This window comes from Anabrus simplex, chromosome 5 (genome assembly GCF_040414725.1).
Source record: "Anabrus simplex isolate iqAnaSimp1 chromosome 5, ASM4041472v1, whole genome shotgun sequence".
Taxonomy (NCBI): domain Eukaryota; kingdom Metazoa; phylum Arthropoda; class Insecta; order Orthoptera; family Tettigoniidae; genus Anabrus; species Anabrus simplex.
The window spans coordinates 452518866-452663044 of record NC_090269.1 but is presented as its reverse complement, the minus strand read 5'-3'; the positions used below and the strand labels follow the sequence as shown (position 1 = coordinate 452663044).

The window sequence follows — 144179 nt, the reverse complement described above, 5'->3', positions numbered from 1 at the left end:
TCAAACACGCACACATAGCTATGTCTGACCTCAGCAGGCTGAAACTTGGTTTCACTAAAACATCGTAACTTTAGTCGTTCTCTTCAATCCTCATGCTATAGAGAGGTTAATTTTATAATTTAAAACACGTACACACATAGCTATGTCTGACCTCAGCATGCTGAAACTTGGTTTCTTCTAAAACATCGTAACTTTAGTCTATTGACAAATAGTTATTTTCTTTAATCTGCATGTCATAGAAGAGGTTAATCTTATAATTTCAAACACGCACGCATAGCTATGTCTGACCTCAGCAGGCTGAAACTTGGTTTCTTCTAAAACATCGTAACTTTAGTCTATTGACAAATAGTTATTTTCTTTAATCTGCATGTCATAGAAGAGGTTAATCTTATAATTTAAAACTCACAGCAATGTCTGACCTCTATTCGTTGAAACTTGGTTTCTTCTAAAACATCGTAACTTTAGTCTATTGATAAATAGTCATTTTCTTTAATCCTCATGCTATAGACGAGGTTAATTTTATAATTTCAAACACACACATAGCTATGTCTGACCTCAGCAGGCTGAAACTTGGTTTCTTCTAAAACATCGTAACTTTAGTCTATTGATAAATAGTTATTTTCTTTAATCCGCATGCCACAGGAGAGGTTAATCGTATAATTTCAAACTCACAGTCATGTCCGACCTCTATAGGTTGAACATCGCAACTTTAGGCTAATCTCTATTGGTTGTTCTCTTTTCAGATGTTTCCCTGCTCGCAGTGTGATATAACTTTTACAAGAAGAGATGCCCTTACACGGCATTTACAAATCAAACATGGAGAAGCGTCTACGTTCACCTGCGAGCAGTGTGAGGCATCGTTTACAAGGCGAGATAACTTCATGCGCCATAAGAAATCAAAACACCCTAGCATAACATCTGCTTTATGTGATGTTTGCGGGCTGTACTTCGCTAATGTAGAGCAATACCAGGCTCACTTAGCAGAGGTACATCAAATATCTACTTGCCCTCAGGTAGTAGTAGGGAAAAAGCGTGCAGCTACTGATGTAGCTGTAGAAAGTACTAGTAGTAAAAAACCTAGGAAAAATGAACTTCAAACTATTCACTGCGAGCACTGTAACACTGATGTACCATCTTCGCATTTTCAGGGACACTTACGGAGTAATGCGCATAAAAATAATGCGTGTAGAAGTGGTAGTAACGCAAACATCGAGGAAATTAATACAGCATTTAAAAGTAGGATTGCTAGTTACCGAATTCGCACCAGTCAAAAGTTTCAGAGCACTTCAAACTTTTTAAATCGCGTTCAACCGGATGTACAACAGCTTCTTGCTAAATCTTTGTCCAATCATAGTTTATTTAAAGTTAATTTTGAACTTTTCGCCTTGTACATTAAAAGCACGGATGAATCCGAAATAACGGACATTAAATCATTTAATACGAAGAATTTTGTCATAAGTGAGTCGACTAATTTTGGTGATGTACTTAGGGATGTCTCTAACATTATTTCAACTAAGAGCGAGGAATTTCAGGAAAAGGAATCAGGCTGGGCTTTAGTTGAAATAATGTATCTAGAAGTTAACATCAATAAGTACAATCCTATGCGTGGATCTTCGCACATCGAGCTGCCGACATGGATTCAGCAAAGAAAAGCTGTTGTAAACATCCAAAACAATGACGAAGCATGTTTTGCATGGGCGGTGATGTCGGCTTTAAATCCTGCTAAATCGAATGTAGCGAATAGAACATCATCATATCTACACTATTCAACGCAACTAAATTTCGATAGTATAGAATTTCCTGTGCAGATAAAGGATATTAGCGCTTTGAGGAACTAAATAACATTAGTATTAATGTGTATAGTGTAGAGAAAAAGTCTGTAGTAGGTCCTCTGTATTATACATGTCATAAGAAGAGTACTCACGGTAATTTACTCTATATTGAAAACAGTGAGAATAGCCACTTTTGCTGGATTAAAAATCTGAGTAGACTTGTTGGCAGTCAGTTGTCAAAACATGATGGTAAAAAGTGGCTATGTGATGGATGCTTGCAGTATTTTAGAACTGAAGATCAGTTAACGAAGCATTCCAAGAATGACTGCAATCATGTACGTACAGAGATACCTACTACAGGCAATAATGTTTTAAAATTTACAAATTTTCACAAGCAGATGTGGGTACCGTTCGTGATTTATGCAGACTTTGAAGCCATCCTCACGCCATGCAACACATGCTCACCTAATCCTGACAACTCTTTCACTAATACTACGCACATGCATGTCCCGTATAGCTTCGCGTATTACATCAAGTGTAGTTACGATAGTACGCTTAACAAGTTAGAGCTGTATCGAGGACATGATGCTGCTAAAGTATTTTTAGAAAGACTTGAAAGTGATGCAGTTCGTCTCGGTCGTATTCTGAATAGTAATATTCCTATGAAGCCACTCACCGACATTCAGTTAAATGATCATGAACGTGCTAAAAAGTGTAGCATTTGTGATGGGGAATTTTCCGAAAATGACCCTAAAGTTTTTGATCATGATCATTTAACTGGTTTCTACAGATGTGCCGCTCATTATAGCTGTAATCTTAAGTATAGAGTTCCTAAATTCATCCCTGTAATTTTTCATAACTTATCTGGTTACGACTCTCATTTCATCATTTCACAATTTGGAGCTTCAGATGAAAAAGTAGATATAATCCCTCAGAATAAAGAGCGGTACATTGCGTTTGCAAAGTCTGTAAAAGTAGATGCTGAGCATTCTATAAAACTGAGATTCCTTGACTCGTTTCGCTTTATGGCGAGTAGCCTCGATAAACTTTCTAGTCATTTACAGCCTGAACAATTTGCAGAAATTCGACGCGTTTTCCCCGAAGAAGCGCAGTTTAATTTACTTCGGCGTAAGGGTGTTTTTTGTTACGAATATCTCGACTGCTTAGACCGCCTCGAAGAACGTGCCTTACCATCGAAACAATCCTTTTACAGCTCGCTGAATTCAGCAGATATTAGTGATGATGACTATTTACATGCACAACATATCTGGGAGCAGTTCCACATTCAAACGCTGGGTGAATACTCCGATTTATATTTAAAGACAGATGTACTTTTGTTAGCTGATGTTTTTGAAAATTTTCGCTGTGTTTGCATGAACACCTACAGCCTTGACCCATGTCAGTATTTTACTGCACCTGGGTTAAGTTGGGACGCGATGTTAAAATACACGCAGGTGAATTTGGAACTGCTAACCGATATCGATATGGTGCACTTTATAAAAGCATCCATTCGAGGCGGTCTGAGTCAGTGCAGCGGACGATATTCGAGGGCTAATAATAAGTACATGCCGAGTTTCGATTCTAGTCAGGAATCTCAGTATATCGTTTATCTGGATGCTAATAATCAGTATGGGTGGGCGATGAGTAAGCATCTACCGGTGAGTGGTTTCCGCTGGCTGACGCAGTGCGAAATTGATGCTTTACAGCTACACGCCCTAGGCGATGAAGCTGATAAAGGTTATTTCCTCGAAGTTGACTTACAGTATCCTAAAGAGTTACACACTTCTCATAATGACCTACCGTTCTGCCCTGAAAATATGAAGTCCCCGTACATTGCATCAACGACGAAAATGCTCATTGCTAATTTATGCGATAAATCTAAGTATATCATTCATTACCGAAATTTAAAACAGTGTTTGCAGCATGGTTTGAAGTTATCCAAAATTCATCGTGTACTAGAATTTAATCAGTCACCGTGGCTAAAGCCATATATCGATCTGAACAATAATTTAAGAACGAATGCGGTTAACGAGTTTGAAAAAGATTTCTACAAGCTCATGAATAACAGTGTGTTTGGTAAGACTATGGAGAATGTTGACAAACGCGTTGATGTAAAATTGATTACAAACTGGGATAATATTAAGAAAAGGTATGGTGCTAACTATTTAATAAGTAAACCAAATTTCCACAGCTGCACCATCATACATGAGAATTTAGTTATTATACAGATGAATCGTGTCAAGGTTAAGTATGACAAACCTACCTACGTCGGCTTTGCAGTACTTGAATTGGCTAAAACACTCATGTATGAATTCCATTACGATTATATGATGAAGAAGTACGCGCATAATGCGCAATTGCTCTACACAGATACCGATTCGTTTATTTATCAAATCAAAACTGATGACTATTACAATGATATAAAGCCTGACTTGGGTAGGTTTGATACAAGTAACTATCCTGCAGATAATCAATATCATCTACCGCTAGTGAACAAAAAGGTTCTAGGTAAAATGAAAGATGAATGTGCTGGGAATATTATCGATTCATTTGTAGGTACTAAATCCAAGTCATATTGCATAAAACTCTTAAATGAATTACAAATAAAGAGATTGAAGGGGGTTAAAAAGAATGTCGTTCAGAATCAGCTAAGTTTTGAAAACTATAACAATTGCATTAAAAGTAATCCACCTGTTTTGCATAAGCAAATGTCTGTCATTAGAAGCAAGAAGCACCAGTTGTACACACATTTAATTAGTAAGGTAGCCCTTAATAGCGATGATTGTAAACGGTTTGTCATTCCAAATTCTACCAACACGCTAGCCTGGGGGCATAGTAGTATTGATAAGTACTACTTTACATAAACATTATGCTAGAGGTGTGTGTACTTACGTTACGCTGTCTTACATCACAAAGAGGTACGCTGAGAGTGTAGTACGGCAAGTTTAAACTTGTACATTCAAGAATTGCATCGAGAAGTACGCAAAACATCACTAGGGTAAAATGATTCGAGATAAAACTTTTACATACAAGATGTAAATAAATAATGTAGAATTGGCATATTCTTTTATTTTAGGTTAGGTATTACCTTCCTCCCACTCCTTATTTGCAAGATAGAGTTTTTGTTTATTACTCATAGAAGAAGAAAGAAGGTGATGAGCAGTTTCGTAAGTATAGTATCGTCTTATTCGGTAAGTATCTCGAGAGCAGAATTTTTTTTGTCAAAAAAGCACATAGCTTTGTAAAGCACGTGGAATTTACCGCCACCGGGGCAGCAATGTTCTCTCTGGATTAAAAGCATTGTTTCCAAACAAGAGCACGTAGAATTTGCCGTCACCCGGCAGCACGGTGATTAAAGATGGCGGATGACAGCTGTCAGGAAAGCACATAGGTTTGTAAAGCACTTGGAATTTGCCACCGCTACATAGAGGGCAGCACTGTTCTCAAAGATGGCGGATGACAGCTGTCAGAAAAGCACATAGGGTTGTAAAGCACTTGGAATTTGCCACCGCTACATAGAGGGCAGCACTGTTCTCAAAGATGGCGGATGACAGCTGTCAGAAAAGCGCATAGGTTTGTAAAGCACGTGGAATTTACCACCACCACATAGAGGGCAGCACTGTTCTCAAAGATGGCGGATGACGGCTGTCAGAAAAGCGCATAGGTTTGTAAAGCACTTGGAATTTGCCACCGCTACATAGAGGGCAGCACTGTTCTCAAAGATGGCGGATGACGGCTGTCAGAAAAGCGCATAGGTTTGTAAAGCACTTGGAATTTGCCACCACCACATAGAGTGCAGCACTGTTCTCAAAGATGGCGGATGACAGCTGACGAAATTGCCCGCAGCACAGTGCTCAAAGATGGCGAATGACAGCTGTCAAAAAAGCACGTGGCTTTGTTTCCCAACAAGAGCACATAGATTTTTTCAAATTGCCGCCACCACATAGAGTGCAGCACTGTGCTCTGTTGATTAAAGATGGTGGATGACGGCTGTCAAAAAAGCACGTGAGTTTGTTTCCAAACAAGACCACGTGGAATTTACCACCACCACATAGAGGGCAGCACGGTGCTCTCTTGATTAAAGATGGCTGCTGTCACGTGGAATTGTCTGCCACCACAGGTATCTAGCTAAAGAGGGCAGCACTGAGGTTTGCGATGCAAGATGACTGCTGTCAAAAAAAGCATTTTTCAAATTATCCGCCACCACATTTCAAAGGTAAGTAGCTAAAGAGGGTAGCACTGTGCTCTATAGATTAAAGATGGTGGATGACAGCTGTCAAAAAAACACGTGGCTTTGTTTACCTCGCGCTAGTTAGGTTAAGTTGGTAGCACTAAGGTTTAGACCCGTCAAGATGGCAGCACTGCCGATGACAGGTGATGAATTTTGCAGCTACTGCGATATAGAGGGCAGCACAGTGCTCAAAGATGGCGGATGACAGCTGTCAAAAAAGCACGTGGCTGTCAAAAAACACGTGGCTTTGTTTATCTCGCGCTAGTTAGGTTAAGTTGGTACTACTGAGGTTTAGGCCCGTCAAGATGGCAGTACTGAGGTTAGCGATGCGTTGTTGTCTGTCAAAAAGCACGTGGCTTTGTTTACAAATCTGTCAAAAAGCACGTGGCTGTCAAAAAGCACGTGGCTTTGTTTACCTCGCGCTAGTTAGGTTAAGTTGGCACTACTGAGGTTTAGGTCCGTCAAGATGGCAGTACTGAGGTTAGCGATGCGTTGTTGTCTGTCAAAAAGCACGTGGCTGTCAAAATTCACGTGGCTTTGTTTACCTCGCGCTAGTTAGGTTAAGTGGCACTAGTGAGGTTTAGGCCCGTCAAGATGGCAGCAGTGAGGTTAGCGATGCGTTGTTGTCGATGACAGCTGTCAAAAGGCACGTGGCTTTGTTTACAAATTCAAATCTCGCGCCAAAATTCAAATTTCCCGCGGGCGGCGGCAGCGGAGGCGGAGGCGGCGGCGGAGGAGGAGGCGGCGGAGGAGGTGGAGGAGGCATCTGGGAGCCTGAGGTGGAGGTGGCGCTAGAACTGTCCAATTATACTACTTGTATTGGTAACAGCATTTAATAAGGTAGTTTGAATAACTATCTAAACCAGAAGACTTCTTTTTACACATCCGTTTTACTATTTTCTCTACCTCTTGCTCTGTGGCAGGAATAAGAAACAACGACGATACATTCCTGTGAACTGTATTAAAGTTTATTCTTGTCACTGATGTTCAAAAATTTTCCGTTAACCTTAAAACTGATTGTAGAAAATAGTAACTAAATATTTCTGCAACTTCTTCTGGATCGCTGACATCTTTCCCTGCATTTGTAAGAGTAATATTTTTTTATTGGAACTAGAGTACCTTTATCCCGTTTTATAATGTTCCACATACATTTAGACCTGGTTTTTTTTAGAATTTTTTAGACCGGGCGAGTTGGCCGTGCGCGTAGAGGCGCGCGGCTGTGAGCTTGCATCCGGGAGATAGTAGGTTCGAATCCCACTATCGGCAGCCCTGAAGATGGTTTTCCGTGGTTTCCCATTTTCACACCAGGCAAATGCTGGGGCTGTACCTTAATTAAGGCCACGGTCGCTTCCTTCCAACTCCTAGGCCTTTCCTGTCCCATCGTCGCCATAAGACCTATATGTGTCGGTGCGACGTAAAGCAAATTAAAAACACTCGGTATACAGCAGTAATCCCATCTATCGGACATGACTTGCAACAGAAGACACAAAGCACATCACAACAAACAATGGTGAATGTAATGTTATTGTTGTTCGATGTTACGAGCTTTCTGTATTGTAGGCCTTCACATTTAGTTTTCTTTCGGCTCTGTGATATTAGGGCGACTTATGAAATTATTTATATCGTAGACTGTAGTTCCTTTTTCCCCGACATTACATAACGATTTTCATTCAATTCTGTCCACCCATTTTCTCGTGACTTGGTGCTGAAATTGACTTAGCAACAAAAATCCAAATTCATGAATATCTCTCTTATCATATCCGGCACGGTAAAAATGTATAAGACATAAATGTTCGTAAATTTAATAATAAATAACTTGAGTAATGTAGTATTTGTCGACAGGACCACTAATAACACAAATATATGAGAATTGAATTTTAGGCTTAAACTACCATTCCACTCAGCGTGAATAAAATTATTTATGGCCTAGATGGTAGCGACTTATTTCCCGACTTTGCATACCGATTTTCATTAAGATAGGACCGCTAATAACATAAACATGAGAATTTAATTTTAGGCCTTCCCCTAAACTACCATTTCTTTCAGCGTGAATAAGATTATTTATGGCCTAGATTATAGCAACTTATCCCCGGACACCACATACCGATTCTCATTGAATTCTCTTCAGCCGTTTCCTCGTGATGCGTATACATACATAGAGATAGACAGAGACAGAAATTACGGAAAATTAAAAAGTGCATTTCCTTGCTATTATGGACACGACTGATACAGAAATGCAATCCTTTTTTACACTGACTGACAGAGCAAATCCAACACCAAGAAGGAGTGGTCAGAACTTTATGCCAATTGCAGGGTAGACTGACGTCACTGAGGTATGCTCATGATGTGAAATGCGCCGCTGTGCTACGCACGTAGCGAACGATAAATGGGACACGGCGTTGGCGAATGGCCCACTTCGTACCGTGATTTCTGAGCCGACAGTCATTGTAGAACGTGTTGTCGTGTGCCACAGGACACATGTATAGCTAAGAATGCCAGGCCGCCGTCAACGGAGGCATTTCCAGCAGACAGACGACTTTACGAGGGGTATGGTGATCGGGCTGAGAAGGGCAGGTTGGTCGCTTCGTCAAATCGCAGCCGATACCCATAGGGATGTGTCCACGGTGCAGCGCCTGTGGCGAAGATGGTTGGCGCAGGGACATATGGCACGTGCGAGGGGTCCAGCCGCAGCCCGAGTGACGTCAGCACGCGAGGATCGGCGCATCCGCCGCCAAGCGATGGCAGCCCCGCACGCCACGTCAACCGCTATTCTTCAGCATGTGCAAGACACCCTGGCTGTTCCAATATCGACCAGAACAATTTCCCGTCGATTGGTTGAAGGAGGCCTGCACTCCCGGCGTCCGCTCAGAAGACTACCATTGACTCCACAGCATAGACGTGCACGCCTGGCATGGTGCCGGGCTAGAGCGACTTGGATGAGGGAATGGCGGAACGTCGTGTTCTCCGATGAGTCACGCTTCTGTTCTGTCAGTGATAGTCACCGCAGACGAGTGTGGCGTCGGCGTGGAGAAAGGTCAAATCCGGCAGTAACTGTGGAGCGCCCTACCGCTAGACAACGCGGCATCATGGTTTGGGGCGCTATTGCGTATGATTCCACGTCACCTCTAGTACGTATTCAAGGCACGTTAAATGCCCACCGCTACGTGCAGCATGTGCTGCGGCCGATGGCACTCCCGTACCTTCAGGGGCTGCCCAATGCTCTGTTTCAGCAGGATAATGCCCGCCCACACACTGCTCGCATCTCCCAACAGGCTCTACGAGGTGTACAGATGCTTCCGTGGCCAGCGTACTCTCCGGATCTCTCACCAATCGAACACGTGTGGGATCTCATTGGACGCCGTTTGGAAACTCTGCCCCAGCCTCGTACGGACGACCAACTGTGGCAAATGGTTGACGGAGAATGGAGAACCATCTCTCAGGACACCATCCGCACTCTTATTGACTCTGTACCTCGACGTGTTTCTGCATGCATCGCCGCTCGCGGTGGTCCTACATCCTACTGAGTCGATGCCGTGCGCATTGTGTAACCTGCATATCGGTTTGAAATAAACATCAATTATTCATCCGTGCCGTCTCTGTTTTTGCACCAACTTTCATCCCTTTCGAACCACTCCTCCTTGGTGTTGCATTGTCACTGTCAGTCAGTGTAAATCCTGAGATCTACAGACAAAATTCTTATGTTATATATATAGATAATAATCCTTTGAAGTTAATATCTTAGTAGCACTTTCTTTCTAGATGCAATTTACGTATCTATTTCCGTATATGCATTTCCATTGATATTTGAATTTAGGTCTAATTTTCAGGTCACGCCACTAGGAGCGCCACTTGTCTACCATTTTAACATGGCTAAATCTGGAAGTGTCGCGTATTGTCTCTACTGTATTTGGTTTCATTCTCCATCATAAATTGTGGTTAATAGTGCTGTGCAGTGTTTAATACTTATAAGTATTGGGACTGGGTGACAGTGGACGAGCCCATTCAAATTTTCAGTAGTAGAAGATGAAGAAGAGGAAGTTATAGTTAACTACTATTAAGCTACATCGCAGTTAGAGGTCTACGAACTCCGCATTTAGCCGCACGTAAACAACAGTACAGGCAGGCTGCTGCACTCCTGGCCAACTTGGGCAGGCTACAGGTTAGCTTGCTTGCGTGCTTTCTTCTTCCTGCTGCGTCAATCGATGTTTGCTCGTTCATTGTGCTGATATGAGACTCGCGTTAATGCAGACAGGCTGTTACATGCCAGAATGTATATAGCATTCGTAAACACAAATATTATTTTACAAGGTTATTTAGTATTATGTCAATCATTACAAAGCTATGTTTAAATTTATTTCGTAATCCAGACGTCTTATGTAACTAATTAACAAATAATATTTCTCTGTGTCAAAAATAGTTACTCAATAAAAAGTAGGTTCTCTGAACAGAATAAACACAATGACAGTTGATGCAAATATAATGTAGGCTATTTATTATTCGAGAAAATTAGAAGCAAAGATATACATAATATAGGTACAGGTCATAAATATCTTTTAAAAGTTTAATTTTATAGTAACTATTTTGAAATATATTTAATAATTTAGGAACCCCTTCCACACAAAATCCAAAGAAATAGTTATAAAACTTATCAGTTTAGAAGTGTCATTTTACCACTTGCTCTCTTAGTTTGCGGTCGCCTTATACTGTGCATACTGCATACCAATATTTAATACATGGACACATTATTGATTTTGTGTATTACTATGAGGTGATTATGTCTGCGCATCTACCCGGGAACGTTTTTCGCTGATTAAATTTCCCGAGCAGCTGAAGACCCTCTCGCTGGAGGCACTCGTAGCGGATATGTTAAGCACTTTTTGCGCTACACAGGCAAGTTGGGGCAGCCTGTGCGAATTACTTTTCTACCACCGCAGTATATTTTCATCACTAATAAACCCTTCTTGCAAGTACCCACTGACCTCATCATGTATCATTGGAGAATTTTCTGCCCAGTCGTCAAATTTCGCTTTTCTACGTTGCACTGAATCTTCTTCATTTGAAGAAGACGGGACTTGTTGTCTATTTTGATTGGGCAGCTGATCTGAAAATATACATGCCCAAGTTATTGATATTTTATGCTAATGTTAGAATATTAAAAATATCTAAGTTGCATAGGTATAATAAGAATAATAATGTAGAAATAACCAAAGAATAAGCATACATTTGTCGAGCTGCCTCAAAAACAGACATTTGTTCTCCTGCATTTAGTTTCTTTAATGTGCGATATTTAGGCACCAAAAATGTTGCAATTTTCTGTAACATAGTGACTTCCATTAGGAAGACACCACCGGTTTGTTTCAAAAGCTTCAAGCACTGAAAAATTATTTAGTATGAAAACATTTAAATATCAGGGAACTTGCATTAAAATTGAATAGAAATGCTCATCGTCATCCTGTAGAGTACAACGGGCTTTTAATGCATAAAACCATGGAAGGACCAGATGTACAGTCGGCTCCTCATCACCCTCAAGATCAATTGTGGCTTCCTTAAACAGCTTAAGAAATGTTATACGAAGGTCAGTAATGTCCTGATCATAATCAAGCATTTTATCAAAGGCACCCTCCTTCTCTAAAATAGTTCTCACAGCTTCTATCTGGGAGTGAACTGATTGCAGCATGTCACCCAGTGGAAACATATGGTTTCAAAGGTGTGTAACCTCACAAATAGGCCTCTTCCCTTAAAGTACTAAACCAGATATATCACTGAATGGATAACAGCTAGCACATTAGGAACACTTTCTTCCAAAAAGGGTTCACTCAGGACATGCTTCAAGACCGTGTTAATAATATGAGTCATGCATGGAAGACGCTTGTATATAATGAGGGCCTGAACAATATTGCTTCCCTGGTCTGTTACAAATGAAATTTTGCAAATATCTTTACGAGAAACGCCATGTCCTTTCAAACGATCTTCCAGTTCACTGCGAATATTTTCACCGGTTTTTGGACAGTCAGGGAAGGCCGAACACATTAATACATAGTTATTGAGAGACCAATCTGCATTTATATACTGCATTGTGACAGACATATAATGTACACCCTTGTAATTATCTGTCCACAGGTCAGTGGTACTGGCACAGATACCATATTGAATAGCATGCACTATATCGGGAAGCGTTTTACTGCGCGCTCTGTCCGCGAAATTTTATACCTTCGTAGCAACTGTGACTCGAGAGGGCATAACAATTTTAATATCCACCGAGCCATACTTTTTGCCTATTTCTATCAGCGTTTGCCCTAAATTTAAAAATCCTTCACCCTCAATAGTTATAATCTTTGTCCTCTTTCAAAACATGTTTAGACTGTAGTAAATTTGTGCAGACAAGTCGCAACATACTTCACGTCCCTGAATGGCTGCTGAGTAGCTTTTTGCAAAAGTTGCATTGCTTATTTGATACCTGTTCATAAACACATGGAAAATTTTCCCACGCTAGACTTAAGCCCTGTTTTATTGCTAGAATACATTCAACACTTTTTAATTTTTGTTCGATTTCGTCTAAGGTTGATTTGTTCATTTTCCTGCTGGTTGCACTTCCAACTACAACAGAGCTGCACTCACTAACATATAACGGCAGTCCGAGCGGGTCCCAGGAAACCTGCCAGGCTTACGGTTTGCTATCAAGGTAGTTAGGGTAAAAGGTAGGGATCACGCGCAGGTCTCCCCACCACGCTTGGCCGTCGATGACGTCGTCGTGAACCCTCAGCGCCTTGTCTTCTGTATGAGGTAGCCTAATACACAGCTGTGAGCTATTCTGTTTTAGCCACAAGTTAGAGATAAGAGAACTTCATTGATATTTTAACATCACCTCAGAAAAGGAAGTCCACTTCACTATTGCAGCAGAGTAATAATAAGAGATCAAATACAGTGTGAATCCAGCAGCGTTTCTGAAGTATTTCGATCTCTATAAAAGGCTGTAACAAAGCTAAAACTGTGATCGCAGTGGGAATGGCCATTCCATATGTTCATGTTCTCAACACCTATGATAACAATAACAAGGGGCTCTAATTGTTATAGACTTGAAGCTTGATGACTGCAAGAAATATGTCCCTTGTTACAAGCAATGTGGGGAAACTATATACACTGTCAACAACACAAACAGCAAATGTTAGGAAACTGTCCACAAGACCAACAGTACAGTAAATGTTCTCCTCCAAGCGCCAGGAACTGACAAATTCCACGGTTAACATTAGATAGGCTGTATGTTAACATTCTTAGCACTGGTTTCATATACTGTACAGCATAATACATAACAGATATGTTATACACAAAGAACAACGCTGATGTTTAAGACACTTATCCATAGCATCAGTGGAATTTCTTTGCTTTTCTTCTTTCTCTATCGGTATTGTATTAACTGGAACCCGGTCTCCTGAATGTCGAATAAAAGAACGGCTTCTCACGAAGCAACTTGCTAGCTCACAAATTTCGGAGAATGTCTTCTTCAGGATATCCGTAAGGTTTGTGATGATGTTAGAACCCTCTTTCAGTTCTTTCCCGCGGTAATATTGGAACTACCGAGCTCAATAGCTGCAGTCGCTTAAGTGCGGCCAGTACCGGTATCCAATATTCGGGAGGTAGTAGGTTCGAATCCCACTGAATGTGGTTTTCCGTGGTTTCCTATTTTCACACCAAGCAAATGCTGGGGCTCTACCTTAATTAAGGCCACGGACGCTTCCTTTCCACTCGTAGCCCTTTCCTGTCCCATCGTCACCATAAGACCCATCTGTGTCGGTGCGACGTAAAGCAACTTCCAAAAAATAAAAAAAAATAAAAAAGAGAAAGAATAAGAACGAAACTCTTTTTGAAATCTAATTTCCACCCCTTGTAGTTTGCCCTGTTTTCTCTCCATAATTGCTTTCTATATCGAGGTTGTTCTTCTTTACCCTAAAAGCTATGTAGCCAGTGAAGTCTTCAAGCAGCTCATCACGATCTTTGGTTCCGCGACTGTCCTCGAGCTGTTTTACTAGCTCTTCAAGAGCTTTAACGAACCCTTGCTCATCATCCGGTAAAGATTAGGATATTGTAGGCTCAATGCTGGCCTTACACTGGCACACGATATCCGAGTTTTGATCGAGTTCATCAGTAGCATGTAACATATTTGGATGTAATGTTTCATAATCTTCCGGAGAACAGTTGGCATTTCTTATCGCCTCGGAAGCATTGCGCTGAGAAGCAATGATTTCACCTTTCGCGTCACAGCTGTCGGAAGAGGATGGTCATAAAGCCTTCCGAACCCTCGAAGCTGAGAAAGATAGCTTTCCATAATGTCTCGATTACTTCTGTCATCATCTATTTAGGTCAGTGGCTTTAGGGAATACATGAAAGTGTATGTTTCGTTCCATCACGTGCCCGCAACGGCGTGACAAACTGTAAGCTAACACTGCTTTTTACGTTTTATCACATAAAATAATCACACACGGTTTCTTATACACCACAGATATGTTACTATCGTGTATTATTAGCACCTAGCACAGAGATTCTTATTCGACTACCTCTACCTCATTCAGGGCAGATTCAACGCGAAAGTCACAGCTCTGCTTTGCTACTGCGCACCTCTCTACTTTATATTGTACGTACATTGGTTTGCTATGACTAGCGCGCTCAGTACGCGTGCACTCTTGCTTCGCTGACGCTCAAGCTAAGCTGCTTTGCTCGATGCAGAGCAGCTTGGGGCAGGCAACCCAACAAGACCTATAGAGAAGGCCTCGCAATACGATTCGTGACGTCAGAGCGCTAAGGCCGAGAACGCGCCATGAGCGTACGTCATGCCATTCGCAACTTAAACACTTCGACCGGATTATTTCAGTTCGAATCTGCAGTTCAATCTTTATTTTCACCGAGCAGTTACCGTACCAAACCATGTAAGATGTATTACTGATCATTTCTAACGTAAGGATTATTCGGCAAAAACAACCAATATTTAAGTAACGAGATTTTACGCAAATAGGTACCCGGCTATCCCTATACTTCGTTTGGTAGTCTCCAAAATATTCAAACTCTGTTCAAGACAAAAGTGAAATAATTAGTAAGCCACAGATTTTACAGTAGGTACTGATGAATTCATAGGCCAAGATATTTTACAAACAAGAACAGGAGCATGCACACACAATCACACTTGTTAATGAATGAAGTCCAGTACATGGCTTAAACATCAATGTACAAGTTTAAAATACCAATTACTGACAGTTGCGTACAGCATTTACAGAAACACATCAGATAATTTAATTTACGAACTAGTTGTCTGCTTTCAAGTTTACTCATAGTTCTTACACTAAAAGCAGTCTGTACTCTATTTACGAAATGATTTTCATAATCAGCACTAAACACTATAATTCACTGCATTAGTTTTCTTCTTTTATGCTGGGCGAGAGTTTTAGATTTAGCATCATCATTGAAGTCCTTTACAAAATTATTAATCAATATATTGCTGGCTGTATGAAGAATGTTCCGTTGAATCAGATCTGTTGTACGACTGGGGCACTTCTGACCCATAAAAATGTCAGAGGGCAAACATTTCACAGTTACTTGTAACAACACATTCAAGTGACTGGAATAATGTAAAAACTGTGTTTTGAAATCCTTCTGTAATAGTTTATTAATAACTAGCAAATGTACCCGTGCTTCGCTACGGTATTCTACATTGTATTCGAATTTCGAACTAAATAGTGTACATGCAGTAAATAAGAGTCTTTTAAAATAGCATGTCTCTTAGCGTTATCCGAGAAACAGCATGGAGAGGTCCCCATACGTTGTTTCCAATGTAAAGTGTTTGTTACGGATTTGTGATATAACGGTAAGCTCACTTGCCTACTGCCATTCCCAATCGAGTTGGGAAGTTTACATTATAATTGCAGGCCTCATCGCGTACTGCGCGGTCACAATCGATTTGGGAGTTTCCGTTAAAATGGCAGCCCCCCTTTCCTACTTCCAGACAGATAACAGTTGAGGAGTTTCTATTATAATGGCAGGCAACTACCCTACCATCAGTCCAAATTGAGTTGTGCAGTTATCATTATAATGTCACGCCCCCTTTCCTACTGCCAGCCAGCTTACTGCCAACCACACAAAGCTGGTGACTTTCCATCAAAATAGCAGGCCACTATGCCTAATTCCAGTCCCATTTTAGATGAGGACATTTATATATAATTGCGGGCTCCCTTGCCTACTGCCAAACACAACTGGGTAGAGGAGTTTTAAACAAAACTGAAGTGAACTCTTCATTATAATGATGGGCCTTCCTTACTACTGCCAGTTACACAGGACATGGAGAAGGACCCCATTCCTACTGCCATTCAAAGTCGGTGTGGAGGGTACTGATTACAATAGCAGACACACCCTTTCTCGATCGCTACAAATCGACATCAGTGAATATATATAGATCGACGACATACGAAAGTATATGCGTGTTTACAAAATTGCAGACCTTCGTTTACAGATTAACTGCTACTGAACGTACGTCATATCGACAAAGGATTGTACCATAAGATGCCGGATTTAGTGGCTTAAATGGCTGGTCCTATGATATCTCATCTATTCTTGGATCAGACTGAGTTAGAAACGTTGAACAGGGTAAAGTTTTTGTAAGATTATCTCACATTGCATTACTTTTCGGATAATTATGTGACAGCTACATACATAGCATTTGGTTCACATATGGCTACTGGGTGGGCCAATTTTCGTGAAGAGTTTGATTATTCTATATTTCCTGTAAGTGACTGAAAGTGTTAATTATGCATGTGAAAAGTACAAATTTAATTAACATCGATTAATAGAGAAATATCAAACGTAAAAGGGATACAGATACGACAAAATGCCATACGACCAAGGTTGTAGATCATTCGAAATTGAACGGAGATCGTGCCATCCGTTATGTGATAGGACTTCCCGAAGGTCTGCACCATCATTAAAATTGTCTCCATATTTCGATATTCTTCGGGGATAAAAAGTGAACATTTTAAAGATCTTGGAAGTTTTCGTCCTTTACACGCTAAAACGTATAATTTCGTCAAATTTCAATTTTCTTTTTCGTCTGGCAGATTATGCCGAAATCTGGATTTTGGGCGAGGAGGGTAAAAATTAGGACTTTCAGGAAACTAAACCAAAAAATATGCAGATGGTCATTATTACCCCTTAAACGGGTAGCTGTGCAAAACATTCGCCAAAATAGTCAACGTAGAGGCGCACAGTCGTTACGATTTTACTTATATAGATAGATAAGGAATCTGCTCCACGTACAACACCTTTTGGGCTATGTCCGCTGGACTTAACCTGCAAAACTGACCATTCATGATATCTCCCTTATTAATTCTCCTGACGAAAAAATGCACATGAAGAAAACGTTTTAGAGATGGAATTCCATCACGTTTGGTCGATTTCCAGTCAGGTTGGTCTTGTACTGTATATATTGTGGAAGAGTAAAATCACCATTTCGGTTCCCTGTAAACCACCAATCCATTCCGGGAACATGAAATGTTAACCTTTAAAACCTATCTTTGGACAGGTGGGTGCTGAATATAAAGTTTGGTTCGAATATCTTCATTAGTTTTCAATTTGTAAGAAATACTCTTTACACGCACCCGCTCTTGAGTTAAGTCCGATGGGAACGGTCCATTAATGATATCTCCCTTATTAATCCTCGCATCGAAATGATGCACATGAGAAAAAAGGTTTAGAAATTAATTTCCATTAAGGCAGGTTCCATTAAGGCAAATTTAAATTAAATTGGGTTGTGTATATTTTGTGGGAGTGCAAAATCACAGTTTCGGTTTCGCATAAACCCCCAGTCAGTTCAGGGATTTAGAAACATTATTTGCCCTAAAACCTACCCAAGGACAGTTGGATTATAATTATGAAGTTTGGTGGAAATATATCCAGTAGATTCTAGCACTCGCGTACATACGGAGTAATTAAGGAAGAAAATAATACAGTTAAGAAAGTTGAAATTAACAGAAAATGGATTATAACTGAGGACAGCCGGATAACGACAAATATGTAAATGCCAAGTGAAAATATTGGAAAATCAAATGCCCGTCAATAAATTATGCTAGTGTGAGTTATGGATATAATAAAACGGTAAGAGTGGAGAAATTTAGGCGCGGTGATTCTTAGGTAATCAGATAAGAATATAATTAATGGTGTTATTACTTAATCTATTCGAGGGCGGTTATAAACTCCAACGATATTCCGCCAATATCCCGCAGATAGGCCGATTGACGCCTCTCTTGCCTTCTACCCAAGGAACAACGACGAATTTAAACGCATGATGAGGAAAATGGCAATATGTTACTTCCCTGCTGGCAAGCAGTCAGAGACGTTGCCATGGTAACCTGTAGGTTCGTTGTCAGTCTGTCGGTCACTCAATGCAGACCATGATACCAGTAGAAAATTGTAAATTTCTCCCTCATGTGAAGAGTAAGGTAAATTATGAACATAACGAAAGTTGTTTATAATGAAGAGGCGTTTCACGTACGATTCCCGGAGTTTACAGAAAATCAATAATATAAGAGAAAATGGAGGAAAACCGTTCTGGTTTTCCTATAAACCCCCCGTCATTTCAAATATTTTAAAATGATATGCATATCGAAACCTTCCCCGTGATGAGTATACTCTAAATATGAAGTTTGGTTGAGATCTATCCAGCCGTTTCGACGTGATGGTGGAACAGACAGACAAACAGACAGACAAACAAACAAACAGACACGAAACGTAAAAACCACCGATTCGGTCTTGAGTTGACCTAAAACGGATAAATATCTGAAAAATTCGCAAAACAAAAGAAATTACAGACAGCGGACCCCCTACAACTTTATTTATATAGATTATGAAACATGTGCATAGTATCACAGCACTGTGCGGATAGCTGCCTCTGTGGATCAGCGGTAGAGTGTCGGCCTCCGGATCCCAAGATAGCGGGTTCAAACCCGGCAGAGGTAGTCGGATTTTTGAAGGGCGCAAAAAAGTCCATTCGACACTCCATGTTGTATGATGTCGGCATGTAAAAGATCTCTGGTGACACATTTGGTGTTTACCCGATAAAATTCATTAAATTTCAGCCATAGACGCCCAAGAGAGTTTCGGTTTACTCGGTCTGCCATCTAGTGGGGGCCTAGAGTAAAACGGAACGTCAAAATTGACGAGCAGACAGCCAGATGGCGTCAAATTGAAATGTCTGCACACTGTAGCTGAGGCCATAAGATTAGTATTATTATTACTGTGCGGATGACACAATCCTCTCCTGTCATTTGCATTTATTAAGTTTGGATGGGCAGCAGCACTATCATATGTTTCACTGCAGATAAAAACTTCACAGTAATCGCAGCTGTATCTTTTCATTATACCATAGGAACAGTATCCACTGATCTAATGTAACAGAGGCCAATATTCTTCTTCAGTTCCATCCACATCATTTTCATCTCCTGTGCATTCCACAAATACACCAACGTCACACTCATCGTCTTCTACACAGTCAGCAATAGCAGCATCCAATTCCATAACAGACTGAAGTCGCAATTTATTTTCAACTTCATATATTGTACTGACTACCTGCAAGCTAAAATTGAAATAATTGATAAAGAGATTCAACCTATTCAATACAAAAGAATAAGAAATGTAGTGAATTACATTCCCATTTAATAATAAGCAGAAATGGTACCGGTTCCGATCCTAGTCCAGGTCATCATCAGCCGATTAAAACATGAAAAAATGCATAGGAAAAGGAAATAAAAAAGATTCAGTACACTCCGGATCAGTAGAAGAGGCGATATAAAAATGAACGGGGGTAGACACTGTAAAACTCAGAAGTAGTATATAAAATGCAAGTCACTCAAAAGAAAACAGTGCGCAATTCTCTGAGCGGCAGCATGGCAGACGCAGCGCTAGGCAAAGTCCCACAATGTTTACGAATAGCGGAGAACGGTTAAATGAGCCAGTTTTTAAACACTGTCAGGCACAAAGTCACATCACAATCGAACACATACGAAGATCCATAATCGTGCAGGAGTTGAAGACGAGTAGATCCATTGAAGCAACTTGCCAGCTCCCGGTTATCAGCGTGACAACATACAATATCAGCCACTGTGGTTTCAAACGCCAAAGTAAAATCGAGAATACCGTAGCTTGAAGATTCAGTAATTTTCCTCGGTCGCGGGAAAGTAATTGTATAGATAAATATAATACAATTCAATATAACTGAATAAGTAATTATGCTCCTATAGAATACTTAGAACAGGTGACGTGAAAAAAACAATTGTGAAGAGAAAAAATATAGTAAAAAGCGTAATACCGGAAACAAATGAAAACGTATATGCACAGTGCGCATTTTTTTAAAACGTAAAAAGTTCAGGTCTTGATTGAAGTAGTCGAAATCGGCGCAAGGCAGGAGTTGAGTATGAATGAGAAGAACCAAAATGAAGGTGGAAATTTATTTTATTTTATGAAAAGATAGAATAAATTAATAGTGGAAGAGGAATAGTGGAATAAGGTAAGATTAAAAGAAACTGAAATTAAATGGTGTTGGGGAAGGATAAGATAGGGAGATAGATGAAGGAGGGGTAGTTTAGAGTGGGTTAGGAGGGTGGGTTATTGGAGGTAGAAAATGTGGGTAGGAACTTTGTAAGGCATGAAAAATAGAATTGGGGTTTTGAAATTTAGAATTTTTGAGAAGAAGAATTAGGATGTTGAAAATGATATTGGGTTTTTCAGAAATGTCGTTTAAATTGAAATTAGGGTTGAAGTATTGATCAAGGTGAATAAAGCAATTTTCAGTAGTGTTTAGGAGGGGGCCTTTGTTTATGATTTTAAGTATTTTCACGTCTTTTTCAATATTGGTGAAACTATGGTTGGAGTCTTGTATGTGTTGTCCTATGGCGGAGAATCTATCGTAGTTAATGGCGTTGATATGTTCGGAGTATCTGATATTGAAGTTGCGGCCAGTTTGACTGATGTAGGAGGAGTTGCAGTTGTTACATTTGAATCTGTACACTTCAGATTTAGAAAAAGCATTAGATTTATTTAGTGATTTAGAGTTCTGTAAAATATCCAAATTTCTATTGTTAGTTCTAAAAGAAATTTTCATGTTGTTTTTTAAAAAATATTAGTTATTTTATAAGCATCTTGAGTGAAAGTGAAAGTGGAAAATGCAGTTGGTTTTGTTGTGTCTTTAGATAAAGTGGTTTTAGGACGGTGTTTGAATTTGTTGATGATGCGGTTTATGAAGGAGTTGTTAAAGCCATTGAGTTTAGCAATGTTACAGATGGTGTTCAATTCATTATTAATAATAATAAACTCATTTCGGACCTTAAAAAGAAAAATCAATGGCAGTAATCTCATCATCACCAAATCTGATAAAGGCAACACTACTGTTATAATGGAAAAAACTGACTACTTAGATAAAACCGAAAATTTTTTCAGTGACTCTTCTTTTTCTATAGTAAAAAAAGACCCAACCACAAAAATCCAACGCCTACTCAAACAAACTTTAAAAAACACTTCCTTTCTCCCCACTAAATTAATAAACATGAACCCAGGCCTACCCACTGCCAAAGCCCTCCCAAAAATTCACAAAACTAACATTCCCATCCGTCCAATAATCAATTACAGACCCAGTCCCCTATACAATACTTCTAAATTCATCCAAACATTTTATACTAAAAACTATCGATTTTTATCCAACAAATCTATAAAAAACACTTCTGATCTAATCAACAAATTAAAGAACTTTAATTTCCAACCAAATTTTTCTCTCCATTCTTTTGACATTGTAAACATGTACCCTAGTATTCCAATTTCAAAATTATTCCCCATAATAAACGACAACCTAAACAAATTCAGTAACTTAAGAAAACTTGATATTCAAGACTTCATGTCTATTTTAAAATTGGTTTTCAATAATAATTATTTTACCTTTGATAACACCATTTATTAACAAGATGGCTTGGCTATGGGCTCACCAGCTTCAAGCATTCTTGGTGAAATTTACCTTGACTTCTTAGAAAACACAAAAATCAATAATAATAATAATAATAATAATAATAATAATAATAATAATAATAATAATAATAATAATAATAATTTCTCCAACATCGTCTTTTGGGCCCGATATGTCGACGGCACTTTGGTAATTTTAAATGAAGAATCAACCAACGCAGCCTCTACACTTATTCATCTCAACAACTTAGACTCTAGCATTAAATTCACCCTCGAATCAGAACACAACCAAACTCTTAACTTTCTAGACTTAACTATCACTAGACATCCTTCTTCTTTATCTTACAAAATATTCAGAGAACCAACCCAAACATCAACCACAATACGACAAGATTCTTCGCATCCTCAAGCACATAAACGTGCTACCTATAACAGCTAAATTTTTCGTGCCTTCAACACACCTATGTCTAAAAAAGATTTAAATAATGAATTGAACACCATCTGTAACATTGCTAAACTCAATGCCTTTAACAACTCCTTCATAAACCGCATCATCAACAAATTCAAACACCGTCCTAAAACCACTTTATCTAAAGACACAACAAAACCAACTGCATTTTCCACTTTCACTTTCACTCAAGATGCTTATAAAATAACTAATATTTTTTTAAAACACAACATGAAAATTTCTTTTAGAACTAACAATAGAAATTTGGATATTTTACAGAACTCTAAATCACTAAATAAATCTAATGCTTTTTCTAAATCTGGAGTGTACAGATTCAAATGTAACAACTGCAATTCCTCCTACATCAGTCAAACTGCCCGCAACTTCAATATCAGATACTCCGAACATATCAACGCCATTAAATACAATAGATTCTCCGCTATAGGACAACATATACAAGACTCCAACCATAGTTTCACCAATATTGAAAAAGACATGAAAATACTTAAAATCATAAACAAAGGCCCCCTCCTAAACACTACTGAAAATTGCTTTATTCACCTTGATCAATACTTCAACCCTAATTTCAATTTAAACGATATTTCTGAAAAACCCAATATCATTTTCGACTTCCTAATTCTTCTTCTCAAAAATTCTAAATTTCAAAACCCCAATTCTATTTTTCATGCCTTACAAAGTTCCTACCCACATTTTCTACCTCCAATAACCCACCCTCCTAACCCACTCTAAACTACCCCTCCTTCATCTATCTCCCTATCTTATCCTTCAACACCATTTAATTTCAGTTTCTTTTAATCTTATTCCACTATTCCTCTTCCACTATTAATTTATTCTATCTTTTCATAAAATAAAATAAATTTCCACCTTCATTTCGGTTCTTCTCATTCATACCCGACTCCTGCCTTGCGCCGATTTCGACTACTTCAATCAAGACCTGAATTTTTTACGTTTTAAAAAATTGCGCACTATGCATATACGTTTTCATTTGTTTCCGGTATTACGCTTTTTACTATATTTTTTCTCTTCACAATTGTTTTTTTCACGTCACCTGTTCTAAGTATTCTATAGGAGCATAATTACTTATTCAGTTATATTGATTTGTATTATATTTATCTATACAATTACTTTCCCACGACCGAGGAAAATTACTGAATCTTCAAGCTACGGTATTCTCGATTTTACTTTGGCGTTTGAAACCACAGTGGCTGATATTGTATGTTGTCACGCTGATAACCGGGAGCTGGCAAGTTGCTTCAATGGATCTACTCGTCTTCAACTCCTGCACAATTATGGATCTTCGTATCTGTTCGATTGTGATGTGACTTTGTGCCTGACAGTGTTTAAAAACTGGCTCATTTAACCGTTCTCCGCTATTCGTAAACATTGTGGGACTTTGCCTAGCGCTGAGTGTGCCATGCTGCCGCTCAGAGTATTGCGCACTGTTTTCTTTTGAGTGACTTGCATTTTATATACTTCTTCTGAGTTTTACAGTGTCTACCCCGTTCATTTTTATATCGCCTCTTCTACCGATCCGGAGTGTACGGTACTGAATCTTTTATTTCCTTTTCCTATGCATTGTTTTTCATGTTTTAATCGGCTGATGATGACCTGGACTAGGGTCGAAACCGGTACCATTTCTGCTTATTATTGAATGGGAATGTAATTCACTACATTTCTTATTCTTTTGTATTGAATAGGTTGAATCTCTTTATCAATTATTTCAATTTTAACTGTAATATTCTTCAATACGGAACAATGAAATTTTTAACTTAAAATACCTGCAAGCTGTCGATGTTTACCAAACCGAGCTTCCAAGTTATCCGTCTGCACTTTTCCAGGCAAGAAAAAGCTGTGGCGTTTATCAATAAGAAAGTAATTTGCCATTTCTAATAAACCCTCTGTAGAGAGAGTCAATTCAGTGTGTGTCTCACTGACTGTTCAATTTCACCCCATGGTTCGGGGTCACTTTGAACATAGAGACATCTGTCTACTCTGTGGAAGTCATACCATGTACTGGTCAATGACACCCCTATCTAACCATTGCACTAATTTTTCCAAATACTCAATATGACATGAGACTATGGTTATAGGCTCCTGAGATGTTTACCTTTCCATCGGGTTTTGACATTTACTATGTCCCACCACGTAGAGATGCATTATAGACTTTTAAGTCTTTCAGTCTATAATGAATCTCTATGTGAAAGGCATAACAGTCTATAATGACGTAGAGATTATTTCTATAAAATTTGCTGTACTCTCCCAGCATTCCAAGTTCTTCTTAGGTCCTATTTCCTTCAGGGCAATAGCTAGTGGATCATTAAAAAACTTTTAATGCCAAAGAAACATTTTGACGTTCCAAATTCGTTGGATACAAGGCTTTCAGTGTCAGGGAGAACCCATATTTTGGAAGATTCTTCTTTTCTAATGAATGCAGATGTTTCAACACACTAAAACATGCAATATGTATCTTCTCATAGTCAGTTATGTCTGGAAAATGGAGTTGCTGGTTCTTTACATTTAACCAGTTATTTGGAACACATTTTAAAATGTGGACGGTGTCTATGATAAAGAAGAGCTTTCTGTTCTTGTCTTTGGGATGGCTGTAAAAATGCTTCAATGCAGGCAGATCACTAAGAAGAGACACTGCTTTCCTGTTCAGAACACTGTTATCTGCAATAACTGCTACTACTTCAAAGCCTATTTCTTTCCAAACCAAGGATTATTGTTTTCATAGTGTTAAATAATTCCCCACCATGAATATTATTGACAGGTACAATATGAGCAACATCTTTATAATGTGAAAGTACACTATGGACCATGCACTTGTGGTACATTCATCACTGTTCATCGCAGTGCCTACTACCCTGCCCTGTTTGAAATCAAACTGGGGTTTGATATGAACCTCATCCATCGACAATAGCACTAATTTGTCTTCTGGAGAGAGTAATGGAAATTTACTCTTCATCTGTCTGTTAGGTCATCAGCCCAGAGGCTGGTTGGATTCTCAAATAGCACCACCAAAGGCTACACAGCTATAGTGAAACCACAAAAACCAATGACAGTACCAAAATGAGGCACACTAGGCAAAATGAGGAGTGAGGTAGTTCGCCATCGCTTTCCTCACGGGGCCAGACAGTGCTATTGTAGCACAACTAACCCTATGAGCAATACCTTTCATGACACTCAGACATAATGGTTGTGCTCTGAATGTCATTAATCAGCACCATCCATACCCCAGCAGCTTCCATATTGTCACAGCCATAGATGAGACTGGGACTTCAGTGGAAGCTACACTTTGCTCTGGCCTGTGCCAAGAGATGGATGCAAAAGTACTGTATCCATTCAAGAAATGACAGCCGGCAGTTACTCTTCATATAGAGCAGATAATTGTCATTCTTTTCCTCGAGAGGGTTTGTTACAAGCTTTGAGCATATTATTTGCAACGTACGTGGAGCACGAAGTGTTAAGTTACCAGATCCTCGAATAAATTTGTAACAATGGGGAGAAATTGAATGAGCTAATGAAGAACATACCATTAACTCCCAGGAATAATTCTTCATCCTCCTCTTAGGTAACAAGAATAGCTGTTCTTTTAAGAAATTCAACATATTTTTCTTCTCAGGAAACTTATTTTCTAAGCGTTGCAATAAACCGTCAAGAACAGTCAAAGTTTCCTCTATATCCTGGCTGCTAGACATAATAGAAGATACATACAGAGAATGCCTTTGCTGGCAGGACCTAGTGTTTACAGTGCACTATGTCTTCTGGTATGGGCTAGAGCAATATTGTTACTTTCATTGATCTGTCTCAGCTTTATCCTTGGCTTTGACAAAATGAAAGTGACTGAGGTATGAGTGATTCTAGTAATGCCATTGCTTATGCAGCCAGTCCCTGTTATGAATGGTGTGAAAATGATGCTCATAGGGTCAGTTGGTGCATGCATTTCAGTGGGCTTGGCAGACTGATATGTAATAGCAACTTCTGACTCGGTGAGGAAAGCAACGGGAAACTACCTCACTCCTCATTTCCCTAGTATGCCTCTTCAGTGATGCCTAGGCCATCTATGACAGCTGTTGGCGGAACTGTTGAGGATCCAACCAGCCTTCGGGCTGAGGACTAAAAAAACAAAAAAAAACATACAGAGAATGTGCCTTCTATATTAATGTTTCAATTTCAGTAAGATTCTTAACATGCTTGGGCAATGACACCCCTTTACAGCGTTTAACTTCTACATTATTGACAAATAATGAAGCATGTAAATCTTGTGTTGTTTTAACACAACAAGAAATATGAGGGTTGGGTTCCTCTTTCATTAAAATGAAATATAAACCTGATTCCTTCTTGAGCAAGTCCCATTCAGTATTAAATGTAATGTCATTCACTTTCAGCTTTAATTTCTCAAAGTCTTTAAATGTTATTGCCTCAGCATGTTCACTATATGTACGTAAACTGTCAGTAATAGCATTTTCTAAACACTGGGTTTTCCACTCTGCGCCGCCTGTTTTCTGGATCTTCACGGGAGGCGGAAGTGGTTCCAGAGAGATATTGAGGGCAGTTTAGAAACTGTGATGGAACTGCATCTAAAATATTTCAAATTAGTTGTTACACAGTTGTACTGAAACTGGCATTCTATTAAGAAACAAAGAATATGCCTAAAACATCATTGTGTATCTAGGAATGATGAACTAACCTTTCACCAATCTGGGGTTTGTCAGTAACCTCCCGTTCTTTTCATCGAACATGCTCGTGGATCTTTCAATCTCATCATCTTTGAAATGAAGTTCGCATACCTACAATACAGTGACATTGAAACGTGAATGCACGTATTCGTAAACTATGCTGTTCGTAATTTCTTAATGTGATTTCCCTGTCAAAAGGATTTAGTAAACAAAAACTATACATACCGTACCCTAGAGTGTTTCCTCCCGATGAATAGCTCTTATCCATTTTAACCTCAATTCTTCATTAGCAGGGAAAGAGAACACACTCACTTTTGGTCCGTTTAAATAGATGCCTTTACAATTTGGCACACTGCGCTTATGAGGCATTATGCCTTTTACTACCACCAAGTAAATAACATAAATTCACAACACTAGTCAAAAACTACACTTGTTCACACATCCAACAAAATAACATTCAAAACACGCTGCCAGCTGTTTACAGTTGTTTTGCTAGGTCTTCTCTAAAGGTGATGTTGGGCAAGCCTTATATACAATTCGTACACCTTTCATTTTCATTTCATTTCATTCATTTATTTCAATTAATTCCAACGAGCCTGCAGGCTCATACATAGGAATTGTACAGGACATTACATACTGGCGGGCACTTACACATCAAAATATAGTTTGTGTATATAAGATAATTAGTAAATGGTTGAACATATAAACACATACAATGTATAAAATATGTGCATCGTCAATATGAGGATTACAGAGAATTATTTCTGACTGTATTTACATTTACGTAACATGAAAGTTGCAAAGGTACAAGAATGGATTATGGAGTATTTTCATTTACATAAGAGTTGCTGAAGTACAAGAATAGATTTCAGATTATTTACAATTACATAACACAAAAGTTGCAGACGTACAGGAATTGATTACAGAGTATTTACAGTATATATACATAACACAGAGTTGCAGAGGTACAAGAACAGATTACAGAGTATTTACATTTACATAACATAAAAGCTGTAGAGGTACAAGAATAGTTCCGGACAGTTTGCAAGATTGTTTGGGAGAATGCCTTAAATGACATCTGATATTTTGATTTAAACAGCACTGTACCTTTCCCAAAAATAATGCTTGACTCTTTGTTTGAATTTTGCCAAAGTTGGTGCTGTTTTTATCTCCACAGGGATGTTATTAAATAACTGGATCGCAGAGAACTTCAAGCTGTTTATACCATATTTATAAGAACAAACATTGTATAAGGCAAAGTCATTCGCATGCCTAGTACTGTATGGATGGTTGTCAGAATTCAGAGTATATGTAGTGTTGTGTTGTATAAATTTATGTTTTATTTTATACATGAGTACAGCTGTATTGAATTCTGCACTCATGCTTAGGGGTCTTACATGATCTTTGCCTTTAATAGCACTATCGTCCGACTCGTTGACTGAATGGTCAGCGTACTGGCCTTCGGTTCAGAGGGTTCCGGGTTCGATTCCCGGCCGGGTCGGGGATTTCAACCTTCATTGGTTAATTGCAGTGGCCCGGGGGGCTGGGTGTCAGTGCTGTCCCCAACATCCCTGCAACTCACACACCACACACAACACTATCCTCCACCACAATAGCACGCAGTTACCTACACATGGCAGATGCCGCTCACCCTCATCGGAGGGTCTGCCTTACAAGGGCTGCACTCGGCTAGAAATAGCCACACGAAATTATTATCGCACTATTTGGTTTGGTTTCGAAGTGACGGGTATGTTGTTTTATAAGATGCGTATTAGCCGGTAGTACCGTACAGCATATTCCGTTATTTGTTACTTCTGTAAAATATTCTTCACTGAGGTATTGCGATTTTTATCATTTTACGCTGTGTCCACAAGCTCTAACATATTGTCGGTAATGTTCAAGTCTCAGGCATTTACTTTTGCCAAACTTATAGATCTCAATTGAGAACTGTAAGAAGTAAATACTAATCTTTCTCACTTTCAGGTTTCTACATGTTTCGAGCTACCTCTATTTTTCCTTTTTTTAAATTATATTTTTACTTAAGCATTAATAATTTATACCTATAGTTGTATATGGACAGGAAGAGGCTCATTAACAGTAGCCGGGAAACTGGAACTGTACAGTGATGATGATGATGATGATGATGATGATGGTGATGGTGATGAAGATGACCTATATAACTAGCTTTCTTTTTCAAAAATCCTAGCCTCAGCGTTACAATTGCCTGTAAGTCTTTTCCTCTCGTGTTGTATCAGTGCATAATATGTATCTCAGAGATATCTGAATTTAATGGTATGGATAATTTTTCAGAAGTGCTACGCACATGAAAAATTAAGGATGGTGATTTTAGAAAGAACTTATAAGATTTAGTGTATAGACGATTTTTTTTTTTTTTTTTTTACATGTAGGCTGCAAAAGATGGTAGTAGGGCTCGGAATCTTGCAAGTTGTTCCGTTTAGGATATCTGTAAGATTATCGGAATGTGTACAATTCTTGGCATGTCAGTGTATCATATCATTACCCCACAACAGCTATATCCAGTATTTATTCCTCATGTTTTATCTTAACAGTAGCCTGCCTCTCGTTCGTGAGATATATCCTGATATTTATCGGCGTGTTAAGGAACTTCTTCAGGACCGTGCGAGTTGGCTGCGTGGTTAGGGGCGAATTGCGGTGAGTTCGCATGGTTCAAATGCCACCACCGGCATCCGTGAAAATTGTTTTTCGTGGTTTACCATTTTCTCATTAAGCAAATGATGGCACAAGTAAAACCAATGATATATTAATGGAATAGCCATTGAAGGCCAGAATGAGTAAACGTGGCACACTTGGGAAGTGTCCCCTACGTTGACATATACAAAATACATTTGATCATAGTTTCCTGAAAAGATATGTTTATACAGAAATCTGTTCCCTGGCAATCAACGCAATAAAGCCCATATTACATGTGTTCATTGTCAGTGCAGTTTGTATAATTCTACAGTAAAATATCATTGACTAACAAACACTGCCATTGAACGAAATTATTTAGGTGAGGCACCACTTGAGGTACTGAACACAGACAAGTTCCGTACCACCTGCGGAACAATAAAAACTGCCCCCCTTCAAGGGGCGTTTTGTTAAGCACCCCTCGTTTCTGTCATTAGACAAAGACAAAGAAGAAAGGTTGGTAGCATTGTTCAATGAAATGAGCTGATAGTGTTGCATACATTTTTGTCTTCCGTTGAACAGATTCTTCTTCATTTCCCGTTTCCAGTCTTGTGGTTTGAGTTGTGAATCAAGGACCTTTTGTGTTTTCTACCTCTCCACCACTCTCTTCCTTCCTCCAATATATCTTCTTTCTTGTACTCCTCTCTTCTCTGTACTCTCCTTCACGGTGACCATTCCCCTCTTTCTGGGAATTCCCTGTTGTCTTTCTCCTATTATTTTCTCTCAAAATTCTCTCTTTGGAACACTATCCTCTTCCATTCTCATCATGTGTCAATACCATTTCAGGTCACTGGTCTCTACCTGTCCTGCAGTTTAGGAATTCCAATTCTCTCCCTGATTTCTATGTTTTTGTTTTTATCCCTTCATGTCTTCCCAATTCATCCCGTAAGGAATTTCACCTTGGCTGCTTGGATTGTGCTTTTATCATGTTTTGTTGCTGTCGCATGTATCAAAATTGGAGTGTAACACATTGGTAAAACTTGTTCAGTTCTCTTTCCAATTTCTCTGTTTATTTTCCCATCATCACCGGGCTTAGTGATTCAGACGGTCGAGGCTTTCGCCTTCTAGCCCCAACTTGGCAAATTTGAACGTGGCTTAGTATGTAGGTATTTCTAGGTGCAAATATATATCAAACTCATGAGGTATATTTACTGGGACATAAGAATTCCTGTGGGACTAAATTCTGGCAACCTGGTGTCTCCAAAATATGTAAAAATAGTAGTTAGTGGGATGTAAAACAAATAGCTATTACTATATATATTATTTTCTCATCTTCTGCAAGTAAACTCCGCAAATACTTGAATCTTTTTACAACTTCTAATGGTCTTCCATTTACTTCAATATTCTCCCTTACTTCTCTTTTAACTCTCATCACCACTGCTATCGTACACTTCTCTGCACTTATTTTATTCCATATTCCTCTACCTCCTGATTCAATACAGTAATTTGTTCTTGTACTTCCATTTCATCTTCTCCCCATATTACATTGTCATCTGCATGAGGTAAGGTCTTTGTCTTTTTGCTTCCCCTTTTTTGTTGTATACTCTTGTGGATTTCATCAATGACTGTAATGTAGAGTAGTCACAATAATACACGTCCTTGCTGAAGTTCTGTTTCTACATTGAACCAATTTCTTTATCCTATAATAGTTTTCATACTACTTGCTCATTTTCCTTATATGGCTTTGATAATTGTTCTGCTCTGCGTGCCTTCAGTTTTTATCGATGCATCCAAGACCAGTTGGTGTGGTACACTGCCATATGCCTTCTCAATATCTGTAAATATCATCACTAAATCCTGCCTGAACTCCAATCATTTCTCGGTTGTGTTCCTAAGATTCAGCAGATGGAAAAACATTTAGTGTGGAGTATGACAACGTATGGGAGTGAAACATGGATACCAGCTGGTGCTGAGGAAAACAGTGTTGAAGCCTTTGGAATGTGGTGTTATCAGAACGTGTTAAAGATCACATGAATAGAACATGTCTCAAATAAAGAGATAGTTAATCAGCTTGATGAGAGGAGAATGGTTTGTGAGAATTTGATTCTAAGAAGGAAAAGATTGATAGAACAAATCTCAAGGCACGGGGAAGTGTTCAGTGAGTTTCAGTTAGTTACCTTGAATTATTAAATTGAAAACTCATCTTGCTGTGGTTTCATTTCTATGCAAAACTATATGATTGCGATATCATCAGTCACATTAAATTAGATATTCTATGGAAGTGATCACTGTATTGACATCGTAGGTTCATTTCAGTGTTGACGTTTAACTAATAAGATAGGGTTTGAGGGATGTTCCAGCATTCAACACATTGTAAAATATCTTAAATTATAAGATGACCAGTTTTGACTCCCTTGGAGTAATCATCATTCTTGTTGAAAATCAAAACAAGTGGACTTTGATAACAATCATCATAATAAAAAATTGTGTACCTAAAGGTGATTGCATGGAAGCACATCAATGGGTTGCAAGACATTACCTTGAAATGTAATGTAGGCTACACATGGCAAGCAGCATTTGGGACTTTAAAAGTTCTTCGTTTTGGCTTAAACTGTCTTGTGTTCATGGAACACGGAACACTGGAAACACATGCATAGGTTGAAAATATATACAAACATAACACAAACACTTATAATGATATGATCCTGGCTCTCTAAGACTGTTCTTGGATTTGACAGCCCTGTTTCTATCCGAAAAACCTGGATGAAATGCACACATATTGAAACAAAATGTACAAAGGCATAGTTCTGGTCTAGACTGTTACACGTTCTTGTATGCGGAACTCTGGAAACTTATGCCCTGGTTGAAATCACACACATACGGTATGAGACACAATGCCAGTTGTTTCATATTGTTGAGTTTTTAGCTGTGATCACGATATTGATAATCATGTAATATCAGATGCTTGTTGCTAAGTCTGTCAACAAATAACCTAGACAATAATGACAACAAAATGATAATATATTTTCCTGGCCTGTTTTTCAGATAAAGTCGTTGGAAGTAATCAACAATCCCAGTTCCTTCTAACTACAGTGGTCTGCCAAATTAATATACTCTCAGGTAGGTATTCCATTTTTAACGACGTCTGTATATTGTTCAAGGAAAGTGGAGAGAGATCAACACGAGTTAGTTTTAAGTAACTAACTTCTATCTCAAACAAATATATTATCATACTTGATGCTGCACCATGGCACTAGGTAAATCTGATGCAGCTATCGCATAGAATCTGAAAATTAATACTTAAGACTGGCCAACAAGTTCTCTTGACTTGAACCCAATAGAAAACATGTAGATGGCACAGGAGAAAGAAATTAAGAAAGAAGGAGTTATTAGCAACTTAGAATATGCTCATATAAAGAGCAAATGAGGACTGGAAAATCCAAGAAACTGACAAGAAAATGTATTTCAAGATACTGCAACTGTGGCTGACGTCGGTGTGAAGAAAATTGATGATTATCGAATTGTTTTTTCTAGGAAAATTTTTATAAACCACGAAAAATGTGCATCCAATAAAGGAAGCGTAATTTTTAACCATTCCGTATATACTATATACTCCAAAAACATAAAATACATCATTATCCTTGTGAGTGTAATAATTTGGCAGACAACTGTACTTCACTTGCAGTGTGAAATGGACCTGGAAACAAAGATCAAAGTGGAACCAGCATGGCTCGAAGGAACAGGAAATGCTTCACTTGTAAGTCTCATTTCAGATAACTTAATAGAGATCAGAATTTAACCCTTAGTAGCTTAATAAGTTTGGCAGGGGCAAAATTTACTATGTGCTTACTCAATACTAACACTAGCAGTCACCACTTGCAGCATGAGCATTTGGGCGTGGTTTGTCTCTGTTCTGTTCCTTTATCTGGAAATACATGACAGCGCACTACACAAGGCTGCCAACACCTGGGAACTACAAACAACACTATTGATTGACATATTTGGGTCTGCCTAGTGACAAAATCATTCTTCACAGGTGAGTAAAAGGGTTCTGGTGGCATAAGTCCCCAGATTAAGGCCACAGAATGGCCAGTTGGCCTCTAGCATTTACTAGGGAGACAGCAGTGCATTCTATGCCTCTGTGGCTCAAACGGTAGAGTGTCGGCCTCTGACTGCCGAGCTCCGTGGTTCAAATTCCGGTCACTCCATGTGAGATTTGTGCTGGACAAAGCGGAGGTGGGACTAAAAAGGGTATACAACATAATGCAAGATTAGAAATGTTAGAACATATATCCATCGAATATAATATACCCTGTTGACTATAAGCATATAAACATAATGTATATACCACTCTAAAAAAGGTCTCCGGGTACTCCAGTTTTTCCTGTCATCTCTCATTCCTGCAAGTCTTTCCAATATCATTTCATCTCTCAGTCATTAATCATTGCCCCAGAAGAGTGCGACAAGCTGCGAAAGCGGGCATAATTCCTATCCTTGCCACAAGATTGGGGCTTCTTTCATTCCATGCCTGAGCTGGTCACTGACTGGAAAACAGGTTGGAGGTTTTCATTTTCACAGCACTGCATTTTATGTTTGATAGTGGTAAAAAACTGAATGAATGTTTTGTGTTTGATAGTGAAGGAGTCCTTTTTATGTCCAGCTAGTGAGAAAGTGTCTCAAAATCAAGGCATTGGTGCCTTTCATGTGCTAAGTACACACTGATTGACTGTCTATTATTTTTTCATTACTGTTGTTCATTATTGATGTGGCTTTCAGAAGGTTGTGTGGTGGTCTTTATTCTGCATGGTTTGCTAATGGTATCTTTGTGGGATTGACATAATTACCTATCATGTCAGCCAATTGCAATGCTACTAGCTGCTAAGCTGATGGACAATGGTGGATGCTAGACTTAATTAGGTTATGGCTGATAGGTTCCTGGTTGTCATAGTGAACATATTTTTCCTCCAGAAGACATTCCAGGTAAAATTTTCATCATTTAAACTTTTATACAATGTTACTAATGTTGGGTGAGCACATAGAAAAATATTGTCACAGTGTAGCATGTCTAAAGCAAACATTACATTGAAGGCGGAGATGCCGTCAAAGATTTTGGAGAAGAAGTGAGATATTTTCATCATCTTTTCTTGCTCTGTCTGTTGCTACTCTAAACACAGTCCATTGTGATCTTCTGAGTGTGTGACTTTCAGTTCAGTGCCCCTTCATCTGACAGCTCAGTGCATAAAGTGATGACATGCTAATTTCATGTTGGCAAGTGTGACTTGGGTTCAGTCTAGAGTTATTTGAAGAAGCTGAATTATCACAGCACATGTCTTTAGTTATACTGACTTCCTGCACATCATTCTGCCACCTCCTATAAAGATATCAAAATTATGTTAGAGAAATGTGTGCCAGTATCGGAAACAACTTTTTTCTTCATGAATGTGCAGTGTTATTCCAAATGATACATTGAATGTGAAAAGACCTATACCTTTTAAAGACTCTCATATAATAAGAAATGAAAACTCTCCGAATGTTCATTGCCTCTTCCTTTCATCACATCCTAGTAGGTCATGAAGGAGGCCCTGAAACAGCAGATGCACTTGGTAACATTGCTGGCTGAGCACTGATGATGTTCTCATCTCCACAGTTCTTCACAGAACACTACGTTACATCCTTGTGTTTGTAAAACATTTAATTTGTAGTTGCTTTGAGTGTGGCCCACATCACATCATTCCCTGGAATATGACTGATAAGCCTGTTTCTTTCATGGTGTTTTTTTTTTTTTTTCATTTTTAAACTTGGAAGCTTTGAATTGTGTTGATTAAAATGGTGGAACTGTCTCAAGGCATTATGTAGCACTTTTTAGCTTGGCAAAACCAGAGTAGAGAATGTATTTCAGATATTTCAAGGTATTTTAATCTGTCCATGAACAAATTCTATACTGAGTATGTAGGATTTATATCTCTCACTACATGTCAACAGTTTTAACACTTTTAAGTGGTTCAAACAACCTCTAATATTATTTTGATATGATTGGACATATAAAAACAGTTCATATGATTTAGTGTTTATGTCTGTTGCTCTTTACTTCCAAAATTCTGTGCAAGATGGCTCAAATTCCATCTCTCGTAGGATGAAATATATCTTCTGGTATGCCTAGAAAGCTTTTCTCAGTTTATATTTGGTAATATTCTTGTCCATTCCATGACATTAGGTGTGAGCAAGGATAGTAACACCAATCTCAATACAGCCTTTAGTTTTAAGAATTGTCTCCTGATAGAAACCTTCCGTAAATGTTAGCAAGAAAATGAAAATAACTGTGAAACTGGCAGGTAATGAATTACCATGCTCTTTTGTTGGTGACTGTATTTGTAAAAGTGTGTTATGTGCTTACCTAATATATCTGCTTTTCCACAGGAAAATATTGAACATGGAACACAAATTATTACCCTGAAAAAGGAAGAAAAATCAGAATTAACACAGCCAGGGCCAACAGAGGATTGTTCATTTGAGGTGATGTACATAATTTGATAAGCCGTTGTCATGTAATGAAAATGGTTAGAATGTAGCTCAATATCAATGGTTTACCCCTCATTTAGATGTATGTTATTAATAGTACTATGAATTTTTTTTAATTTTTTATGAGATTGACTGTTTACTTGCCTAATTTTCATATTTCGCTCAAGTTGTTCCAAGATCTTGCATTAGGTATGACGTAGCAGATGGGATGGCTCCAAAGACCTCTAATGCATGTCATTTTGGAACTGGCATTATTGCTACTAATACTTTTGACTGCGTAAATATCTTCAAATACAAATTTGCTATAAGATACATTCTTTTATTACTGTCGAGAAAAAATATTGGGATGCGCAAATTATGCAAGGGCGTTAATTATGCTAAAAAGTACGGTAGATAGGTAAGAATTGTCGGAAGGGTTATTATTTGACTATGTTGAGAGGACATATTTGTTGCAAGAGTGGTCAGTTCATTGTAGGTGAAGCAACAAGTACCCATCACAGTTATGAGGTGATATTTCAGACTCTTGACAGCTGTTTCCCAGATTCCACCAAAGTGTAACGCTGCAGGAGGGATGAAGTGCCATGTCAGTCCCATGCCTGCAGTTACAGTGAAGTGTTGTTTTTAATGAGGGTTGCCTTGCGGAAATGCCTTGATTTCTTCAGCTGCTCCGAAGAAATTCTTGCCATTATCCTTGTAAATGTTCAGGGGTTGATTTCTACGAGAATGAAGTCGACGAAGAGCAGGGAGAAATGTAATAGTGGTCAGATCTGGTATCGTGTCTATGCAGACGGCCTTGGTAGCTAGGCAGTGTGGGCTTGGTCGACCTCACTACATTTTTTATGGGCATTGGTCCGGAATAGTCTATTCCAGTGTTAAGGAATGGGTGTGTTGGGGTTGCGTGCACCCTTGTTGTATTTCACATTAATTGTACAGAAGTGTCAGCATTCCACTTGCAACACTTGTGATGTGGCTTCTTTACCGTCCGTTTTTCTGATGGGATGTCTCCTTGAATTAGAGATGTGTTTAAGGGTGGAGTGTCAGGATGAAGTAGTCGAAGGTATTCTGCCATGTATATTAACTTATATTACCTTTGTTAGGTGATGGTATGGATGCAGATAGATGCGGTGGTTTGACTCCACTAGAATTTGGGCATTGTTCAGTCCTCTGCTGACATAAAGATTGCCTTCTTAATCTGTGATTGGGTTTATAGTCTTAATATAAGTTGATAGCTTCCTACACAGCATTAACGCAAAATTTGTGTCGGAGTTCAAATTCAATATGAACTGTGAAACTTAATTTCACTCCATGGGTTGTTTTCAACAATGTGAGGCAAGTCGCAAACAATAAGCAACTACATTTTGTACTTTGTTTAATCTCGAAACTTTTGTTATGAATAGATCATCATCTGCGAGATAAATGTAAACATCACACTTTGATTTTGGCCAGCCCAAGGCATCTTGGTTCAACCATTTTGGGACCGTGCCAAAAAAGTGAATTGTTGAAGATTATGTTCATTTTTAGTCGTTTGGACACTAAGTCAGAGGGTTTGTCCTCATTTTGTGGCGTACCATCAATCGAACACCACGACAGCAAAACAATTTGAGAGCACAACACAGGAAGCATCAGTGTCAATTGTGAGCACAACAACAACAAAGTTCAACGGTTATCCTAGTGCGAACATCACAGCATCTTCTGACGGATGCTACAAAGCACAAGATAGGACTGGAAGCGATGGAATATCTGGGCAGGTACCAATCCGAAATGACTGCAACTGAGGACTGGATCTTACACAGTACCAGAAATAGAACAATTACCAGAAATAACAACATATGCCATAGTTTAAAGATCAAAGTTGAATGTAATAATAACAGTGGGAGGATAAATAAAAGATATAAAAAAATTAAAATATCTAGAATTTAAAATAAGTAATATATAGAAAGATTTTAAATTAGGAGGAAATCATCTCAGATATCAGACTTAAAATGGCATACCGCAGACGTAATTTAGATATCAGTTACAATAAGAGAAATTCAGATGTGTTGGAAACCACAGAAATGATGATTAATGCATGTTTACACTTTCAGTATCTTCTGAGCTTGGTATTGAAATTTGTAGAATTATGAGCAGTCTTCATATTTACAGGAGCTATATTCATGTCATGTGCAGAATATACGATACCACTCATGTATACAATTTCCGGGTAGGGGTGTCCCTATATTTTACCCAATTAAATTACATTGCCTTAGTGAAGAATTTATTCAGAGCAAACCTTGTCACATACTTGGTTTTTACGAGAAAGGAACTTCAGTGAATACATAAGGTTATCTTCAAGCGAATAAAAATATAAAACATGCACAAGGGGAGAACCGAGAAAAAAATAGTATAATGCAAATAGATAAATTAAGGATAAACAAGGTGAAAATAGGAATTGATGCAATGTAATTTAAAATAACAGAAACAAAATTAACTTCAACCAGAAAGCAGAAAATTTGATACTTAAAAATCCAACAAAATTAAGTAAAATCGTTACCATGACCATGTTTTGATACTTTAAATACACCAACACAAGCATAGATCATAACGAAGGTAGCAGGTCACAGAATTCAGTAATCACCACCACCAACAACAATACAATGGTAAGACAGGCATTGTATGTATGTTGGGTATTCAGCCTGAAGGCTGGTTTGATCCTCTGCAGCTCAGCAAACAGCTGTCATAAATAGCCTAGGCGTCACTGAAGAGCGTACTAGGGAAATGAGAAGTGAGGTAGTTTCCCGTTGCTTTCCTCACCGAGCCAGGCGTTGCTATTACTATCAGTCTGCCAAGCCCACTGAAATGCATGCACCAACCGACCCTATGAGCGATATTTTCACACCATTCATAACAGGGACTGGCTGCATAAGGAATGGTATTACTAGCATCACTCATACCTCTGTCACTTTCATATCGTCAAAGCCAAGGATGAGACTGAGACAGGTCAATGAAAGTAACAAATTTGATATAGCCCTTACCAGAAGACATAGTGCACTGTAAACACTACATCTCGCCAGTAAAGGCATAGGCAGGCATTATCTAATCATAAGGCAACATCTCACAATAATGAAAATAGTGGTGTCAGGCGAAGGAAATAATGAGGTGAAACTGGATCGTAAATAGCCCAAGAGAAATAAAATAAACTTTAATATAAATGGCAAGGCATATTACCAAATAAATCTACAAATATAAACTCAATTCGTTATCAACTTCGGAACAGAATTACAGTGATTCAAGTATTACATTAGCAGACAATTAGTAGGAACCCCTAGGTGGTCAACCTCATGAATAGACCACTCAGTTTCAAAAATAATATTGAGCTTTGAATATTACACTGCTGATAACTTTAAATGAAGAGTATCCAATTCTTCAAAATAAGTTTTATACTGCCACATAAGAACAGTCATGAGCCAATTATTATGACAGCATGTCATGCCATTCATGGATTAATTGGCCCTAATAACAAATTTCAGATAATTAAGTTGGAGATACCTTCAGTGGACATGTTGCATTTAACACTAGTTAATTATTTCGGCACAAAATATTCACATCTTGAAGTAAGTTAATGGCACTGTATATCGAATGCCCTTTCAGAATCAAACACTTGACACATCTTGTTGTAAAACAAAGGTATCAGTAAGTTTACTTTATATCTGAGATTTTTAAATTCACCTCAAACTTAGCTTTATGTCACTCAATAAGTTGAAGTCATTACTGTGTTGGTGAGTGTGGGCAAGTCTCAGAACTTTGGTGTTGGCAGGATTTTAATGAGATCGTTGTATTGTTACTAAGGTGCAATGTCCCTCTGATTATGTGTTTTTGCCAGTAAAATAGTGTCTTCACAATGTATTCTTTAAATAATAGGTTGTATTAACATACATAAATGTTCATTAATTTCTTGTGTTGTGAGTTTTCACCCATCTTCATATTTATTTCTAAAATAAAATACTGTTCAATATTTGACTTTCGTTTTATAATATCGAAAGGTCATTTGATAACTCAGGATCATTTAACGTGAGAAATGTCATTATTCCGTATTAAACTAAGAATTACAAATAAATAAAGTTTTGGTATTTCCACCTATTCAATACAAAATTTAATGTTGTTATTCAACTACAACATTTACAGAATTATACAGGACTAGTTTCGACACATAATGGCGTCATCCTCAGCTGTTATTGAAAAATAGGCACACATACAATTCATAATATGACTTAAAGTAATGTTGTGGAAAAACTATTTAAAACTGTTTTGAAGATATTAACACATTATACCGCTGATTAGGAACTTACTGCTCAACAATTTAGTAGAAGTAGATGATGGCATTACCAAATCTATTATTTTGGAACAAACAACCAGGGTATTACAGGGAGGCCCATTAAGTCTATTATTATTCATCATTGCGACAGCAGACATAGTAGATTTGGTAAACCAGGAATGCGTCAAACTATTATTGTACGCTGATGATATGGTCTTAACTTCAATGTCAGAGAAGGAACTCCAGGAATCATTCAACCAAATAGTAGGCTGGATAAAGAAAAATGAGCTCAAACTGAATGTAGAAAAAACAGTTTCCATGACGTTTAGAAGAGGGGGGCCTCATGGAATCTTCTATTATGATGACCAAGAACTTAAGTCCGTAAAGCATTTTAAATACTTGGGTGCAATTTTTCAAACCCAAGGTAATGTTTTCACCCTCCATCTCATGGACCGTCTAAATGCACCTATGAAAGCAATATCTGACATTAAGCACCTGAGAAACTTGTCTTTAGAAACGTCCATAAAACTCTTTCATCTAAAAATCAGCCCTATAGCTACATATGGCTTGGAAAACATTTGGGAACACTTGAGTATGAAACAGTTAGATAAAATCGAGAAGTTGAAGGCAATCTACTTGAAACAGGCCCTGTGCCGCTCCAAATATTCTCCTTCCCAGCTCGTGTATGAGCTATCCAGAGAGGGATTTTATGTGGAAGAGCTAAGGTTACAGTTGTTACTTCCAGCAACAACACCCTATATACATCTGCTTCGAGACCTACGATGGAAGAAGGCTGCCATCTGGGAAGATTTCTGCTCTACCGATTCCATGCTAAATCGCGAGTGGGTTCAAGGTGGATATGAACTGCGACACCTGCTGACAAGGTTCTTCGTTCATGGGTTCCATTATAAACTGTGTAATATAAAGCGTTATCATGAACCAGGTTTGAACTGTGTATGTTTAAGATGTGGTGCACACTGTACTAGGTACCATGTTTTAAATTGTAAACAGCGATCAGAATCACTGGTGAAATTTTGCAATGATGATTAATGTTTTATATAGTAATTCTTTGCACATTGTGCGCGTTAAATAAATTATTATTAAAAGCATTTATAACAAGTAAAGAACTTGCAAGTCAGTTATATGTTAAAAGAGTTCATTAAGGTCTCCTTGTTATATGTCTCAAGTATTATTACAATATTATAAGTCCACCTGTTCAATACAATACAATACAATATGATCCACTATTTCATATGGTCAAATATTTTTTTTTAAATACATAATACATAAAAGTCAAAGGTACATGTTTCACCCTCCTTACGGGCATCATCGGCCTATATCAATCTTAAAAATAATACATATACTTATAAATTATAGGTTAAAATGTTGAAAAATGGTTTCGTAAAACATTATACAATAACATCTAAAACAACGATAATGCACCAAAGTATGTTAAAAGAGAGTGAAATTAACAGTTTTGAAGATTAAAACGTGATTAAACATGAAATTTTGAGAGTCTAAAACTAAAATGGATCCATATTTTTATAATATCATTAAGACTGTGATGGCCTTGAGTATAAACACAATCATCAAAGGGGGATGTTTCTTCAATTCCCAAGTTGAATCCAAGGTGGTAAAATCACTGTCAGTTATTTAAAACGGAAGTGTGAATGTAATAAACAAGTTTAAAATGTATATGTTTGGGATATCTGAAAGTCGAGAAGAAAATGGAACTTCTGTAGAGGCGTTGCTTGTGATAAAACTTATGTCAAAGCTAGCGGAGTTTGGAAATTATGGTAGTCGAATGGATCTAAAAGATAGTCAAGTTGATATTATAATTCCGTTGAAACATTTGTTGGAAGAAATGTTCAGGATTTTCTGAAACAAAATGTAGAAGAAAGTTGGTTAATAATACCGTACTGTACAAGAGACTTCCCGTACATCAAAGATGGCTAATGCGGTACTTACTCGTACGAAGCGTATTAAGTACGTCAGGTTGTTACAGCAACGCTAGCTTGACTGGGTTTTCGACTTCTAGTATTATAACGGTGTGGCTGAGGCAGTGAAGGACATGGAGGGGGGGTTAATGGTGGGTGGATCCTTGCGCGCATGCGTTGTTATTGGCGGGCTGTTAGGAGCAAGATGGGCGGGCCTATCATTTGACGAGGTGGTGGAAGCTTTAGAACAAGAAATTCTAAAAGTTGGCAGGATTGTATTATGTTTTGAATTCACCATGCCTAATAACTTTGGAGTTAGCTCATATAAAGGATTTTTTGTTTCCGTGATATCATTAAGATTATGGTCTTTGTTATAGGCTTGGTCTAAAAAGATGTAAAGATTTTCTAATTCATTCATAAGTTTTCCTTTGCCTATGCATTTTAGAATAGTGAGATCTTTATCAATTGATGTAAACTGATGTCCTGTTTCACTCATGTGTGAGCTCATCGCTGAATATTTGTTGTGCTTTAAGGCATTATAATGCTCCATATATCTCGTATGAAAGCTGCGCCCAGTCTGTCCAACATAACTAAATCCACACTGAGCACAAGTGAGTCTGTAAATACCAGATCTCGAAAAACGGCTGTTTTTATAATTGACTTTATTATGATTAAAAAATATACTTTGATTTGTATTGACTGTTCTGAAAGCAATATTAGTGTCGTATTTCTTCAGTGTGTTGGCGATCTGGTGGATGGCTGGGTTATTGTATGTAAACGTAGCGAAACTCGTTTTTTTTTTTTTTTTTTTTTTAGGTTTATCCGGAATGAGATTCGTGGATAGTTTATATTTAACTTTACTGATTAACTGGTTAATCATTTCAACCTTGAACCCATTAAGCTTGGCCAAGTTCCTTATGTAGTTTAATTCTATTTTTAAGTTGTTAGGGGATAGTGGGATTTTTAAGGCTCTGTGTATTAAATTATAGAATGACGCTTGTTTTTGAGATTTAGGATGTAAAGAGGAATTATTTATGGTTATAGGAGACTGTGTGGGTTTTCTGTAGATTTGAAAATCGAAAGTATTATTGGCGCGCGTGATCGTTATATCTAAAAAAATTTAAGGACTGTTTAACTTCATCTTCTTTAGTGAATTTTACATTAGGATCAATTTTATTTAAAATCTCTAAAACTTCGTCGCTGTTAGTAACATTTTTGTCAATAACTACAAAAGTGTCGTCAACAAATCTCAGCCATAAACATATACCTTTTATATGTTCTTTAATTTTCGTGTATTCTATTGAGTCCATGTAAATATCAGCCAAGATGCCGGACAAAGGGTCACCCATGGCTAAGCCAGTCTGTTGATAAATCTTACCATTAAAGGAGAAAAAGTTGTTATTCAATACAAAATTCAGGATCTTCATAAATTCATCAATTTCCAGCTTACTCAGGCTGCTATGTTTTGAAATATTGTCATAGATAATTTTGACTGTTTCTTTAGTAGGTATATTTGGGTACATGTTTATGGCATCATAGGAACACATTATATGGTTAGGTTGTAAGTCAAATTTACTTAAAATATCGCAAAATTTGATTGAATTCTTTAAAGGAATTTTATTATTAAACTTATAATGTTATTTGAGAAAACCTTGGATATATTTGGAAACTTTATAGGTAGGGCTATTACGGCAGTTAATAATCGGACGTACGGGAATGTTGTTTTTATGGATTTTAGGTAGGGCTCTGGCTATTGAAATGCTGGGGTTCATGTTGATCAGTCTCTGTTGTTCCTGTTCATTGAGAAGGAATGTGGAGTTCTTAATTAGAGATTTTAAATTACGTTGTATTCTTACGATAGGATCTTTGCTAACTATTGTATAAATCTTATCCTTAAAAAATTCTTCAGTTTTATTTATGTAATGGTCCTTATCCATTAACAGCATAGACCCTCCCTTGTCAGCTATTGTGACTATGATGTTGTTGTCTTCTATTTTCGTTCTCAAATTACATAGTAAAGATTTTTGATTAGAGTCGGATTTAGCATTAAGTTCTTTAGCTAGTGTAGGTAATTTCTTTTTTATGTCAAATCTAATGTCATTTTGAACTTCAAAGGGGAGTTTAGAGATATTAACTTCTACCTCAGCCACTGTGGTAATAATATCTAAGTCCTTTTTTTCACTAGGCCAGTTATACTTTGGACCTTTATTCAGGAGTTCCGTTTCTGTTCCAGAGAACTGCACGTTGGTTAAATTAACTGTTACCGTATTTTTTGTGGTAGTTATGCGTGAAAGAAGGTGCGGGTGTGAACGGGTCTCAAACTACGAATGTAAAATTAATTTAAAATTTAACCAGGTTATATTTTCTTTTCAAAAACAAAGAAATAACAAGCATGGCAGGTACAAAGTAGCAAGTCAAAGGGTAGTTACAATATTTACAGGACTTGGGCTTCGAGCCCTGAAAACACAATGCTTGGGCAATCAGCCCAATTTTACCCCCAAACACAAGTTTCAACAGAGGGGCAGAAAACCCCATTCATGCCTAGGAGCCCTTGCTCCAAATTACACTGAAAAGCCTCCACGAGGCGTACAACAATCAATTTTTAAAAGAGCCACTCGCTCTCAAATTTAAGCCTCTCCCAGGCCACACCAAACTCCACCTTCAAGTTGTCCTCAACGGACATAAACACAGGGGTAAAATACCCAATCTACGGAGGTCTATTAAATGAAAAGAAGGTTAATTAAATGACCTCTAAGGTAACAATTTGAGAGGAGGCGAACTTGCACTCCTAATACACTTTGATTAAGACCTACTTGGCACTAGGCCGTAAATACAAGGGCTAATCCCATACTAAAGAGGTGACTTAAGAAGAGAACAATTTGTTTTACGTTAACGAAGAATAGGTTGAGAAAAATAAGTTCACCTCAAAACAATATGAGTGGGAGCTCGAGAGGGTTAGCACTCTCTATCCCAGTATGTAGCTTTAAAAGAGAATATATGAAAAGAGTAGTTACATTTAGGAAAAGGTTACATGGTGGAACGCTTAGAACCCGCCCCGAGAGTTAAACTGCTGAGCTAGCCAAGAAAGAAGTTATTAATTGGCCATTACCTTGTTGCTGGCCGCTGCCGAGGAAAGAGGCGCTTCCCGCCCCCTGCTATGTACTTAATACTCTGAAAGATGGAACAGAAGTGGCCCGGAGACCCTAAAATCAGCAGTTTATATCCTCTCGCGGAAGGTTCCAGGTGTTAGGGGAATGAAAACACCCTCCCACAAACTTTTTATTGGGTAGGATACAGCAACATATTCAAGTTGGGGGAAGATACCTATGATTGGTCAGAAATTAATAACAGAAATTCGGGATTGGTTAAATGCAAAACAAGGGGAAAGAGAGGGGTATACAGCCAACTTAAACAATAACAGAAAGAAATTTAACAAAGAACAAACTTTTGAAATAAAATTTTCTCCAAAGAACAGTTATTTTTCTTCGCACTAGGGTGCACTATTGTAGTTCTTCAGTAGTGTCCTCTAGAAGAGAAAGTTCACACTTCTTACTTCAAGCAAAACAAAAACACATCAAAAATGACACAGTTCAAAAACTCAAAATTTTCCACGTGGTGACATCTTCTGAGAAGGTAGAGAATTAATAGCGTAGATAAAGTTCAGACTTCCTCCAGCAGAGGAGTTTCGACTGGCGCAAATTTTAAATTAGCGGCGTGGAGGTGTACCGCCCGGTACAGACCTCCCCCCCCCCAAAAGTTCCTCCAGGGGTTACACATGAAATCGGTTTGAGACAAGGTCCAAGTTATGATGTGGATATGAAGATTAATTGCGGAAGCATTTATAAGATTTCTTAATTTGGTTCGATTCAGTTTCAAAATTTTGTTGTTGCAGGTGAAGTAAAGTCTTTATATTTGTAGAAGTTGAATTTTTGAAGATAAACTTTTAATACTTAGAGGTGAAGAAAAATTTTGCAATTGCCACCAAATATTGCTGTTGAATTCCCAAGTGTAGTCATTGCTTATTGTAACTGTCCATGTAGTTGATGTTGATTAAGTTGAATGGCCAGACCGGCCGTTGCAGCTTGCGTCCAAAGGGAGGCCGCTCGGACCCCTCAAGTACCCTGAGATACCGCTCGCCCGCACTATGAGGGGAGCAGAGGTGTTGAAACACGCCGCGCCCGCAGTGAAGATATACAGGCTGCGGGCAAGTAGCAGGTCGTGCGCCGCACATCAGCCTTGGCCGGGAGGAGAGCTCCGGCTCGCCGTGCACATGTCGTCCTCGCTGGAGAAGAGGGGGCCCGTCCTCTGCCCCAGTTGCTGCACGGCGCCGCGCGGCTGCGGGGGCACTGAAACATTAAAGCTAGGCGGCAGAATTGTGTTGGACCATCATCTTTTTGAGGGCACAGGCTTGGTGAAGAGGTTGAGGGGTCAGCGGCGTGCAGGTTTCCATGGCATTAAATGCAATTAAGCCACAGTGTATATAGCAGGAGACGGGAGCGTGGTAATGGCCATGGTAAGGACAGAATGGCAGTTTAACGGATCGGGGAAGGTTTTACAAAAAGCATACCTATAAGACAAACTATTATAGAAGGGGCAGAAAGCCTTAAAAGTAAAACTCAAGAAAAAATATAACCTTGATATTCCTTTCAAAATAATATGAAGCAAGTTAACACAGAAATTACACCGGTTTCACCTGGGACTGGTGAACCCTAAATATCCTCTCGGTGGCTGGATTACTTAATAGCAACGTAACCGGCGTAAGAAAATCGAGAATGATACAAGGCCCATGAAATCTGGGGGCAAGCTTGCCCGCGGGAACAAAGTTCTTGACCATCACCTGGTCACCTACCTTCAAAGTGGTGGGTCTCCGTCCACGATCATACCTTTCCCTAACCTTTTCATGAGATACCTTAAGATTGGCTTTAGCCTTCTTCCAAAGATCTTTAATGTTGTCCGGATCTATTGTCTCGGGTAGAATGTCACTCAGAGGTTAGAGAGCGGCGTGTTGGGAACAAACTTGAACATCAAAGAGGCTGGAGTAAATTTATGTGATTCATGAACCGCCGAATTCAAAGCAAAAGCTAACCAATGCAGGGACGTGTCCCACCTGGAATGATCTTCATGATGATAGGCAATAAGTGCGGACCTGAGATTACGATTAACCCGTTCAGCCAGAGATGGTTGAGGGTAATAAGCAGAAGTAGTTACATGGGAGATGGACAGGTCAAAGCAGAATTTACGAAATAAATTAGATGTAAACGCCTTAGCATTATCAGATACAATATATTGGCACGGACCAAAAGAAGCAAAAATAGAATTTAAGCAAGTAATGGTAGACTGAGCGGTAGCCAGCTTAGTCGGAAATAACCAGGAAAATCTTGTAAAACCATCTACACATACAAAGATGAATTTGTTGGCATTTCCCTTCGACTGGGGGAAGGGTCCTACATAATCAATATACAGGCGTTCCATGGGGCGCGACGCTTGATGCGAAGACAAAAGGCCTACCTTGGTGGACATGGTGGGTTTACTGAGCAAACAAGATTTACAAGCTTTTACAAGTTCACGGATTTCACCGTCCATACCTTTCCAGATGAACATTTCACGAATCTTTTCACGAGTTTTAAATATTCCCAGATGCCCCCCCAATGGGGTCTCATGATAGTATTTGAAGATCATAGGCACAAGGACAGCTGGAACGACAACCTTCATCATCTTGTCATGCCTCGAAGGGCAACATAAAACACCATTCCTCAGAACATAAGGGACGACATGTTCCCCAGAAGAAAGGGTTTCCATTATCGGAGCCAGCGTCGGATCTTCACGTTGGTATTTCTCAATATCCCTAAAAAGCATGGGAGCATCTGTTAAGATGGCATTAACACCAGATAGTATGGACTCGGGAGGTGATGAACTGTCGACCGGTTCATGGTTCTCAACGTCGTTTGAAAACATACGGCTGAGTCCATCAGCGACAATGTTTTCGGTACCTCTGATATGTCTAACATCAAACTGGAAGGCAGAAATACGGATGGCCCAGCGGGCTATACGACCAGTACGACGCGGCCTACCTAAGACCCAGCTTAAGGCTTGATTATCTGTCTCCAGGTCGAATTTAACATGTTCCAGATAGAGACGGAACTTCTCTAAGGCGAATAAGACTGCCAAACCTTCGAGCTCATAGATGGAATACTTGGCTTCTTGAGCCGACAAAGTCCTGGATGCATAGGCGATGGGTCGCCTCCCTAGTTCAGTCTCTTGAAGAAGGACTGCTGCTACTGCTGACGACGACGCGTCGGTTTGGACGATGAATTTCTTCGAGAAATCAGGCATAGCAAGTACAGGGGCATTACAGAGAGCTAATTTAAGATCTTCAAAAGCGGCTTGTTGAGAAGGTCCCCACTCGAATTTGATGCCTTTCCTACGAAGAAGGTTTAAGGGCGCCGCTCTATTAGCGAAGTTAGGAATAAACTTCCTGAAGAAATTCACCATACCAATGAACCTGGCGATACCTTTAATGTCCTTGGGAGGTTTAAAATCACGGATGGCCTGTGTTCTAGAATGATCGACTGCTACACCATCAGGTGACACAATATGCCCTAGGAATGACATAGAGGGCTTAGCAAAGGCGACCTTGGACAACTTGACAGTTAACCCAGCCTTACGAAGGTGATCGAGAACTTCTCGCAGATGATCTAGATGTTCTTCGAAAGTCTCTGAAAATACGACGACATCATCCAAGTAGTGATATAAGTACTCAAATTTGATGTCGGAGAAGACCCTATCTAGTAGCCTAGTGAGTACAGCTGCGCCCGTGGGGAGCCCGAAAGGCATGCGGTTGTATTCGTATAAGTTCCAGTCCGTGGCAAACGCTGTAAGATATTTAGACTCTTCGGCAAGGGGAATTTGATTATAGGCCTGATTCAAGTCCCGGATAGTAAAGAACTTGGCCTTACGAAACCATGAAAAACAAGAATGAAGGTCAGGAAGGGGCACAGATTGCAACACCACCTTCCGATTGAGAGCCCTATAATCAATGACAGGCCTGAAGCCTCCTTGGGGTTTCGGAACTAGAAAAATAGGCGAAGAATACGCCGACTTAGAGGGCCTAATAATACCATCCTTCAACATCTGATCGATAATTTCTTTCAGAGCCTTCATTTTAGGTGGAGATAGCCTATACGGTGGAAAACGGACAGGAATCGAATCCGTGACCTCAATTTTGTATTCTATCAGGTCAGTAACACCAAGAGTATCAGAAAACACCTCTGGAAATGACTGACACAGCTTACGAATACTATCAGCCTGCTCCTCAGGTAGATGTCTAAGGTCTAACAACATCTCATCCTGGGTGGGCGAAATAGAAGAACATGATGCAGAATTACACTTTAACAAGGGAATTTTACATTTGGACGCAAATTTGAATGTGCACGACTTACTCTGAAGATCGAGCACAAGACCAGTGTGAGAAATGAAGTCCGCTCCCAGTATGATGGGGCAAGACAAGTGCTTAGCCACAAACAGTTTGGTTTTCCATGTAAATTTAAAAATACGAATTTTGACCAGTAAGGAACCTAGAATTTCTAATGGGGATGAATTAGCCGAAACATATTGAATAGGAGAGGAGACATAATCAGGTAGTTTACAAACCGATTTCAATTTAGAATACCATTCAGCCGAAATAATCGAACAAACACTGCCCGAATCTAAGAGAGCTGTTATGGGCTCGTTATTTAACTCAATCTTAAGAAAAGGAACAGGTGCGGGGGAATCCGCCGCAATTCTAAGACAATCTTTGGGGCATTCAAAAGGTGAATTTGAAGACTGATCGTTCTCTGAATTTACAACCTGTTTACTAGGGGCTGAGTCTCGGGAAGATGGATTAGTCGACTCAGCCGAAGCCACTAGTCACTTTTTATTATTGGCATAGGTGGAATTTGCACCAGAAGTTGAGCAGGAGGGGGTGCTATTCGAATTTGGGCAATTCTTGGCGATATGTGAGAAAGCCCCGCATTTAAAACAGCCTTGTGCTGAACCAGCTCCGTTATTTGCCCTACTAGACTTGATCAGTGGACACTTATTGCGCAGATGGTCAGGCGACCCACAAGCATAGCATTTACGGGGTGTGACTGGTCAGCGAGGTGGAGGCCGAGTATTACTAAAAGAAGGCGGGGGTTCTTTCGCTACACGCAATGAATCTGCGTATCTAACTCCTTCCGCTGAGACGGCCAATGCTTCAAGTTCCGAGAAAGTTTGCGGGCACGCCGCGAAGCACAAATATGACCTATAGGATGGTGAAATACCTTCCACAATAGCTTGTACAATCTGATCCTCAGGGAAATGAAGAGCAAACACCCTAGTATAGAATTTAATATCTTGTATGAAATCAGCCAAGTTCTCATCCAAGCGCTGTACACGATAATAGTACTTCTGAATAAGGGAGGACCTGGCCCTAGCCGGGATGAAGTTAGCTAGCAAGTGGGCATGGAAATCCTCAATAGATGACTGTTCGGCTATGGCTCTTACTATTTTGTCAGAGAGAATACCAATAGCATAAGGATAGATAATTTGCAAAATTTGACATGGAGAAAGAGAAAACACAAGGGCATGATCCTGAAATTCAACTAAGAATCTTAAAAAGGAAATTACTTCACTGGTGGTATTAACCGAAAACTTAGAGATACCTCTGAGCAACATTGCCAATGGATGAGGCAAGCTGCTGAACCCGGGTGACATAGTAGGTAAAGGTTTCAATGGCAAGGAAGTTAATTCCGAACGGATGTTACTCAACGATGCACGGCGTTCAGATTCGTTGTCCAATGGGGCAGAGATAGTTTGAGCAGCAACGGTTATCCTATTGACTTCTCCCTTATGAGACTCTTCCTCGCTACCTACATTCGCTGTGGTGGGTAGATCGCTTTTGGGAGGAACCTCCCCTGTTAACAATTGAGTGACCTTGCTAGATAATTCAGACATATTTTCAAGGAGCGTACTAGCTTCCTTCTTCTGAACGTCATTCAACTTTAGAGACAACAGATCGTTAACTCTATTGGAAAAATGAAACAGCCTAGCTTGCACACGCTTAATTTGATTAGGAGAAGGATCATTTTCATCAAAAAAACTAACTACAGAAGCTAGCCCAGTAATATTCTCCGTGATCGTGGAAAGAGAGTCGTCAATTTCTTTCTCTCCCAAATTGGGGATGGAAATGGGCAAATCTAAGGACTCTCTAAGCTTGTTTGTGTCTACTGCAACCGTGCCTCCAGATTGCACATTTCTAATCGTTAACTCATATATCAACTCCTCTTTGCGCAAATAGTTAAGATGGAGAACATCGCGAGGTCCGGGCATGATGACAGAACAATTTTGGAAAACTCAAAAGAAATTCCAGCAACTGAGAAAATTGTTAGAGTTCGGAACAAAACAATGTTTAGCCGTCAAAAGGGGCTAAATTGAGACCCATTCAACCACGCTCTGCTACCACTTGTTACCGTATTTTTTGTGGTAGTTATGCGTGAAAGAAGGTGCGGGTGTGAACGGGTCTCAAACTACGAATGTAAAATTAATTTAAAATTTAACCAGGTTATATTTTCTTTTCAAAAACAAAGAAATAACAAGCATGGCAGGTACAAAGTAGCAAGTCAAAGGGTAGTTACAATATTTACAGGACTTGGGCTTCGAGCCCTGAAAACACAATGCTTGGGCAATCAGCCCAATTTTTCCCCCAAACACAAGTTTCAACAGAGGGGCAGAAAACCCCATTCATGCCTAGGAGCCCTTGCTCCAAATTACACTGAAAAGCCTCCACGAGGCATAAAACACTCAATTTTTAAAAGAGCCACTCGCTCTCAAATTTAAGCCTCTTCCAGGCCACACCAAACTCCACCTTCAAGTTGTCCTCAACGGACATAAACACAGGGGTAAAATACCCAATCTATGGAGGTCTATTAAATGAAAAGAAGGTTAATTAAATGACCTCTAAGGTAAAAATTTGAGAGGAGGCGAACTTGCACTCCTAATACACTTTGATTAAGACCTACTTGGCACTAGGCCGTAAATACAAGGGCTAATCCCATACTAAAGAGGTGACTTAAGAAGAGAACAATTTGTTTTACGTTAACGAAGAATAGGTTGAGAAAAATAAGTTCACCTCAAAACAATATGAGTGGGAGCTCGAGAGGGTTAGCACTCTCTATCCCAGTATGTAGCTTTAAAAGAGAATATATGAAAGGAGTAGTTACATTTAGGAAAAGGTTACATGGTGGAACGCTTAGAACCCGCCCCGAGAGTTAAACTGCTGAGCTAGCCAAGAAAGAAGTTATTAATTGGCCATTACCTTGTTGCTGGCCGCTGCCGAGGAAAGAGGCGCTTCCCGCCCCCTGCTATGTACTTAATACGCTGAAAGATGGAACAGAAGTGGCCCGGAGACCCTAAAATCAGCAGTTTATATCCTCTCGCGGAAGGTTCCAGGTGTTAGGGGAATGAAAACACCCTCCCACAAACTTTTTATTGGGTAGGATACAGCAACATATTCAAGTTGGGGGAAGATACCTATGATTGGTCAGAAATTAATAACAGAAATTCGGGATTGGTTAAATGCAAAACAAGGGGAAAGAGAGGGGTATACAGCCAACTTAAACAATAACAGAAAGAAATTTAACAAAGAACAAACTTTTGAAATAAAATTTTCTCCAAAGAACAGTTATTTTTCTTCGCACTAGGGTGCACTATTGTAGTTCTTCAGTAGTGTCCTCTAGAAGAGAAAGTTCACACTTCTTACTTCAAGCAAAACAAAAACACATCAAAAATGACACAGTTCAAAAACTCAAAATTTTCCACGTGGTGACATCTTCTGAGAAGGTAGAGAATTAATAGCGTAGATAAAGTTCAGACTTCCTCCAGCAGAGGAGTTTCGACTGGCGCAAATTTTAAATTAGCGGCGTGGAGGTGTACCGCCCGGTACATTAACAATTGTGGGTGTGTGTACATTTGAAGTAGTTGTTCTTTGTTTATCTGTATTCTGTACAATGGATAGCGTTTGAGATTCTTTTAAATGTGATAATTTCTTGTCTAAAGTGGCCTGCTTCTTGTCGAGTAAAACCATCAATTTGTAGTCTACGTGAAATTGGAAAGAGTTCCATTCTAATGGGGTTAATGTCTGAGCTACCGTTAAATGAATTTTATATAGTTGTAAGTTCAATTGGGATTTCTTCTTGTATAGTGACTTAGTTTCATTCCTTAACCATATTACATTTACTTTATCTTGGACTTTGTTCATACTTGGGACGGTTAAGTTCTTTCTTTGTGTAGGTTTCAAAAATTTTGGGATCAATTTTAGTTTTAAACATTGCTTTAAAAATGTTATATCTTTAGACAACTTGGATATTTTAATTTTAAGATTGATAAACCTATTTAGTTTGGAATTTGCCTGGTTAGCTACCAAGTTACAAGTAACTATTCTCATTTTGGTTCCGTATTGAAGTTGACGTATGTCTCAAGTATTATTACAATATTATAAGTCCACCTGTTCAATACAATACAATACAATATGATCCACTATTTCATATGGTCAAATATTTTTTTTTATACATAATACATAAAAGTCAAAGGTACATGTTTCACCCTCCTTACGGGCATCATCAGCCTATATCAATCTTAAAAATAATACATATACTTATAAATTATAGGTTAAAACGTTGAAAAATGGTTTCGTAAAACATTATACAATAACATCTAAAACAACGATAATGCACCAAAGTATGTTAAAAGAGAGTGAAATTAACAGTTTTGAAGATTAAAACGTGATTAAACATGAAATTTTGAGAGTCTAAAACTAAAATGGATCCATATTTTTATAATATCATTAAGACTGTGATGGCCTTGAGTATAAACACAATCATCAAAGGGGGATGTTTCTTCAATTCCCAAGTTGAATCCAAGGTGGTAAAATCACTGTCAGTTATTTAAAACGGAAGTGTGAATGTAATAAACAAGTTTAAAATGTATATGTTTGGGATATCTGAAAGTCGAGAAGAAAATGGAACTTCTGTAGAGGCGTTGCTTGTGATAAAACGTATGTCAAAGCTAGCGGAGTTCGGAAATTATGGTAGTCGAATGGATCTAAAAGATAGTCAAGTTGATATTATAATTCCGTTGAAACATTTGTTGGAAGAAATGTTCAGGATTTTCTGAAAAAAAATGTAGAAGAAAGTTGGTTAATAATACCGTACTGTACAAGAGACTTCCCGTACGTCAAAGATGGCTAATGCGGTACTTACTCGTACGAAGCGTATTAAGTACGTTAGGTTGTTACAGCAACGCTAGCTTGACTGGGTTTTCGACTTCTAGTATTATAACGGTGTGGCTGAGGCAGTGAAGGACATGGAGGGGGGGTTAATGGTGGGTGGATCCTTGCGCGCATGCGTTGTTATTGGCGGGCTGTTAGGAGCAAGATGGGCGGGCCTATCATTTGACGAGGTGGTGGAAGCTTTAGAACAAGAAGTTCTAAAAGTTGGCAGGATTGTATTATGTTTTGAATTCACCATGCCTAATAACTTTGGAGTTAGCTCATATAAAGGATTTTTTGTTTCCGTGATATCGTTAAGATTATGGTCTTTGTTATAGGCTTGGTCTAAAAAGATGTAAAGATTTTCTAATTCATTCATAAGTTTTCCTTTGCCTATGCATTTCAGTCTCCTATAACCATAAATAATTCCTCTTTACATCCTAAATCTCAAAAACAAGCGTCATTCTATAATTTAATACACAGAGCCTTAAAAATCCCACTATCCCCTAACAACTTAAAAATAGAATTAAACTACATAAGGAACTTGGCCAAGCTTAATGGGTTCAAGGTTGAAATGATTAACCAGTTAATCAGTAAAGTTAAATATAAACTATCCACGAATCTCATTCCGGATAAACCTAAAAAAAAAAAAAAAAAAACGAGTTTCGCTACGTTTACATACAATAACCCAGCCATCCACCAGATCGCCAACACACTGAAGAAATACGACACTATTATTGCTTTCAGAACAGTCAATACAAATCAAAGTATATTTTTTAATCATAATAAAGTCAATTATAAAAACAGCCGTTTTTCGAGATCTGGTATTTACAGACTCACTTGTGCTCAGTGTGGATTTAGTTATGTTGGACAGACTGGGCGCAGCTTTCATACGAGATATATGGAGCATTATAATGCCTTAAAGCACAACAAATATTCAGCGATGAGCTCACACATGAGTGAAACAGGACATCAGTTTACATCAATTGATAAAGATCTCACTATTCTAAAATGCATAGGCAAAGGAAAACTTATGAATGAATTAGAAAATCTTTACATCTTTTTAGACCAAGCCTATAACAAAGACCATAATCTTAATGATATCACGGAAACAAAAAATCCTTTATATGAGCTAACTCCAAAGTTATTAGGCATGGTGAATTCAAAACATAATACAATCCTGCCAACTTTTAGAATTTCTTGTTCTAAAGCTTCCACCACCTCGTCAAATGATAGGCCCGCCCATCTTGCTCCCAACAGCCCACCAATAACAACACATGCGTGCAAGGATCCACCCACCATTAACCCCCCCTCCATGTCCTTCACTGCCTCAGCCACACCGTTATAATACTAGAAGTCGAAAACCCAGTCAAGCTAGCGTTGCTGTAACAACCTGACGTACTTAATACGCTTCGTACGAGTAAGTACCGCATTAGCCATCTTTGACGTACGGGAAGTCTCTTGTACAGTACGGTATTATTAACCAACTTTCTTCTACATTTTGTTTCAGAAAATCCTGAACATTTCTTCCAACAAATGTTTCAACGGAATTATAATATCAACTTGACTATCTTTTAGATCCATTCGACTACCATAATTTCCAAACTCCGCTAGCTTTGACATACGTTTTATCACAAGCAACGCCTCTACAGAAGTTCCATTTTCTTCTCGACTTTCAGATATCCCAAACATATACATTTTAAACTTGTTTATTACATTCACACTTCCGTTTTAAATAACTGACAGTGATTTTACCACCTTGGATTCAACTTGGGAATTGAAGAAACATCCCCCTTTGATGATTGTGTTTATACTCAAGGCCATCACAGTCTTAATGATATTATAAAAATATGGATCCATTTTAGTTTTAGACTCTCAAAATTTCATGTTTAATCACGTTTTAATCTTCAAAACTGTTAATTTCACTCTCTTTTAACATACTTTCGTGCATTATCGTTGTTTTAGATGTTATTGTATAATGTTTTACGAAACCATTTTTCAACATTTTAACCTATAATTTATAAGTATATGTATTATTTTTAAGATTGATATAGGCTGATGATGCCCGTAAGGAGGGTGAAACATGTACCTTTGACTTTTATGTATTATGTATTTAAAAAAAAATATTTGACCATATGAAATAGTGGATCATATTGTATTGTATTGTATTGTATTGTATTGAACAGGTGGACTTATAATATTGTAATAATACTTGAGACATACGTCAACTTCAATACGGAACCAAAATGAGAATAGTTACTTGTAACTCCTTGTTATAGCCGGTTGCGATGTTCTTGAATATGTGCTCTTGATAAAATGCCGTATTTCATTCATGTGTATAATACAGCAATGTCATAAAAGTTTGTGAAGGCTTGCAATTTTTAGTTTATGTCCTAGGCTAAAGAGGTGGAAACATTCAGATGGCTTCTTAAGATCTTACTAGAGCGTATGTTTCTTAGTTCAATATGGAACCTGTCAGGAAATGAAACGCCGTTAAAAAACCTATGTTGGATATTGTCAGAGTCTATACAATGTGAATGATAATGATGAAATGTTATTTAAAAGAAAAGGTGGCTCACCTCAAACAGCTGTAAGACGATCCTCTTGTTAGCCACACGCTATGACATGAGACACAATACTGAGTGCGTGTTCACAGTCGCATGATGTTAGGATGGGGGAGTAGGGGCAGGCCGAGGCAGTGCGTGTGGGTTGCGCCTGTGGGGAGTGTCAGGTGGGCATGAGCTGCGGAACGAATACTGAGAGAACTTATTGCGTATTATACGTAAAATTAATTTCTTGTTTGGAATCTGGACTTTATTAAAAAATGTTATCAAAAAGTTGTAAAGGAATTTCGGAGTTTCAGAAATATCATTGAGATTAACATTGGCATTAAAGTATTGGTCTATATGAATGTAGCATGATTCTGTAGCATCAGGTAATGGTCCTTTACTCAAACATTCTAGTATTTGGATATCCTGTTCCAAATTTGTAAAATTATGTTTTAAATCCTCCTCTGCGAACCATGTGACCTTGCCGAGGTGGGGAGGCTTGCGTGTCCCAATGATGCAGATAGCCGAGCCACACGTGCAACCATATTGGATGGGTATCTGTTGAGAGAACGGACTAACGAATGGTTCATCGAAAGGGGGGTAGCAGCCTTTTGGTAGTTGCAAGGGCGGCAGTCTAGATGATTGACTGATACGGCCTTGTAATAATACTCAACTTGGCTTAGCTGTGTTGATACTGCTACACGGCTGAAAGCAACGAGAAACTACAGCCGTAACTTCCTCCCGAGGACATGCACCTCTCTCTGTATGAATGATGTACTGATGATGGCTTCCTCCCGGGTAAAATATTCCGGAGGTAAACTAGTCCCCCATTCGGATCTCCGGGTGAGGGACTACACGAGAGGGGGCGATCATCAGGAAGATGGATACTGACATTCTGCGAGTCGGAGCTGTGAATGTAGAAGTTTGAATCATTGTGGTAGGAAAGGGAAATGGATAGGCTAAAGATAGATGTAGTTGGTATAAGTGAAGTACGTTGGCAGGAAGAACAAGATTTTTGGTCAGGCGACTACCGAATTATCAACACGAAATCAAACAGGGGAAATGCAGGAGTTGGTTTAATAATGAATAAGAAAATAGGGCAGCGGGTGAGCTACTACGACCAGCATAGTGAAAGAATTATTGTCATTGCAAGTTATGAATCTCATTCCGTATTGACGGTTATCACTTTACGAAAGAAAATATTTATAAAATCCTCCTATCAATACAATTCAAGTCATCTGTTAGATGAAGCAAAGTCTATACATGTTTCAGCCTCATCTCAAGGCCATCTTCAGTAGTAAAACAATGATTACATAATATACAAACAAATTAAAAAACGTAATGATGTGAAGTGACAGTGATCATGATTAGTGAGTTAAAAACACATTGAGGTGCAAAGTCCTCTCGTCTATAGTCTATAGGACTTTGCACCTCAATGTGTTTTTAACTCACTAATCATGATCACTGTCACTTCACATCATTACGTTTTTTAATTTGTTTGTATATTATGTAATCATTGTTTTACTACTGAAGATGGCCTTGAGATTAGGCTGAAACATGTATAGACTTTGCTTCATCTAACAGATGACTTGAATTGTATTGATAGGAGGATTTTATAAATATTTTCTTTTGTAAAGAATTATTGTCGTCAAGATAGACACCAAACCAATGCCCACCACAATAGTGCAGGTCTATATGCCTACTAGTTCAGCGGATGATATAGAAATCGATAGAATATATGAGGATATAGAAGATTTAATACAATATGTAAAAGGTGACAAGAATCTAATTGTGATGGGAGACTGGAATGCAGTGGTAGGCCAAGGAAGAGAAGGTAGTGCAGTAGGAGAATTTGGATTGGGACAAAGGAACAAAAGAGGATGTCGGCTGGTTGAATTCTGCACTGATCATAACTTAGTCCTTGCCAATACTTGGTTCAAACACCACAAACGGCGGCTGTATACGTGGACAAGACCTGGAGACACTGTAAGGTATCAAATAGACTTCATTATGATTAGGTAGAGATTCAGAAACAAGGTGTTGGATTGCAAAACTTTCCCAGGAGCAGACGTGGACTCTGACCACAACTTGTTGGTCATGAAATGCCATCTGAAGTTGAAGAAATTGAAGAAAGGAAAGAATGCAAAAAGATGGGATCTAGACAAGTTGAAAGTAAAGAGTGTGAGGGATTGTTTCAAGGAACATGTTGCACAAGGACTAAATGAAAAGGCTGAAGGAAACACTATAGAGGAAGAGTGGAGAGTCGTGAAAAATGAAGTCAGTAGGGCTGCTGAAGAAATGTTAGGAAGGAAGAGAAGATCAACTAAGAATCAGTGGATAACTCAGGAGATACTAGACCTGATTTATGAATGACGAAAATACAAGAATGCTAGAAATGAAGAGGGCAGGAAAGAATACAGGCAATTAAAGAATCAAGTGGTTAGAAAGTGCAAGGTAGCTAAGGAAGAATGGCTGAAGGAGAAGTGCAAGGATGTCGAAGGCTGTATGGTCCTGAGAAAGGTAGATGCTGCATACAGGAAAATCAAGGAAACCTTTGGAGAAAGGAAAACTAGCTGTATGAATATTAAGAGCTCAGATGGAAAGCCACTTCAATGGAAAGAAGACAAAGCGGAAAGACGGCAGGAGCATATCCGACAGTTGTATCAAGGTAAAGATGTAGATAATTTGGAACATGAAGAGGCTGTTGATGCTGATGAAATGGGAGACCCAATTTTGAGGTCAGAGTTTGAGAGAGCTGTGAGTGACCTAAATAGGAACAAGGCACTTGGAACTGATGACATTCCCTCTGAATTACTGACTGACTTAGGAGAAACCAGCATGGCTAGGTTATTTCATTTAGTGTGCAATATGTATGAGACAGGAGAAGTCCCATCCGATTTTCGGCAGAATGTTGTTATACCTATTCTCAAGAAAGCCGGTGCTGACAGGTGTGAAAACTACCACACCATTAGTTTAGTATCTCATGCCTGCAAAATTTTAACACGTATTATTTACAGAAGAATGGGAAAAAAGTGGAAGCTGAATTGGGAGAAGATCAATTTGGCTTCAGAAGAAATGTATGAACACGTGAAGCAATCCTGACTTTACGTCTGATCTTAGAGGATTGAATCAAGATGGAGAAGCCCACGTACATGGCATTAGTAGATCTAGAAAAGGCACTCGATAATGTTGATTGGACCAAGCTATTTATGATTCTGAAGATGATAGGGATCTGATACCGAGAACGAAGAATTATCTACAATCTGTATAAAAATCAGTCTGCAGTGCTAAGAATCGAGGGCTTTGAAAAAGAAGCAGCAATCCAGAAAGGAGTGAGGCAAGGCTGCTGTTTGTCCCCTCTCCTTTTCAATGTTTACATAGAACAGGCAGTAAAGGAAATCAAAGAGAACTTTGGAAAGGGAATCACAGTTCTAGGAGGGGAAATCAAAACCTTGAGATTTGCTGATGATATTGTTATTTTATCTGAGACTGCAGAAGATCTCGAGAAGTTGCTGAATGGTATGGATTAAGTCTTGGGTAAGGAGTACAAGATGAAAATAAATAAGTTTAAAACAAAAGTAATGGAGCGCAGTCGAACAAAGGCAGGTGATGTAGGAAATATTAGATTAGGAAATGAAGTCTTAAAGGAAGTAGATGAATATTGTTACTTGGGTAGTAAAATAACTAACGATGGCAGAAGTAAGGAGGACATAAAATGCAGAGTAACGCAAGCAAGGACGAGCATTCTTAAGAAAAGAAATTTGCTCACTTCAGACATTGATATCAGAAGACTTTCGTGTGGAGCGTGGCATTGTATGGAAGTGAAACATGGACGATAACTAGCTCAGAAAGAGAATAGAAGCTTTTGAAATATGGTGTTACAGAAGAATGCTGATGGTGAGATGGATAGATCGAATCACAAAAGAAGAGATACTGAATCGAATTGGTGAGAGGAGATCGATTTGGCTAAATTTGATAAGAAGAAGAGATAGAATGATAGGACACATCTTAAAACACCCAGGACTTGTTCAGTTGGTTTTTGAAGGAAGTGTAGGTGGTAAGAACGGTAGGGGTAGACCAAGGTTCGAATATGACCAGCAGATAAGAGCAGATGTAGGATGCAATAGTTACATAGAAATGAAAAGATTAGCACATGATAGGGTGGCATGGAGAGCTGCATCAAACCAGTCTATGGACTGATGACTCAAACAACAACACATGTTTTAAATCGTGTATATGTTGCCCAACAGCGGAGAATCTATTATATTATACTGGGTTGATATGCTCTGCGTATCTAATCTTAAAGTTGGGCCCTTTTTTCCCTAAGTAGGCGCTGCCACTGTCATTACATTGAAATCTGTAAACACCTGAACTTAAATAAGGGTTGGATTTATTTAAGGTAGCTATGTTGTGTAAAACATCGGAACTTTTATTATCCATTTCAAAGGAAATCTTTACATTGTTCTTTCTGAGTATGTTGGTAACTCTATGAATGTTATTATTAAACGTAAAGGTTGAATAAGAATTATGACTTGGTTTATCCCTAATGACCTTAGTTTGTGGTTGATGTTTAATCTTATTGATTATGCCTTCAATAAAAGAAGTCTTGTATCCATTAGCACGAGATATTTTACGGATAATATTCAACTCTTTATTTAAATCTTTTTTTGACATTGGAATTCTAAAGGCGCCGTCTACCAGGCTGAAATAAGTGGCTCTTTTATGAGCTTGTGGGTGTATTGTGTCATGCCTTATGGTTACATTGGATTGTGTTATGGTTAAAGAAAAAAGTAAAGTTTCTTCATAAGAAAATATCCTTTTTAAACCAGAAACTGTATGAGGGTCACCTCTAGGCCACAACTTTACTCACGAAGGTTCAATGGAACCTTTTTCAAGCTCAGGTTCAAGATAAGCTTACCAGTTTGCTTAACATCAAACAAACAACACTAGAAAAGAAACTTAATATGTTACATAATGAAGTAGTCTCTAGCAAAACAACCTCCGCTAATAATCCAAAATCTAATGGGAATAAAGATTCAGCGAATCAATTCCATACTCCTCTAGTTAACTTATCTAAAACTGATTTAAATGAAATAGAAAAAAGTATTCTTTGTAAAGGGCCCAGACACAATTGGCCTAATGTTAACTTAGCCAACATAGCTTCCAAATTAGTGATAGAATCTGAAGCAATACGGAAAATGCCACAGGATTTGCAAGACGATGTTAGGACAAATGTAAAAAGTCAATTACAAAAAATCTTCATCGCGAACAGTAATAGAACCGGCCGCAGTTCAGAAGGTACTTTTACCGAAAGAAAGCACATCATAGATCTTAAAAAGAAGGTTACAGATGAATAACTTATCGTAACCAAGGCGGATAAAGGTAATACGACAGTTATCATGCACAAGGCGGATTACATTCAAAAAACTAATGCATTTTTTGAAGCTAAGACTTTCACAGTGACTAAGAAAGACCCAACACAGATACTTCAGAAACAATTAAAACAAACATTATGGAAAACAAATTTTCTATTTACGGAACAGGAAAAAAACCAAATTAATTAACATGAACCCAGGGCTTCCAACAGTAAAAGCCCTTCCAAAAATCCATAAGACCGGAATCCCCTTTAGACCGATAATTAATTATAGACCAAGTCCTTTTTACAAAGTAGCACAGTTTACTCTGAAATTTCTAAAACAACATTATAAATTCAGTGCTAATAAATCAATTAAGAACACCATTGAATTAGTTAATAATTTGAGTAACTTTGAACTACAACCATAACACACAATACATTTGTTCGGTGTAGTCAACATGTTCCCATGTGTTAATACCAGTAAGATAATACCGATCATTTATAAAAACATAAAAACTTATAGTCACCTTATTGAACTAGAGATACAGGACATTATGAGTTTATTAAAGTTGTTAATCAACAACAATTATTTTACTTTCGAAAATACAATTTATAAACAAAACGGGCTATCCATGGAATCTCCCGCCTCAGAGATACTTGCAGAAATTTATATGGATTTTTTGGAAGGTTCCGCTATTGGTAACACAAACACGTTCAACAATATACACTATTGGTCTAGGTATGTAGACGATGTATTCGTAATGTTAGACGAAAGGCTAGTAGATGCTAGACCACTTTAAATAAACTCAATGACATAGACCCGCACATCAAGTTTACCTTGGAATCTGAAAATAAGTGATCAATTACCTATTTGGATTTAACTATTAAGAGACAGCCCCCTTCATTTTCTTTCAGCATCTATAGGAAGCCAACACAAACCAACATAACCATAAGGCATGACTCAATACACCCACAAACTCATAAAAGAGCCACTTATTTCAGCCTGGTAGACCGTGCTGTTAGAATTCCAATGTCAAAAACCGATTTAAATATGGAGTTGAATATTATCCGTAAAATATCTCATGCTAATGGCTAGAAGACTTCTTTTATTGAAAGCATAATCAATAAGATTAAACATCGTCCACAAACTAAGGTCATTAGGGATAAACCAAGTCATAATTCTTATTCAACCTTTACGTTTAATAATAACATTCATAGACTTACCAACATATTCAGAAAGAACAATGTAAAGATTTCCTTTTGAACGGATAATAAAAGTTCCGACGTTTTATGCAACATAGCTACCTTAAATAAATCCAACCCTTATTTAAGTTCAGGCGTTTACAGATTTCAATGTAATGACTGTGACAGCGCCTACCTAGGGCAAAAAGGGTGCAACTTTAAGATTAGATACGCAGAGCATATCAACGCAGTAAAATATAATAGATTCTCCGCTGTCGGGCAACATATACATGATTTAAAACATAATTTTACAAATTTGGAACAAGATATCCAAATACTAGAATCTTTGAGTAAAGGACCATTACTCGACGCTACAGAATCATGCTACATTCATATAGACCAATACTTTAATGCCAATCTTAATCTCAATGATATTTCTGAAACTCCGAAAGTCCTTTACGACTTTTTGATAACATTTCTTAATGAAGTCCAGAATCCAAACAAGAAATTAATTTTACGTATAATACGCAATAAGTTCTCTCAGTATTCGTTCCGCAGCTCACGCCCACCTGACTCTCCCCACAGGCTCTGCCTTGGCCTGCTCCTACTCCCCCCTCCTAACATTGTCTGACTGCTAACACACACTCGGTGCTGTCTTGCATGTCATAGTGTGTGGCTAACAAGAGGTTCATCCTACGGCTGTTTGAGGTGAGCCTCCTTCCCTTTGAAATAACATTTCATCATTATCATTCACGTTGTATAGACTCTGACAATATCCAACATAGGTTTTATAACAGCGTTTCATTTCCTGACAGGTTCCATATTGAACCAGGAAACATATGCTCTAGTAAGATCTTAAGGAGCCATCTGAATGTTTCCACCTCATTAGCCTAGGACATAAACTAAAAATTGCAAGCCTTCGCAAACTTTTATGACATTGCTGCATTATACACATGAATGAAATACAGCATTTTATCAAGAGCACATATTCAAGAACATCGCAACCGGATATCACAAGGAGACCTTAATGAACTCTCTTAACATATAACTGACTCGTAAGTTCTTTACTTGTTATAAATGCTTTTAATGTGTTAATATCTTCAAAACAGTTTTAAATAGTTTTTCTACAACATTACTTTAAGTCATATTATGAATTGTATGTATGCCTGTTTTTCAGTAACAGCTGAGGATGACACCATTATGTGTCGAAACTAGTCCTGTATAATTCTGTAAATGTTGTAGTTGAACAAAAACATTAAATATTGTATTGAATAGGTGGAAATACCAAAACTTTATTTACTTGTAACTCGGGATCATTCGATACAAAAACTGCTCTTAATATCGAACACCATTGAAATTATTTTAATTTGTAGTACTGTTTCCTTTAGTACTGAAGTCTGCATTTCCGTGCTCGTGACTGCTGAGCCATTCATCTGTAACTTGAGAGAGTCTGAATTTGAACCCTCATCGGGTATAGATTTCTTTTATGAGGTCTTGTGTCAGTTTGATGTCGTATATTGTTCTAATCACTTTATTTAACAATCCTATCTCTTTCCAAGTGTTCTGGTCATCAGCAAATGAAGTGGAGGGAACAAGAGGAGATGTGCTGGGGCAGTTCCCCCCCCCCACACTCTTTGGAAGAAATACATTTTTAATACATTTTAGCCATTTAAGAGTAGAAAACGGAAAATGATCGTTTTTCCAGTTCTTGCTTATTTTCTTCAACCATTGTTCAGAGCTTTTACAATGGTCAAAATTAAGATTCCAAGCAGGGGAAATGTCCCAAAAGCCAATGTTTAAAACTGTTGAAAACATGAAACGGTGTCAGTCTCCGTTATCTGCCTTGACTTAAGCTATTAAGTCCGGTATGATGTCCAAAAGGCAAGCATCTAAAATATACCAGCTCCCTTAACAACATTAAATGACAATCTATCTGGGTGTCAGAAGATTCAGACTGCCCTTGGCCGGAAGCCATTCCTGAGTCCACAAGAAGAAGTGTGCATTAGTGAGTTAATAATGAACATGGCTAAGAGAGAATTTCTCCTGAAGAAAAATAATTTACTTGACACTGTTCAGCAAATTGTGTAGTCATCAGGAAGGAGTACACCATTTAGACATGGAGGACCTGGTAAAACCTGGTTCAGATGTTTATTGGGGCGGCTGAATCCCTTAGCAAGGACAGAGCTGTTATTCTGGAAGAGAGAATACATGGTTGGTTTGTGGGACTGTCATGCTACCTGGAATTTGAGGATGTAAGGTCAATTGTGGAAGATCATATCAGGATTTCCAATGCAGACAAGGCAAGTTTTCTGTTTCTTAAGGTTTTGGGAAAGTACCTTGGAGTCAGAGGGAACAGCTTCAGTTTATGGCAACTTCTAACGAGAAGGTAGGCATAACAATGCTCAGAAATTTGTGTGCCTATGGGCGTTGTGCCCCAACAGTGATCGTCTACAGCAACGTATAACTTCAGCAACTTGTCGAAGATAGTGTATGGGAGCCATGGATCTATGAGAAAACTGAAGGTGCCCCGACGTTTGTGAACAACTTACGTCATGGCTAGAGGTAGAGAAAATTACACTTCCTGTTATTCTATTTCTTGATGGACACAGGAGATATTTATCCCTTCAAGTCAGTGAATATTGTCATGCCCAAGGAATAATATTGTACTCTCTTTTCTCTAACGCCACCCATCTTCTGCAACCAGCAGATGCGGTTGTGTTTACACCTCTAAACAGAGCATGGGAAATGCTTTCTAAGACGAGAAAATACAAATTCTCTGTGCATCAGAAATCAAGGTAAATTTTGCACCCATGTTAAAGAAAGATTAGGATGATGCTGTTAGGCCAGATATTGTAAAAAGTGCCTTTCGTAAGTGCGGTCTCTATCCACTAGATCGCGATGCTGTGGACTACACAAAATGCGTTGCAGATATTTTGAAAACCCCAGTGGGAAGGCAAAAGCAGGACAGTGATGAAGGCAGCCCTTCATCCCCTTTCACTTCCAGTAAGAAGTTAAAGATGAACTGGAAGGATTTTTGCCTCCTCGTTTTCTTGATAAGTTCAATGACATTGTGGAGAAAGGTAGAATGACGGTGAACCAGATTTGTACGCTTGTTGGAAAAGTGTTACAATGCAACATGTGAAATAAATTTGGCTAATCAAAGTGAATCAATGACAGATGGGTCATCAGAACAAGATAATGATGATCAGGGCAGAGATGATTATCCATGGAATTATGAACATATAGATGTACCTTCTCCCAAGACGGATCTTCCTGGTGCCGTCATTTTGAAGAGCGGGGTAAATGTTCGCAAGCAAAATTATGAATGAGTATGAAATTGCTTCGGAACTTGCTTGCTTACCCACCGCAAGTAATAGCATGGATTTTTTTTCAAAGATTTTCCCAATGTTCCTCAAATACCATAAAAACATCAATAGTTTATATTGAGGGAAAATAGACCTTGAAAGGAATACTGGGAAGAATTGAAGAGAAAGAAGAAAAACAAGGAGGATTAAAGGCATGTTCTGCTCTCTGTGGAAAGATAGAGATAAGAAAGTGATTTTAGTGTTTTTCAGGATATTTTAATATGTATTAATGTAGCTTCTCTACTTTTGTGATTTATATTTATGAATCAGTCTGTTTTAATCGGAGAGCCTTCATGGCTCAGGCGGCAGCGCATCGGCCTCTCACTGCTGGGTTCCTTGGTTCAAATCCTGGTCATTCCCTGTGCTATTCGTGCTGGTCAAAGCAGAGGCGGGACAGGTTTTTCTCCGGGTACTCTTGCTTTCCCTGTTATCCTTCATTCCACCAACACTCTCCAATATCATTTCATTTCATCTGTCAGTGATTAAGCCCAAGTGGAGTGCGACGGGCTTTGGCAGCCGGCACAATTCCTATCCTCGCCGCATGATGGGGGCTTCATTCATTCCATCCCTGACCCAGTCACTGACTAGAAAAGGATTGTAGGTTTTCTTTCTATTTTTTTTCATGTTATTACTAGACCTGGGATTTTAAGGCAAATGCCTACTTCGTTCCTTGCGAAATAACATGATTTTTTTAAAATATGTTGACGTTTCATGATAAATACCTTACATTAACAAAGTTTTATAGTGCCCTAAAATGCCTATTTGGACCTTTAGAGCCTATTTTACTATTTTAGTGCCTAAAAATGCCTATTTTCTACATTTAAAATAAAATTCAACTGTAATATTTACAATCACACAATGGAATCCCTGGAACGAGCAGAACAGCAGAGGGTGGGTTTTTCACAGAAATGTGCTCTTCCCAGACAGCTGTCACCAAAGGAATGCTGAGTGAAGGGTGGAGGTGGAGGATTAGCTCAGAAGAACAACGAGCAGGTAGTAAAGGACATACTGTGTCGAGTGACGGGGTGAGGGGGGATTATCTAGGAAGAACAAGGTGCAGGTAGTAAGAAGGGACATTCTGTGTCAAGTCACCAGTGCAAGAACATCTGTTTAAGTGAATATAGTTAGTTCATCATGCCTAAAATGAAATCATCTAAGAGTGCGCTTATACAACAATGGCTTGTACAATTTCCAGGGATGACTTGATGGCAAGATTATTTTCTGCCAGTACTGCAATAAACAGGTATGTGCATATATCTTAAATTTCATATTAATCTAAAACTAAGGTTTTGATATTGGCTCCTCTAATTAATTGTAGAGACCTAGTCCAGACGACCTGGGTTCGATTTCTAGTACTGGCAGTAATTTAGAAATCTATGAGGTCTGGAACGGTGTTTACCCATCATCGTGAGGACAATTGAGAAGCTACATTGGGCAGGGGTCATGGAGGCAAGGCAATACGGCTGAGGGATGTATCATGCTGACCACACGCCACCCAATATTTGCAGGCCATGAGCTGGGCAGCAACCGTTATTGAAAGCCAAGGCCTTTTGGGGACTGTAGTGTTCTTGTTCTTAATTAACTTTACAGTAATAATGACTTAATTTAAATAGTTCAAAATTACAAACTTTATTCAATAGCTCACCTTTTCTATTCCTCATCTTAGTCTCTAATTCACATCACTTTATTGTGTTTTAGATTTCACATGAGAAAAAATGCCACCTTCAGCAGCATGCAGATACTGCCAGTCACAAAGCGAAATCAGCCGTGAAAAATAACATTAGACAAACTCTGCTCACACAAACTATATCTCCTACAACCCATAATGGTTTCTATGCTGATATGTGTAGAGCTCTAGTTGCAGCAAATATTCCTGGAATGCTGTGCATAATCCGGTTTTCAGAGATTTTTTAGAGAAATACACCAAGCAGCACATCCCATCAGCATCTACATTAAAGAAGAACTACTTAGATATTTGTTACAATGAGGTCATTTTGTCAATCAGGGAGGATATTGGGGAGTCTTGCATATGGTTGTGTGTGGACGAAACCACCGACTCTGTGGGCAGGTACATTGCTAACCTTATAGTAGGAAAACTGGAACCCAATCAGGCATCTACCGCTCACTTTCTTTGCTCTAAACAGCTTGAGAAAGTCAATAGACAAAGCAGTGCATACTTCATCAACAAGGGGTTGCAATTGTTGTATCCTGGGAGTGTTGATGATTCTAAAGTCCTCCTCCTTGTCTCCGATGCTGCTTCCTACATGATTGCCACTGCACCTCTCCTCAAAACTTTCTATCCTTCTTTAATTCATGTTACTTGCATGGCCCATGCCTTGCATAGACTCGCAGAAACAGTTAGGGCCGAGTTTCCTGCAGTAAATACTCTCATTTCAACAATGAAGAAAGTGTTCTGTAAGGCTCCATCAAGAATAGCCATCTTTCGAGGGAAACTCCCCTCTATTCCCCTTCCACCACAGCCAATCATCACCCGTTGGGGTTCCTGGATGGAAGCTGCCCTGTATTATGCAGATCATCTTGAGGAAATCAAGACTGTGATAGACAATTTGCCTTTAACGGACTACTCTGCATGTGTGTCGTCTGTCAAAGAGCTGTTAAATGATTGTTCCAGTGTTCAGAGAGACATTGCGTATATTCAGGCAAATTTTTCATTTCATCCAGTCACCATTACAAAAATGGAGGAAAAAGGAAACAGTCTCAAACAGCAATTTTCTGTAATTGAGGAAGCTGAGAATAACATACAAAGTGCTAGGGGCAAGGTAGGGGATAAAATAAGAGACAAGTGGTCTAGTGTACTGCAGAAGAACTCAGGTTATTCAGTGCTGAAAAGGGTACATCAGGTAATGGATGAGGAAAAGGTAGACTTACCAAGTGAAATTGAATTGAAAAATGTAGGTAAATTTTCCTATGCCCCTCTAACATCTGTGAGCGTGGAGCGCTCTTTTTCTGCTTTCAAAATGATTTAACAGACAAAAGACACAGCCTGACTGTGGAAAATTTAGAGAAGATTATTGTTATGTACTGTAAAGCAAACTACGAATGAAAGTGCTGTAGGAATGTTCCTCACAAATAATAAACACATACTCCATTCGCGTTTACGCCGTTATTGGATGCCTACAGTGCTGTAATTGTGTACAGTGATTTTAGTATTAAGGTTTTAGATCAGTACTGATAATGGTATATCATAATCCATAATTTTTGACACATTACTTTTTTATAATGTTTCTGATAAATGTCTTTTTTGTTCTGTCTTAAGTTTGCAGTTATTTCGGTTAAGAATAGGGATACCACGTTTGTTAAAGTAAAAAAGTATCACGTTACAGTTTAAGTGTATATTGTAATATTTTAAACTCTATTTCCTGCCTATCCACACATTTTTAAAACATATTTTAAGTGCCTATTTTCTCTTTTAAAAGCCTATTTACTTGTTTTAAAAGCCTATTTACTTGTTTTAATAGCCTATTTTAGTCACCTAAAACTAATTTTTTTAGAGCCTAAAATCCCAGGTCTAGTTATTACAGCAATATAATGTCTAAAGGCAAAGTGATTTATAATAAATATTTCTGTTCGGTATTTAAAACCTTGCTGTTCGATATGTAAAAATCATGTTTGATAAATAAGACCTCACTGATCGATATATATATAACACAGACTGCTCGATATATGGAGGAATACAATTGTTGTGTTCAAAGGTGCCTTGAGCCTAGAAATTATACATTTTAAAAGTCAGAACAAGCTAGTTGCAACCAATGGAAGTTGCATTAAGGTTTTATAATTCCTTTAGGGGTCTGTTCTTTACTGGCAAAAAGTACCGATCAGTAATTCATGGAGATAACATTAAAGTGTTTGATATATAGTGTCACAATCCTATTACAATGTTTCAAGGCAAATGGCACTTCCAAGTGAATTGGAGCACCGATCTGACATTTTGTTTAGCACAATTAATTAAGCCTTTTCATAGCGGTGAACTTGAACACCCGCAGAGGAATAAACGGTTTATGCAGGATTTGACTTATCAAACGAGATGATGATGATGATGTATAAGGAAAATCCTTCACATGACTTACTGTTAAAAATTCCAATAATGCCTTGGCAACAGGCTTGGACAGAAGAGGAACATAATGGTCACATTGGAAGATTAAATTAACAATTTGGTCAAAATAGCCAAAACTACCACCCATCACTAAGTTAAAAAACGGTCAAGAAGCAATGATTAAGCAAACTAGTGTGGATCAAATATGCACTCGGATCCAATATAGGCGATCTTAGATGGAGTTAAATCAACAGGCATCTTGTCGGTGAGAGATTCACAGCTCAAATCCCAGGATTCAAAATGGTTGATGAATGGTGTGAGGATTCAACCAGTTGCAATGTTTATATACAATGACTAGCTGATGTACCCGTGCTTGGCTACGGGATTCTCAGAAAGACTCATTTGGTGGTTTTCCTAACTGAATTCAACATAGGTCATTACAAAAACGTCAGTAGGAATGTAGCGATTGAAAGCATTGTTATAGAAAATACTCGATCAAATGAAAAACTGCACACTTTCTCACTTTCAACGAACAGTACTGCGGTGCCGATCTAAGAGTTCAAAGTTCCAGAGCTGGAATAACCAGGTCGCAGACTGCCGTGAACACTCCTCTGTCATTATTCCGTTAAATATGCAGACTACTCATTCCAATCAGTGCCTCAGAGTAGGGACTGAATAGCTCGAATACTATGATGAACCAGTGTGTTACGTACCAGATATATCAGAAAATGTATGAACCAGAGGAATGGCATGCTAAAGAAGAAAGTTATCTTACTCCCCAGCTACTTCCCGCCAATATACAGGCAGGCTGTTACAGTCGGTACGACCAGGCGAGCTACCCGTGTGGTTAGGGGCGCGCCGCTGTGAGCTTGCATCCGGGAGGTAGTGGATTCGAACCCCACTGCTGGCAAACCTGAAGATGGTATTCCGTGGTTTCCCATTTTCATACCAGTCACACCAGGCTGTACCTTAAAGCCAAGGCCGCTTCCTTCACACCACTATTCATTTCCTATCCCATCGTCACTATAAGACCTACCTGTGTCGGTGCGACGTCAAGCAAATTTAAAAACCTCGGTACGCTGCAGTAATCCTATCTATCGGGGATGAGAGGAAACAGAAGACAAAAAGCACATCACAACAAACAATGGTCAATGTAATGTTATTGTTGATAAAGTTTATGAGCTTTCCATATTGCAGGCCTTCTCATTAGTTTTCTTTCGACTCTGTGATATTAGGATGTCTTACAAAATTATTTATATCGTAGACTGTAGTTCCTTATTCTCAGACTTTACATACCGATTTTCACTAAATTCTGTTTACCCATTTTCTCGTGATGTGGCGCTGATATGGACTTAGTAACAAAAATCCAAATTCATGAATATCTCTGATTATATGCGGTACGGTAACAATGTATAAGACATAAGTGATCGGAAATTTAATAACTTCCTACAAAACTACTACTAACTTATGACATAACTGAAGTTATGTTAGTTATGTAGTATTTATCGATACGACCACTAATAACATAAATAACTTATTTGAAAATTACACTTCAGGCCTTCCCCTAACCCACCATTTCACTCAACGTGAATAAAATAATTTGTAGCCTAGATTGCAGTGGTTCATCACCCGACATTACATACCGATTTTCATTAAATTCTCTTCAGCTGTTTTCTATTGATGCGTGTACATACATACATACATACATACATACAGACAGACAGACAGACAGACAGACAGACAGACACACAGACGGACAGAAATTACAGAAAAGTAAAAAATGAATATCCTTGTTACTGTGGACATGACAGATACAGAAACATCATTCATTTCAAATTCTGAGCAATGCACAGGCAAAACACTTATTTTATATATAGATTACATTTCAGGCCTTCCCCTAAACTACCATTTCACTCAGTGTGAATAACATTATTGATAGCCTAGATTATAGCGACCAATTCCCTGACTTTGCATACCAATTTTTGTGAAGATACGACCACTAATAAAATAAAAATTTGACAATTAAATTTTACGCCTTCCCCTAAACTACCATTTTTCTCAGTGTGTATAGCCTATATTGTAGCGACTTATTTCCGCATCCTTTTCTAGCGATTTTCATTATGACATGACCACTAATAACATAAATATTTGAGAATTAAATTTCCTCCCTTCCCCTAAACTACCATTTCACTAAGCGTGATTAAAATAATTTATAGCCTAGATTATAGCGGTTCATCACCCGACTTTACATTCCGATTTTCATTAAATTCTCTTCATCCGTTTTCTCGTGATGTGTGTACATACATACATACAGACAGACAGACCGAAATTATGGAAAAGTAAAAAATGCATTTTCTTGTTACTGTGGACATGACCGATACAGAAATACTATTCTTTTCAAAATCTGGGCAATGTACAGACAAAACTCTTATTTTATATATATAGATTATATTCCAGGCCTTCCCCTAAACTACCATTTCACTCAGTGCGAATAACATTATTGATAGCCTACATTATAGAGACCTATTCCCCGACTTTGCATACCAATTTTCGTGAAGATACGACCACTAATAAAATAAATATTTGACAATTAAATTTTAGGCCTTCTCCTAAACTACCATTTTTCTCAGTGTGTATAGCCTATATTGTAGCGAATTACTTCCCATCTTTGTCTATTGATTTTCATTAAGACACGGCCACTAATAACTTAAATATTTGAAAATAAAATTTCAGGCCTTCCTCTAAACTACCATTTCACTCAGCGTGATTAAAATCATTTATAGCCTAGATTGTAGTGGCTCTTCACCCGACTTTACATTCTGATTTTCATTAAATTCTCTTCAGCCCTTTTCTCGTGATGCTTGTACATACATACAGACAGACAGACAGACAGACAGACAGACAGACAGACAGACAGACAGATAGACAGACAGACAGACAGAAATTACGGAAAAGTAAAAAATGCATTTTCTTGTTACTATGGACATGACCAATACAGAAATACTATTCTTTTCAAATTCTGAGCAATGTGCAGACAAAACTCTTATTTTATATATATAGATTATATTCCAGGCCTTCCCCTAAAGTACCATTTCACTCAGTGCAAATAACATTATTGATAGCCTAGATTATAGCGACCTATTCCCTGACTTTGCATACCAATTTTCGTGAAGATACGACCACTAATAAAATAAATATTTGTCAATTAAATTTTAGGCCTTCCCCTAAACTACCATTTTTCTCAGCGTGTATAGCCTATATTGTAGCAACTTATTTCCGCATCCTTTTCTAGCGATTTTCATTATGACATGACCACTAATAACATAAATATTTGAGAATTAAATTTCTGCCCTTCCCCTAAACTACCATTTCACTAAGCGTGATTAAAATAATTTATAGCCTAGATTATAGCGGTTCATCACCCGACTTTACATTCCGATTTTCATTAAATTCTCTTCAGCCGTTTTCTTGTGATGCGTATACATACATACAGACAGACAGAAATTACGGAAAAGTAAAAAATGCATTTTCTTGTTACTGTGGACATGACTGATACAAAAATACCATTCTTTTCAAATTCTGAGCAATGTACAGACAAAACTCTTATTTGATATATATAGATGTGCCATAAAGTATCCCATGAGAAAATGACAGGCCAGGATTGTCCAATCACTAATTAAGAGTTTTAGCTAACAATAATGTGGCAAATTTAAACGGTATGAAATTGAAGTTTGAGGAACATAACAACAATGTCCTTTAATTATAATGCACAAGTTGGTACTTTAATGCCTTCTTGAGTAGTGCCCCCTAAATATGTGACATTGAAGGGAGAGCTATTAACTACTACTACCTTGCATTTTACACACTGCCGCGTTGCCATCACTCGAGCTTCTTTGCGAAATGATCTGACATATACATTATTATTATTATACAATCTTCCTGCAACAGCTGCAGGTTGCCCAAAGACAAAGAGTACCTTCACAACAATAATGGATGTGGATACAATAGATAATGTGTTCGTATGATGTTAAATGTAGGCAGTCGAGTGAGGCATGTCAAACATTTATTTGAGGTCCGCAAGCATGGTTCTTGAAGATCATGATGGACTTCTTGAGTGTGGTAATGGCGATGTGTGTCGGTTGGACCTGCAAGTCCTAATGAATTGAAGATAGATACATTTCTTGATAGAACAGTTCTTCAGACAAAACGGTTCTATAATGTTTGTGATCTTATTACATATGACATTAAATTGATTCTGAAATGGTGCCCACATTATTCATAATGTTTTAACACATCATTATCATTATCATCTTTGATTTAATTTGGTTGTGGCTGATCTGGAATTGAATTCCGTTAGACTGGGCCAGTAGAGTTCCACTTCCATAATTTGATTGAGCAGGTTTTGTAGTTCTTCCCTAATTTTGATTGCTTCCTGTAATTCACCCATGTAGGATATACAGTTGCATACACAGAAGTCTTGAATTTATGATGTTTGCTGCAGAAGGGAAGGCCATACCTTCTTCTTATGGCGAGGGATGCTATTCTGTAGGTTACGGTCAAGAGACCATATGTTTTGATTGGCTATTTTGGCCTATCATGCCAGGGTAAACATTGTAATTTGTGAATGTTATGGTAGAATTTCACATGATAGTACATTTTTCTATTTCTCCTATTAATGCAATGTGCTGGGCCAACAGTCGGATGATTATAGAGAAGAGATGTTCTTGAATAGATAGCCCTACAAGCAGGATGTCATTGACACTTATGCCATTGTCAATCATGACCAAAGTGATGAAAACTACAAGAGTTTTTGTTGTTGAATTTCACTGCTTTATGACAGGGTGATGTGAATTGAATAATGGTTTTCTTCCTATAAGGGTTTCACATTTATTTATTTCATGTGGCCCTGTGACTGGAATTCTTACATGGATTTAATATATTTCTGACAAAACTTCTCATTGCATTTCAGTCTTCTTTTTTTTTTTTTTTTTTTTTTTTTCAATGGCAGGACATGTTAAGCTGCCATTTTTTAAGATCTACCAGGGTTTAAAGGGTCTTCCTTAATACGGAGTTCCACAGTATATCTGCCAGATGTGTTGCTGGAAGTCTGCTTCACACACCATTTCCTGTAGTGTCTACCTCTTGTATGTTCCAAAGTAGTTGAATTTTGTTTTGTAAGTTATGTAGGAATAGAGATTGATGCGGTGTAGTTTTGTCATCTTCCTTTCATGTTTGTAGGTAACTGTCAGTTCATCCCAATTTTATGTTTTGGAGAACATGGTAGCTTTAATGATTTTTCTGCTCCATTATTAAATGGTGCATGATAACTTGAGTTCTCGGTCATAGGTGAGTTGGAGGAGTGTGGAAAAATGAAATCAGCAAGTATTGAGTCTCCACGAATGTTCCAGTAGGTCAGGTGATGATCAGTTATTTCAGAAAGGACAGTGCAGTCAGTGTTGAAATTGCAGTTGCTCTAATCGAAACAAACTTCTGATCTGATGATTGTGTTCACTTGTGAAGTAAGATTTTTGAATACCTGTAGTTTTTTAAGATGTTTCTTGTCTTCTTGATATGCAGCCTTGGAACAACAAGTTGTGGAATGCAGCTGCTCTATGAGCCAATGTCGAGAATTGTTAAAGCGCTCTGGACCGAGCTCGATAGCTGCAGTCGCTTAAATGCGGCCAGTATCCAGTATTCGGGAGATAGTAGGTTCGAACCCCACTATCGGCAGCCCTGAAGATGGTTTTCCGTGGTTTCCCATTTTCACACCAGGCAAATGCTGGGGCTGTACCTTAATTAAGGCCACGGCCGCTTCCTTCCCACTCCTAGCCCTTTCCTGTCCCATCGTCGCCATAAGACCTATCTGTGTCGGTGCGACGTAAAGCAACTAGCAAAAAAAAAAAAAAAAAGAAAGCGCTCTGGAACTCACCATACCTATGATTTATTTTCCTGAGGCCAGTGCTAATTAAGACTTGTTTCCCTTTTACAGCATATACCATGCGATTTACTAGCATTTTATTTTCTGAGTATTAGCCTCAAAATATTCAATGGGATTAATCTGGAGGACAGTTTAACTTCAACCAAATGTATGTTTCTTTTTCTTAAAATGGATATAGCTCTTGTTTATATTGGACAGTCAAGGTTCATATCGTTACTGCGATAAACCTATTTCTTGATTGCCGACTGTTTTTCTCTGTCCTTCATTGGGAGAATTGTCCGGCTACATGGCTAAATGGTTAGCATGCTGGCCTCTGGTTGCAGGGGTCCCGGGTTCGATTCCCGGCAGGGTCGGGAATTTTATCCATCATTGGTTAGTTTCCCTGGCAAGTGGGCTTGGTATATTTGTTGTCCTCATCATCATTTTATCCTCATCATGACGTGCAGGTTGCCTACATGGGTCAAATAAAAAGACCTGCACCTGGCAAGCCAAACCCGTCCTGGGATTACCTGGCACTAAAAGTCATACGACATTTCATTTCATTAGGAGAATTTGATTGTTATTTCCTGTGGTACTGTACGTTCACATTGTCAGCAAATGTTAGCTGAAGTAAATTGCTTTTGAGTGTTTTACAACAACTGAATATCTTTCAGGATCAACTTGCATTAGGTTGATCAGGTCAAGAATCATGTCTTTGGCAGTTTTTCTAAGTGGGGTGCTTGTTTGGACAGTGCTGCAAGAATAAAAGCATAAACATGGAAGCATAATCTATCATAATTACATGCCGATGTGCTTGATAAAGCTCTTAAAGAGATATTGGATGATCGACATACGGAGAAGCCTAGATCCTAGAACCAAAGAGTGTAGGTAGGCAGCCCACCTTTACTTCAAGGGAGGAAAGCCTGCTGTGCATTGCGGTTCTCTTTTATTGTTAATTTTTTCAAGTAATCCCATGTATCCTAAAATTTTGGTCATTTGTATGAAAACTATGTCCAAATTTACATGTAAACTAGCTGTAGTACCCGGCGTTGCCCAGATAGTATTGGAATGTTTTTCTTTAATATTTGTATTATCAGTTAAGTGTGAAGTGATGCTTATGGAATTCTTTTTGAGATGTTGATTTTCCGACCTATTATGTAGTTTTAGAGTTATTTAGATGTATCTGATTTCAAGTTATAGATTATTTAATTATTGAGTAAACATTAATCTCGGTCATTTTATACTATTTACTTTTAAGCGCTTCTCAGCTCGTCCCTCAATGGAGGCTGAACGTGGAGCGTCACAGTTTGTATCAGCGACATATAAATAATGGATTTTGACATTAATATCTTTCATTTTCCTTATTTTTGCACGTCCCTCTCATTTCCCAACAGCAGCGGAGGCTAGGTGTATCCGACCCCCACTGTAATGTTTTCTATATAGTAAGTCATGTGTATACCAAGTTTCATTGAGAGAACAAACACATATACGTCCTTAAACACTTTGGACAATTTCTTTTCTTTGCAAGTTCTCACCTGCCTGCCGATTAGGACTGAACTTTATCTTATACAGCATTCAGAGTGTCACAGTTCATCTCAGCGACCCTGAAAAGAATGGATTCAACACTATTTTTGATTATTTCTACATCTCACTCCCTCGTAGGTGTGCTAGGGTTGTCATACCTCCATGCAGTTTGTCTCCTGATAATAAGTCATAAGTGACCAAGTTTGTTTGAAAATGCTCCCATAGTTCCGAAACGATGGATTCAATTCTAATGTCAGTTATTTTTAGTCATAATTATGGTTCATGTTTGTGGGTTACTGTAGTCACGTCCTAGTTCGTGAACCATGGGCAACGGCTGAGTGGCCTAGTAAGTGGTCCTGAGAGTCGGGATACCAGTTGCTATCGAATGGGAGTGGGCATCTCGGACATATTCTGAGTCGTGGCCCTCCTTGTGCTCAGGCGGCTAGGACTACACAATTCACCGGTGGTCCATAACCCGTTAGAGGAGAGATCCTCACTTGGACTATGTGCAAGTAGGGCAGCATCCTGCTTCATGAATTTACCGAGCTCAGAACACTTTAAGCAAGCCTCGGACCTATGGAAGTAATGGAGTCCCACTCCCATTTGACAGGCGAGGGACTCCTTGGAAACAACTTGGCGAACGAAATGGAATTCGATGGGGAGCTATCAATATTAATGGGGCTTATGGAAGAAAGAAGGTAGAACTTGCTGAGTCAGCAAAGAGGATGCATCTGGATGTGCTAGGAGTAAGTGATATTCGGGTAAGGGGAGATAAGGAGGAAGAGATAGGAGATTATAAAGTGTACTTGACGGGTGTTAGAAAGGGAAGGGCAGAGTCTGGGGTAGGGCTCTTTATCAGGAATACCATTGCACGCAACATAGTTTCTGTTAGGCACGTAAGTGAGCGAATGATGTGGGTAGATTTGTCAGTGGGAGGAATTAGGACAAGAATTGTGTCCGTGTATTCACCATGTGAGGGTGCAGATTGTGACATTGGTGGCGAGTATTAGCTCTTCCCAACCGTATTTCGAACACTGCATTTGTGTTTTTTTTAAGATGTGTCATTCAGAATTATTTCAGTCTTGTATTCTACAAATACCTTCTACGTGGCCTTGCCCACTTTATTTAATTGAGACCATCTTCGTCATTGTCACCATGGGATTATATTGCTGTAATGTTTTCTCTTGCAATCCTTAATCTTGGTCTGGTAAAATTACGTGCCCTAAGTTGGTGGGCGAGTCTATGACTTTCGCTTTCCGTTCTGTGGGGCCATGCTCATTATCGGTGTGGTCCGCCAGGAGTCTTGCCTTGAGTATGATGGAGGAAGGACGTGTGATTACTCCGCTCCGGCATTTGGTTTCTAAATGCGACATGAAGCCTGGATAGATGGCATTTGTATGAGGGCTTGCCCTCAAAACTCTTCTCAAACACTTTTCAATTGAACGTCCTCTGAGCTATTTAGTTTTCTTATGATGTGTAAAGTACTTGAACCTCTACGTAAGTAACGTGTTTCTGCAGCTTCAACCAACATGTAAGTCTCTTCATAAATTCTATTCCTTTGGCCTCTGGATTCTATTGAAGGTGGTGTACAAACGGTGTGTCTCAAGATTCCTGGTGTGTGAAACTTCTAAAAGCGTCCATCCTCACCTTCTTTGATTTTAGTTAGGGCATTCTTTAATTCGGGTTCCCTATTGTATTTTGATAATATCGCCTAACTGTTTCTGAAAGGCGTGGGTAGTGAAATTTAAGAAGGTTACTTCCAAAAAAGAATTATGATTTCATATTTCTTCTAATTTGAAAAAGCAAATTGGTTTATATCTATCTAACGTTTTCGGAAAGTTATGTGTAATTGGAAAAGTAACTACGCTGTTTATAAACTATGGAGCACGAGAGGTTTCACCTGAATTTCAGTGAAATGTTTTTCTGCCACATTCTAATTCTGGTTAATTTTATTTATTCTCCTAGCCTTCCTTTTAATTATGTTTTTGGGGCTTTCTTTCCCTCCTGTATTTGTTCCATTGTTGCTCTTGTTTGATTTTGGTGGTTGCTATGGACGCATGGGATGTTTACGTTTCCATAGTAACCAGTTGGGTTGATCTCTGCTACTATTTGATTATTATTCTTATTCTCATGGGTGGGTTTCTGTCCTTACGTCGTTTTCTAAATTTATGCCTAGGGCTGACTCTACATCCTGGTGGCGTATTAACTTGGTTTACTTGCCTTTTCCTTCTCTTTTTCCCTTCTTATTTTTCTTTGGGAATTGTTTTATCCTATACTCTGCCGGGGTGGTATGATTTATTACCTTTTCTGGCAGTGAGACACGTACGGAATTCTGGTGGAATCTCGGGATTGTAGCTGGTACTGTTCAAATTAATAATAATTATAATAATGAAAGAAAATCAAATTGTTTGAAACCATTAAGAGAATGATTTAAGTAAAGAAATGGTCTCTGCTGAAGTGTAAACAGGTTACTAAGTCCCCAATTTCTGGGAGGTTTTTAAGAAATATTGAAAGTATATTATTTTCTTTTCGTTCGGCCGAACATTTAATATTTCTTGCATCACCTTTGCATTTTATGTAGATTATAGTTCCTTTTCGAGGGCGTTCATTTATTCATTCATTCATTCATTCATTCATTCATTCATTCATTCATTCATTCACTTTATACTGATTATGTCTACTTTTACCCTTTTATTTATTAAATAAAATATTATGTACCTTGTTTTCTTGTTTTCTTTGATAGTGTTGAAACAACTTATTGCCATACCAAGGGTAATTTTAGGTTCATGGTCTCTGGGTAACTGTTGGGTAAACCTATGTCACGGTAAGTGTTTAACATTAATGATTTGTGTCTATTGACTTTATTTTCTTGTGTATGTTTAACTTCTACTGCTGATAGTCGGTAAGGGGGTAGAAGATGAGGATGAAGTTGACAAGTTTTATGAAGCATTGAGTGACATCGTGGTCAGGGTCAACAGCAAGGATAGAATAGTGCTAATGGGCGATTTCAATGCGAGAGTTGGGAATAGAACTGAAGGATACGAAAGGGTGATTGGTAAATGTGGGGAAGATATGGAAGCTAATGGGAATGGGAAGCGTTTGCTGGACTTCTATGCTAGTATGGGTTTAGCTGTTACAAATACATTCTTCAAGCATAAGGCTATTCACCGCTACACATGGGAGGCTAGGGGTACCAGATCCATAATAGACTATATCTTAACAGACTTCGAATTCAGGAAATATTTTAGGAATGTACGAGTTTTTCGGGGATTTTTCGATGATACAGACCATTATCTGATCTGTAGTGAACTAAGTATCTCTAGGCCTAGGGTAGAGAAAGTGAAATCTGTCTGCAAACGAATAAGGGTAGAAAATCTCCAGGACGAGGAAATTAGACAGAAGTACATGGATATGATTAGTGAGAAGTTTCGAACAGTAGACAGTAAGCAGGTTCAGGATATAGAAAGTGAATGGGTGGCATACAGGGATGCTGTAGTAGAAACAGCAAGGGAATGGCTAGGAACAAGTGTGGGTAAAGATGGGAAAAGGCGAACATCTTGGTGGAATGATGAAGTGAGAGCAGCCTGTAAACGTAAAAAGAAGGCTTATCAGAAATGGCTCCAAACAAGGGCCGAGGCAGACAGGGATTTGTACGTAGATGAAAGAAACAGAGCAAAACAAATAGTTGTTGAATCCAAAAAGAAGTCATGGGAAGATTTTGGTAATAACCTGGAAAGGCTAGGTCAAGCAGCAGGGAAACCTTTCTGGACAGTAATAAAGAATCTTAGGAAGGGAGGGAAAAAGGAAATGAACAGTGTTTTGAGTAATTCAGGTGAACTCTTAATAGATCCCAGGGAATCACTGGAGAGGTGGAGGGAATATTTTGAACATCTTCTCAATGTAAAAGTCAAACAGTCAAGCTCATGGGGAGGAGGAAAATGATGTTGGTGAAATTATGCTTGAGGAAGTGGAAAGGATAGTAAATAAACTTCATTGTCATAAGGCAGCAGGAATAGATGAAATTAGACCTGAAATGGTGAAGTATAGTGGGAAGGCAGGGATGAAATGGTTTCATAGAGTAGTCAAATTAGCGTGGAGTGTTGGTAAGGTACCTTCAGATTGGACAAAAGCAGTAATTGCACCTATCTATAAGCAAGGGAACAGGAAGGATTGCAACAACTATCGAGGTATCTCATTGATTAGTATACCAGGCAAAGTATTCACAGGCATCTCGGAAGGGAGGGTGCGATCAGTCGTTGAGAGGAAGTTGGATGAAAACCAGTGTGGTTTCAGACCACAGAGAGGCTGTCAGGATCAGATTTTCAGTATGCGCCAGGTAATTGAAAAATGCTACGAGAGGAATAGGCAGTTGTGTTTATGTTTCGTAGATCTAGAGAAAGCATATGACAGGGTACCGAGGGAAAAGATGTTCGCTATACTGGGGGACTATGGAATTAAAGGTAGATTATTAAAATCAATCAAAGGCATTTATGTTGACAATTGGGCTTCAGTGAGAATTGATGGTAGAATGAGTTCTTGGTTCAGGGTACTTACAGGAGTTAGACAAGGCTGTAATCTTTCACCTTTGCTGTTTGTAGTTTACATGGATCATATGCTGAAAGGTATAAAATGGCAGGGAGGGATTCAGTTAGGTGGAAATGTAGTAAGCAGCCTGGCCTATGCTGACGACTTGGTCTTAATGGCAGACTGTGCCGAAAGCCTGCAGTCTAACATCTTGGAACTTGAAAATAGGTGCAATGAGTATGGTATGAAAATTAGCCTCTCGAAGACTAAATTGATGTCAGTAGGTAAGAAATCCAACAGAATTGAATGTCAGATTGGTAATACAAAGCTAGAACAGGTCGATAATTTCAAGTATTTAGGTTGTGTGTTTTCCCAGGACGGTAATATAGTAAGTGAGATTGAATCAAGGTGTAGTAAAGCTAATGCAGTGAGCTCGCAGTTGCGATCAGCAGTATTCTGTAAGAAGGAAGTGAGCTCCCAGACGAAACTATCTTTACATCGGTCTGTTTTCAGACCAACTTTGCTTTATGGGAGCGAAAGCTGGGTGGACTCAGGATATCTTATTCATAAGTTTGAAGTAACAGACATGAAAGTAGCAAGAATGATTGCTGGTACAAACAGGTGGGAACAATGGCAGGAGGGAACTCGGAATGAGGAGATAAAGGCTAATTTAAGAATGAACTTGATGGATGAAGCTGTACGCATAAACCGGCTTCGGTGGTGGGGTCATGTGAGGCGAATGGAGGAGGATAGGTTACCTAGGAGAATAATGGACTCTGTTATGGAGGGTAAGAGAAGTAGAGGGAGACCAAGACGACGATGGTTAGACTCTGTTTCTAACGATTTAAAGATAAGAGGTATAGAACTAAATGAGGCCACAACACTAGTTGCAAATCGAGGATTGTGGCGACGTTTAGTAAATTCTCAGAGGCTTGCAGACTGAACGCTGAAAGGCATAACAGTCTATAATGATAATGTATGTATGTATGTTTTGTCCCCTTATCTAAGGCCTCTAGGGGTGTGCGCTTGAGAACGGTTGGCTGTTGAGAGAGCTCTTGCATTATTGTAGTGATAACCTATTGGAATAGCTAAATTTTGTGTATATCTGATTCATTTAGTGCTGTTTATATAGTGGTGTTTAGTGCTTGTTGGTAGAAATTGGGAGTAGTGATATTTATTTAAATTTTGTAACAAGTAATTCAGTTGGTCTTCAGTAAATTACGTTTTCTAGGTTAAGTAGGCTAGCTAGGTGTACCTTGTTTCGAATTTAGGTTTAGGAAATACTTTAGGACAGGGATGGCGAACCTATGCCACGCGTGTCATTAGGTGACACGCGAACACGGTGGCGGTGGCACACCACATGCACATATTAAAATTTGTATGTACATTGTGTACTATAGACTACATATCTCGTGCGTCGTATAGTCATAAAGTTTCACGTTTAAGAAATAAATACCGAAAATCTAAATTCTAGTTCCATTCGAACGTGCAGTATGACAACACTACAACACTGATAGGTTCGGAAGTCAAGTGAAATAAATGTCAGATGCAGCCGACGAGCCATTCGCTCAGCCATATCAGTGAATTAGTGAAGTTTGGTTTGTTTTTGGTTGCCAGCATTGCGTAATTATTCTTAGTGAGTAACTGTTTATTGTTGTGAATTTTGTAAGACAAATAGTTGCCAAGAAATTATCCCAATTTCGAGATTTGGAGAAACTATCGCACTTTATTTCAAAACCTCATATTGCACAAATGAATCTTTTTTTTTTTTTTTTTTTTTTTTTTTTTTGAGTGATTAGATACTGAGAGTTTAGAAATGGAGTTGACTAAATTTTAAGAAAGTATGTTTGGGTGAAAAAGGTCGTACAACGTGATGAAGCATTAGTGAAAATCGAGTGTGCTGTTGAAGGTGAATACTCTCCCCAGAAGCCGGAGAACTGAATACTTGAACAGTGGAACAGTCTCCCACAAAAGTTTTCGGCCATGAAGAAACTTGCTACAGCGTACTTACTTTGTTTGGGTCATCATAGGCCTGCAAGCAGCTATTTTCTACAATTAACGTTGTGAAGACAAGTTATGAACCTAACATAAATAACAAAGCTACAATGTATTTTTTCGGTATTTGCAAAATACGACCATGGAACATGCAATTACATGTATTTGGTATTTTGCAATATATATGTGTAATAACATATTATGAAACATAATTTGGAATTAGAGATAGAAGTCGGTGGTGGCGATGGTGAGTGGGGCAGGGGGTTGTATCCATTGCAATGAAAATAACAAGTGGCACAGTAGACAGTTGAAAATAATAACCCAGACCTAAAATGGCACACTAGTTGGAAAAGGTTCGCCATCCCTGCAGGTAATAATATTAACTTTAAAAATATTTGTAAATATCTGTATGTTTGTTGGTTATACTTACAAAGGCAGATTATCATAAGGAATAGGCGATTAAGGACCTCTTTCAAATGATCTAGATGTTTCTCAATGGTCTCAGAAAATACGACGATATCATCAAGATAATGGTATAAGTATTCGAATTTGATGTCGGAGAATACCCTATCTAGCAGTCTAGTGAGCACAGCTGCTCCCGTGGGCAGCACGAAAGGCACGCGGTTGTACTCATACAAGTTCCAATGTTTTGATTCTTCAGCTAGAGGGATATGATTAAATGCCTGATTCAGGTCGAAGATGGTGAAGAACTTAGCTTTCCGAAACCATTAAAAACAAGAGTGAAGGTCGGGAAGAGGCACAGACTGTAACACCACCTTCCGATTAGTCAATCACAAGCCTGAAGCCACCTTGGAGTTTCGGAACTAGAAAAATAGGCGATGAATACGCCGACTTGGAGGTTCGAATTATACCATCTTTTAGCATTTGATCGATGATCTCCTTCAGAGCCTTCATATTAGGCGGAGATAACCTATAAGGTGGAAACCTAACGGGGATCGAATCCGTAACCTCAATCTTATATTCTATAAAGTCAGTAACACCAAGAGTATCGGAGAAAACATCTGGAAACGACTGACACAACTTACAAATACTCTCAGCCTGCTCCTCAGGTAGGTGTTTAAGTTCGAACAACATCTCATCCTGGCTAGGCGAAACAGATGAACAAGACACAGAATTACATTTTAACAAGGGAATTTTACAATTATTAGCAAACTTGAAGGTGCACGACTTGCTCTGAATGTCGAGCACTAGACTGGTATGAGACATGGAATCCGCTCCTAATATAATTGGGCAAGAAAAGTGCTTAGCGACACACAATTGTACTTTCCAAGTGAATTTTGAAATCCGAATTTTGGCAAAATTTCTAAGGGAGAGGTGTTGGCCGAAACACATTGAACCGAAGACGAACAATAATCAGGAAATTTATAAACAGACTTTAATTTAGAGTACCATTCAGCCGAAGTAATAGAACAATCGCTCCCAGAGTCTATTAGAGCAGTTAGCGGTTCATTATTCAACTCGATTTTGAGAAATGGTACCAGTGCGTGGGTCTCCGCCGCAATCGTAAGACATTCTTTGGGACCTTCGAATGATAAATTAGAAGAGCCATGACTTTTCCCTGAGCTTTCGCTGAGTTTAACAGGGGCTGAGCCTGAAGAAGGTGAGCACGTCGACTCAGACGATGCCACTAGTCACTTTTGACTATTTGCATTGGTGGAAGTTGCACCAGAAATTGAACAGGAGGGGTTGCTATTGGCATTAGGGCAATTCAGGGCAATGTGATTAAATGAGCCACACTTGAAACACCCTTGTGATGACCCTGCTACATTCTTTGGCCCACTGGATTTAATCAAAGGACACTTGTTGCGGAGATGTTCCGTAGAGCCGCACGCATAGCACTTACGGGTGGTGATGGTTCGGCGAGGTTGAGGCCGAAAATTACTCGAGGACGGAGGGGGCTCCGTAGTGACACGTAAGGTGTCGGCATACCGCACTCCTTCGGCTGAGACAGCCATAGCTTCTAACTCAGCAAAAGTTTGCGGGCGCGACGCAAAACACAAGTATGACCTGTAGGGTGGGGAAATGCCTTCCACAATAGCCTGCACAATTTGATCTTCTGGGAAATGAAGAGCAAATACCCTTGTGTAGAATTTAATGTCTTGGATATAAGTCGGCAAGATTTTCATCCAGTCGCTGTACTCTGTAATAATACTTTTGTATTAATGAAAACTGCTCGAGCGGGAATGAAATTAGCTAGCAGATGGGCGTGGAAGTCTTTAATATATGATTGTTCAGCAAATGCTATGACTATTTTATCCGAGAGGACACCTATGGAGTAAGGGTAAATAATTTGAAGAATTCATCAAGGGAAAAGGGAAACACCAGAGCGTGATCATGGAATTCAACTAAAAACCTTAAGAATTCAATGACATCATTAGTGGAATTAATATAAAACTTAGAAATACCCCTAAGCAAATGATGAGGCAAACTACTGAACCCAGGTGACATAGTAGGCAACGGCCTAGGGGGTGAAGATGTTTCAGAGACGGCATTATTCAAAAAGCGTGATGGAATGGATGTACGACGCTCAGATTCATTTCCTAAAGTTTGTTGAGTAGCTACCGATTTTCCGCTTTCTACATTCTTGTACGGGTCTTCTTCCCTTACGATGTTTACAGCAGTGGCTTGATCGGTCTTGGAGGTAGCAGACCCCGATAACAGTTGACTAACTTTACTGGACATATTAGAAAGGTGTTCAACAAGATTACTTGCCTCCTCACCCTGAACTTCGTTTAACTTAAGAGACAACATATCGGTAACTCTATGGTAAAAATGGAACAGTCTAGCTTGCACTCTTTTAAGTTGATTGGGCGATGGATCACTTACTTCAAAAAATCTAACTACAGATGCTAGCTCAGTAGTGTTGTCCGTGATCGTGGAGAGAGACTCATCAATATCTTTCTCCCCGAAAGTTGGGATACTAATTGCCAGTCCAAGGGATTCTTTAAGCTTGGTGGTATCGGACGCAACCGTGCCTCCAGATTGAACATTTCTGATAGCTAATTCATAAATCAATTCCTCCTTGCGCAAGTAGCCGGGATGGAGGACTTCGCGAGGGCCGGACATGGGGACAAAAACTTACAAATTTAGAAAATAGGAAAAAAATTTCCAGCGACCGAGAAAATTGTTAGAGTTCAAATCGATTCCGAGTTTAGCCATCAAAAGGGGCTTAACTGAGACCCATTCAACCACGGTCTGCTACCACTTATTACCGAGGTTGGTGGATCAGCAGAGGTGAAAGAAGGTGCCGGGATGAATGGGTCTAACTACCAAATCAAAGTTAATTTAAAACTGTAACAAAGTCATATTTTTATCTTTTTAAAAAGAAAACAACAAGAAACAAAGTAACAGATACCAGTAGCAACAAAAAAGTCTAGGAAAGACAAGATTGGTGGTATAAACAGAACCTGGGCTTCAAGCCCTCACTTTACACCTCCTGAGCTACACGCTCAACCTTATAACCTTACTTAAGGGCAGAAATCCCCTAATAACTAGAGCACTTGCTCCCAAAATGACAATGTCAAGCCTCCCAGAGGCACTTTTACAACACTTGAAAAGAGCTGACCCGCTCTCATTTTCAAGCCTATTCGAGGCAACAGCAAAAATATCTTACACTTCTTGGCCTTCCATGGCCCAGCTTACAAATTAAAACCGTACCCAACCTATAGGGCCTTCGTGTAAAACAAATAACAGTTAAATAAATGGCCCGAACACAAAATGAAAGGAGGCGAACACTTGCACTCCTAAGGGGCACTACGCCGATGACACAGGGGCTATTCCCAAACTATGGAGGTGACTCATAAAAAAATAAGTTAAGATATTATGGAAAGGAAAAGACCAGTTACAAACGTACACCTCAAACCAATGTGAAGGGGAGCTCGGGAGGGTACAGCACTCTCTATCCCCGATTTAAAGTTAAAGATATTATGAAATTTTTACATAAGCCGGCGGAAAATTACATTTACAGAAAAGTAGGTTACATCGTTAAAGTTTTGGACCTATCCCTCGGGTTAAACTGCGGAGGTAGCAAGAAATAAGATGTTAACTGGCCATTTTCTTGCTGAAGACCTGCTACCTGAAGAAAGAGGCTCCTGCGGACACACACACTAAGTTAGATGTTGATCAAATGGCCAAGAGCCGTGGAAATCCTCAGTTTATAAATCCTCGTGGAAAGTTCGAGAATTTTCATGACTAATCAAGCCACACCCTCTTTTATTGGCTAGTGTGAAGTTACACACCAAATCGAAGAAGAAGCCTGTGATAGGCCGAAAATTAATTACAGAAATTAGGGATCGGCTGAGTTAAAAACTGGCGGCAAGAAAAGATCGTTATTGCCAACCCAAGAATGAATGAACATAATTTAGTAAAGAACAAACTTATGAATACAAAATTTCTTCAATTAAAGTTCCTTCACTTCGCACCAGGGTGCATGATCATCGTTTTGTAGTGACATCTGTTGCAGAATGGTAAACAAAACACGTAGAATTTTATACAGTACTGGAAACTTCACTATCACAAAATTAAGGTGGTGACATCTAAGTAAAAGTAGGTCTAGTTTCAAGTTCATTGTTTCTCCTGTAGAGGAGTACTTTTATTGGTGCAAGATTTAAATGTGTGGCGTAGAGGTGTACCTCCCGGTATATTTATCGGTCATTTTTAAGAATTTCTGATTTTTCCCGTCTCCCTCTATGCCGAAAGGGGATGACATTGGACTTATAAAAATTTTGGGGTGTCATTATTAATATCAGCGACACTGAAAATTATGGATTCGACACTATTTTCGATTATTTGTATTTATCACTCTCCCCGTGCCCCCATCCCAAATGGGTTGAACTTGTGCTTACAAAATATTCAGATTGAAACTAATTATCTCAGTGTCCCTGGAAACTACCAATACGACACTATTTTTTATTACTTTTATATATCACCCTCCCTTCGCCCCCACCTCGAAGGGGGCTGAACTTGGACTTTAAACATCCGAAGCGTCACTATTCATCCCAGTGACCCCGAAAAATATGGATTCGACACTATTTTCGATTAATTTTTATATCTCAACCCCTCAATCCTCACCACAAAGAGGGACTGAACTTGGAAGTAAAAAATTCGAAGTGTAACTATTCATCTCAGTGACCCTGAAAACTATGGATTTGTCACTATATTTGATTATTTTAATATCTAACTCGCCCCTAACATACCACCACAAAGGTGGGGATGAACTTGGTCTTATTAAAAATCCAGAATGTTACAATTCACCTGATTGACCCCAAAAACTAAGGATTCCACACTGTTTTTGATTAACTTTTATATCTTAACCCCCCTAACCCCCCACCTCGAAGGGGGCCTGAATTTGGATTTTAAAAATCCGGAGTGTCACTATTCATCTCAGCAACCCCGAAAACTATGGATTCAACTCTATTTTGGATAATTTTATTTATCTCGCCCCTACGCCGAATGGGGCTGAACTTGGTTTAAAAGATTTGGGAGTGTCATTGTTCATCACAGTGACCCCATAAAGTATGGATTCGACAATACTTTTGATTATTTGTATATCTCAGTCCCCTCGCCCTCCTGTCCCTGAGGATGCCTGGGTGTCTTACCCCCATGTGGTTTGTCTCATGATACTAAAGTTCCAGACTGCCGCTATTCATCTCAGCGACACCAAAAACTATGGATTCGACACTATTTTCGATTATTTTTATATGTCACTCTCCCCTCGCCCTCCACGCTAGAGGTGGCTGAACTTGGACTTAAAAAATCCCGGGGTGTCAGTGTTCATCTAAGCAACCCCGAAAAGTATGGATTGGACACTATTTTTGATTATTTTTTATATGTCAATCCCCCCTTGCCCCCTTGTTCATAGATATTCCTTATACTTACTGCTAACAATAGGGTTAGGATTAGGGGGAATTAAGGCAATTGTTTTTTCATGGTAATGAACAACTTGCCATGTAGCTGTCGGTGTACATTTGGGAGATGGTTGGTTCGAACTCACTGTAGGCACCTTTGAAGTGCAGCATTTCCATGGTTTCACATTTTTACACCAATCGTAGCCATTTCCTATATCATCATTGCCATAAGACCTTTCTGTGTTGGTGTGATGTAAAGGAGATTGCTGAAAGAGAAACTGCAAAAATCATCAAAAGTAACCCTAATTTGCCATGTTTAATTAATGTTCGTTAGTGATTCTACTGGCCACTGTTAATTACATTCAAACTTTGCACCTTTTAGTCTTTATCATAAACCAAGGAACTATCATCACACTGAATGTTGTGTACATAGTCAGTGAATACTTATATGTTCATAAGGTTCATAGTTTTAACTGGATTTGTTGTTTCAGTTGAACTATTATAATTAGGACATATTTAAATGCGATTTAAAATTATTGTAGTGTAGTTATTTGATTAGTAAATATTATGCTGGTTTATTATAACATAATCTTTACATTGTAGGGGATAAATCTCCCTACGAATATTGCTCTCACAAAATTTCTATTGTATCACGTAACCTGTTGTAAATAGGTTACGTTTAAGTGAATTTTATAATTGAAGAATAGTTATTATAATTAGATCGTATCTTGCTTGCTTTGGGAAGGCAAGAAATCTTATGATGTCAGAGATGTGTATAAACTAATCTTCCTAAGTACATCCAACAAATGGTGTTGACTTCATTGTGTGTGCAAGCCTGCACCTATTATGTATGTATGTGATGGGCATCGCACTCCTGTATCACGTAAAAAAGGCACCATTCATGAGCAAATGGACATCGCTCCCTTCAGTGAGAAGGCACAGGAAAAGTGTTATGGGCATGTCCTTCTGCAGTACATGACACAGATGACAGCTTTACCCGTTTCCATATGGGCCTATGATTAAAGAGACATCGACAGTAACATGTATGTACGTTTAGTCCTCAGTCTGGAGACTGGCTGGATCATCAGGAGCACCACCAATAGTTGTCAGAGATGGCCTAGGCATTACTGAAGAGGAATACTGGGGAAATGAACAGTGAGGTAGTTTCCCATTACTTTCCTCACTTAGTCAGAAGTTCCTATTGCATATCACTCTGCCAAACCTCTGAAATGCATGGAACAACCAACTGTATAAGCAACATTTTCACACCATTTGTAGCAGGGACTGGCTGCATAAGTAATGGCACTACTTGCATCACACATACCTCGGTCACTTTCATATTGTCAGAGCGAAGTGTAAGACTGTAACAGATCATTGACAGTAGCAGCATTTTTCTGCCACATACCAGAAGACATAATGTACTGTAAACACTAGGTTTCATGTGCGAAGCCATGACAATAAGATAAAAAACTTTAAAATTAGAAATGCTGCTGTGTTTGATAAGATTTCTGTAAAAATACTAAAGTCAGTACACATATCTGTAGTGCTTAATTGATTACTGTTTGTGTGAAGCCAGTATACTAAACAAATGTAGAGTTGTTGTATAAATAAGAGATAATAAACATAATGCCAATAATTAAAGTCTTGACTGTTGTTGCATGCATGCTCTTGGAAAGCATTCTTTATGATTATATTCTACACGTTTACGAAATTACTAACTGGTTCGAAAGAAGGTAGTTCAGGTTTAGGAGATGTTATTCTACTGTACGTCAGCTTATAGGATTCAAGCAAGATATTGCATATATTTTAGTTTCAGGAGGTCAAATGGACTGTTGACCTACCTAAAGCTTTTGATGGGGCAGGTCATGGGAGAATACTGACAAAAATAGGTGCAATTCAGCTGGATAAAACAGTGACTAAAGAGGTGGCTATATTGCTAGAAAATACAATTAAGGGCATTGGAGTAGGTGAAGCCTTATTTGATCTCGTAATGTTTATGTGACATTATTTAGGGGTTGTAAAGGAGAGGGCATTTATATGTCCTGCAAGGCCACAATTACAGTAGGATTACTGGATTAGAGAACAGGAAAGAATGCACAGAAAGCAGCTCCATTTCTTGTGGGTGTTTTCTAACAAAAACGTGAATAATGTGGGATTATTTGATATTACAGTTGAGGTATTTTGGGAAGGAACGTATACAGGAACATGGAAAAGAACAAAGAAGCGACAGTTCAAGTCTTGTGTAAAAAGATGGGAACAGGGGAATGTGAATGTAAGAGGATAAAGAAAATAGCTAGTCATTGTGGAAGTAAGACTCAAAAGAAAGAGGACAGGGAGCAAGGAATGGTATTGGGTAAGGATTTGGAGACAGTCTTTTTCCTTTCACGTGTCTCCTATTCTGTTGCTACCCTGTCTAGTGCTGTCCTATCATGTGTTCCTTTTCATGTCCTTATCTCTCTTATCACTTGTCTGTTCCTTTCCATTCTTATATTTTTACATTGGGAGATGAATTGCTTATACTCTTGTTGTGCCTACATGAAAATTATTTTCTCAGCTGTTTCTTGTTTAATTTTTTTTCTCACTTCTTTATTCTACTTTTCTTATTTCTTACTTGTAGCCTTCTGAAGACACAAAGAAGGAAATATTCATAGAACAACAGACTGTTGGCCAGCTCGTGCCTTACATCAAAGAAGAAACAAAGTACGTACACCACAAACCCTATACAAAATGGAATATATTGTACCTATTCATGGTTGCATTCAGTTGTGGATATTTTATCTCCAAAAACTGTCTATTTTTACCAGATTAATCCTTTCTTCTCAAGGTTACATTTATACTCTTAAAAAATAAAAACTTTTTGGTTAAATTATCTAAAATATTCAGGAACTTTAAGATTATGTTAATGTTCCTCGATGTAGTTTCATTGAATACAAGTCTCCAAAAAAATATCGGGTAGATCTTGATATTTCTTTAGTGTATTTGTTTATAATACATTTAAGCAACGGTGTAAAATATATTCTTTCTTTCACTGTCACTCCAATTGTTCATCATATTTTTGTCATATGAAATATCATCTGCAACTATTATCTCCAGATATTCTCAGAAATATTGTACATGTGTAGACACACAGAGGAAGCCATGTTTATAGATTATAAACAAAATCTACAAATTAAAAATTGTCAAATTTTTATGGACATTGAAAACAATATAATTATTTCAAGTTACATAATTTAGCTCCATTAATCAGAATGTTGATGGCTCCATTCTGTAATATAATAACATAAATACTATTGTCATATTTTAAATGATTTATTTGGTTAGATTTCATTTCTTATGATCTGTCCAGTTCTGTTGTGTGTTAAGTCAAATTCCTCCATTTGTTGACACCAAAGCAGAAGGGCTGTAGAAGTGAATCATTTAGTTCAGTAGATTCTCATCTTAGATATCATAGTTTTGAACTAAAATTTCCACATTGTTGTAAGCGTAACACGATATTGTGGTGTTGATTTGATCCAGTGTTATGGTCATACTGGCTAATTGTTGCCATTTCCTACTTTTCATTTTAGTGCTCATTGTCAGTCAAGTGCTTGTACTGTTTTCATTGCAAACACATTCACATAATTAGTATAAAGTAATCAAATGGGCAGCTACAAGAGAAGTTTTAAATTTGTTAACGTGGCCTAAAAATTTGCTGTAATTCTTCACGTAAGTAAATTTACTAATCTCACAAATGTAGGCAAATAATAATGTAATGATTAATTTTATTTCAGAATTGTGATTATAACAGTTTGTAAAGTAGATTGTTAAAAACAATTACTTGGTGAAAGAGAAACTGCAAAAATTATCATAAATAACCCTAATTTGCCAGCAGAGTAGCACCGCTATATATCCTGTCATCAAACTTTTAACCCAGTAGTGTCGTCTTAACTGTGGGTGTGCCATTGGGATATTTGCTAGTTAGGTTTTGCTGTCACACCTTTGCTGGTTCTGCATAAAATGATCTTCGATTGTTACTCTTGAGCTCCCTGTGAAATGATTGTATAAGCTCAGACTTGTACTCTCACCCCCAGGCTTGTTTTGGCAGGATCTGTTATGGATAGTCACGACCTAGTCATGGCCTAGTCATAACTTCAAACCACCATCGTGAATGAAATAATGAATTTTGAAGTGTTCATTTGTGTGTTTTTTTTTTTTTTTTTTTGCATCTTCTCATCTGATGTGTGGTGCATTGACTTCTTCCTACTGTACATTCACAATTAGTGGCAAGAAATATTCACTTCAGTCCTCAGAACTGTCCAGTACTGGCTTATATCTCATTACTCAAAGAAGAGCCATGCACACAACTGGAGAGTGCTCTAATATATCAACTCTTCATGATTCATATTCTCCTGTTTCTTTGTAATTCTTGTGTAAAAGGACACAATAGGCTAACCTGTAATATGACCACCAATATAAATGTTGCTTATGTAAATCATTATTCCACACTGCATATTTCTATTTTCGGATGGGGTTTAATTTTGCTTCCTTCTTCCTATAATATATTGTGGAGAGGCACTTTCTAAGCAGGAAAGCAACAAGACTTGTGCTTGTAATCATTTTTCTTGATATACAAGGCAGAGGACAGTTCATTGTCTAAGTAGCTTAGTCCATGGAATGGCATAAGTCTTAGATGCTTCTGAAGGATCCAGTCGACAGGCTCCTCAGATTCCCTTGTACTTTTTTTTTCCTTTACATCTCATCTCTTGCGCTGTATTTTCCTGACTCTCATTTCAGTAGTCTACAAATATCATGCAGCAACTTAAATGACTTATTTCAAAATGTCTAATCGGTTTTCCTTTTGAATTTGGCACCAAATTGCATTAGAGCATGTTATGAAGATTAATATATTTCTTAATTGCTGACTTGTGGACAGGCACATGGCCCTGAAGTGACCACTTAATGCTGAAGTTAGCTTCCACTTGTGGACAGGCACATGGCCCTGAAGTGACCACTTAATGCTGAAGTTAGCTTCCACGTTGAGAGATATATGGCCCTGAGCTAATCGCTTAATGCTGAAGTTAGCTTCCACTTGTGGACAGGCACATGGCCCTGAACTGACCACTTAATGCTGAAGTTAGCTTCCACTTGTGGACAGGCACATGGCCCTGAGCTAACCGCTTAATGCTGAAGTTAGCTTCCACTTGTGGACGGGCACATGGCCCTGAACTGACCACTTAATGCTGAAGTTAGCTTCCACTTGTGGACAGGCACATGGCCCTTAACTAACCACTTAATGCTGAAGTTAGCTTCCACATTGAGAGATATATGGCACTGAGCTAGCCACTTAATGCTGAAGTTAGCTTCCACTTGTGGACAGGCACATGGCCCTGAACTGACCACTTAATGCTGAAGTTAGCTTCCACTTGTGGACAGGCACATGGCCCTGAACTGACCACTTAATGCTGAAGTTAGCTTCCACTTGTGGACAGGCACATGGCCCTGAACTGACCACTTAATGCTGAAGTTAGCTTCCACTTGTGGACAGGCACATGGCCCTGAGCTAACCGCTTAATGCTGAAGTTAGCTTCCACTTGTGGACGGGCACATGGCCCTGAACTGACCACTTAATGCTGAAGTTAGCTTCCACTTGTGGACAGGCACATGGCCCTGAGCTAACCGCTTAATGCTGAAGTTAGCTTCCACTTGTGGACGGGCACATGGCCCTGAAGTGACCGCTTAATGCTGAAGTTAGCTTCCACATTGAGAGATATATGGCACTGAGCTAACCACTTAATGCTGAAGTTAGCTTCCACGTTGAGAGATATATGGCACTGAGCTAGCCACTTAATGCTGAAGTTAGCTTCCACTTGTGGACAGGCACATGGCCCTGAACTGACCACTTAATGCTGAAGTTAGCTTCCACTTGTGGACAGGCACATGGCCCTGAACTGACCACTTAATGCTGAAGTTAGCTTCCACTTGTGGACAGGCACATGGCCCTGAACTGACCACTTAATGCTGAAGTTAGCTTCCACATTGAGAGATATATGGCCCTGAGCTAACCGCTTAATGCTGAAGTTAGCTTCCACATTGAGAGATATATGGCCCTGAGCTAACCGCTTAATGCTGAAGTTAGCTTCCACGTTGAGAGATATATGGCCCTGAGCTAACCGCTTAATGCTGAAGTTAGCTTCCACGTTGAGAGATATATGGCCCTGAGCTAACCGCTTAATGCTGAAGTTAGCTTCCACGTTGAGAGATATATGGCACTGAGCTAGCCACTTAATGCTGAAGTTAGCTTCCACGTTGAGAGATATATGGCCCTGAGCTAACCGCTTAATGCTGAAGTTAGCTTCCACGTTGAGAGATATATGGCCCTGAGCTAACCGCTTAATGCTGAAGTTAGCTTCCACATTGAGAGATATATGGCACTGAGCTAGCCACTTAATGCTGAAGTTAGCTTCCACGTTGAGAGATATATGGCCCTGAGCTAGCCACTTAATGCTGAAGTTAGCTTCCACGTTGAGAGATATATGGCCCTGAGCTAACCGCTTAATGCTGAAGTTAGCTTCCACATTGAGAGATATATGGCCCTGAGCTAACCGCTTAATGCTGAAGTTAGCCTCCACGTTGAGAGATATATGGCACTGAGCTAGCCACTTAATGCTGAAGTTAGCTTCCACGTTGAGAGATATATGGCACTGAGCTAGCCACTTAATGCTGAAGTTAGCTTCCACGTTGAGAGATATATGGCACTGAGCTAGCCACTTAATGCTGAAGTTAGCCTCCACGTTGAGAGATATATGGCACTGAGCTAGCCACTTAGTGCTGCGGTGACCTTCCACTTGTAGTGTGTCACATGTCCCTGAGCTGACCACTTTCTCCACTCCTCCGTGGTCTTCATATTTGAGGCGGTCCGTTCCAAAACTCGTCTTATCCACCATAACTGATTTTTTCAGGAAAAGCGAAAAACCTCTAATTTTTGTAATATAAGTCTCACTTGTTTAAATGTATTACGACACGTTCAAGTCCAATGTCATAGGGTCATCTTACTGAAGAATTACAAATATAGATAGTATAACGTCAATAAATTACATTTGTATTTTGGATAAGACGAGTTTTGTAGCATCCGAAGAAATCAAAATATATTACCTCACACTACTTATTTTAAAACAAGAAAAGTGAAAGAATTGAGAATATAATGTTGTAACAAAACTAACCAGTACACTAATACCCTACACCTTTTTGCTATCAGTATAATGATATTCACTAATAAATTAAACACAGCAGTGTGATTTATCATATTTACATCCTATCCATAATGTTTGGAGAGAATTCTTCCTTTATAGGCTACACTGCACTGGCAATAGAAGTAACTTGAACAATAAAACATCACTTTGTTGTTAATAAAACTTTCAAATCTCTTCCCTCCTCTTGAGATCCATCACAAAGACATTCTGTTTCTTCAACAAGATTGTTTTCGTCTACAGAAATTCAGGTGAACAGTTTCTTATAAAAAGAAAGCAACTCATTCCTTTCCCAATCCATTCCAAAATGTTTTTCAAGCAAACTTTTTACGTCCTTTATGTTGGTGGGATTCAAGTTTACTCCTGGCAGTAATTCAGGTGGCATTAACATATCTTACAGGCATTTTCCCTTTTTCACTACCGATTTTCCTAAACCGATGTCTGAGTTGAAATGAGGTTCTTCCCTAAGGGTGACATTTCCCAGTGAGTCTTTGCTAATAACAAATTGTTTCACTGAAGAAAATTTAAAGATGCAGGTTTTTTCATCATATTTTCAGCAACCATTTTCCAGTTGTTCACCGAGCAGTCTCTGCCAAACTTGAAGACTTCAGCATGTTTGTTAAAGATGTCTTCATATTCTGCTGGATTACAGATTATAGGGCATTTCCGTATCTCTCTCTCAACGTGAGCAAATACCCTGTTAGAGGGCAGAAATGAGTGGCCTGTCATAGGAAAGACCAATTCAGCACTTTCTGTATTAGGCGGAGCTGTGTGTGTGTCAAGAAATATGAGCACATTGCAATCATTGTTGAATTGCGGTTCTGTCCTCCGCAGCCATCCGCACAAAGTCGTATAGTTGTGAAGTTTGACAAATTAGTTTGTGATAACCGATGGTAAACTGCAGATGACATTTCATTAGACCCCTTCTTGAATTCATGCTCCATCCATGTGTATGTAAAAACATTCTCCTTTGTCAACCTGGCATGTGAGGTACCCCACACAATGGTAAAATTATAAGTGTACAATAGGCAATTTGATCTGGAACTTTTGGATTCACAAGATTCTTTTTGGCAGTCAATTGAAAATATTGCCATGCTGTCCCTTTCTTCTTGGAGCTTTCTGAAAAATGCTGCAGCCCTTGGTATGTGTACTCTAAGTTCCAAGATTAAATCATTCTTCAGTAATACACTGACTGACAGAGCAAATGTAACACCAAGAAGGAGTGGTCAGAACTTTATGCCAATTGCAGGGTAGACTGACGTCACTGAGGTATGCTCATAATGTGAAATGCGCCGCTGTGCTGCGCACGTAGCGAACGATAAATGGGACATAGCGTTGGCGAATGGCCCACTTCGTACCGTGATTTCTCAGCCGACAGTCATTGTAGAACGTGTTGTCGTGTGCCACAGGACACGTGTATAGCTAAGAATGCCAGGCCGCCGTCAACGGAGGCATTTCCAGCAGACAGACGACTTTACGAGGGGTATGGTGATCGGGCTGAGAAGGGCAGGTTGGTCGCTTCATCAAATCGCAGCCGATACCCATAGGGATGTGTCCACGGTGCAGCGCCTGTGGCGAAGATGGTTGGCGCAGGGACATGTGGCACGTGCGAGGGGTCCAGGCGCAGCCCGAGTGACGTCAGCACGCGAGGATCGGCGCATCCGCCGCCAAGCGGTGGCAGCCCCGCACGCCACATCAACCGCTATTCTTCAGCATGTGCAAGACACCCTGGCTGTTCCAATATCGACCAGAACAATTTCCCGTCGATTGGTTGAAGGAGGCCTGCACTCCCGGCGTCCTCTCAGAAGACTACCATTGACTCCACAGCATAGACGTGCACGCCTGGCATGGTGCCGGGCTAGAGCGACTTGGATGAGAGAATGGCGGAACGTCGTGTTCTCCGATGAGTCACGCTTCTGTTCTGTCAGTGATAGTCACTGCAGACGAGTGTGGCGTCGGCGTGGAGAAAGGTCAAATCCGGCAGTAACTGTGGAGCACCCTACCGCTAGACAACGCGGCATCATGGTTTGGGGCGCTATTGCGTATGATTCCACGTCACCTCTAGTGCGTATTCAAGGCACGTTAAATGCCCACTGCTACGTGCAGCATGTGCTGCGGCCGGTGGCACTCCCATACCTTCAGGGGCTGCCCAATGCTCTGTTTCAGCAGGATAATGCCCGCCCACACACTGCTCGCATCTCCCAACAGGCTCTACGAGGTGTACAGATGCTTCCGTGGCCAGCGTACTCTCCGGATCTCTCACCAATCGAACACGTGTGGGATCTCATTGGACGCCGTTTGCAAACTCTGCCCCAGCCTCGTACGGACGACCAACTGTGGCAAATGGTTGACAGAGAATGGAGAACCATCCCTCAGGACACCATCCGCACTCTTATTGACTCTGTACCTCGACGTGTTTCTGCGTGCATCGCCGCTCGCGGTGGTCCTACATCCTACTGAGTCGATGCCGTGCGCATTGTGTAACCTGCATATCGGTTTGAAATAAACATCAATTATTCGTCCGTGCCGTCTCTGTTTTTTCCCCAACTTTCATCCCTTTCGAACCACTCCTTCTTGGTGTTGCATTTGCTCTGTCAGTCAGTGTACGTTCAAACTTGAGCTCTATGCACTTTGAGCAAGCGTCAGTAACTGGTGTTCCGAATCCTATGTTTTAGCGGTGCGTAAAAGTTTCACGGAAGAACCACCGCTTCACCCTGAGTTCTTCAGGCGATTTGTTGTTGTACATTTTGTAAAGCTTAGCGATGCTTAAATTTCCGGGTAGATACTGTCTGACCGGTGACTTTCCGCGGCAATAGTGACTTTCACAACACTGCAAACTTTCAGTGAAATGTTTCACGGAGTGCCTCCTTTCAGTGTATTCTGGTTTGATCCTAGCTCCTCCCCTCTTTTCTGTAGGAAGTTTCCCTGTCGTGAAGTGATTTCTGGCAATCCTCTGAACCCGATCTTTGCTTACATGCAATACATTCAAGAATGTCTTTTGGCAGACCTGAATGTGAAACTGTTCTGTATTAGCAAGTTTTATATACCTTCCGCAACAAGAGCAATATTTTCTCTGTTCACAGCACAAAACTGCATGAAAGACTAACACAGTTCGAGAACAACTCAAAGAGTGGAAAGACTGGCATAAAACGTGGGTAAATAGTAGCGTGAGTCACGTGCTGAAAGTATCCCTTCCTATTGGTTGAATGTATAAGGTGAGTTTTGGAACGACAAGCGCCGTGGATAAGGCGAGTTATGGATCAATAGCCTAAGTATGGTGACAGATTTCTATGGTTTTGGTGCTTAATTTTGTGATAGAACTATCACAAACATCACCAAGAAAACAATGCTACCTCTAACTCATTAATAACAAATTGAGCAAGTGTTCTGTCATTGAAACACTATTTTGTGATAATAAGTATTTTAGAGATATTGCACACAGGCTTTAACTGAGAGAATTTGAACATATTAATTTGAATGCTAGGATGTGCAAAATATCCATTGTTCCCCATGTTTTACAATGTTATATTCATTGATCTGCTGCTTGTTATTCTTCTTCAGCCTTTGTCCTGTCTGCTGGCAAAGTCCAGTGTTGTGATTCCTTGTGTCCCGTTAGTTCATTCTTGGCCATGTCTGTATGTAGTCTAACAGGTTTCGGGTCATTGTGCACTTTATTGGCCCTTCGCTGTCTTGTTCGTCCCTTGTGCCTCTTTCCTGTGACGTCCTGTGTATACGCTTACCTTGACAATATATCAGCGGTGCAACGCCAACATGTTTCCTAATAACATAATTTAAATGTGATCCAGTCCAGTTATGCCAGCCTTCCACCTAAGCATCTTCCTATCCATGACGCTTAGTTGACGTTCTACCACCTTTGTAGCTGGCCAACATTTGGTGCCATAGAAAATGACAGGATATAGGCTTTTGGGCTTATGCTGTGTCAAGAACATTAGGTGAAATTCTTTACGTTTTGCAGAGAACTCTGCTCTCCATCATCAGAAGAAAATCTTGACTGTCCACAGGAAAGGCTTCTAAAACAATGAGGTTTAAATTTAGACGTTGCCCAATAGAAGTGAAAATGGTATGTTCATTTGTCACCAGATGGCTCCCTGGATATGTTACAGTGCCAGTGTTCGAAGAAGAACCCTATGGAACTATGAGAATCAGTCTGAGAGTTTCACATAACATGTGTATGTAAGATATGACATTGACACAAGTCTGGAATGAAACATGTGGCGAAGAGGAATGTACGAATTTGGAAAACACCGAGATGAAATAACTGCCTACGTAAATTCTTAATGGCTGGCAACCTGGTATTAATTAATTTTTAGCCAGTGTCCCAGTTGAAATAGTTAGGATTTCTACGTATATCCACAGCTTCCCGTATAATCCTGGACCTGTAGTGTCTAGTGTAAGTAAGAGCTCGATCATCTTGGAACATGACATCATGACCCGACGATAGAGCGTGCTCAGCTATTGCTGATTTGTCTGGCTGGTTGAAATGAATATTACGTTCATATTTCTTGATACGTGCACCAATGGACCCGTATATGTGGCCAATGTATACCGTACCACAAGTACAGGGAATTTTGTATACCCCAGGATGTAAAAGTGGGGACAGTTTTCCTTGCTTCTACCCAGACTGTGGGCAATTTTAGTGATGGTGCCAAACTTGGTTTTTATATTGTGTTTGTGGAGGACCTTGGCAATTCGATCTGTGGTGATATGAATATGAGGCAGGTAGTCACGGCTATCTCATGTTCCGTGAAAGCATCAATGGCAACAGGTAGATCTTACATTTCAGATAGTACTTCTTCCATTGGTCGCAAGGGCGTTCATTGTATTCGCCACATCAACCAGGTTGTGTATATCCTTAAGTTGACTTCATCAGTAATTCGGTCATCGTCAGAGATTGTGGAGCCAAGATACATAAATTTATCTACTTGTGGTGTACCTTCACCGTCAACGTGGATGGTTCGAACTTCCCGAGGGTCTTCTTTGTGTTGAGGTGCATGCCATATTGATCTAGTTTTCTGTTCGACATTGGAGATGAAGCTTATTCTATGCAGCCATAAGGACACTTTTAGCATAGAGAAGTGTCTATGGTATTGGCTTGTTCAGGTCTGATATAACATGCCCATCACAAGAATGAACAGCAGTGGTGATAAGGCAGGGTTTCTGCAGAAGTCATGCGTCGCTCCCGTGGCAGTTTGAACATAACTCCTTTGTTTTATATAGAGCAATTGTATAACAAGGTTCCCTGAATGCCATGTCGCCGTAGCGCTGAGCAGCTTAGGTCATGTGGTATTCAAAGGAAAGCCTTCTCAAGGTCCAGAAAGTGGACATGAAGCATCTTATTCTTTCCGGGGCGTTTCTCACCTAACAGCCGTGCAGTGTGGATGCAGATGTTGTGCCACAATGTTTCACAAATTCAGCTTGGCCATTGTAAGTTTGGCTAAGTCGCTAATCCTTTTGTTGGGGACTTGTTCTAAAACTGTCATTGCGTGTCTCAGAAGTCTGATCGGGTGGTAATTACAAAAATTCACAGGGCTTCCCTAACTTTTTAATGGATGCTCCGTCGCCAATCTGTTGGTATTGAACTTCTTTGACGAACTGGTTGAAAATATGTTTTAGCCACACTGCTGCATTCCACCATTGAGAGAACAAAACTCTGCCAGAAGATCGTCGATACCCGTGGCTTTCCCTGGTTTTATCTCCTTCCGCACAGCCTGGACTTCGGCAACGTCTATTTCCTTCTTTGGACTGGCGACAGCAGAGGTGGTTGGGACTGTTAGATGGAGAACTTCCAAGATTGAAATTTTGTCAAAGTAGTTCTGCCAGTGTCCAGTGCTTCCTGCCAGTCAAGTAGCGTGTTACAGCTGTATAACTGCTTCCTGGCAAATATTCATCATTACAACATAAAATACCATTTTTTGACAATCTAATTTGAAATCTGATAAATCACTTGTCACCAAAAAACCTAATTATGTACAGAAAAATTGCTTCAAAGTATTGCACCTTTTCCTTGATGTGATATGCCACAAAATGTATGACATAAAAACCACTGTTGTAACTTCTGCCCTGTGTTGTCTTGAGGTGGCAATATCTTGTGTGATGATCCAGATGTCTTGCCTGTCATATCTGGAATCAAATCCTCCTTTCATTTGTTCACTCATCTTCTCTTAAGAGTACAACAACGACAACACGAGGTCAAGCCTCCCACTACTTTGCTTGTGAGGAAGCCATCCATCCCACATTGCCTTATAAATGCTGGGTATACAGAGTCAATTGGGAAGTACCAGTACATGTTACGATTGATTTTTCCCATCTGCTTGTTCTAAACGGATTCCAATTTTAACCAAGTAATTTGTATTTCCGTCTCTTCATTCCTACAATATTTAGAGCGCTCTGCAGTGGGGACACATGTACAGACTTTGATGCTACACTAACGATGTTACCATTCCACTAATATACCTGCCAAGTATTCCGGTATTTTCATAAAATGTTTGGATTTTGAGTGAGTTTTACGGTTGTACGGGTAAACAATGTTATTTTATTACATGTTATAAATCTCATTTTGGTCCGTATTGAAAATTTACAGTTCAACAACAATAAAGGTGTTTAATTTAATCCACCTATTCAATACTGTATTTTCACTTATAGTGGTTATATAAATAGACTATTAGTTAAATTTAATATTTAACTAATTAAATAACTAACTAACTAACTAATTAACTAATTATTTAACTAGTTAAGTTTAATATTTAACTAATAGTCTATTTCTGTAACCATTATAAGTGAAAATAAAACTATTGAATAGGTGGATTACATTAAATGCCTTTAATTTTTGTTGAACTAAACAATGTTATTGTATGGATTTTGAATATCCATGCTTGTTTTCACTTTCTGCAGTCGAATTGGTTTATTTGACTTTCGATAGTAGCTGGTAATACGAGATGCATTGTTCCAAATTCGACCAGTAAATGTATCGATATTCACATTATCGATTATCATGGAGCTTTTGTCATCTGTTCAACTTCAACTGCTACTTCATTCACTGAGATATTCGCACACAAGTAGCAGGCTGTGATTTTGATGAAAAGAAATCAGTGAAAGAAAACAGGCTATTAATTTATATATAAGAACTTTAGTAACTGCATCGTGCTTCATAGCAGCTGAAAACTTCATTTGTGTGTTGGTGTGACTAACATTGGCAGTAGTTCTGAAACTCGTGGAATTGTGTGATGAATTTGTAAGTGATTTAGTATTTTTAGTGGTGTTCGTAATGAGTTTAATGAAGAAAATATATTATTAATCTTTTAGGGAGGCATATTCTACTGAATTTCCTTGTTTTATATGATCATGGATAGGCGAAACATTCACTTTCTTTTCTATGTGCTCGTGTGATATAAACGTTTCTTAAGGAGGAAGAACAAAATTCATATATCACGTTAAATCTGTTAAGTACATCTCCATACAAAATTAAAGGATGACAGTCAGAAAATTAATTGGTTTTTTACCTCTTCTGAAACTGACATTGATAGAGTAAGAGCGGAATTCTGGTTCACCTCATTTGTTTTTGATCATAATATCCCATTGGCTGCTGCTGATCGTGCTGGTGCTCTGTTTGGGATAATATTTCCAAGTTCAGAAATGGTAAAAAATATGGCTGTGGTCGTATTTTAAAAGAAATGGCTACGGATTCAAGAAGTGAGGTCGGAGGTTACATGCAACATGATCCATTTTCCTTAGCTCAAGATGGAAACAATAATAGTAATGCTAAGCCTTTCCCTATTGTCATCACCTGTTTTGTGGCAAAGCAGGTGCTCAGTATTGCCTTCAGTGGGTGATTGAATGGGATGTAATATTTGTAATTTGGTATTTTCACAGTTAGAGTGTTAAAAAACACCAAATCAAAAATGTTTTAGTTTTAAGGGAAGCACAATCATCTGTCTTCATACTGGGTTGCTCATGCCATTTGATCAACTTGGCTGCTGAGAAAGTTGCAAGCAGTTTGCCTGTTAATGTTGCTGAACTGCCAGTCAACATCTTCTATTACAGTATTTAGAATAGAGTTGTAAGAGGAAGGAACACCTTATGAAATGCCAAGAGCTTTACAGCAAGGAAATGAAGAAGAGACTGAAACATGTTTGCACAAGATGTCTTCAAAGGCTGTTACAGCAATGGGATCCACTACGTGGTTTCTTTAAAGATGAGGTGCTTGTTAATACCCAGTGTGCATATCATTTACGATCCCAAAAGTTGAGCCTAGTAGTTCCAAAGAAAACTCTTGAGTCATCAGTATTGGTCGCTTCCAAAAATTTGCATGTGTCTCAAAATCTGACATTTCTTGATAAAGAATAAGAACATTATTCAAACTCGTGAAGGAATTATTTTATGGTTCTGTCACCAGGCCTAAATAAGGCATACTGTGCCTTCCTGTATGTTGTCATTCCTTTATTGGAGAATCTCAATTCTACAGTTCAGAGCACTTTGCCTCACATTCATAAACTACTAGAACTAATAACAAACCTATTAAAGCAGCTGCTTTCCAGATTTCTTAAACCAAAAGTGATCAAAAACTCCCTTTTATTAAAAGTTCCATACCATTCTATAGAATATCAGAGAGACAGTGATGAGCTAGTCATTGGCGTTGAGAGAATGGACTTGGTGAAGACATTGATGGAGATAAATCAGCATTCTTTTCATCTGCCAGGGCTCACTTCTGCACAGCATGTGAGTGTATTGTTAACAGGTTCCCTCTCAATGATGAAGTACTGAAACATGCAGAATGTGCAGATTTTTCAAAAAATTGAAGATGCCCAGTTTTCTTCTGTACAATTATTATAGAAAGATTTCCGTCATTGCTGCCGAGGAAGGACAGTGAGTCTGTTGAGGATGCAATGAGTGTGCTTCAGAACCAATTTGTAGCTCTTCAGATTGATGACTGTTGTACTGTTGAGAGTGAGAATCTGATAGATGACATCTATTGGGCTCGCTTTATGAACATTCGTGGAACTGATGGTGTTCCTAAGTGTGATAGGATATCCAGGCTTCTGACTACTGCACAGCAATGCTGAGTGTGAACGTGTGTTCCGCCTTTTGAAGAAGAACCAAAATCAGTTTAGATACTCAACGTCAATTGAAAGTGTGGATTTTATTTCTGTTTTGAAAACCAGAAATACTGGTACAATTACTCAAGTAGTTTTCCTCCAGAATTTCTGAAGAAAGCAAAGAAAGCAACACATCACCATCTGTCATCTCCAACTTGTGAAGAATAATAGCCTGCATACTGTGATCTTGAGAGAATTTTGTAAATCATTACAGGCCATTATGCCTTTCAGCATTCAGCCTGCTTCTGCAAGGCTGACATCAATTCTGTAGAATTTCTGAACTACTGACTTCAATTTAGCCTTTGAGAAGTATATTAATCAATGGGATACTGAACCCTTGAACTTACCGTTCCATCTTTGGTCGTCTGCCTCGGCTGCTTCAGTAGAGCAACATCGTAATCTTGGATCTTGGGGTCGTTGCGAGTTCTTTCTTCTGTCACTTCATTGACCAAACAATAGGGTTCTGAGGAGAGCATAACTACTTCAAATGAGGAGCAAAAACGTGCTTACTAAAATATTGATTCAATGTAAGTCACAATTATTTATTTATTAAAATGGCAAGATGAGTGGCCAAACGTTTTAAAGCATTCACAATGTATAACATGGAAGTTAAAATTATTGTCTTTCAAGGAATGAAATCGTAGTGTTAAATTCGTGGACAGCAAAAACCGGAACACCAGAATAAAACCTGAAAATCTGGCACCATTGATCCAAACGATAATTGAGAGTTAATGCACGCGATCCGCGGGAAATCTGACCTTCAACAAGTAGAATTCCTGATTTACATATAATTACGGATATCCATCAGTCAACTATCCTATTGGATATTGGAACACCCCACGAATGGATCTTTAATCGAACCAAATCGACTATCAGTTGCTTTAGATTGTTGCGAAATATTACTTGAAAGCAAGGTGTTCATTACAAGTTAACAGCAATTGTCACAAATTTCACCATGTCATGACCTTCAGTTACAGAGGAATATGCATCACTCCAAACAGGAAGCAACAGCACCAACGTTACATCGTTCTGGAGGAAGAAAACTGCGAAATGCAGGAAACATTAATTCTTTATGAATTAAGAAGAAATGCCAAACACTGAAGTTAAAGAAAAGTTCTTACTAAACCAACTTCCAGGTTATGAAACAGTTACGTCGTTAAATTACTTAAATACAAGTCCACAATATAAGATTATTGGAAATCCCTCCAATTTTCTTTAACTACGACTGCAATTACAAATCTGTCTACTTACACTTGTCCCATTAAACCAAACTACAAGTGATCGGTAGGTCAACGTCTCACAGACATGACGTGAATAACGAGAAATGAAAATAAAATATATTTATGGCTGACGAATTGAAACCGCATTCGTAGTGTAAATCCTACATAAATGAACTAAGTGTCAACACACGACACCATCATAATATACCGGACAGCCGAACAATAAATCTTAAAGACAAGCAAATAGAAAACGAAAGTTCATCGAACTTGAACACACGCGGCTAAGCAGTAAGTATCAGTCTCCATTAGCCAGGTTTCATGCCACTACTGAGCACCTCCCGTCTGGTAAGAATAATGCCGAAACCTGGTAATATCCACTACTGGGAACACTAATATCGTTCAGGTCGATTCGGAAAAATGACCAACCTATGACTTGGCTATGTAGAGAGTTAATCCTGTCATTCAGCCAACTTCACAGTGTCTACTCATCCTCAAGTTATATAATACTCGCGGCATCTTAAGTCTATCGTTGACCCAACGTTATGTTATCTACACATCGTTCATACTGCCAGGCGGATATTTACGTCTGATCATCGTTGAAACTGTAACACATGAAGTATAAATCGCTACACAAATGAATTCGAACCTGGAAATATTACTGTGTCTATTTCCTACAATAAAGCATGAAATCGAAATTAAACTCCATGTCCAAATAGTTTAATCTATTCCTCAACAAATCAATCAATCAATCAATCAATCAATACTGATCTGCATTTAGGGCAGTCGCCCAGGTGGCAGATTCCTTATCGTTGTTTCCTAGCCTTTTCCTAAATGATTTCAATGGCATTGGAAATTTATTGAACATCTCCCTTGGTAAGTTATTCCAATCCCTAACTCCCCTTCCTATGAATGATCATTTGCCCCAATTTGTCCTCATGAATTCCAACGTTACCTTCATATTGTGATCTTTCCTACTTTTAAAGACGCCACTCGAACTTATTCGTCTACTAATGTCATTCCACACCATTTCTCCGCTGACAGCTCGGAACATACCACTTATGGAAATTCTAAGTACCCAAGGAGGGAATTAGCTATTTTTTCCCAATAGAGCATGGATATGATCCTCCACAATGCTGCCCTCCTCGAGTATCCCTCGGGTCTTATTCACTACCGTAATGGCAAAATAGGACAAATGAAAAAGACGACCATTTGTAAAAGTCGTTGAAATGACTTGGCAGAAACAGGAAGGTGCAGTGCGATAACAACACGAGCGAACGCTACGAATCTGGGCGATGTCTTTCAAATTATACATTGACACAAGCAAAACCTTAAAATTCAAAGGTTCTAAATAATGTCTGCAGCGGTTTGGGAACAAAACAAGATTGCTTCTTGCAACATCACGCATAAAGTTGGCAGCAGATCTGCCGCTGATATAGAAGAGAAAACAGGTGAGTTTATTACGCAGATAAGGCGTTTCATTGATGAGTATAAAACACCAGAGCAGATAATTAATGCAGACCAGTCAAGATTTTGTAAAGAGTTACGTTCTGGGAGAACTCGTGCTGTTAAGGGAGCAAAGTCCATATATGGTACCGTGGGTTCAGTTGCAGCAACCACCCATTCATACATGATAATGCCTGTTACTTTAATAGATGGCACCCTTCTTCCGCACATGTATGTTCTTGTCTCCGAACCCAGTGGGAAATTTCCAGCAAACATGACACTTGAATTACCCAGTGTCAAAGCATATGCTATCAAATCACCAAACATGACAAAACGGTATTTGAAAGTATTCCTGGAAGAAGGGTTATGGCCGGATTTGCACGACAGGAATAGAATTCTTACTTTGGTTGATTCTTGGCCAGGAAATAGAGATGATGCTCTATACAGTGAGACATTTCCAGAAAATGTTGATTTTTCCAAGAAACTGATACCTGCAAAATGCACTGAATTGGTGTAGCCAGCGGATGATTTATTTTTCTTCCGCCCATTTAAAATTATAGAACGGTTCATCACAGATACAATTGTGTTATCGTCTGCAGTGAAATTTAGTGGCAGCCTCATTCGATGTGCTCACTGTTAAAGATGTTTACTGCACTTGAACTGCCGTGGTATTTAAACGTTACCAAATTCACTTGCTTGCCAGTGTACAATATTCGGCCGCATTTGGACTAATCTGCATGGGGATTCCCGTCTTTGTGTGCACTCATAGTCTATATTTGGCAGCTCCTAGCTCCCACGTTTCTTGTCCATAGCTGCTGTAATATGCTTGGTATGCATATTTCGATATTTTCTGTGCGACACTGCGGTGCATTTCCATGTCCTGTTGTATCGAATTGTGGTTTAAGCTTTGATTTTCATGCTCTTTAGCTGTAGTGTCAAAGGAACACTTGTAGGAATATGCATGGACATGACAACTTGCATTTGGTTTCAAATATTTCAGGATATCAGCACATTTTAATAAAACACTACAACCTAAGCAATATTCTTTGTCGCCATCGTAACGCTTAGGACAGCATTACCTGAAGACGATGTCAAAGCATCAAAAGTTAGGGAAAGAGCCGTCATCTGCTTGTTATCTTTAAGCTCCTCCAAGATTTCATTAGGATTAATGGTTTGCCCCCTCATTAAGGCTGTTCCGTCCTGGATCAGTTCACAACCAGCCGTTGGTCAGGGAATTTGCTCCTTCGTATGGTGCTAACCGATTGAAATGCACCACCTTTGGCATTCCTGAGGGAAGTCTAAGAATACGATATATAAAGTATTTAACACCTCGTACGGTCCCTCCCAGACCTCGCCCTCTCCGTGGATTAAAGACCCACACCAAATCCTTGGCTTCTTCAGCGCGCATGTTTCATTCGGCCACCAGCAGCTTCTGTGTTTCTTCGATCGAGGCCGTGAATCTGACCCAACATCTCACGTAGTCATCCCCAGCCATCTGGTGCTCGCCGGGTCTACTGCCGAACTTCAGATCGCAGGGAGAACGCAGCTCCCTTCTGAAGAGAACACAGGCCGGAGTCCGTCCTGTCGTTTCATGGATCAATGACCGATATGCCATTAGAAATGGCAGGTGTTCATCCCTGTCAAATTTTTTGTCGGCTACAACTTTAGAAAGCTGTTTTCCAATCGTCCTGTTCATCGGTTTAGCATTGTTGGCAAACGCGGGCACGAAACATGGGTAGTAGGAGCATAATCGTAAGGAACTCCGGAGTTCATGTACATTTCTGGGGACAGGCCATTCTTTTGCTGCATGTATCTTCTCTGGATCTACGACTACACAGTCTTTGGAAACGACATATCTGAAATAAGTGACCTTTTCGTGGAAGAGCTCTCATTTCTTTGCATTCGGTTTCAGGTTGCCCCCCTGCAGTCGCGTAAAGACTTCCACCAGTTCCGATAGATGCTTATCGATTGTCTTACCTATTGGATTGTCGTCATCAAATTAAACGAGGCACTTTTCCTACGACAGATCTCGGAGGACTGTTTCCATCAGTCTTTCAAAGGTAGCTGGTGCATTTCACAGTCCAAAAGTCATAGCCGTGCAGTGTCAGAGACCCGTACCAGTTGAGAAAGCTGTGTGTTATCTTCTGCCTCCATTTCTACTCGTCAATATCCACTTTCTAAATCTAATGTCGAGAACGCTTGAGATCCAGACAGTGTGTCTTGAGTGGCACCTATCCTGGATAATGGATGTCTTTCATTGTCTTGGAGTTCAACTGTCGCTAGTCCACATAAGATGTGGTCTAACCGTCCTTTTTCTTCACTAAAACCTCCGGTGACTTCGATGGACTACTAGACGGTTCAGTGACACCCTGCTTGTACATGTCACAAACAATTCTCCTCTCTTCTTGATAGTGGCGAGCATCGTGGGCACTGTCTGGTCGGTTGTATATTTCCGGTGTTTATTTTTATATCTCACGACACTCGTCCTGCTGTACGGACAGTTATCGAATGCGAAGACATCTTGATATTTGAACAATATTACATCGATTTTGTCCTTTTGATCCTGCGTCAGCTTAGTATGTCCGAGGTCCTAGTTAATTTTGAAAGGTGATGGCCATCCTGTGTATCCTCCGTGGTGTCGCCACGAACAATGGATCATACCGGATTACAACAGGCCACCTGAGTGCCTCTCTTCAATGACACTGGGAAATCATTTAGGTTCATCATTCTGATTGGGGTAGGTCCTTAGTATTTACAACACCTGTTCCCTCTAATATTGCTGGGCAGACTTCTTCTTCGGCAACGGGCTCGAAAATTCCCGTCACTTCTCGCTCTGTGTTATCCATTTGGCCCACGATCACGTTATCGCTTCCGAGAGGATGTGCCTCGTCTGTACTTTAAATAATTTGAATGGATAGACTGCTTCATACGCGATGAATGTCTTCATCGTTTCCGAATTTCAAACGTCCTGGTTTCAGATCCAAGGTCAGCTCACATTTAGTCATTACATCCATGCCAACCGTAACATCTTCCGTGACATCAGCTACTATTACTCCATGTTCTACCAACGTGCTCCTCAGGTTGATGTTGAATTATTTCTCGCCGTACGTGTTCACTGAGTCTTCGGTTGTCGTTTTCAATAAGTTTCGTAGGATTCAGGTCTCCTTTTACGGTGTCCTTGAAAACGTTAGTTTGTCTTCCATATTGAGAAGCGAAGTACGAACGAAATGGTATGTACCACATTTCTCGGGGCAGCTGGGCTGACACGCGCTGCTCTTCCCTTAGCACCCGCCCTTTTTAGTTTTCCTGAGTCTTTGAGTCTTTATGACAGCGGCGGCTGACATGTCCAAGCTCACCACAACTTGAACAGCGAATCTCCCGGCTTCGAGGTTGTCCATTCTCATTGCACTGGGTTTTTAAAACAATCCTCTCTATCTTTCCATCCTGACGCTCATTTTCGTCCAGCCGTCGAAGCTGCGGTAGATTTGATGTCTGTGTAGCAGCTTCGAATTAAAATGCCCGAGCAACGCATCATCTAACGTATTTGGGTGCACCAGACGAAGAGCTCATTGCAATTAGTCGGATATATCCATCACAAGAGACTCTACATATACCTGTTCTATGAAATCGTTTGGTGCTGAAGGATAAGCCACACAAAGAAGTTTTCAGCTTTTTCTCCAGTCAACTAATATTTTCTGCTTGTCTTTTAAGAACCTTTTACGAAATTCCATAATTTGTGCAAACATGTTAGCATCACATTCTGCTCCTATTACAGCAGAAACACGGCCCCGTTTCCGTAAATATCCTGATCACGTTCTTCCAGCTCGCACTTCAAGTCGGCAACTTTTCAATCTTTCAAACTCACTTTTATCAAAGCCATCATTCCTTGTATTGTCTTCCCTATATCGTACTATCTTTTAACGGTCACGAATTTCCAAGGACTGTCGCACTTCTGTAACGTACGTCAATTTCCTTTCCGTATCTTGTAAATCGGGCGATGTGGGCTTGCGGTTAGGAGCGCGCAGCTGTGAGCTTGCATTCGGGAGTTAGTTGGTTCGAGCCCCACTTCGGCAGCCGTGAAGATACTTTTCCGTTGTTTCCCACTTTCACACCCGTCTAAAGCTAGAGCTCTGCATTATTTAAGGCCACGGCCGATTTCTTCTCACTCCTAGGCCTTTCCTATCGCATCGTCGCCACAATACCTGACTGTGTCTGTGCGAAAGTTAAGAAAACTCTACACACATTCTCGCTAATACTGATAACGTACACTAATTCCGAAATCTTCGTTCATTCACGTGTACATAAATTTCATTGCCCCGGCGCACAGCATGGCATTCAAAACAAACCACAAATGATTATTCTCATTTTCGCCGCACATTCTGACTATTCGTACTTTTTTGCGTAGTGATAGTCACTTGTCTCCCGGTCCAGCTGAGAGTGTTATAGTATTTTTCTGTCGGAGTAAATAATATTTATAAACCATTTGCCATGGTTGACTGTTGGCGAAGTATGCTCTCAAATTTATTAGTACCCACAACTCGGTGATTCTCTCAAACGACAACACGGGCTTTTACAAAAAATAATTACACACCTGCCACAAACCAAAGTGTGGTTGAACAAGATGAATACTCCAAAGCACATGCCGTCCCTTATGTAGGACAGTCGTTTCGCGTATTTCAATAGGTAAATATTTGCCGGATGTAAGACCATCTTCGGCTAGACCACTTCTCGTTCATTCTGTAAATGAGGTAGTCCATGAGCTCGTCCGAAGATTATTGCGCTTTATATTGGGACGTTAGGCATTCGAGAGAAAAGGTGCAAGTGCTTTTGAAATTCATGTCGACGTTAACTTGAAATGATGTTCACCCTCAGGAATGTGATGGTCATTAGTAACGAGCTCTCTCAGTAGCCATTTTTCTGTGTGAGACTTGTAGTGGGGTTGACTGTTGAACTAATTGTCACATGGTTTCAATTTGTCACTATAGATCGAGCCCAGAGGTTAGCTACGCAGATCTTCCACCTCAGGATGGCGGACGATATCTCAAGAAACCCAAAGAGGTTCGTTCCTTCAACAGCGACAAGTCTTACTACTGCGATACCTGTGGCAAAGCCTGTACCTCTAAAATCAACCTAATCAATCACCTGCGAAACCATACAGGCGCGAAGCCCTACTCATGCAATATCTGTGGCAAGTCCTATGGCCGGAAAGAACATAAAACCAGACACCTGCTGGCACATGCAGGATGGAAACCTTACTCGTGCAATATGTGTGGAAAGGCCTTTAGCCAGAAAAATGATGTAACTATGCACCTGCGTACGCATACTGGGGTGAAGCCGTATTCGTGCAATATGTGTGGTAAGGCCTTCAGCACTAAAGGCAATGTAAATAAACACATGCGGACACATACACGAGTGAGAGTGAGGCCGTTCTCGTGCGATATTTGTGGAACGGCCTTTAGACAGAAAGCCGCTTTATCTAAGCACATGTGTACGGATGCAGGGGTGAAAACATACTTGTGTAATACGTGTGGAAAGGCCTTTAACCTTAAAGCTGATCTAATCAAACACCTTCGGGAGCATAGAGGCGAGAAGCTATACTCTTGTAGTATGTGTCGCAAGGCCTTTAGCCGTAAAGACGACCTAACTAAACACCTGCGGACACACGCACAGCGTTATTCCTGTTATATGTGTGGCAAGCCCTTTAGACAGAAATCCATTCTTGGGAAACATTTGCGGTTGCATACAGGGTAGAAGCCTTATTGCCGAACTAGATCATCAGTCGGAAACTCATGCTTTGACGCATCCGTGCTAAAAGGCATAAGCACTGTTGAGTATAGCTATAGGATATCTCGTAAAACTAGCCATGTGGACTTGCACTCGGGAGAAGCCTCACTGCTGTATTTTTCATGGAAAACCATTCGATCGCAGCACCATGCTGTCTATGATAATCGTAATAATGATTTTAAAAATATTATCTAACCAAACCTCTGGCTGCTGAATTGATCAAGTAAAGACTGTGATTGCTTTTAAGACTCAAACATTTCAACAATTCGCAAATAATAATTTTAATTTTTCTAACCCACCCTCACGATTAATAGTCTATTCACATACAGAGTAAGATAGAAAATAAGACACTTGTAAATAGTCATCATTTTAGTTTAGTTAGTTAGCCTCATATTTCACTTGGAAAATTTTCTGTGTATACGAGCTGATGACGCATTTTATGAGCTTTAAATGCCTGGTATCAAAATTGAACGGAAAAATAAATATATTGTACTTTCAAATATGTTTATATTTAAAATTGCTTTAGGTGATCATAGTTGCTTTCCACTCCATCTCACCTAATAGCAATATCTGTTCATCGTAATTTGTAACTGTAAAATAATTATCTTAGCGAGTCCTTGATGTGAGGCTAGTAATGTGAATCTGCGATGATCATAGTTAGTCCTTGATATGAGGCTAGTAATGTGAATCTGCGATGATGTTAGTGAGTCCTCGTTGTGAGGCTAGTAATGATGTTAGTGAGTTCTTGATGTGAGTCTAGTAATATGAATCTGCGCTGATGTTAGCGAGTCCTTGATGTGAGGCTAGTAATACGAATCTGCGATGATGTTAGCGAGTCCTTGATGTGAGGCTAGTAATACGAATCTGCGATGATGTTAATGAGTCGTTTTGTAAGGCTAGTAATATGAATCTGATGATTTTACTGATTCCTTGACGTGAGGCTAGTAATATGTATTTGCGATTATGTTACTGAGTCCTGGACGTCAGGCTAGTAACACGAATCTGTGATGATGTTAGTGAGTCCTTGATGTTGGTAGTAATATGAATCTGAGGTAACGTTAGTGAGTCCTTGATGAGAAGCTTGTAGTACGAATCTGCGGTGATGTTAGCGAATCCCTGATCTAAGGCTAGTAATATGAATCTGCAATGATGTTAGTGAGTCCTTCGTGTGAGGCTAGTAATATGAATCTGCGATGATGTTGGGGAATCCTTGATGTGAGACTGGTAAATCAATTTTCGAAGATGGTAGTGAGTCCTTGATGTTAGGTTAGTAATATGATTCTGCGATGATGTTATTGAGTCCCTGATGTGAGACTAGTAATATGAATCTGTGATTGTGTTGTTGAGGCCTTGATGTGAGGCTATTAATGTGAATCCGTGATGATGTTGGGGAGTTCTTGATGTGAGGCTAGCAATGTGAACCTGTGATGATGTTATTGAGTCCTTGATGTGAGGCAGGTAATGTGAATCTGCAATGATGTTAATGAATTCTTGATGTGAGGCTAGTAATGTGTGTCTACGATGATGTAGTGAACCCTATTGAAGTTAGTAATGATGATTAATGAATAATACGTGCGGGGGCAAGCGATGCAGGCACTCGAATGAGGTATATAAGATTGTTCATAGGCACCAGTGTTGATGACCAGTATGTCCTTGTAAGACATAAATCCCAGCATGTCCAGGTGGTTCTTATTTATACCCCATGACAGGTTTTATGTGTTCTTGAGTAAGTATTACCCCAAGTACTGTGCCCTACAGACTCCAATACCCGTCAAGGAAATGCTAAGATTGTATTGGAAGTCATGTTGTATCATGGGTCGCTAATATCACATCTTAACATTGTTAAGTGTGAGAGATCCGTGGCTTGTTCATGTGACTTTTAAAATGAAGTTAAGCAGGGAGGAATATTACCTACGACTGTTACCTACACTCGTGTGAGTTAAAGTAGGATCTCATATCAAATAGCAATTTATTATTAACATAAGGTTTGATGAAAAACTCGTGAACACAAATGATTATAATACAGTTTATACATTATAATTTGTACAGCCATGAACTGGCATAAATCTGTCTTCGCTCTGCGTCCGCTGGAGAAGTTTCATTATTGCTGTAGATGGTTATAAGTTTGGAGAGGCTCAACTCACACTCAATATAGGTAAACAAACAGAAATAAACATGAGATTAGGAAGGGAATTACGTCGCACAACTCACACTAACAGCTCCCGTATATTGGGAAAATATACAGTGTACAACAGGACTGGAATTTCTCCAAAAGACTTATAAAACACACACGCAGAAGTTAACGAACACACACAGCTGAGATGAGAACACGAGATCCCGTCTCGCATCCGTGCGACACCGTTAAACGTAACATCAGCTCAGACACACCACAATAACTACACATACAAAATTCGCACAGCTTCATTAAGACCTGTAGGAGATGTACAAATAGAACGTGGAACTCTTGCAGCATAAGGAAATAACGGAGACATTCTTATCTCGACCAGCCCCTGGCTTGGGGTAATGACTGACCTTGTAGTGGGATGAGGGACATGCCACCCTCTCTCGCCAAACCAAAACAAACGCTGCGTTATCAGCAGCTCCCGCTCCACTCGAGTTCCTACACATGGCCGCACGTCACCACGTCAGTGCCATAAAATACAGACCCTTCACAAACTCGTCTACTTGGCCCTTCACAAATCGTATACCTTTCTGATATTACGTACACTTGCAAATTATGGGCTTCTCTGCCTGTCATTTATACCCAATTAAATATCACGAAGTATACATTATCTCGTTTATCTCTTGCGTACGCACGCAAACAAAGGGCTTGTCAGCCGAGTCATCTACAGGCCAATCAAATATCACTACGTCTGGTCTGTGGACTCTGTGGTCCACAGTTCGTGCCATGCTTATATCTAAGAGAAACTCGAGGGCACTATGGTGTTGACCCTCCAGACTACAACGTTGGGGACATGCGCTCTTATTATAACTGCACCTGAAATTCATGCAGATGCAAAATTTATATCTAGATAACCCACTTACTCCACGAGGTGTATGTAACGATGTTACAAGACCGTACTGGTCCCTTTCCTTTTAAAGATAATTTACTTCAAGACATAACACCTAAGATAATCCAGAAATGTATTTACATAAAACAACACTACATCGAACCTGTATCTCTCATCATAAGACAAACTAAAATTCCCTGATCTAAAGCTATACATTTCCAACGCATGCAAGTCCTGAGTGAGAAAAATAAATCATACATTCCTGAAAGGCTTAAACTAATTATTTACAAACATATGCGACGCTATCCTGTCCCTAACCCATGCAATAAAATAGAGACTGTCAAAATTTATCTGTTTAAATGACCTTCAGCGATCTTCCATCTCGGACTATATGCGCCTAGCCCTCCAATCTACTGCTGTCGTCACAGGCGGTAGCACCATGGTCTCGCTTCCGCTCGACCGTGTTGATCGTTTGCTTCTGCCTGCTGCTTGATCCTTTGATCTTGTGCAGTTTTGACGTTACGTGCTGTTTTCTTTACGCCCTCTCGTACGATTTGGATGCGCAGTCGGACATCAGCACTTTCGGACGATTACGCCTAAGCAGATCTAGTATTGACTGTAAGGAGGCACAGAATTCGTCTATACTTGTCTCCCCTTACTGTAGCATACCATTGTTGCTCCTATCATTCCCCTAACGGAAAGTTCTCTGGCGAAGTCTGGTGGTCACGCGCACACGTACTTCTATATAGCAACGCTTGATGCTAGTTCGTTCCTCCTACTACTGTGCTTATGTGCGCTAGTGTTATTGATGAAACACAGTCCCAGCTTCATTTAGTTCATAGCCCTAACCATTGGCAGATTATCTCCTGTCCACATTGAAAAGCCCGATTAATGAGACTTCCAACTTGTGTGATTCAATAAGAGTTAGCAAAGTTCCTTGGAGCAAAAGTTAGCAATCTAGCTCATTCGTAATTAAGCCTACACAGCTGGCGATTAGAGCGAGATAGAGAAGGTATATAACTCGAAACGTGAGTTTCTGTTCGCCTTACTATTCAGCCTAGCAGTAGTTGATCTGTGTTCTAAACATCCAAACAAATAGAGTAGTTCTCAATTATCAGACACTGTTTATTTCATTTCACTTTAGCGCGACCGATACACATTACGCACTTCCAAGATCAGAGTTGAGAATAGTGTAATGGTCATAGCGTCCGCCATGTCAACTGGCAGTGGGCCCGGCCCGGCACCGTAAAGACCCACCCCTTATGCTTCAGCTGCGCCAATCACTAGCAACTAGGCCAGCCCAACTCGCTTCCGCTCGCGGTCCTGTAGCAGATGAGTATGGAAATGACTCCGCGACTAATCTGGAGTGTTCCATGTCGCGATGTTCCTGGATCCGTGCAGCATCCGGACGATTCTAGAAGAGCCAGCATAGGTAAATAAGAGGGGATCGACCTGCCTCGACTTAGTGAGAGTTAGACTGAGTTAGAAGTTGGCGAGGTTCAGTCGTGAGCGACTGCCAGTGTAGTGAAGTGTGTGAACTGCCGTGATTATCGGACTAGTGTGCTACAGTGCGGACTGTCGGTGAAGGAGAGAACGTGTAGCCGAGTGACGCGGGACCGTGTGTGAGTGTAGAACTGTGTAGTGTGAGAACAAGTGAGAAACGACGGGAGAGAGAGCGCACGACCTGTGTAAGTTTGTGTTGTGAGTCTTGAGTGTTGTGTGTAGTCTTGTGTAGTTTAGTGCGTAGCTAATAAATCTTAGTATTGAAGCTACCAGTCTAGTGTTAATTGATCATACTACCCCGCCAACTCGTTACAACTGGTGTCAGAATCGGGGTCGACTGGTAACAGTAATTTCGTACTAGGAATTTCTAGTGAATCGTAAAATGGATAGCGAACAGTTTCAGGCTCTCCTCAGTAAGTTCACCGAACTCTCATCCAAACAGGACGAAATCAAGAGCGAACTGAAACTGGAATTAAATTAGCTTAAGGGCAGACAAGGTAACTTCGAACACGAAATGCGCTCTCTCGAAAGAAAATTAAAGAGTGACATTATGCAGGACGTACAGGAACTGGTTGAGAAACAGATCAAAGAAATACCGCATGTTGTGGAGTCAGGAGTTCGAGACCTGAAATAAGAAGTGCCCTACGTACGAGAGTGACCGCCATGGAGACTCGTGCTAGGGCCACCTGCAGCGACAGCGGCTCCAGCGCCGGGAAAGTAAAAGCCCCGCGCTTCGACGGGACAACATCTTGGCGGACCTTCCGGGCGCAATTCGAGACCGTGTGCGGGCACAACGGTTGGACATCGGAGGAAAGGGCCGTGTACCTAATCGCCGGACTGCTATTACCAGCAGCGGAAGTACTACACAGCCTTCAGCCGGGTGCCACTTACGGCGAGATAGTTAGAGCTCACGACAGCCGATATGGTGACCAGCAGCTGGCAGCCGCCTACCGAGTCCAGCTAAAGAAGAGGACACAGCGCGCTAAGGAGACGCTGCAAGAATTCGCGCAACATGTGGAGCAGCTAGCCCACAAGGCCTCTGGACCACACTCAGCGGGAGGCAGCCGATACATTCATTGATGGGCTCCGCGACGCTGAGATCCGTCAAAAGCTGATGCTCAGCGGGGAGCATGACCTCAGAGAGGCCCTGGCGTTAGCCCTGAGGGTGGAGGCAGTGAAGGGAACAGCGGCACCGTCACCATGAATATGAGCCGTGACAAGCGAGGACGCGCCGGAGACCCGCGCCTTTGCGGGAGAACGACGCACGGCGCCGCTGAGACGCCGACGCACCAACGAGATCACCTGTAGGAATTGCGGCGAGCGTGGCCACCTGCGATGGAACTGCCGTATGGAGGCGGCCCCTGATCAGGGAAACGAGTAAGGGCCGACAAGGAGAGGGGCTCATCGGCACCGTCACTACCGCCCCCTCGTTTCACGCTAAATGTGGTCACCGAGCGGAGCGACGACAGCTTGATCGCCGACGGGTGGCTCGGAGACAGGCCGTGCCGAGTCACGATAGACACGGGGGCGGCATTGATCATCGCCAGGCCGGACATTGCTGAGGGACAGCCGGAGAGGGAACCCCACCGCCCTTATCTGCTGCGAACGGCCTCCGGAGACGCACAGACCCTGGAAGCAGGCGACGGATTGGATAAGCTCCGGAAAATTATATCCGACGCCCGGAAACATTTAGAGGCGAGAGAGCTCAGAGAGGTTAAGGAACTAATCCATGAGTTTCAGGACATTTTCACTGCTACCGGAGGTGACTACGGAAAGACGGACAGAGTGAACCATCGCATTAACACCGGCGACGCCGCTCCAATCCGACAGCCACCTCGTAGAGTACCGCTGGCGAAGAAGGTGGAAATCGTCCAGATGCTAGATGACATGAAACAGCGGGGAGTCGTCGAGGAGTCGATCAGCCCGTGGTCATCGCCAGTCGTCCTGGTGAAGAAAAAGAACGGTTAGCTCAGTTTCTGTGCCGATTACCGGAAGTTGAACGACGTCACGAAGAAAGACTTTTCCCGTTACCTCGGATAGATGACACCCTGGACACGTTATCTGGAGCCCAGTGGTTTTCGACTTTGGACCTGAAGTCTGGATACTGGCAAGTAGCGCTCCATCCGGAAGACAAGGAGAAGACGGCTTTCTCAACCGGCCAAGTGCTCTACCAGTTCACGGTGATGCCCTTCGGCCTCTGCAACGCGCCGACGACTTTCGAGCGACGGATGGAGGCCGTGCTGAGGGGCCTCACTCACTACGCTTGCCTCGTGCACCTGGACGACATGATTATTGTGGGACGCACGTTCAAAGAGCACGTGGAGAACCTGAAGAAAGTGTTCGAGAGGCTACGTGGGGCTCACCTAAAGTTAAATTCCGGAAAATGCCAGCCGTTCCAGAAGGAGGTCCGCTACCTGGGCCACATCATGTCAAAGGAGGGAGTAGCCACGGATCCGGAGAAGTTAGAAGCCGTCAGGGACTGGCCGGTGCCGAGGGACAAGCGAGAACTAAGGAGTTTTCTCGGCCTCTGCACGTATTACCGCTGATTTATAACTGACTACGCAGACATCTCGAAGCCTCTTACACGGTTCACCGAGGAGAGGAGGTCTTTCCCATGGTCAAGCGAGGCAGAGGCTGCTTTCCGGAAGCTGAAGGAGTCCCTGTGTACGGCACCCATCCTAGGATATCCCAAGCCTTGGGAGAAGTTCATCGTCGATACCGACGCCAGCGACGTGGCAATTGGTGGGGTACTGTCACAGGCGCAAGACGGCCAGGAGAAGGTGATCGCCTATTTCAGCAAGACGTCGTCAAAAGCTGAGAGAAATTACTGCGTGACGTGTAGGGAATTGCTGGCCATCGTGAAGACCTTGGAGCACTTCCACAAGTATCTGTATGGGCAGCCTTTCCGCCTGCGCACCGACCACTCCGCATTCACCTGGCTCCTAAGCTTCAGAAACCTGGAAGGTCAGACAGCTCGCTGGGTGCAACGCCTTCAGGAGTACGACTTCACCACCGAGCACCGCCAAGGAAAGAAGCACTGCAACGCCGACGCCCTATCGGGAAGACCGTGCCCTGCGAACTGTACACACTGCCAGAAAGTGCAGAGACAGGCAGGCATCGTGGACGTCCGGCCGTGAGGGCCACCGCCGCTGAAGGATGGGATCGAGACACCCTCAGGAGCGAGCAGCTTAAGGAGGACGATGTCGGGCTGATCTTACGAGAAGTAGAGTCGGGGCAGAGGGCGGAATGGAAAGACATCGCCGAACGCAGTCCAACCTATAAGGCGTACTAGGCCCAGTGGTCGTCTCTCATGGTTAGTGACGGGGTACTTACCCGCACGTGGGAATCAACCGACGGAGAGAAGAACATTGCACAGCTGATAATCCCCAGGAGCATGAGAATATAGGTGCTGACCGAGTTGCATGCGGGCGCTACTGCCGGCCACTTGGGAGTGAATAAGACACTAGATCGTGCCCGACTGCGTTACTACTGGGTCCACTTGAGGAACGATGTTGAGAGGATGTGCCAGCTGTGTGACACCTGCACGGCGAGCCGGGGTCCACGCACCAGGAGTAGGGGCCAAATGATGCAGTACAACGTTGGAGCACCATTCGAGAGGATCGCCATTGATATCGCTGGACCATTCCCCGAATCTGACGCCAGGAACAGTTACCTACTCCTGGCTATGGACTACTTCACAAAGTGGCCGGAGGTCTACGCCATCCCGAACCAAGAGGCATCGACAGTGGCCGACGTCTTGGTCAAGAACTTCTTGTGTCGATTCGGTGTCCCGAGGGAACTTCATAGCGACCAAGGCAGAAACTTTGAGTCCAGGCTGATGCAAGGGATTCTGCTACGCTTAGGAGTGCGGAAGACACGTACGACGCCTCTCCACCCTCAGTCAGATGATATGGTGGAGCGTTTTGTAAAAACCGTCGAAGAGAGCCTCAGGAAGGTGGTTTCGGCGCACCAGAAGGACTGGGACGAGAGGGTCCCCTTCTTCTTGATGGCCTATCGAGCGTCCACCCATGAGACGACGGGCGTGACACCTGCCAACATGGTCTTCGGAAGGGAGCTCCGCCTGCCATGCGATCCAATGTTCGGGTCTGCACCAGACCAGCAGCAACCAGCGACAGACTATGCATGGGAGTTGGTGGATCGGCTCAACGACATCCACGATTACGACCGACATCATCTAAGGGTAGCCAGCGACAGGATGAAAGCCCGCTACGACATGCTCGCGAACTCTGCGGGTTTCCAAGAAGGTGACAGAGTGTGGCTGTACCGTCCGGTGCGAACGAAAGGGAAGTCACTGAAACTGCAGCCACAGTGGGAAGGCCCATATACAATCGTCACCAAGATCAACGACGTCGTCTACCGGATCCGGCGGCCTCCCCGAGGGAAGGTGATGGTTGTTCACCTGGATCGCTTGGCACCGTATCATGGAGCAGCCTTGAGGACGAGCAGTGTAATGGTCATAGCGTCCGCCATGTCAGCTGGCAGTGGGCCCGGCCCGGCACCGTATAGACCCACCCCTTACGGTTCAACTGCACCAATCACTAGCAGCGCTTAAGTGCTAGGCCAGCCCCACTCGCTTCCGCTCGCGGTCCGTAGCAGAGGAGTATGGAGATGACTCCGCGATTAATCTGAAGTGTTCCATCTCGCGATGTTGCTGGATCCATCCAGCATTCAGACGATTCTAGAAGAGCCAGCGCAGGTATATGAGAGAGGAACGACCTGCCTGCAGGAGAGAGAGTTAGACTGAGTTAGAAGTTGGCGAGTTTCAGTCGTGAGCGACTGCTAGTGTAGTGATGTATGTGAACTGCGGTGATTATCGAACTATTGTGCTACAGTGCTGACCTTGTGTGTGAGTGTAAAACTGTGTAGTGTGAGAACAAGTGAGAAACGAAGGTAGAGTGTAGTCTTGTATAGTTTAGTGCGTAGCTAATAAATCTTAGTATTGGAGCTACCAGTCTAGTGTTAATTGATCCTACTACCCCGCCAACTCGTTACAATAGAATGGGCTCTCTGCTGTCTGAGCTCAGTATTTATTAGGTCGACAAGCCACACTACGCCGTGTACTTCCCTGGCAAACACACTTCAAGTCCACTTGACTCCCTTGTGAAGAGTAGATTTGGTTCTCACGGTTTTTACCGCGAACACGTTAATGTTGCAGGGTATGATAATTAACATAACAAAGCATATCATAATACTCAAGAAATTATCTCAAGTTTCTTGTCTCGTCAACGCTGTCTTCTCCCGCCAGTGGATTGGCAGACGTCAATTCTCTCTGTCCTCCCTCGCGCGCTCTCTTGGCTCATTATCGATGCATCAGATATTACCTCTCTTGGACCATGAACAGTTTGGGGGCCCGGTACACAATCCAGCTACCTCCAATTCGTGTCTCAGAATTTTTTTAACCTAAAGGGTGAATTCTACCATGTCCAAAAAAAGGAACTTAGATGCGAAAATTAATTTTTTTTGCAATTTCTACGTAATTATTAAATGCCAATATGTGACAAGCGCTACGACCCTCTTGCCAGGGCAGCCATGTTGATGACGTCATAGTTCATCCCGTCAACCTCTGGAAGGTCAGCCATGATGAAACTATGACGTCGCGAGGCAACATCTGACATTTAAATGAACATAGAAACACAAAACTACGCATGCCATGGGTTACAGCAGAAAATGAGCACAGCACAGGTACATTCCGCATCCGAACGTTTATAAGGAAGGGAACACAATATAAACAGCCGGCATACCTATGATATACATTTACTAACTTTACCTTCCGCAGCCCAACGGGTATACGGACTGTACCTTGTACGTGGAATTCCTTATATAGCAGAGATGTGGGCCCAGGGCCACCCCGCTACAATACATGGCACATGCACACAGTACTAAGAATAGGAAGTAGTGTGTTCTCACGGTAAGCCTACTCACCGATTAATACATACGGTCCTTTTGGTATCCCTTGCACGTACGGCCGACCATCGTCTACGCAGCCAGCTAGCATAGTTTAACATAACAGCACTCAAGAGGTTCGTTCCATCGCATGTTGATACCTATACAACGCACATAAACCCACACGGAATGTACACGACACCGCACTATGGTTATATGCGAGCCATTACGGAAATAAATATCCGAAACGTAACTTGACTGTAATGGCGACTGGAGCGGAGAGATGCAACAGCTATTTTGAAATGTAGCTGTTTCACAAAACAACCTGTTACAACCATTGCTTCTGAAACTGTTCTGTTGCTACCTCGCTTTGCGTGCCCAACGAGACCGTCAGTGCCATCTGGCCGAACAGCAATGAAACAGATGCACAAGCCCGGCGCCGAGGGCGCTCACAATATTTAAACCGAATTTTAAATACTCGAAGTTTTAACTGACGCCTGAGCGTAGTAAAGAACAAAAAGGAAACAATCCACTGGCAATTATATACGCGTAATCGTTACCTTCGTTCTAGTATTAACGAATTCTGTATTGAAATGCAGTAATAAAGAGAAATAATATTGTGGTACCTGATCATGTGGGAAATCGCCATATAGTTCAAAATTTGCTGATATTGCAGGTGGACGCTTCAGTAATTTTGAGTTATACAGAGTGAAAATCATGATATGGCTGAATTGTGAGCGCAGTGTAAATTTTAAGTGTGTTTTATTTTGGTTGATTAACTTCTCCGTGAACGCATTTTGTTTAGCAGAAATAAATTATAGTATTTGAAAATGAATGTGGGGGTCAAGAGGAATTAAACCAGCCCATTATGGTCACTTTTTTACAGAGTTAAGGAACAGTGGCCATGTGGCACAATGTGATATCTGCAGCTAGAAGCTGTCGAATAAATTATCAATAAGAAACTTAAAAACACATCTAAGGAGAAAACACCCTACAGTGGTAATATCAAGGTAATTCTCAGCAACCTCCTGTGTCTTCTTTCCTATCGCATAATCAAGATCTTCATATTCCTTCAACTTCAGTACTCACTTCAACAGTCACCTCTTCTTCAGGGCTTAATACTACAGCAGCAAACACCAGCAGTTCATCCCACCAGTAACATATATCAGGTTTTTTGACAAAGAAAATCATTCTGTTCAGAAAGGGCTCAATCACCACTTAATGAAGCTATTTATGCTGGATTTTCAACCTGTCTCTATAGTGGAAGACCGTGGGTTCAGGGAATTTGTGAAGGCATTAAATTCTTCATATGAACTCCCCAACAGGAAACTGATACCTACCAGCAGCATATGAGCAATGTTTCAATGCTGTCTCACAACAGCTGTTATCTATTGAAAGTGTCTGCCTTACTACAGATTGTTGGACTTCTAAAAATAATGATTCTTACATAGCTGTCACTGCCCACTACTTGGATGAAAACTTCAAGTTTATTACAACATTACTGGACTGTACACCAGTAGGTGGGCCACATACTAGCAGTAATTTGGCTACACATGTAGGAAACATAACAGATAAATTTAGTTTATCTGAGAAAGTGAATTGGTTGTCACAGATAATGCAGGCAACATAAAAACGCTGTGAAGAATGACCTAGGGTGGAAGCATTTTGGTTTTTATGCACATACCCTGAACCTGGTTGTTCAGGAAGCTTTAGATAAAGTACAACCACTACAAGAAAAGGTCAAATCTATTGTTGCCTTCTTCAAAAGAACTGCAACTGCAACAAGAAAGCTATTGGACTACCAGAAAGCTCACAGTGATGTTATCCCTAAAAAATTAATTCAGAGTGTACCAACTAGGTGGAACTCAACATTTTATATGCTTGAGTTGCTTTGTAGAGCTCAAAGATGCAATAAAGGTAACAACAGCATTGACCAGCAACACCTTACCTGTACTCTCTGAAGAAGAATGGGAAATTTGTAAAGATCTCTGCACAGTGCTGAAACCACAAAGCAGCTTAGTATATCACAGGTAGCGATGCTATTCCACTGACACGTGTTTTATCATCAGTATGCAAAAGATCTGTGCCCCCGTGAAGTCGGTACTGGAAATTGTCACAAAATACCATAATATTGAGCATTCCGGAACTCTAGCTCTGTGTACATTCTTGGATCCCAGATTCAGGAAGCCTGGATTTGCGGATACAACTGCTGCGGAAGCAAAGAAGCATGCACTTGAATGAATCATTAATGAACAAGGGGAGTGTTTATGCGAGGATCTTCAACTGGGAGTGAAATGTCCAGATCCTAATGGGTGGGTAGGAGATAGGGATCTGCGCTTAGATGGCCTTCATTTAAACCTTAGTGGTACATATCAGTTAGGAAATTTGTTTAGAAGGGTTATAGGGAAACAGAGTGGCCTAGGGAGCGGTGTTAAAGGAACAGGGAACTGAAAATCAAGTAGGGATGACATAAAACTGTTAGTGCTCAACTGTAGAAGTATTGTAAAGAAAGGAATAGCATTAAGTAATTTAATAGATATGTACTTCAATCAATAAATGAAGGTCGAAGACAGCTGAAACAAACCTACACCCGTAGCACGGGAAGTAAAGTAAACAAACAGGACAAGGGTAAGTTTATATTTCCACACCTTCGAATACTAAATAGCCTCCCTAGCCAATACGTTTCTAGGCTACCAAAACTAATTCACGCAATCTTTTTCTGCCGGTCACAGGTCGTAATACAGACTATCTAACTTAACAAGTTCTTGAACACCGAATAGTAGAATTCATTCAACAACGGGCCACGCTTTTCCACCTAATAAGAGACAAGTGACGGGGAAGAAAACCAGAAGCCGTTTCAAGAAGACATAAACACTTTAAAAACAATTCAACAGGAGCATTTTACCAAAAATCTACAAGTTTTCAGCAGCAAGTGATTTTATTGGAAAAACTCTCAGGACTTATAGTGAACCGAAGATATTGTAGCCCAATAAGTGTTTTTAATATTAAGTTTATTGTCCAACTAACAACCGCCCTCAATGCACTCCCCCTCCCTCCTCTCCCACCTATACGCTTTCTACTAACACCTGTTTTTAATTTTTCAATGTAAATCATGATATCGATTTTATGCTACATTTACCTAAGCTACATGTAAAAAAAGCTGATGATGATTGCTAAGCAATCGAAGCATGTTCTGTGATTATTAATGTCTTTATAAATAGCCCAAGGCTAAATAAAAAAGAGAAAGTATCCATTAGGTGGAACTTCTTTTCATTTATTGATTGGATTACATTATCGATACGGGCATTTAGTGGATAGTCTGTAATAGATATATACTTACCAGATATTGTAATAGGAGTTGAATCATGGCTGTAAAATGATATAATGGATACAGAAGTGTTCTCACGGAAGTGGAGGGTGTATCGTGGAGATAGGATAGGAATGGTAGGAGGGGGAGTATTTATTCTCGTGAAAGAAGAATTTGTAAGCTACGAAAAAGTTAAAGATGACAAACACGAAATTCTAGGGGTAAGGCTCATCTCTAAAGATAATAGGCAACTTGATATCCTTGTAGTGTACAGACTAGGAAGGGGTAGCGCAGATGCTGATTCAGAATTATTTGATAAGATAATCAGCTATGTGGGAAACGATAAGGAAAGGAACGTGATTGTAGCGGGTGATCTCACTTACCAAATGTCAATTGGGAAGGTAATGCGAACGACAGGAAGCATGACCAACAAATGGCAAATAAGTTAATATGGGAAGGACAGCTGATTCAGAAGGTGATGGAACCAAATAGAGGGAAGAATATTCAGGATGTGGTGCTGGTAAAACCAGATGAGCTCTATAGAGAAACCGAAGTAATAGATGTATTAGTGATCACGAAGCTGTTTTTGTCGTAGTTAAAAATAAATGTGAAAGAAAGGAAGAGATTAAAATTAGGACTGTTAGGCAGTACCATATGGCTGATAAAACAGGTATGAGGGAGTTTTTAATAAATAACTATGATCGGTGGAAAACGGAAAATAGAAAAGTAAACAGACTCTGGGATGGGTTTAAAGCAATTATTGAGGAATGTGCAAGTAGGTTTTTACCTTTAAAGGTGGTAAGGAATTGTAAAGATCCGCTATATTATAACAGAGAAGTAAAGATACTAAGAAGGAGGTGCAGGTTGGAACGAAATAGAGTTAGAAATGGCTGTGGAAGTAAGGAGAAATTGAAGGAACTTACTAGGAAATTGAATCTAGCAAAGAAGTTAGCTAAGGATAACATGCTGGCAAGCATATTTGGTGGCCATAATAACGGAAGAGTATCTATATGTACTTTAAGGCAAAAACAGGTTCCAAGAAGGACATTCCATGAATCATTAATGAACAAGGGGAGTGTGTATGCGAGGATCTTCAAAAGGCAGAAGTATTCAGCCAGCAGTATGTGAAGATTTTTGGTTACTACTATAATGTCCAGATAGAGGAGGTGACTAATACTAAAGAAGTATCAAAATTTACCAATAACAGCAATGATATTTACAGTAAGACACAAAAGTTGAAAACTAGAAAAGCAGCTCAAATTGATAAGGTTTCGGGGGATATACTAAAGATAATGGGTTGAGATATATTACCATATCTGAAGTACTTGTTTGATTATTGTTTGCATGTAGGAGTTATACCAAATGAATGGAGAGTTGCTATATTAGCCCCTGTATATAAAGGGGAGGGTGATAGACATAAAGCTGAAAATTACAGGCCAGTCAGTTTGACATGCATTGTATGTAAGCTTTGGGAAAGCATTCTTTCTGATTATATAAAACATGTTTGCAAAATGAATAACTGGTTTGATAGAAGGCAGTTTGGGTTTAGGAAAGGTTATTCCACTGAAGCCGAACTTGTAGGATTCCAGCAACGTATGGCAGATATCCTGGATTCAGGAGGTCAATTGGACTGTATTGCGATTGACTTATCTAAGGCATTTGATAGGGTAGATCATGGGGGGCTACTGGCAAAAATGAGTGCAATTGGACTTGACAAAAGAGTGACTGAATGAGTGGCTGTGTTTCTAGAAAACAGAACTCAGAGAATTAGAGTAGGTGAAGCTTTATCTGTCCCTGTAAAAATTAAGAGGGGAATTTCTCAAGGCATTATTATTTGACCTTTATGTTTTCTTATATATATCACTGATATGAGTAAAGAAGTGGAATCAGAGATAAGGCTTTTCGCAGATGATGTTATTCTGTACAGAGTAATAAATAAGTTACAAGATTGTGAGCAACTGCAAAATGACCTCGATAATGTTGTGAGATGGACGGTAGGCAATGGTATGATGATAAACGGGGATAAAAGTCAGGTTGTGAGTTTCACAAATAGGAAAAGTCCTCTCAGTTTTAATTACTGCGTTGATGGGTTGAAAGTTACCTTTGGGGATCATTGTTAATACCTAGGTATTAATATAAGGAAAGATCTTCATTAGGGTAATCACATAAATATGATTGTAAATAAAGGGTACAGATCTCTGCACATGGTTATGAGAGTATTTTGGGGTTGTAGTAAGGATGTAAACGAGAGAGCTTATTTGTCTCTGGTGAGACCCCAACTAGAGTATGGTTCCAGTGTATGGGACCCTTACAAGGATTACTTGATTCAGGAACTGGAAAAATTCGAAGGGAAAGCAGCTCGATTTGTTTTGAGCGATTTCCAACAAAAGAGTAGCGTTGCAAAAATGTTGCAAAGTTTGGGTTGGGAAGACTTGGGAGAAAGGAGACGAGCTGCTCGACTAAGTGGTATGTTCCGAGCTGTCAGTGGAGAGATGGCGTGGGAGGATATCATTAGACGAATAAGTTTGGATGGTGTCTTTAAAAGTAGGAAAGATCACAATATGAAGATAAAGTTGGAATTCAAGAGGAGAAATTGGGGCAAATATTCGTTTATAGGAAGGGGAGTTAGGGATTGGAATAACTTACCAAGGGAGATGTTCAATAAATTTCCAATTTCTTTACAATCATTTAAGAAAAGGCTAGGAAAACAATAGTAGGAAATCTGCCACCTGGGCGACTGCCCTAAATGCAGATCAGTGATTGATTGATATCTGTCGCAAATTTGCATCATAGGACAGAAGCATTTACTGGCGCCTCAGGTGTAAAGGCGGCATACCAGATTCAGCGGGGCGGGCTAACAAAGGGGCTTGTAAGAAAAGCTCCCGCCGCCAACCTAACTCCGCTCTGGTACATGCTATTCAGTTTCGTAAGGACGCTTTGCCTTGCTGATCCATATGCTACACTGCCGTAGTCTAACCTGGATAATACGTGTGCCTTATAAAGTCGTAGGAGCACCGTGCGTTCAGCTCCCCGATTAGTGCTGCTAAGGAACTTGAAGTTGTTCAACTACTTGGTGAATTGCACTTTTAACTGCCACACATGCGGCTCGCACGATAATTTGCTATCGAAAAGGAGCCCAAGAAATCGGTGTCAACTACGTGAAGAGCTACATTTCCTAAATGAAGCTCAGGATGGGTGTGAAGAGTGCGCTTACTGCGGTTGTTCCACTCTCCTAATAGCTTGCTCTGCGGCTGCCATATTATGCGAGCTACAATACCGTTTATATATAAGAACATAAATGTCCAATGATACTGCCCTGGGGGCCGATGACCTTCGATGTTAGGCCCCTTAAAACAACAAGAAGCATCATCATACTGCCCTGCGGTGACAAACTCTTAATGATTACTGGATCAGATAACGCTTTACCTACTCTAATTCTCTGAGGTGTATTCTCTAGAAATGTAGCCACCCATTCATCCACACTTTTTTCTTGACTAATAGCCCTCATTTCAAGTTCTACCCTATCGAGAGGCTTGCATAGCTGAAATACGTCAGGATCACCAGCACGCAAATGAACTCCCGCGAGCCTAAATTCTGGCACCTCGTCGTCTCCGAAAACAGTTAAAGTAGTTAGTGGGACTCCTTGACTGAATGGTCAGCGTTGAGACCTTCGGTTCAGTGGGTCCCGGGTTTTCTTCCCGGCTTGGAAACTGGGGGTTTGTGTTTGTCCGTACACTATCTTCTTCACTTCAGACAACACCTTACACCATCAACCACCACAGAAACACCTAATAGTTATTACATCCTTCGACATAGGGTTGGCGCCAGACCGTAAAACAGGGCCCAATTCATATGTGTGACACCCACGTCCCCACAAAATGCAAAAAAAGGGGGCTAGAAGAAAAACAAAAATCCCTAAGGATATTACATGGGGGTTGAGACCCGAAAACAAAATACTCATTCCTGCGTAACCATTTGTCGTACTAACTCATAAAGAGAATCAAGAGCACAGCACCCCACGCTCGTTTGGCGATTAGAACAGCCGCTCCGGTGATCTTCGTCTTAAACACTCTTCTTCCCGGCCATTGTCTACACTCACGGTGCTAAATCTCAAGCTCGTTCAAAGTGATGAGGGACACCCTTGCTACTTGTGCTGCCTTCGTACGCATGTCAGTGTTTAATTTTCTGCCGTATATCAAATGAACAGTCAATGTTTTGAACCTTTAACATGTTGTTATTAAATTACTTCAGGAACGCAGGAAATCATAACAAATTCTTCTTCTTCTTGTTTCCGAATTTGGGCCGCCTATGGACCGCATTGAATTTAAGGCTTTCTCTTCTTCTTCTCCTTGTTCTCCTAGAACCTCTTCATCCTTTCACTGCTGATCTTCCTTTCTTTATCTGACCAGTTTGGTGGTTCCTCCTCGAATGTTTGATGCTGTCCACTCGGCTTCTAAATTCTTTTCTGTTGTGAACCATATCCACTGTAAGTCCACTTTCTATTACATCTCTTTTTTACCTCTTCTACCCACTTTGTCGAAGCTTTCAGTCCAGTGATCTACTTGAATATTTTCTTAGCCGTTTCTCATCCATTATTTCTAGATGCCCATAGAATTTTAGCCTTCGCTTTCGCATGGCGACAGTGATTTTTCGGTGTGTTTGTAGAGGTCATCATTTTTTCTATTCCTCCACTCCCCATCAACATTTTTCTGTGGTCCTAAAATTTTGCTTACTATTTTCCTCTCCTTTTTTCGAGATCTTGAAGCTCACCCTTTTTATTCGTTGTCAGGTTCGAAGCGTAGAAACCCTCTGGCTTTACCACTGTGCTGTAGTGTCTAAGTTTCGCCTTGTAAGATATTGCTCTTTTGTTGTATTTGTTCTGGGTTAAACTCTAAGCCAATTCTTGTTTTATAATTCTTGCCCTATTCGCCCTGTTGCATAGGTTATTTTAACTGATATTATTTCATCAAGAAAAATTTTATACATCCACATTTGTCCGTTCTATATCATTATTTCATTTTAAAAGGGCTAAATTAAGTAAAATATTACCTCATGTATTGTTCAGGTGGCGAGTATAATTTCAAGGGAAATTGGTAAATCTGTAAGTATTAATCACGTAAAATTCCACGACCTACGCCTCGTTTTATTTCACTACTTTGTCTTGAATTGTACGAGGGTGAATCAGAAAGTCAGACTGTAAACACATGATATGTAAGGACTCCGTGGCTAAAGTCGTATATATCAAATCAAAATACTATATTTGCAAATGAGGTCTCTACCTTGGTGGCAAATGATACACAAACATACATTATTCACGACAGGTACATTTTAACTTAAGAATAAAGCAGACATTTTCCTAAAATAGAGTATTATACAATTTACATTAACATTTTTGTATTAAACACACAGCTCATCTTTAATACATTTATATTATTTACAAAATTCTACTCATAATATCGTCTGTACTTACACACATAATATTGCTATAAGTGCATTGCTTTCTTTAAACCTATTTTGGTACCTAACGTGCATAACGACCTGCTGCGTCTTAACCAGAACTCTTTTGCCACTGATTTTCAGATTTTCTGAAGAGCCTTCACAGCTACCATGGCGGTCCCAGGGCCCACGAATTCTCCACTGTACTTCACCCCTATAGGCAGTCCTCTACTTCAGCTGTCCAGTCTCCATAGACAAGAGGATGGAATGAATTTATTCACAAAAATTCATTATTACAATAACATACAAAGGTCGAATGCCCCCTTAGAATTCTTTTCTCCGTTTCCGTTTACTATTTTCTTGAATATCTGTACAGATTTTGGAAAAGGATCAAACACTTCCCCAGGTAAGCTGTACCCCAATCATTTCTGATAAAATCCTGTCTAATTTTATACTTGCGATCAACCCTGCCGATATAATTATTTTCCAACTGAAGCCTCTCACGGATTTCTCCCCATGCTTCCTCTCCTGTATAGGCTCTATATAATGCTATTAGTCTAGTTTTCTCCCTTCTCTTACTTAAAGCTTCCCAACCAAGTTTCCCTAATATTTCTGTTACACTACTTTTCTCCTGAAATCCCCTGTTACAAATCTTGCTGCTTTCCGCTGCACACATTCTATTTCTTTTATTAGGTACTCCTGGCGAGGTTCCCAAACACTGCTTGCATATTCCAATAATGGACGAACCATACTTTTCTCTTTTAATTCTTTGTTGCATACTATAAGTAGCCTCATTATGCCATCTAACGATTTATATCGTCGTTGCCGGGACAAAACCTCCTATGTGATAATGTTTTTGGAGATGTACCAACCCGCAGCACATACATTATGAAGAGCGAGAATGCCTTGACAACATTCACACAATATTGCACCTTAGATGACAGAACCTTACCGGCCGAAGTTCTAAGCTAAAATATTTCACATAGGAGGTTTTGTCCCGGCAGCGACGATATGGTTTCCCAACAATGTCGTCAACATGACCCTTCCAGTGCAAATTACTTTCAAACCTCAATCCTGAGTATTTGTACTTGCCATCTTTTGGGACAATTACCTCATCTAAAGTATATTTATATTCAGGTTTTAAGCTCTTGTTTGTAAAATTGTGACAATTGATTTGCCTCCATTAATCTTCATATTCTATTCGACACAATGCTGGATACTGTCAAGGTCCCTTTGTAATTCTGTACAATTCTCAATGTTATTTATTTCCCTATAAACAATTATATCATCTGCGTACAATATTGTTTGTGATGTTATATTGTTCCGTGAATCATTTGCATATAATAAGAATAGTAATGGGCCGATTTTACTACCCTGTGGAATTCCCTTCCAAGCTTTCTCTTCCTGTCATACATGATTTCCTACTTTAACTTTTCGAACCCTTATATTCATATCCAACATATAATCCTTATGACCAATCCTATTCCCTCCAGTTTCTGGTGGATGTTTGTGGCTTATTTTGATCTAGTGTTGGTGTTGTCTAGATCTTTGTTTGCTGATGTTAGAGTTATATTTGTGAATGTTTTACGCCCTAAGTGACAGCCATATTGGATTTCCTACAATCATTCCACAGACAACACTAGATAGAACGGCAATTTCTTATATCTGTCTACACATTTTTGCCCGAAGTGTCAGCCATCTTGTCGAATTTCGACATAATTGTCATAGAAACCACGATTCGTACAGGAACTCCGGTGTTGCCAAGACCACAGATATATGGAGTAGAGCGTACAGCCAGCGTCTCAACGCCGAATGCTGGGCGGCGGGCAGCAGCATCGCTATTAGTGCACGTTGGTCACAGTCATATGACGCACATTTGGGAGCGTAACCATAGCGGTGTAAGCGGGAAACCACCTCGTATATAATCCCCAGAAAAATCTTTAGCAGAACAGGAAAACATAAAGCCAAGCCCCCCAGTCCCCGGCAGCCCTTCAGTGAGCAGGGGGTGCTAAAAATCACCGGGCAGTCACGAGAGGGATAGCGTGAAATGTTCGTAGCTTGTTTCAAAGTGGAAAGACTAATAACACCATCAGAGGGATGGAGAGACTCGAGATCGACGTTCTTGTCATGAATGAAAAGCGTTGGCCTCATTCAGGAAAGAGTGTAGTCAGTGATTACCAGGTATATTATTCGCGTAATGACGGTCCTCGCCATCTTAACGGCGTAGGTTTAATTGTACATCGAGTCATCAGTTAGTATGTGAAAGCTGTTGTACCAGTATCAGATAGAGTATGCTTAATGCCCGACCAATTTCAGTGAATATCATCCAAGCATACGCTCCAACATGTGATGCGTCAGACGTTGATGTCGAAGATTTTTACACGAAAATAGAAGCAGCCCTGTCAAACCACCTGAGATAAACATTGTGATGGGCGGACGTGCTGATGTAGTCGGTAACTACGGATTAGGAGCACGCATCCTCGAAGTGATCGACTGGTCCAGATGTGTCAGGAGGAGGGCATTATTATAGCAAGCACATATTTCCAGGTACCTCCAAGTCGCCTCTATACGTGCTGACGGCATTGTTGGAAACCAGAATGGTTACGTCACAATTAACAAGCGGCTCAGAAATTCTATCAAATATGTGAAAACATACCCTGGTACCGATATCAACTCAGTGTTTGCTTCTATGAAACTCAGGATGAGGAAATGCCATTGAAAGGGGAGTTTCAGTCGGATTGAGATTCAGGAACTTCAACATCAACCACTGAAGGATGAATGTCAGTCAGCCCTACGTGTAAAACGTGCGGAAGTTAAAAACAGCGAGAATGCAAATTATATTGAAGGCATTTGGAAACGCATCAAATACGCAGTTAACGACATACGTCAAGTAAAATTAAGAGATGCTGGAAGAAGGATAAACATGCCATGGATGACAGAAGAAATTCTGAAGCTAATGGACCAAAGAAGGTCTTTTAAGAACGAGGATCCTGTAAAGTACAGAAGCTTGCAGATGTTATTAGGACAAAACTAAGGAATGCAAAAGAACTCTCTGAGAAATGCAACGAAATAGAATTACTGAATTCAAAACATGATTTTTCAACATGTACAAGGAAGCGAAACAGGTAACCGGTGCACAAAACAAGAAAGGCAGTGGAATTCTCCTTAAAAACAATGCTGACATTTAGCGATCACAGAAGAGAAACTGAAGTAATGGGTGGGATATGTAAAAAAATCCCTTCTTGGACCACAGAAATGGAGATCATGGTGCTTGGGCAGACGATGGTGTGGATACCACACGTGCAGAAGTAGAGTATGTTATAAGAACAGCAAAGAATGGATATGCTCCAGGCCCTGATGAAATGTGTGCTGAGATACGGAAACCGCTTGAGAAAGAAAAATCCCTTTCATTATTAGTTGACTTATTCAACAGTATTCGCAGCAATGGAACCATTCCTCGAGTCTGGCTCAAATCAACTTTCGTAATATTGCCTAGGAAACCCAATGCACAATTCTGCAGTGAGTTTAGAACAATTAGTTGGATGAGCCATGTTCTGAAAGTATTCCTAAAGGTGCTGCTTGCGAGAATTTTCATAAATGTGAGGAGAATATGGGAACCTTACAGTTTGGTTTCACACATGGTTTTGTTACTAGAGAGTCATTATTCAGTCGACAGGTATTAGTACAACGTTGCCGAGATATCAATGTCGATGTTTTTGCTTGTTTCATCGATTACAGAAAAGCCTTCGATACAGTCCGCCATGATGAACTTATGAACATTCTTCGAGAATTAGGACTTGATGGGTGGGACATCCGTATTATTGTTAATCCCTACTGGAACCACAGTGCTGGCGTAAGACTTGATAGTCCTGTCTTGGAAAAAGTCTCAATTATGAAAGGAGTTCGCCAAGGCTGTATTCTTTCACCCATGCTTTCAACATCTATTAAGAAAAGATTTTTCGAGATGCTCTTTACGGAAATCCTCAAGGAGTTGTGGTTAATGGTTTGATCATAAATAACATCATGTGTGCCGATTACACTTTGCTACTTGCAACCGATCTCCATGATCTACAGAAACTATTTAATGCTGTCACTGAATCCAGCAGCGCCATGGGCTTGAGGCTTACTATAAAGAAGATCAAGCTGATGGTTAAAAGGAGAAGTGAAGATGGCATTCGAGGAAATCTCCCAACAGCAAAGGATCAGATCGCAAGAGTGGCAACATTTAAATACTGGGATGTCACATCAGTGATGACTGGGACCTTGCTCATGAGATCCGATGCAGAACTGAGCAGGCCAGAACATCTATTCAGAGACTTAGAAAACTTTTGACAACCCGTGACCTTTCCGTTACACTACGGACACGACTACTCCAGTGCTACGTTATCAGCTTTCTGTCGTACGGCCTTGAGGCAAGGACACTAACCGAGGCCATGAGGAAGAAGTTGCAAGCATTTGAAATGTGGACGTACCGAAGGATGCTGAAGATACCTTGGAGAGCTAAAATGACCGATGTAGAAGTTTTGCACCGTATGAACAAAGAACCCGAAATTATCACTACCATCAAGAGAAGGAAGCTAGAATACTTTGGCCATATGAGGTGGAACAATAAATACCAAATTCTGCAAGTAATACTCCAAGGGAAAATTAATGAAAACGTGGTCCGGGGAGAAGTAGGACATCGTCGCTCGGCAAATTGAGCCAGTGGTTTGCAGTGAAAAAGCTTACTCTGTTCACAACAGCTATGAAAAATAACGGATCATGCTACTGATGGCCAACGTTCTGAGAGGACATGGCACATGATAAGAAGAAGAAACACATGATAATCGCATGGCACAAAGTCTGGACTGTATGGAGGATGTTGTCATACCTCCCATTTGAATCGCTGCAAGATTTGAGACAATCCTGGCATTCACGTGCATGCCGATTTACAACACGTAATTTTTTTCCTATTGTCCACAATAAACCCACGAAAAATATAAAATAACAGTTATTTAACACTATATTTTTAATTTTTGTTCCGAACGCGCTCCAACGAAAAGAAATTGTGTAAATACCTAAAATGGTGAAAAAACTGCTTAAATACCTATAATTTGTCCTAAGTGTGCCCCTCGAAAAATATAAAATAATCATTTAAGATTATTATTATTATTATTATTATTATTATTATTATTATTATTATTATTTTTCCGATTTGTCTTGAAAAAATAAAGTAAATAAAATATCACCAATTGAAAGACAAATGAAAAATTGTTTTAATACCCTATAATCTGTTCTTAATACACCCGGCAAATAAAAATATAAAATAACTACAACTTAAGATATTTTTTTATTATTATTATTATTATTATTATTATTATTATTATTATTATTATTATTATTATTATTATTATTATATAATTCGCTGGGGCCATCAAGGACCACGTTAAGTCTTGTTGCATTTGACACTGAACTTAGCCTTCTTTAGAGCCCAAATTTCCCTCATTCTTTGTGAGTGGGCCTGCTTACGCTCCTCTGTCCAAGAAGCACCGTGTCTTCTCTTCGGTTGCTCGTCTCGGTTTAACCCGTTCGTCAATATTTTCTTGCGGAAGAGATCTCTGTTAAGCGCGTCTTCAGCTGAGATATGTAGCATTTGCAGGTCTTCTTTGGTATTTATAAACCAGGGAATTGTGGTTTTGGGGTTTGAATCAAAAAAGTGAAATATTTCTTTAGTTAACATTCTTCCGTCCATTCTTTTCATATAACCGTAAAATCGTGCCCGTCTTTTTCTGATTGTGTCGGTAATTTTCTCTATTTTGCTGTAGACTTCCTTATTGGATCTCTTTTGATGGATTCCATTTCTGTACTTTGATCCCAAGATTCCTCTCACAATTTTGCGTTCTCCTTTCTCCAGTTTTTCAAGTAGTCCTTTGTTGGCATTTAGAGACAGGGTTTCGGCTGCATATAGAACTACTGGCTTCAGAACTGTTTCATAGTGACGTATCTTGGTGTTTTGGGAAAGGCATTTTTGTTGTAGATTGTGCGGGATGTTTGGTAGGCTATTTCCAGTTTGCGTACCCGCTCCTGAAGTGCTTCTTTGTCCAGTCCATTTTTCATGATGATCTCACCCAGGTATTTGAATTTGTCTACTTGGGTGATGTCCCCGTATTTTGTATGGAGTTTTGGTGGAGCCTCTTTGATGTTAGTCATTACTTCTGTTTTCTCAAACGATATCTGCAAACCAGTTTGTTCGGCAATTTCCTTTAAAATTTCAACTTGAGCTCTAGCGGTTTCTATGTCGTCTGAGAGAACAGCAATATCATCGGCAAATGCTAAGCAGTCTGTTGCGATCCCCTTGGATTTGGTTCCTATTCTCAATGGACTGTAGTTGGTTTCCTGTAATCTCACCCGCCAGGTTCTGATGATCTTTCAAAGAACACAGTTGAAGAGTATCGGGGATAGCCCATCACCTTGTCGGAAACCTGTTTTGATGTCAAAGGAATGTGAGAGACATCCGTGGAACTTCACCTTGGATTTTGTATCGGTCAGGGTGGCTCTAATTAATGCCAGCAGTTTCAAATCAACTCCAAATTCATTTAAGATGTTTAGCAGGACTTCCCGGTCAATGGAGTCGCACGCTTTCTTAAAGTCTACAAAGACAGACACATACTGCTTGGACCTTAGTGTACAATATCTGATGATCGTTTTGAGATTTTGGATCTGTTCAGTTGTTGAGCGACCTTTTCTGAACCCTCCTTGGTATTCACCTATTTGATGTTCGACTTGTGCTTCCAAACGCTCCAGGATGGCAAGTGATAGAATTTTGTAAGTCACGGGTAGCAAAGATATTCCTCTGTAGTTGTTGATGTTCTTCATGCCGCCTTTTTTGTGTAGTGGATGGATCAAAGCTATTTTCCAATCTTCGGGTAGGGTCTCCTTGTTCCAAATTTCTTCTATTTGCTTTTGCAAGATATCAAGTGATTCCACTGGGACATATTTCCATTGTTCTGCTACTACTGAGTCTTCACCCGGCGTTTTGTTATTTTTGAGACGGGCAATGTGGCGCTTGATTTCATCTCTGTCGGGTGGTCTGGAATCTGGGTACCTGAGTAAGGGTTCCTTGGTCTCAATGGTGCTTTGCGGTTTAGAGCAATTAAGTAAATTCTTGAAGTAATCTGCCAGAATGCTGCAATTTTCTTCATTTGACGTCGCCAGTGTGCCGTCCTTTCGCTCAAAGCATAGAGATGGTGGTTTATAGCCAGTGAGTTTGCGTTTGAAGGCTCTGTAGTACTCTCTGCTTTCATTCTTCCTAAAGTTTTGTTCTATCTTTTCAATGAGAGATTTTTCGTATTTACGTTTCTCAGTTCTGAACACCCTAGCTGCTTGGGCACGTTGGGTTTTGTAGGTTTCCCAATCATTTTCTGATTTCGTAGAGTAGTACTGTTTCCATGCATTGAGTCTTTCTTGGAGGACTGATTCGCAGGTACCATTCCACCAGGCATGCGTTTTGCTTCTCTTGATTTCTGCAAAGTCTTTGGCGGCCTCAACAAGGAGACTTTTGGCGTTGTTAAAGTCACAGTCATTTGGTCTAGCCTTCTCCTAGAACTCCTCGACCCTTTGCCGAAGTTTATCGTTGTCGAAGCGTGTGATCTGTTTGGTTATCTTCCTTGTGTTTGCGGGAATTGGTTTGAATTTGATAAGAGACATATAATGATCTGAGGCCACATTGATGCCTTTCTTTACCTTGACATTCATAATCTCAGGGCTGTTTCTCCTGGAGATTGCAACATGATCAACTTGGAACTCTCCGAGAGCTTGGACGGGAGAACGCCAAGTCATTTGCTTTCTGGGTAGATGGCGAAAGTGGGTCGACATGACCTGCAGGTTGTCATTTTCACAAATGGACACCAGTCTTTTGCCGTTGGGATTGGTTCTTTTGTGAGCAGGGTAATTTCCTATAACTTTTTTGTACTTCTGTTCACGACCTAGTTGGGCATTGAAGTCACCCAAAAGAAGCTTGACATGGTGTTTGGGGATTTTGTTTAATTTTTCATCCAGTAGGTCCCAGAAATTATCAACTTCGTCTGGATCAGACTTGTTCTTATCGTTTGTAGGAGCATGTGCGTTAACTAGGGCGTAGGTTTTGATCGCGCATTTAATTGAGAGTATAGACAATCTGTCATTCACAGGTTCGAAATTTGCAACCGATTTAAGGATCTTGGTTCTAACAGCAAACGCGGTTCCAAGCATCACAGCTCCATTGAGGATTCCTCTTTGCGCCTTGCTCTTGAAAAATCGGTAGCCTTCGGATTCAAAAATCTCTTCATCTGGGTACCTTGTTTCCTGTAGGGCCATTATGGATATCTGATTTTCGTGAAGAGCTTTGGTGAGGGTTTTCAGCTTGCCAGTTTGTGTAAGTGAATTTATGTTGAAAGTTGCTAGAAAGGTTTTAGATTTTGGCCTGAGTTTTTGACTCTTCGGGGTACACCGAGACGCTCCGACTCGTCTTTTGCATGATGTCGAGTCTCCCCCAGAATCCGAACGAGACTCGTGCGCCGTGGCATTCACGACGAGGGATTTACCCCCTGGGGTATGTTTGTTGAAATGTTATGCCATCATGCTTTTTGACTTGACTTTGCTTTGGACGGGTACCCATCCTTTTACAACTAGGGTTGTTAGCCCTAGAGGTTGCCTCAAGATGTTTTCTGGCTTCTGGTCATTTACCAGTCTTCGCCGTAACCCTGGCAAGGGACCAGTTTTTTTCACGGTGGTATTTTATTTCCCTACTACCCTCTGACTCTGCTGGCGGCAGAGCCAGCGAGCTTCCCCAATTCCAATGGGACGCTCCCGATGGAGGTAACCGGTAAATACCCACACGGGTATCATTATTATTATTATTATTATTATTATTATTATTATTATTATTATTATTATTATTATTATTATTATTATTATTATTATTATCGTACTTGTCCTAGATGGGGTTACGAAAATAAAAAAAAAAGGTTTACATACTGCCTCACCTTCCGAATGTTTACTTGTAACTTTTGTTTTCTTAATTTCAAACCTAAAATCTTTTCTTCTGCGCGATCACCGTCTTTGC

At 39.9% G+C, this 144179-nt stretch overlaps 1 protein-coding gene across 4 annotated transcripts; it reads left to right on the top strand.

Moving 5' to 3' along the window:
• Window positions 1-28909: 28909 nt before the first annotated feature.
• On the top strand, window positions 28910-135395 carry LOC136875111 (zinc finger protein 501). Of its 4 annotated transcripts, none has more exons than XM_067148841.2 (6): window positions 28910-29025; window positions 32830-33541; window positions 36202-36297; window positions 93768-93850; window positions 101460-101591; window positions 135242-135395. In XM_067148841.2, exons 2-5 carry the CDS (start codon window positions 33476-33478, stop codon window positions 101533-101535), a joined length of 321 nt encoding a protein of 106 aa, XP_067004942.2. In that variant the 5' UTR covers window positions 28910-29025; window positions 32830-33475; the 3' UTR covers window positions 101536-101591; window positions 135242-135395. The 4 variants fall into 4 exon arrangements, with proteins under 4 accessions (XP_067004942.2, XP_067004941.2, XP_068084095.1 ...); XM_067148840.2 differs by lacking the exons at window positions 101460-101591; window positions 135242-135395 and adding an exon at window positions 115138-116404 and having other exon boundaries at window positions 32830-32904; window positions 33470-33541; XM_068227994.1 differs by lacking the exons at window positions 101460-101591; window positions 135242-135395 and adding an exon at window positions 115138-116404.
• Window positions 135396-144179: the final 8784 nt, after the last annotated feature.

Bases quoted from the DNA above. Each gene is read 5' to 3' on its own strand.
- LOC136875111 (XM_067148840.2), top strand. From the start codon at position 33,476: ATGGACCTGGAAACAAAGATCAAAGTGGAACCAGCATGGCTCGAAGGA. The intron at 33,542-36,201 runs GTAAGTCTCATT...GCTTTTCCACAG, and splicing joins GAACAGGAAATGCTTCACTT to GAAAATATTGAACATGGAAC. The intron at 93,851-115,137 runs GTACGTACACCA...TTGTCACTATAG, and splicing joins TACATCAAAGAAGAAACAAA to ATCGAGCCCAGAGGTTAGCT.